The sequence below is a fragment of the Falco cherrug genome, chromosome 2, assembly GCF_023634085.1.
Source record: "Falco cherrug isolate bFalChe1 chromosome 2, bFalChe1.pri, whole genome shotgun sequence".
NCBI lineage: Eukaryota > Metazoa > Chordata > Aves > Falconiformes > Falconidae > Falco > Falco cherrug.
In genome coordinates, this window is record NC_073698.1 from 83,902,760 (window position 1) to 84,015,101 (window position 112,342).

The 112,342-nt window shown below is 40.1% G+C and overlaps 2 protein-coding genes across 3 annotated transcripts in view; one reads left to right on the forward strand and one right to left on the reverse strand.

The window, feature by feature from the left end:
- Window positions 1–294: 294 nt before the first annotated feature.
- SYTL5 (synaptotagmin like 5) lies at window positions 295–94,718 on the reverse strand. Of its 2 annotated transcripts, XM_055703027.1 has the most exons (18): window positions 94,354–94,718; window positions 64,557–65,059; window positions 51,013–51,228; window positions 40,030–40,145; window positions 38,512–38,644; window positions 36,505–36,630; window positions 31,863–32,019; window positions 30,183–30,312; window positions 28,239–28,345; window positions 23,539–23,631; window positions 19,430–19,495; window positions 18,321–18,499; window positions 17,410–17,512; window positions 15,076–15,237; window positions 11,363–11,471; window positions 9,738–9,873; window positions 6,949–7,157; window positions 295–6,356 (listed from the first exon to the last, which is right to left on the reverse strand). In XM_055703027.1, the coding sequence occupies exons 2-18, from the start codon at window positions 64,673–64,675 to the stop codon at window positions 6,214–6,216; spliced, it is 2,304 nt and encodes a 767-aa protein (XP_055559002.1). In that variant the 5' UTR covers window positions 64,676–65,059; window positions 94,354–94,718; the 3' UTR covers window positions 295–6,213. The 2 variants fall into 2 exon arrangements, with proteins under 2 accessions (XP_055559002.1, XP_055559003.1); XM_055703028.1 differs by lacking the exon at window positions 19,430–19,495 and having other exon boundaries at window positions 94,354–94,716.
- A 16,352-nt stretch (window positions 94,719–111,070) lies between these two features.
- DYNLT3 (dynein light chain Tctex-type 3) overlaps window positions 111,071–112,342 on the forward strand; it is a 7,769-nt gene continuing 6,497 nt past the window's right edge. Inside the window, exon 1 of the mRNA XM_055702934.1 lies at window positions 111,071–111,212. Coding sequence (XP_055558909.1) covers window positions 111,183–111,212 — 30 coding nt within the window. The 5' untranslated portion in view covers window positions 111,071–111,182. The remainder of the gene's footprint in view (window positions 111,213–112,342) is intronic.

Genomic DNA, 112,342 nt, shown 5'->3' on the forward strand with positions numbered 1-112,342 from the left:
AAGAGGGAAGAGAATGCTGCATTTCCCTTATTCTTAGAATTGCATGTTAAAACAGGTTTAATGCTTGTGAAATAAAAAATAGCTTAAAAACACATGAAGTGTAGAAATTAGGACAAACAAAAAAGCAGAGAGCGTGACACTTTCAATGGCATCCCACCTCTGAAGATAGGCCAGGCCTCTTGCATTATTCATCACATGTAAGTGAAGTAATGTCTTTACCTCAGTGAGATAATGTGGGATATTCCTGGGAGACATTCTTATAGCTTGCTGTAATGCATTTTAGGAGAGACAGGACACAGCAAAGTTTTAGTATTTTAATTTAACAGATAGAACAGTAATCTTGACAACAGCTGCAAATGTATTACCAGCCACCTTTGTCCACAAAACTGAACGTACAGTGCACAGTAGTACAAAAATGTTCTGGGCAGGAAACATTTTGTTTTGTCTAAACTTGGGTAGAACTTAACATACCGCTAATACTGTTCATGTCCAGCAGAATAATTAAACAAAGAGCTAGCAACAGATCTTAAGCAGAACAAAGGCAGAACGAGGGATACGTGACATTCACTTAATTGCTACAATGAATGACTACACTTGGCTGTAGGCAAACCTTAATAATTAGAACTATCCTCAAAAATACGCACGGAGCTGTCAGGAGTAGTAGCACACAGATATATATATATATATATATATATTACTGCCACAAAGTAGACCTGCTGAAATAACTAATCTAAATAAAGGCCCAAGATGCAGCAAGGGTAAGTTTCAAAAGCAACCTAAAACACACCTAAAAAGCAAGCTGAGATTCACCTTCCGGTGTCAGTGTCAATATACACAGTATAATTAACACTGTATTAATGCCACTTCTCAAACAGCATTTGCAAAACATGAAATTACCAGGCAGGAAATTCATGGCACACAGTGCTAAGGTTCTGCTAGCGTGCTTCTCAGTATCTCCTGCTGGGCTATAGTAAAAAACACCACTACAAATAGAAGTCTGCATCCTATTTTGGAATTCATCACATGTTCTAACACCATTTCTCTAGGGTTAATAAAAATAAATAAATAATTGTAATTTTCTAGAAACTATTAAAAAAAAAAAAAAAGAGGTGACAAAGCGCATAGACCAGCTCTCATGAGATAATTACTTCTGCCATTGTTGCAAAGTGCTGAAAATCAGTACTGTATGTTAGGGAAGTAAAATTTCAGGTTTTGCCTCATATAGGTGAAAATAAGTGGGACTATCACTTAATTGCTGCATGCTGCCTCCTTCCAGATACTGGTGTATCCAGATTCAGGTAGAACATTCTGGTGAGGGTTGCAGAACTGAAGTGAGGGGTGAAGGAAAGAGGGACCCTTACAAAGATACAGGTACAACCCTTACTATCTTATGTGAATCCACAAACTAGACAGCTGTGGAAATAGGACTCAGCTCTGTTTTGAAGGTGTAAGAGATCCAAGCAGCCTTTCTCTTCACTGACTCTACAGAGCACACTGCAAACTTTATGTGCCTGAAGCTGGGCAATGTGCATATCCCTCAAGAAACCAAAATTCTGCCAGTCTAAATGCAACCTTCCTGTTACCTCTTCTTATCAATTAGCACCAGTGGATGCTCAATGGCTGCTCTGGTGTTACAGTTTAGCTGATGTTTTGCAGACTACAACTTTGAATAAATGCACTTGGCAGGGCCTAACCAGGCAGGACAAGAAAGATAAAATAAAATTAAAAAATGCTTCTTTCATGCTACCTTAGCATAATCTGCATTGGAAGATGCACAGAAGAATAAGCTTCCAGTCTAATGCATCATGATCAAAACATGCTCATCATCCCGATGCCTTCTCTCGTAAACCATCTGCTAAAGCATCCAGTTGGGAAAGAAGGATCAAAATGTGGCATCTAAAAAGGCATTCAAGGAAGGCAATGATACTTGGATTTCCAACACAGGAAGATGGCAACAGAATCCCTCAGAGGCTTTGCAGCTTTCCTCCCACCCTTGCTCAAATGTAAAACAATGCAGGTGGAGGAGATGGGGAGGCCATTTCAAACGTATTTTGACCTGCTTTTGGCATCTAAGCATGCGAGTGAGAGCATCAACATCTAGAAGCCTAAAGCCCCCATATAGCTGATAAAGTGAGCAGAGAAACTTCTGGAGAGCAGGGCTGGATACTAAAGTCTGATGGCAGAACTTGGAGAGCCCTCAGCATCAGCTCTTTTTGGTGGATGCTGGCAATAACCACACTGCCTAAAGATTTATTTACTGTCCCCACTTGACATTTTACAGTAAAAGTTGCACTTTTACTCTTCTTTAATGGGTCAAACCCTCAAAATCTGATCACAAGGGGGAAGAAATAGTGATGAAAGCCCTGTAGTTACCTTGCTAGAAAAATATGTATCAGACTAAAATACACTGTGCAATGCAGAGAAGATTTCTTCACCACTGACGCATCTTCAGTTATTCAAGTCTGTGTGGAAAAATACTTTAGAAATATCAGCTCTGCTGTGTCTGTTTACTCAGGACAGCAGTTTATGAATCAATATTAAAATTGTGGCTATTTTCTCCTAAAAATTAACCTTGACTAAACCATTCATGTGTCTTCAATACCATAAACATACATATACAAAAGGAAGGCTTTGGCCTAATTCCTGGCTTTGTGTCTTTTTGTTCAGCCTAGTAACACACAGTACATGATGATGCACAATTATAGGCAATTAATTCAAATATCTGGGAAACAAGAAATCACATCTGCAGTTAATCATCTTGTGCTTTTTCCAAACCATAAATCAATTTTGTAAAGGAAGAGAACAAAGATGTAAGAGATACAATTAAATGAGACATTTTCCACAAATCAGATGTTTCCTACAAATGTGCCAATAACATCATAGAAAAGCAAAGCTTTCCAAATTGCTCTAGTATTGATATGATGCTCATCATCCCTCCAAGGCTCATTTGAGGCAGAGTGTGATACCTATTATATGCTACCATAATTCAGAATTGTCACAGCTAACCTAGAAGGTAATTCCACCGTAATACTCCAAATCCTATCAACAGCAAACACAACCGCCTTGGCTGAAACCACTTCTCAGGTGAAAGTGTTCCTTTCATATACTGAACTGCAGTTGACAACTACAGCCTATTCATAGCCGGGTCTATAATTTCAGGTGCAGGCCTAGAGTGAAGTTTTGGCCATTTGGAAGGAAAAAGCAGAATTTAAAAGCCTGCGTATGAGCTGGGTGGCACTTCCCAGGCAAGTCCATTCACCACAAACTCTACCATAGGACCAAAATAGGCAGAAGATGTAGTAAAGCACAGACTTTCCTTTCAAAGCAAGACTTGATTTAGCTAAAATGTTCATGCTTAGGTGGTTAGAAAATACTGTTCAAAAATTAGACAAACTCTTGTACTCCATGTAAAAATAAATGGTTTGGTTCAGTTCAAAATTATTTTAAGGTTTTCAATTTTGCAAGAAAAAAGGTGTCCATTTTGGTGTCCCACTTCAGAGGATTTTTTGTGTTCTTATTATTTTTCCCATTTTCACCGTCAAAATGAAATGAAACAGAACTATCCCATTGCCCAGTGCTCCTCTACAACTCTAGCTGGAATTTTGCCCTGAAGAATCATTTTCTTTAGATTTAATAAGCTTTACCTTTTTGAATCAACTTCCAGGAAGTGAAAAATCAAGCTTGTTCCTCTATGTCAATATAATATTATTATTCCCAAAATAAATAAAGGTTTGCAGTACAAACAACCAAGAAAATTCAGACTAGTTCTGTTAGAGGGAGGGATAGTTCAGGTGGCAAAAGTTATGTTTGGTTTCACTGGGGATACTGATACAAAAAAACCCAACAACCCAAACCTAATACTTAAAGGAAGACTACTATGATAAGAAAATGGTCATAAATGTATGTGCTTGATATTTGTGCTCTGATTTATCAGTTCACAGCATCTGTGGCATAAAATGAAAAGACAGCTAAAACTAGACTACACTTGCTCCAGTGCCCAATTTGAGCAGAACTTCAGAGAAAATGAAGAATTGATAAAGAAGGAAAATAAAGTCAGTTTCCTTGAGCAAGTACTGACTTCTGGTTCCCAAACAGATTCTCCAAGGGAATTTTATTTTCAAAGAGGACTTGGTAATTTCTGAAAGTTGTGGATCTCAAACTGGGCAAAGCAGTACCTCCAATGATTTTTTAAAGTCATATCAGAAAATATTCACAATGAAACAAACTGTTTTATTAAAACTAAGATACTGTTTTTAACAACAACAAAATTATCTGTTAGTATTAGGATTTTAAAAGACTGCTTGTAACCTTCCCCACAGTTGCAAGTCACTCAAACCAAAACCAGTATACAATATCCTAAAAAAAAAAGGAATGGACATCACATTTTAAGGTTTTGGATTCAGCTTTAAATACATGTACATAATTGTACACTAAAACAGCTAGAGATATCAAATTTCCAGCTGTCGTTACTCTGGCTATTCATATTCTGTTGTTCAGTCTAGATTTCTTGCAGGTTCTGATTGTGAAGAACAACATTTGTATCTCAAAAAAAAATCAGATTTTATGGTCTTTGTTCTTCACAGAAATCTTTTGAATACTGATGTTTTGATCTACAGGGAATGATACATTCTTTGAAATTTTGGGGGTTTTCCAGTAATCTATGTAAGGATTGTATTTCCATATATTTCAATTTGTTTCCTTAGTACTAATACTACTTCCAAAAATAAAACATTTGAGGAGAAGAATAAAAAAGGTAGAATGGCTACAGATTAATTTACCAGTTCAAGTAGGAAGCTTTCTAATTCTGGAAAATTCTGAAGAAATGTTGTTCAGTCAGTTTGCTGATCTTCCTTTGTCTTATACCCTGAGCAATGACATGCCACACAATTACATTATCATCCAATCTTGCAAGCAGACATGTGCTGTCCTTGAAAAAAGATTATAATCTTATCTCATTACGGTAGGAGTAGCCCACAACAACTATTCAAAACAGTATGCTCTTCACAGATGACCTGTGTAAGTCCCCAAAGGTTGGTGGATTTAAGCAGGTGTAAAATCACTTTAGGAAACCAAGTAGCAGAATTACTGTTGAACAATTGTCACAGTTAATAAGATTAATGATTGAATTGGCCAAACCTCACTCTTATCATTAAATCTACTGTTAAGTTGCAGGGGGATATTCAGGAGAAAAAAAGACCTACTCTGGTTAATAATTAATGTGAATGGGCATGTGTTTGAATCCCAGCACATTCAGAGAAAATTCCACGGTTGTGCAAATCAGTCTGGCCTGTGCTTTACACGTCACTTTGCTACATGATCTGTTGAATGAAGGTCTCAGATAACTGTCTCCAAACGCAGTATGTGTCTCATCTCAGCGATGTATGAGATGGGGACAGGCATGTGAACATACTCCCTCTGTATGGCATCAGAAGGTCTTGGCTAGAGCTGTCAGCTGAATGAAAAACACAGTAATGCCATGTAGTTCTGGAAACTGGGGATTTGTTATGATTTATTTTCATTAGAGGCTCTTTGATTACATTGAACCAAGTCTGCCTTTTATACGGTGCACTAAACTAACCCAGAGAATGCCAGGACACCAGCACCGTACACCAGCTCACCTGCTGCCTATTTCTAGCGTGCAGCACAGTGCATTGGCCTTCCTTGGGGAGCTGCCCGGTGCCAAGCCTGCCACCCTGCACAGCCCAACAAGCAAACATGAGAAAGGAACGTTGTTTCTTATCCTTCACAACATTATGGCTTCTTATCTTTCAAGTGCCAAAGCACAGACTTGCCCTGGATCTGCTTCTATGGTATCACTGCTGTCTCCTAGGCCATCTTTGACCCAGAAGGAGATACGTAAGCCAGGCATTACTTACAAAATTACTAACTAGAGAATTTTCTGACTTTGTGCTCCCCATAGGCAGAGGTGTTCATCAGCTGCACACCAGTCACCAGAAGGGACAGAGAAAGCCAGTCCGATCTCTGTACGAGGTCATATTCTCACTGGCTTCAGGTAAAACATAATCCGTACAAGGAGCCTGGGTTAAAAACATGCGCATGAAAGTGCAGAATGCATTAAAATCTCACTTGGAGCCTTAATCTCCAAGGCAAAGAGTACAACAACTTTCCCACTTTCAAATGGGCAAAGTGACGAAAGCCTGAACACCACCGAGGTCAGGAGTACCTGTGGTACCCCTCAGTAGTTAAAGTCTTTCAGAGTCTGCGTTTTCCCATGCTGGATCTCAGCATTAATATCCCCTCCACAGGAGCTCCCGGACTGTCAATCATCTTCTGCCAGAGGTGCTGCTCTTCCCCTTGAGAGTCCATCCAGTCGACCTCCTTACCATTACTTACACCTGGCAATTATAAAAACACGAGGTATTTCTCCATGTTAGTAAGCAGTTATTTAACATCCTTGCTCATTCGCTCCAACAGTGTATAAGAAAGATGATAAGCGCTTTACACCACCTATACAGGGAGTTACACTGAAAACAGGTGGCTCCTGGAGAGCACCAGCTTGTCATTAAACTTTGTGGCACATGGACAGAGGCACATAAACCTCCCCACTCTGCACCACAAGAAACTTTGTCCTAACAGAGGAGGAACGGATTCATGCCTCTTCCAGATCACACCTTTGTCAGCAGAAAGGCTGTTGCTGGACATAAGTAGTCTCCTCCTTCTCACCAGGATGCTAAGAAACACTTCCAAGGTATTCCCAGTTGTTCTAGACTGTGCAGAAATACAACTGGGCACCAAATTTCTGTGTCTCACTCAATGGAGGAAAGAACTAATCTACAGATTACATGTCTTCTCTCTCTTGTCTACTGCCCCAAGTTCCCACATACTTGCCATATGCTCAGTAACATTTCTGTCCATATACACGAATCATGTGGGGTGAGGAAAGAAAGCAGCATAAGGAAAGCAATCATGAGTCAGATGGGTCCTCACCATTTCCAGTGCTCAAACGGACACCTCCCAAAAAAATGTTACTGGAGAGCGACTCCTTGTCCCACACAGTCAGCTCTAGGCAGACGTTATGTAGATCCCTTGAATTCAAGCCACTGAAAGCAAAGGTATGATTCCACTGGGGGTTCACACTCTTTCTTATTATGGGAGTTTTGTGTTTTGTAGCTTTGCTGTCATCTGGGAGTAGGTATCTGGGAGATACAGAAAAGGAAAACTGAGTATGTAGAGTGATTGTCACATAATATTAACATATAATTACAATCATATAGAGGCTTAAATGGGATCAGGACCCCAACTTCCCACTGTTAATATATCTAGCATGTACTTGAAGTGCATATTTCACATTTGTGCTCTGTTTGTTCTTCTGTTTGTTCATCAGTTATCACCAGCAGAAACTTGAATTAGGTCTCCTTGCCTCAAGTCTTGGGTCTTAACCACCATCTTTTTAATTCAGTGAGGATAAATATGGACAGAATCATAAAAACACTGGCTAGAAGGAGCCTCTGGAATCACCTTATCCAGTGTCCTTCCCAAAGCAGGACACGAGGTCCTCCAGAAAGAAATGAAAATGACTGATAAGGAAGGAACTTCAGCAGCTTTGCATCATTAATTTGAGTTGCCTAAAGCCCCATTCAGTGCAGAAACACAAAAGCTGTGAAGTCTGACAGGTTCTTCACACTTCACGTTCACTGGAGAATTCCTCTAGTGAAACTAGAAGAATTTAATACTCTAGTTGAAAATCAGAGGTCTCTACAAATTTTCAGTCTGTACCTTCTCCTTCAGCAAAGCTAATGCAGTAACTATGTGGTCGCACATAAACACTAAGGGGTCAGACATACAGACAAATTGCATCACTAGACCTCGATCAGGATTCCTGTGCAGGCTTTTACTTGACAATAAACATGAGCTAGTTACTACAGTAGGCTAACTGTGGGCTAATCTATGCCAGATTACCTCAAGCTAACAGTGCAGCTTAGACCACTGCAGCATCTCAACTGGTTCATGGCAACTTGATTGTGCATTTGGCCATGACACATGGCAGACCAGCAGTCCAAGGTAAACGGGGTCCTGTTGCACTGTACTGAATGATCCACGTCAGCAGTAGCTGACACCACTAACTAATTATAGTCCGAAGAATTATTTGCCCCACTTTGCTACTGCTAGTGTAAAAAAACTTTGACAACATTTTCTCCCTGAAGTCTGTTGCGACCTCCAGGTGGGAGCGAGCTGCAGGGGTATCAGACAGTCTGTTTTCAGTAAAAGGAAATGCCTTCACACATGTTAGGAAAAGAAACATGGCATGGGAGAACAAATGCATAGGAAGAACAGCTCAAACTTTTCTGCATGACGTCTATGAGCTTAGTGATAGTTTGAATCACACTACAACATCAAGATAAATTTTGTTGGCTCCTCCAAGGCATTAAAGCTGGGATGTTTTCTATGATCTCCATTTAGTAACAATGCTCAAACCATTACTAATGAACTACAGCATATCTAAAAGTCAGCAGTTCTGAAAGCTAGCAATAAGAGCAAAAACTGGTAAAGAGAAACGCTTTAAGTTATCTGTTTTTTCCTAAATGTAACACTTTTAACATATAACTTACATTTATGAAAAATCCAGTATAATGAGGTATGCAGGATTATGGTCATTTTATTCAAAACAGGTATATTCTAAATGTAACATTTTCTGTATAGTTTGGATTTTGACTGTCTGACACAAAATGTTGCTTATCTAATAAAAAGGTGCATATATGTCATACTCTGTATATTTTTATGTATCCACATGCATACAGGCACATGACACAGACCTTAAACTTTTCAAAATTATACATCTTTAAAATCAAACCTGAAAGCCATCAGAGCAGAAGTTTTAAACATCTTCTGTCAAAGAATATTAAACGTTAACAAGACACTAAATTAGAGTTAAGACGCTATGTTTGAAATCAGTGACAAACTTCCTTGGAATCCTCAGGGTTTAAATGTGCGCCTTGACACTGTGCTGCATGCCAAAGAGCTTTCCCAATTAAGCACTACGAAAAAACCCCAACCCAAAACTATGTATAGTTTAAGTGAGAAAACTCTTTTCTCACTTAGCATATTTACTGGAATCAAAACAGAATTTCCTCACACACTTAATCAGTTTTCTTTTTCTGTATGTTTCAGGTGACATCCATTAGAAAGAAGCTCAACTTGATGGAGCGTGCCAGCTTTTATAGGTGCTATTTGCAGTTTTCCAGGGAATCCAAACAGACTTCTATCTTCCTGAAAATAAGTTTCTTATTCAGGACTAGTCTGGTTATTCCTCTTATTAAAAAATATGTACAGTTTCAATTTACTGAAAATGTAAATGCCACCATCAGATCAGGTATCATCTCCAGTGTGAGAGCCCTAATTTACAATTTCTTGCCTTCAGGAGTGATGAATATTCACCTACCTCTCTCTACCAACTCAGTGGAAATGTTTTCTTTTCTAAACATTATATTCTATAACAGCATGCACATCAGCACACTGGATACTTATGTATGAACAGTTCTGTTTCTTGACTGAGTGGTATGTAAATACAATTGTATTTAACCGCTGGGCCAAGTCGTACCTCTCTGCCCTTATTCCACAGCATTCTTCTCTTCAGCATACTATTTCAAGGTGCCAGTTGCTTTTCAGGACTGACACTCCATACACACATATAGAGGCATATTGAAAAAAAATGGGTCAGCCAAAATGTGATTCAGTGCAGCCATTAAAAAAATGGTGAGAAAAAAACCCCCACAAACCCTTTCACGAATGTGTCGGATGTGCCTCCTGATTTCACTGCTGTTAAATTCTTTGCTTCTTTGATGAGGACTTCTAATATACCTCCAGCTGGCATGTGAGAGTCTCCCTTTTTTCCTTTTTTAAAGGTCTTCTTTCCTATACATACAATAGAGTTGCAACATCATCATCAGAAATTATATATACATTGCAAGGCTGTAGGCAATGTAGATTGTCTTTCCTAGATTTTTAAAAATCATCTAATGCGATGGGATTAAAGTATTACTTATAAGGAGATTCTAATTCTCTACGGGTAGAGAAACTAATAAGGCTGAGGCAGAAAAATCACTCCATATATGATAAAGAACTTGACCATGTAACTAGCTAGTCCTTGCTGGACACAATAGGGTGCCCCATCTGAAGTACTGTCTGGTAAGTATTTGTGGATTACTATGCTGAACGCAAAGAACTGCATGTCCTGTATGTCTTACCCTCTTTTCAGAATCCACTTCCACCACTGATGTTAAGGCAGCCCTACATCACAAGAAAGGTATAAAAAACTCTGTCCCAAAGCTTAAAATGTAGAAATACACCAGAAGTATTCTGTGTGTAAGGATGCACTGCTCCTCAGAGACCATGACAAAGGACCAGTGCTCACTGACACCCTACTGCTTTCAAACAGCAGCATGAGGACACGTGTACTTGCTGCTGCTGCAGATTCTAGAAGGCTTATCAGCAGGGATTGTACACACTCATTAAGGCTAAAAAAATCAGAAAAAAAAGATCAGGAGTGATGTTAAAACGTACTAATTTAAAAAAATGCAGATAGTGATTATCTGCACTTTTTAGACATCAGCTCTTAAGAGAGAAAACCATGGAATTACTGGAGGGAATGTCAACTGTCCAAAAAAAAAGAAAAAAAAAAAAAAGGTCGTCATATATCTATCAAATTCTAATGCTAACAAGCAATACCATCACTAAGACAGTGCTATATCTGTGTCTGGTATATACATATACACTCAGGTGCTACCCAGTGATTGCCTTCACTTCAGATGATTGCTGTGCTTCATGCTACTACAATGTGAAAAGTTAGTAACTGTTTTCCCCTATTCATCGCTGATGAAAAGAATGGCTCACCCTAAAGAATTAAAATAATATTTCACAGGACTGAATTACAGCAGTAATACAGTAAAACAGAGCAAAGAAAACAGTGTAAAAAAAAAAAGTGAAAATGAGGAAATAGGTATACTTAAGGACAATTAAGCACGAAGAACTAAGTGAAGTTATTATTTTGATCAGTTATATGCTGTATATAACTAGCTGAACAAAGAACCCACAGACTATGTTACAGACTATTCATTTCTATGTGGCTGCCCTCAATCGTGTTATCTAATGTCTGCATTTTTTTTAATTAGGTCACAGCCATGCATCAACACTTGACTGCACACTTCTCTCTCCTTAAGATCAACGTAACAGAAGAGGATGGAGCAGGAGGAAAATACTCACAGTTCAAAATTTCCACAAATAAAGACAACTAGCATATTTAAGTATGATTTCAATCTTCAGTAATACCATTACTTCACCCTAGACGAGGATTTTTAATACTCAGAGGGATGTTGTCATATGCTGCCATTAATGTTTGTTTTACCTTGAAACTGCCCTAGAGGAAGCATTAGGTTTCTGTCTGGGGGAATGTAACGTAAAACAACTGTCAGTTCTCCTTTATATTGAAGCCCAACATCTGTCACAACCTCCACCTGAAAAGAAAAAAAAACAAACAAAACCCCCAGAAATCCAGCTACGGTTAATCTTTCACCTTTTGATTTTAATTTTGTTGTACTGATACAGTACACTTCTTAAACATACCAAGCCACTTTCAGATAATTAGACATTCCAGACTGAATGCAATCATATTTCAGAAAACTATGAGCCAGGGAATGCAAGCTCCCAGAAGAACGTGGCATTAGACACTGTTCAGTGAACACACAAAGGAGAGAGATATCTTAACATGAATAAGTGAAGCAAACAAACAGAAAAAACCCTCAAACTTATTTCTGGACATATAAGCTGTAGCTAATTTAAGCTGACATTCAGCCCTCATTTCCTCCAATCAGTATTTTAAACCATAATCAGTTTCATGTATTTTAGAGGAGTCATTCCTGAGTCACTCTTGCAACAGAGGTGTGGGGAACAAACGCAAGGGAAGAGAGCAGAGCATAGCTCTGAAATAGAAAAAAAATATTGAAAACTGTTATTCCCAATGTCTTTCTCCTTTTCTACACAGCTACTATTTCTGTATATTTTTGTTTTATAAATGTTTGAATCTTGGTCAGAAAAAATGCATTCAGTGTGCTTCAGAACATCCTTGATGAACATCAGGCCTTCACTGATGTGTGCTGAATTTCCATTCACATTTTACGAAGTGGGAAACTACATTTTAAAAACAAAAGATACAACAACACAGGGATAACATGTTATGCCACTTCAAACTGATTTCTAGAAAAATAGAGTGCAGTGAAAAAATGTGTCTTGCACGTTTACATTAGAGATCAGGTCTATGAAAAACTCAGGCATATGCTAACCTCACTCAGTGATGTCACTAAAGGAGGTGGAACTACCTCAGATGCTTGCATTTCTGTACATGCTCCAGTGCTTTGGTTTGGGTACAAACAAACAAATCTTCCTGATGTCTATAACAGCAGAAAAAGCATATGTATAAAGGGAGAGGACCCTCAAGTGTTGTAAGACACACTCCAAGGTACCACACAAGCCTTTAAAGAACTGCTTATAGATGAATGTCTGATCTGTGACAGTATTTCTCTCAGATGCATTCAGCTTGTTTCCTGACTCCCCAGGAGAAGTCAAAAGTCTATTATCATGAGAAAACTGAACCAAAAAAAAATCCACCAGAAATACATACAGCAATACGCACAGAGTCATCATTGCCTTCATATCAGACTCCAGGCTAAGGCACTAACCATGTTTAATGGAGCTAAGGATGGGACAGGGAACAAAGCAGTTTTAGTGATAACACGGCCCTTTTGTGACTCAAAAACAGGCATTCCTGCAATGACTCTCAAACAGTCCTATCTCCACCAGTGTCTGATGCCAGTTGCTCAACAGAGGACAAAAGAAAACCTGTGGTAAATGGCTGTGGAATACTTTGCACACCATCTAAATCTTGCCAGTCAGACAGCTCACTTGTGGTCTAAACTATGCAAGTTTAGGATCAAGTTTCCCATGAAGGCAGCAAATATTATTTTTTTCTGTTCTACTGGTGGACAAGCGATGGTATAAGTTCTTACGTCAGGAACAATTTGTCAACCTCCTTGCCAAACCCATATACATAACAGGGCGCTAGACTCTGCCCCCTCTTTAACAATAGAACTATTTTATCTTTTTCTGATTTAATCACACTCCTCTTGAAAACAGACATTCAATGCTCACAGAAGTAGGTCTTAAAGTCTCCAACCTTTTCACTAAAGCAGCTAAATGACAAGTAAAGTGTAATAAAACCTGGGGAATTTCACCGCCATTCCTGTCTCTATCGGGCAGTTCATATGAGAGAACAGCATGTGATTTGCATGTGTATTAACCTGAGCTTTTTTTAAAAAAAAATCAAAATGCAATAATTGATATTATTACCTTTGCTGATCAAAAATCTTAGCAGCAGTTTAAATTTAGAAACATTATTTACAACAACTTAGGAGGCAGAGACCAATTCTGTCTTTGCTTTCTTTGGTAAAAAAGAACTCATTTAAAAATCCTTTTAATGGGTTTGGAAATAATCAGACAGCACCTTCCAGCTGGAATAGTTTAAACGCTTAGTGCCTCGTTACTTTTTTCCTGAGCAGGAAAGCTTCGTGACTATCTTTTTTATTTTTTTCTCTTCCCCTTAGGATTAAAAGAAACCACCCATACACACACAAATCCCCTAAGACTGACATGAGATGAAAAGAAACTACTGTATGAGAAGAAGCTCAGTTTGAGACCCACATTGCGCAAAAACTGCAAGCAAAACAAATACTGGATGTGTATCTTCTTGTTGTAGACTGGTGGGTACCGTATAATAGCAACATCTGACACCAGCCAGAGCTATGACAGCGATTATTAGACATTAGTAGACATTTCTTCTACTTCAAGGGAACCCAACGAAAGCAATTTACATGAAGTAAGCTTGTAAGGAGGACAGTATAATTTTGGCCTGGACACAGTGTTGACTGAAACATGTTTGCCACTTTCTTGTCCTGGTCTCACTTTGCCTGGACCATGAAGGAAGGGCTGGTGGTCACGGTAGCCCTTATTAACAAAGCTGAACTAGAAAACTCGGAATGATCCTCCTTGCCACTTATAAAGTGTGAAGTATGTAAGTGTTCAAAGAAGAGACCAATTTCCTTATGTATCTTCTGGCAAATTAATTACTAAAATATAAATTTGTGACAGTTTAGATGTAGGCCCCACTTAGCACTATACCTAGCAATCAATTATACAGCAGTCACATCCATTTCCCATCTGAGAGAAAGGCACAAATCAAACACACCCTCCTGAAATCTGAAATGTAACACTATTTCCTTAAATATAAGGAACACAGAGCGAACAAGTCATCTGAGTCAATCTCCACATCGCTTACGGTACAGCCTTGGATTTTTCTGCAACAAGAAAAACACTCTTTCTGAAACGGCAGTCTAAGCCACTGGAATGCCTGGGGATTCTGGCTGCAAGCAAGGCAGGAGCCTTTAATCCTCTAGCTTACAATAGCATTTTGAACCTCTTCCTGCTTTGGCAAAAGTGTTTATTTTTGAGTGTGCCCTAGACACAGAAGTCGTCCTATCCTTAGTTAAGTGCAATGACAATCTTGTTTCAGAGACCAATTGATTTGCCTGCTGAGAAGCTTTATCTTGTACCTTCCTAGTTAAGGTGAATAAGAGGTTAAGAAGTCATTTTGTCACAGCTGAAAGGTGTAAAGCACTTAAAACTGAAACCAAAAAAGGTCTATTTCTTTAATAAATTGTTAAGGGTTCAGTAAGGGGAGTGGTAGGAAAGTCCCTTGTTTTATGTACTATTCTTAAAAAGTAATTTCTTAACTAGGTCATTTTTCCACTGCGCTTTATTACGAGATGAACTTATACTTTATTAAAAGGTGGGGTTTCTGTTTGTTTTTAAGTAGCCAGTCATGTCTACCGTTTTCATAAAGACTTTAAATCCAATATGATTTGATTGAATAAAGAACAAAGATATTATTTTTATTACCATATTAGACACTCATAAAGTCCCATTTTATAAACACATTCCAAAGGAAAAATAACTAAGCCTTGGTAATTTCGCTACACAGCACATTCACTGGCCCCTGAAAACTCTTACCTTGGGCTGGAGCACAAACCACTCATCACACTGATTTTCAAAGTTCCAGGAATCAAATGGAATTTCCACCTCCCCAAGGAAGCTGTTGCGTCCGAATCTGTCATAGTGCCAGACAGAAAGCTGCAGGGTCCTGGTTTCTAGCTGTGTGTGACTGATGACATACTACCAACAGAAAAAAAGTAAAAGAAACTCTCAGAATAAGCAGAAATAATAGTTTCCATGGAGCCTTTTATAGCTCTAGCTCAATTTCACAAAGCCCACAGCAGCTAACAAATGAAGCATGAAAGATTTGTTTTCTTTGCAAACAAGATTGATCTAGCCAGAAAACTCACAATGTTAAATCTAACTCTCTTCTTTGCAGTATACATACAGTGGTAATTGTTACTATCATAATTGTGTTTTTTCTGTATTACTTACTGGGTATTTATGACTATAAAGTAAATTGTGACGCTTAAAACTATGAACCTGCTCATTTCTTATAAGTCTATGTAAAAGAAGCAGTTCGACATCCAAGTTTAGTTCGTAAGAAGAAACCCCCACTGGTTCTTTCACTCTGAAAAAGAGTCCGCTATACACTACTTCCTAGAAATAGTGTTATCTCCTTTTCAATTGTATCTTTGTAACTTACAAAAAATTGTTCTAAGAACAAGTAAAACTGCATCTGCAAAGCATGCACCAAGCGTATCAGTCTTAAGAACCACTGTTGGGCTATTAAAAAACTCCTCTGAAGAAACACTGTATTTTAGCAAATACACAGAAAATTATAAACATCTGGAAATCTAGCTCTGCACACACTGCTTTTAGCAAAAGGCCTATTAATTCCCTGAAAGTCACCCTTCTCCTAGTGTTAGCTGAAGAGACCCAGATGTCTTCTTTTTTGCATCAGGAATAACGTCTGGACACAGACACGTATTCTCCAAAAGCTGAAACAGTCAGGTCAGTTGGCCAGCCACACAAGTAGGCTATTTGTGTACAGATATGTCTGCAAAGCTTAATCCTAGATGCCAACAATTCCACTGTGAGAGATGCCGTATTTAGCAACAATGGGATAAAAGTCAAAGAGGGAAGATACAGACAGATTTAATTATTTTTCTTTTCTTCTTTTAACAGTAGTTACACTTGGGATGAACAGATGCAGCTCTTGCTTACCTACCCACAATTCAAGCAAGCCCTCTGTTACAATTCGCATTTTTAGCAAGCTGCCAGGTGCCATCCTCAGCAAGTTTTCTACCAACAAACATGTTCAGTACTACGTTCCTTGCTAAATAGTCTTAACACCTTTTTTTTCCAGTTCAGGCAAGTCTTAACTTTACTACAAACCATTTAAAAATGAGGCTATACAAGAGACTTTCCCTTGGCAAGCAGTCTGGCCAGACCAAGTGTGTGCATCTGCAGAATGGTTTTGTAGCCACGTTAAGCCAAGTATACTGGCCAGGGAACATCTTTTAGCCTCTAGTTTAAGAAAGTTATTTAAAACATCGCTGAAATTACAAAAGAGAAAAAAACCAAATGTCAGGACAAACTAAAAAGTTTCAGGCCTCATGACAGCCTGCTGGGATAACTCTCATCAATTGCCAGGAAGGATAACCATGGGGAATCACCAGGAGCCTTGCAGTCCAGGTACCAGACAGGCAGGGAACTGGGCAGACACTCTGCCCTTCCCACCTGCACCACAGAGCTGAGGTGGTGAGTAAGATGCTTGTGAGGAGCTCAAAAAAATTCACCCTCTGTAGTGGATGTGGGTAAACAGCAAGGAGAGGAAGAGTCTGGGCATTGTGCTCCACCAGGCCTCAAGAAATTAATGTCATTGCCTTTTGCAACAGAAAATTAACTTCACCACAGCTCTTTAGGAAGGCAGGTAGTGAAACTGTTGTTGGCATTTTCTTACCAAAGTCAGTTCTGCTTTAAAAATAAATTAAAGCCTCCAGAGAAATTCAGATCTTATGGGAAAAATTTAATTTACCTTAAAAATCAGTTAGATGGGAAGCTTTAAACTAGCTTTACTGCAGCATTAGTTGCTAACTTAGGGTATACGAAATCTTTAAGGTGCTTTTAACAAATCTGAGCTCAGGTTAGACGGGAACATAAGTTTTGAAAGAGATCTATGGAAACTAATACAAGTTTTACCTGCAAAGAGGAGAACCAAAGAAAAACACCTCCTCAATGCTGAAAGCCAGAACTTACAACTCATAGGCTAGAAATTTTTGCTTAAATACCTTCCCTTTTGAGGCATCTCTTCCAAATTCTAATTCCCATACTGGAACACATATAGAAAATGCCTATAAGCACAAGTCGAACATTCATCCCAGCCTGAGAGAGAGACAGTGTTCTCACCTTCAGTGTTTCATTAAATTCTGGATTGGTGCTGTTACTTTTAATTTTGGTCTTGCGTTTACTTTGGCGGGACTTATCAGGCAGAAGGTATGCTTTGACATATCTGCAGATCAAGTAGGAAATTATTAGTAAGGAATAAAAATGATCAGTTTGAGCAAGGACCTGACATCGCTACATCAGCAACACGTATGTGGAAATTAATTTTTGCAGTCTAAACAACATACATACGTAACACAGAATGTGTGAAACATGGAAAGGTTTTGTCTTTATCTACAAACATAGCAATGTTAGTCAGATAGGATCAGAATAACAAAAGGCAGAGCTAAATTAATTTACTTATCCTCAGAAATGCAGAAAGCTTTGCTAACACTTTCCCTCTTGTAGTATGTGAGAGTGAAGAACTTCATACCCTACATACTATAGGATTACACATGATTAGAGATACTAGTTATTGCTTCCTCATGAGAGAATTTACAAATTATACTGAAAACTATAATGAGAAGCTCAGAAAACAAGGTCTTTGCAAAGTGAATCTATGGATGCATGAAACCAAAGTTACCTCTATCCCCCCATCCCTCCCAAACATTACTCCTCTTACATACTTTAGTTTTGATTCTAGAAGAAATAATTTCAACCTCCCTATTCCTTCATATTTTTTCCCTTTTACTACCAAACAGGTTGATAATTCAAATAATCTTATTTTTTCCCCAGAACAGGCACATGTTGCCCTAAGAAACATACTGAAAATGCATTTCCCACAGGGAATCCAAACCCAGCTATCATCAGAATGCTGCCTTGTAGCAACTGGATCCTATGAATTCTCGGGCTCATACAGCAACCCCAGAATACAGCACGTGACATGGTGGAGGACACCACTAGCAGAGTTTAAGGAAATTCTTCTTTGTGCTTACGGATCAGTCCTCTGCTTCTTCTCATCTGCAAGAGCCAGGTTTCTGCAACTTTTCACCAGGATATTGAGGGCACCTGTTTTGTAGCTGTAGTTGATGTTGAGAAGGATTTCACCACTGACCTTCACGTTGCCATAGTCACCAGTTTCACTATATACACTCAGCATGCTGTTAATGCTAGTCTGGAGGGGGAGAGAAAAAGGTCTTAGAGGCTTAAAAAATTACTCTTTTCCAGAATCTGGGGGTTTTGTGCAGCTACAGCCTTGCAATATTATCACACTTGTTAGGACTTGCTATGAAAACAGATTATTTCGTGGAACAAGAATACCACCATTTGATGTGAAAGGGAATGAGAACTATAATTAATGATAGCTTAAATGTCTAGACAGTTGATGTTTTCCCGTGCAGGACTGAAGCCTATTTATAAACATGACTAAATCTAAATTACCACCATTTAATTCATGCATGAACTGAAGAGCAGACGGGCTACATAAACTGTAAGCTCACGTAAGTTCCAAGCAGAAAAAATATCACCTGTCTGGCTCACTTGTCCACCTAATTTTTACTGAGTCTCATAAGGCAGCTGCTGATAGAACCATTAGAAAAAGTTATAAGGAGGTTCCCTGTAATACTAGATGGTATAAAACCATATTTGTTTAAAGTGACACCCACCTCTCACCAGCAATTCTACAATAATGAGCAAAATTCAATATCCACCATTTCTGCAATTTTCCTAAAGCCAAAAAACTTTAGCAATAATCCCACTAAATTTTCCACTGCAACATAAACATGTAATTCCTCAATTTCTTTTTTTCACTCATACCATGCAGAGTATTGCTATGAGGATTTCCTCTTCCAAAAGATTGCAATTATGAAAGAATTAAATATTTTTAAAGAAAACCAGAGCAATATGCATGTTGCCAGAACTAAAGGCATTTGAGAAATCTGATGCATGTTTTCCTTTGAGTCACTGAGCTCAAAAACATATAAAACCATCTAAATTCTAACACATAGGAACCTTGCAAGACACACAGGTACAGTCTTCAGCAAAAAGAGAGAAAAGAGAGAGAAACCTTAAAAGTAAGCTAAGCAGAGGATTCAGGAGAACTCACAGTATCACCATCTGTTTCAGGCACATTTAAATACATCCATTTTCTGTCAGAGCCTTCTGTGGAGTTCTTTAAAGAAGGCAGTGCAAAAGATCAAGAGAAAAGACCATTAGATAGCTGCAATAAGAAAGAGTAAGTGCAATAAGTAAATCTTTACCTACACAGACAAGTAAAGGGAGTTTGTACTGCAAAGCCATAGCAAGCAAGAAAAAGCTACCAGCAAATCAGAGAAGTGCTGTTTTCCATATACTTCAAGTATTGAAGGACACAGAGCTCAAGGTAATTAAACAGAAATGAAGTATCGGCTGTTTCAAAATAAACAAATTACATTTTAGAACACCAGCTCAGCAGATTTGGATTTGTATCGGTTTGTATTTGGATTTGTCTTCACGTCTGCATGAAGACAATCCTCACTTAAGTCAGTCAAAAGCTAAGCATTCATATATTGGTAGAATCAGCACCCTTGTAAAAAATCCATTTATCTGTGGAGTTTGTAAGAATAATGAAAAATGCACACAAATATTGAAACATGATGCTTGTTTGGGAACAAATAGAATATGGGGGGAAATATTTTCATCCCTCTGCTTGCTACTGCAGTATCCAGAAATCTCTATTAAAGACCTCAAGGGAAACTACACATTGATCCGCTTTCTTCCAGCTGCTGGAAGGAAGGAAGGAAGGAAGAGCACAGTCAAGGGGAAGAGCCACACAAAAAGAATTGGTCTGTGACAAAACTCAACTCTCCCAGCACCTCGCCTAACGGCCCTGCAGCACAGAAAGCTGGAGGAATAAGCAGGCCTGTGTCAATAATTTAATGACAGACATGAAAAAACAGAACAAGCAATCATTACCCATAAAGTTAATTTTATATGTCATATAGGAATAATAAAAGGCAAAAAAAAGTGCTGGGTTTTTTTTTTTTATTATTTCTGCTGGCCTTCTTTATCCTTCCTTTAAAAAAAAAAAAAGAAAGAAAAGAAAAAGAAAAAAGAAAAATGCTTGTCCTTTTAATCCTTTGCATAATTGGCTGAAATTCCATGAACAGGACTCGTTAAAATTACTAGAGCATTATGAACACACACAAACAAATTCATCATATTTCCTCCTGTTCCTAATATGCCTCAAGCTAAATCCCAGTCTTTATCATTTATGCATTTCACCTAAATCATATGTGAAAATGGGCATCTTTGGACACCCTTGGTGAACAGTATATGCTACAAAATTATCCCTGTAACAGAAAAGTAAAATTTTTGTGCCCACTTCAGAAAACAAACAAGGTTATACCAACACCAGGAGGTGGATGAGTTGTTCCCTGCTGAATCCAAATACTCTTTTTCTTGATCTTTAGGTAAGTGGGCAGCAAGGGATAAATGATTGGGGTAAAAAAACCCTGAAAGTCCTGAACAAATAAATGACCACTGAGCCTAGAATTTATGTAAGCACAGTTTCTGAATTGCTTGCAAACTCCAAACAAAATAACACAAATTTAGTGGAAGTATTTAATATACTTGACTTTCTTCTCCCACAGACCCTGTTCTGTGGCATTTACACTGGACTTTACATATGCTAAATGTAATGACCTTAAGAAATCTACTCATTTTCCAGCTTCGTAAGTAGTAAACGGCCACCACATATGAAGGATGCAGACCCTCATTTTAGTAGCTCACCAAGAATTATACTTGTTTTGCATCATATCTTATCGCTGCAGTAAGGCACTGGAAGAATTCAGTCTCACTGATTTGATGGGTCTTGACAATGACACATTAATATGCTTGGGAGAGGAACTGGTGAAGGATGCAGGGAAAACTAAACACAAAGTTCATGTGTTAGCTTTAGGAAAACACAAAGAAAAATACTCTAATGCTGAGATACAGTTCCTGTTCAATGTCACTTTCCATTTTCATTTTTGCTTACTCATGTTACAGGTAGATTTCAAGTTTCTTTACCCTTTGAAATATTTCTTCCTTTAACTCAAATACTTGTTATCAGAGTACCCATGCTATCCTTTAAATTCTTACATTTGAAAAAACAAAAAAAGAAATCCATGCAGTTAAAGCCTACTGTTCATTAATAACATTATTTCAATGTGACTTAATAGTACACAGTTATTTGACAGGTAAGTAGATGAAAAAAAATCAATACACTGCAGAAGGCTGAAAGGCTTCAGCCAAGCAGAGTAAAGGCAAAAAAGTAAGAAAGAGGGGAAACATCAGTAACACACACTTAATGGGAACAAAACCCACCAAAACCTGTAAAATTAGCCTGCTTTCACAGGGAGAAGCAGCTTACCATTCACAACTTGGCCATTAATATAGCATGCAGGCCATTAATAAAACATGTCACGGTGAATACAGAGAAACGAGAGCATTCAGACGTGAGATTATCTTAGACCTACAGCTCTGGAAAAGCTGTGCTCTGCCTAAGAAAAAGGTCAAAGAGAAATCTACAGCAAAGGACAAAACCCAATGCACAGACAGAAGGCTGCCTACAGCACTGAGAGGGAAGGCTCTCTAAGCGCAGTTCCGCAACTAGTGGCCTAAACACAGAAAGCACTTAAGCACCTGCAACCTCGTATCAATATTCAGAGGAAATAAAAATAATTTTGTCTATAAAATCCATGGGAACAAAAAGTATTGGAGACAACGAGTAATAGTTATCCTTGGGTAAGTGGGTCTAATTAGACCAGTGTCAACAGGCCACTTTTGCTCAGGTCTGGTTTGGTGTGCGGTGCCACACAACGCTGCTGTAACAGTCTTTCTGTGAACTACATAGATCAGAAGTGAAAAGGGTCTGGATGGGGCCAAATGTAAGATACCGAAATGCCCTGTGATGGCAATTTTCTCAGCCCTTTCTCCTCCCCAGGTAAGCCAAGCTTGGATTCAGCCTACTCCATCTCCTTGGGATCAAGAACTTCAGCAGCATTCCCCGGGCCCTGCTTGCATGGGGACTAATGTGGATGCAGTCTAGAAAGGACAGTTCATTGGTTACTGCCACGGACCAAATTTTCTCTTCCCTTTTAGCATGCAGACTTCTCATCTCTCCTCATCCTTTTCAACTCTCTCACCTTCTACTTGGAATTTGTTGCAGTTTTCTGATACTCTGTGTGCTGACCAGAGCTATTCTTAGGCAGAAGTCATGAAGAAGAGTGGCCAGAGAGGGCTCCGCCACTTTTCTGAAGATGCTTTCAGTTGCCCACATCCTAAGTGTCAGATCCCAAAACTGGGGTACACAGCACTTAGTCATAAATGAGACATGGTAAAAGCTTTTATCACCCATTTTCTTTCCCAGAGAATAAGACTGCATAATGAACTGCATAAGGCTTGTTACACCAGTTTTGCTGCATCTCAAGTACCTGTTACAACCTGAAAATGCAGCTATCCTTTTTAAAACCATCATTAAGTTGCAACACTTGAGACAACTGCAAGACTCAGACATCTGATTTACAGTATGTAGTTTGTGGGTACGACAAGAAACAAAAGCATATAACAGAAAAATACTTTAATTATTGCAGAAGGTAGAAAAGTTGTCACCAACAAACATCCCCAAGTATCTCCTTTCTCACTGTAAAGAGAAATACTTTTCAGATGTGGCTGGCATAGCAATCATGTCACGAAGAATGAGAGAAGCTAAGTTGGAAGATGGACAATGATGCCACAGAGTGGTATTTATGCGAACAAAACAGACAAGTATTTGTGTCCCAAGAACCTGAACAATCAGAAAGTGGTTTGAGATGGAAGATCCCACCACAGCCTTGTTCTCTTTATTTCAAGTAAATTAAGATAAAGTGCTCCTCTGCAAAGCTGAGAGTCACACACTGCAAACACCTGGTTTGCCTTCTCCAAATGTGAGCTTGCTTGTAACCTGAGCATGTGAGGAAATCTGCTGATGAGTATGAATGATTTATCTTTCCATGTGCTGCAGAGTACAGCATTTTAGCTTTGAACAACATTAAAAATATAATAGAAAAACTATCTAAATGTTAAAGGATGTTTCTCAAGTGCAGGATGAAAGACAATCTGCTGCTAAGCGGTATGAAGTTAGAACTCCTTTTTGGAGGAACAAATGGTCTTTTGTGGAAGGACAAAGCATATGTTTTCTACTTGAGATCTTACTGTTGATAATCCACTTGTCAAATGTCCATGTTTCCTTGAATAACGAGAAGCCACTACATCATCAATGTCTTCTTCTGTTTCATCCAGATAATCCTAAATGAAAAACAAGCATTTTAGTCATCGTGTTCTGCTCTGTATTTGGTCAGCTTCTGTTGCTTAGTTTTGTTTCCTGTATTTTCCATTTTAGGAAGACTGTGCAGGATGCACTCAAAATTCTAATCTCTAGAGGAATTGTGATTTACATTTTCCACACCTTTTTACAGGCACACAGCATAAGGAGAAAAGACAAGTGTTACAGTTTCAGGGTTCAATTTATTAAGAACTGAAAAACTCGACACACATACTTTATATCTTATTCTGGAGGTGCATACCTTTGCATGGCCAACAACCATGCACATAAACAAAACCCACTCCCATGCCTACTAACAATCTCATGTGAACTACCTTATTCTACCTTACTACTCTTTGCATTCAGGAGTTCAGGTTTGGAAATCTTAAAGGGACATGGTGAGAATTTTTCAAACCTTAACAAAAGAAATGAGTGAATTAAGGTCTGCTACCAGGGGCCAGGGGATCACAGATACACTGGTTTACCTGAAGACATTTGTAGCCAGAAGCTGTTAGATGACTGACTTCTTGGTTACAGTCCAGGTTCCGTGTTTTTACAAGACATATTCTTTACAATCCAGTTTTCCAATGATGGTCAGCATTTATATCAGTCACACACAAATGAGCAAGCACACAATTTGCATTACACTTGCACCCTTTCATGCTGCCTTTGGTGACAGGCAACAATTTTGTGCACACAATCATTAACATAGAACCACTTTCTAACAGGTGGTGCTGAAAGCCCTGGGTTATTATTCCAAATAGGAAGAAACTTGTCCTGCCATCATACACACAATATATTTGAGGGGTAAACAAAAACCCCAGTTGATGTGCATATTTTAAAAATAATTAAATTCCTGTATTATTTTAATAATTTAAAAAATGGAGAAAAAAATCAGTAATTACACAGTTTCATATACATGCCTGAGTTTTAATAAGACTGGACTGTAACATCTTTAGCCCATATACAGAAAAAAAATATTCATTTTTTAACACAGCAGTAAAATCTAAAAATAAAAATAATCTGCTTGATAGTCCTAATAGGACTGATAACTTTAAGTAAAAGTTACAGGGAAAAAACCCCCAACAGATAGATATCCTATTAAGCATAGGTTGGAAATTTCAAGCAATCATAAACCTTATGGTAGGTATTTTGAAAGACTGCTTTTAGTTTTAACAGAAGTTTAACAGAAGTCAAATGTTCAGCTTCCTTATACCTGCTTTGCAGCTATAAAAGTCTTACATGGCGACCTACCTCATTCTTTATTGCTTAGTTACTTTCACTCTCTTAAACTAAACAGAGAAGAACTGTATTCAAACTCGGGAGTCTCAAAGACTTCTACGCTAATCAGGAAAAAAGCAGAGAAGAAAAGCTGCTGGAGAGTTGAACTGTCACAGTTTATGTAAAGATCTGCAGAGCATTTGTCATTAGTATGCATAAAACCATCTGGTACATCACTTCTCTGCTCCAGTGACTGAAATAAAACCAGTTGAAAGTGATGCAAAATTTTCTATTACTGTTTTCCAATTGTAACTTCATATCTAGTATTAGGCAGAGGAAAACCAGGACAAGTCATCGCTTTATTCGGGACCAAAATGTACATACTGAAGCAAACATTCCCCTTAGCTTCATGTTCTTAGAATAAGCTTCCTCTGCTGGTCTCTTCTCTTTCTAATCTATTCAGGGCACTGTTACCACCCCATAGAAAAAAAGAAGTCACAGATATTTTATACTCTAAGGAAGAATTCCTTGGAGACCCAGGCACAACAGAGAAAACTGTATCAGGGAGACAGATTGAGAGCTGAATCTTCAAAAGTAAAAACAAAAAATCCCCTAAAATAAAAACAAAATGCCCCACCCTTCACTTCTACTCTCCTCATTGACTTCAGAATTCAGGTGATGTACTCAAGTTTAAAACAAAATTTGTTTTCCTTTCCCATACGACAGGAAGAAGCAATTCTGGTAACACATGCAAAAATCTTTCCTTTATATTGTTGTATACATACCTGTGGACTTTAACATAAACAGTGCTACATTTTTGTTGCTGAATAATTAAATACAGGGGAGAAAAAAAAGACAACATCTTCAGACTGGGGTGTTTCAGGTCTAGACACTCAAAAAGACAACATCTTCAGACTGGGGTGTTTCAGGTCTAGACACTCAAACATTAAGGGCTTCAGTAAGAGTCCTAACGACAGCTAGCTGACTACCATCTTCTGTCTGCAATCAGATATCTAAAACTAACATAAATAAATAAATAAATAAGTCAGCCTATGCTCTTTATTCATTTTGCACCACAATGATTATGTTTCTCAGGAGGTGTTACGAAACTGCAACTATGTAACTGGTTAGTGTTATCAGCTTATTAAAGTTAGAGCTAGTAGGACATTAATCTCATCGTCTCCAGTGGGGGTTCTAAGACACACATTACCCAATTACTTCCAATAAAGCAGCTGAGCATGTAATGAACACTACTTGGTCAGGAATTCAACACAACCCTCCAGACAGACTGTTCACACACGAACACAACACAAGATTTAACTGATTCCCCTTGATACTCCTTGATAAATATGTACTGCAGTTCGTGGGTTTCTGGGGGTTGTCTCTTCACTGTCAAAAGCAATGTTAAGTTAGAGAAGCAAAATACCCATTCAATTTTCCAGCTGATCTCTCTGTATGTGTAATAGGTTTTCCTGATAAAGCTGGGAGCAAAGCAGCTAAAAACCTATTCCCACCCTTTCAGCTGATAAATTCCAGCAATCTGCACATCCTATTGACATGTGGCATCTCCCACCACTGCTGTCACAGCTCCCATCACTCAGGAATCAGAGACTGAAGTACTTCAGCTAGCTCCACCAGTTGGCCAGGAGAAAAGGAGGTATAACTTTTCTCAGGCTGCAGAAGCTTTTTTTACCCTTCATCGGATCTTTCTTTTTGCCTTTTCTGTCAAGCACCAAATAAATTCCAGCAGGAATACAACTTTTATCTCAAAACACTGCGTACTTAATGAACATAGGGAAAGACTCTGAAGACTCCTGTGAGTCAAATTACCCTAAAAAATATGGTAACACTAAAGCTAATGAATTAAATCGATCGATTTCATAAGACAGAGCAAGCAAGGATATGGGTAGAATCAGAGATCTATGACCCCTGTTATGAATGCAGTTTAAAAGGGAATTGGCACTCAGATGCCAGAGCAACTGAATCAAGGTTATGCCACAAGAGAGGTCTCTGATGTTTAGCAAAGAAGCTAGAGAGCTGCTGAGATGCAATCTGAAATTTCATCCAGTCAGCAAGAAAGAAAAAGAAAAAAAAAAAAGAAAAAAGCCACCTCTGAATAAGAGGAAGACAAAAATCAAAGAACAGAAAACCACTCTGGGCTTGGCATCTCTGACACCTGCCTCAGAGAAATCCCCAAATGATAACTACCACACCCTGTACAATTAGAGCAGAAAACTGATATAAAGATATTTAAAGTCTGTATTTTCTTATTTTACGCTTTTCTTCTGCAATATTTTCCAGCTTCTTAATCAAAACCACATTCTTTTTCTTTATCACAATTATAAAATAAAACACTTATTTTTTGAAGTTTTTCTTCCACAGAAACCTGACATACAGGAAGGACTTTTTTTATTTCCTTAAAAATTAACACAAACAAAACTGCTGCAGGCAAACTCTGAGTGCTTACAATCCAAGAAACAGCTGGGAATCTCAACATGGTGGTTTTCCACCGAGACACAAGTATTAAATGCTACAAGAAGGGGAGACATCTCCCATGGCCAATGCTCTTCTGAGAAGAGCAGATGGTTGGGAAGGACTGTGACATTAGACAAAATCCATAAACCATAACACAGAGGGTTAGGGTTTTTGTAAGCTACAAGCACACATTTGGAAACTTCAGAACAAACCATGATTAGATGAGGAACTATTTAAATGACTCTTCTTTTTTTACCCCTCATGCATATTTAACAAGCTTGGAAATTCTTTTATAGCATTGATGCACATCTGCAACTTGTGTGTTTTGAATATGTGCATAAGAGAAGGGGGAAGTTGTGAATCACTTCAGGAAAAGCAGCCTATAGAATACACAGAAAAAGACATAGAGATGTATGGGAGAAAACAGTGAACAGGAAGAAGAGGCGAGGAACAGTGTCAGAACAGAAAGTTACGGCTTCTTTTGATGAAAATATATATGTGTAAGGGGAAAATCAAAGCCAGACAAAGATTAAAGCCTTTAAAGTATAGTATTTTTCAACATCAAAATTAAAATCTAAGAAAGTATGAATCAACAGAACTTTGGAACATGTGTAATAAATATATAGTGTCTGAAATTTATTTTCAGGCCAGATTTCTTTCACCTGTGAAATCAAAAACCAGCAAAGCAGTAATAATCTGTAACCATGATTATTCATTGGAACCATTCTATAGCAAACATACTCAGAAGATGAAGCTGTTTAAAAACCCATTAAATATCCCTGAGATAATGCTCTGCATTACTTATATTTTACATAGATATACATACAGTGCTGATTTCATAAGTCTGAACAACCAGGATTTCCACCAGATACACATTTGCATGTTTATAACTCACCAGTTCCTGATCTAAGGCACTAGGTACAGATTTGCTTCTTATGCTCAGAGTGTCCTCATTTCCTTCAGAGAGAGATTCACTCAAATCTATCTCAGATCGGCTACGATCTGGAAAATAAAAACAATTTAAAAATTTGCTATAATTTGTACAAAAATATTATGTTCCATCTTCCACACTTTTAAAAGTGTTGTCTCAAACCCAACTGTTTTTTAAGAAAAAAACATCAAAACAGTATTTTAGGTATCTGTCACAAACTCCATGACAACTGAACATCAGTATGATAAATGGAAAAATATGTTTTCTGATACTGCTCAGTCTTCTGGCCAACAATTTTCTCCCTGCACTATTTATCTGCTGTAATTTTCTCCTGTGGATGATACTAGAGATCAAGCTTTTGACTTTCTCTGGTAGGCCCATCAGCCTGGAATATTGTAAAACTCATGGTCCAAGTGTTTGCAGTGATGATCACATCTCCCACTGCCACCAAACTCTCCCCAGTGTCTGCTTCAGAATTAAGCAACTGGGGATGCAGATGGACACAGCAAGTACGTCTGCCATTTCTGGTGCTCCTTGTGCAGAAAGGAGGAGGAAGCAAAAAAGTCTCATGACCTGCACAAGTTTCTTTCAGTACTGCAGACCTCTCATCCACTCTGTAGGCATAAGACATGTTAGATGTCTTGGAGAAAGATTTTCTTAGTCTTCCCCACACAAATCTTTTCTGTGGCTCTTCCATATTTTGAGAAAGAAAGAGGGGGAAGAGAATACTTCTAGATCCTGCAGGTAGGAATCTGGAAAGTTTTTAATTGTTCATCTTCTACTTGGGCTATAGCTGATGTGATGGGAAAGGTCACTCTCCTGAGCTTAATGGCCTTTGAGATCCTCCAACAAGGAGACAATGAAACGCCTGATGCCCATTCTCAGGTTGCCTGCAATTTTGCTCAGCATCCATCTGCTTTGGTAACACAAGGCCAGTTCTTTTCTGCTAGGAAAACCTTTATTTCATAAGGAGCAGAAATAGAATTTTCACTTCATAAAGAAGTACCAGCCTGTAACACCTCTGCCTGGAGCTGCACTGTACAATGCTCTCAAAGAAACTGAAGCTTTCAAGTCAAAAAATCTAAGGTGAAGAATATTATCTCCTTTGATTAGCTCTGTGGGATATGCCACTAGGTTTCTGCTTTGGAATAAATTCAGCTGAAATTAAGTGAACCCTGCTGTGTTTCAGAAGGCAACTTGTAAGTCTGAACCCACTCTGTCAGCCCTGTAAGACGCTGCCCATGTGCCTGGGAGAAGCAGAAGAGTGCTGGGCACTCCTGCCTCCTGTTGCAGGTAGGAGGAGGAGGAGGAGGAGGATGTCCACCCACTGTGGCCAAGTGGCTCTGACAGCACCTTCCTGTGCAAGCCTCATTTACCTAATAGCTTCCAATGAAATCAGGTAAATTACAGATTACTTGTCTGGTTCAGTGCATCACGTATAAAAATGAAATGACATGACATCTGTAAGGGACTTGTCCTCTGACAGCTCATTGTTTCCCAAATTTGCTTCTGGGCAAAGTAGGTGTGAAATATGGCAGCAGCACAGTAGTATTTTATACCGATTGCAGATAGGTAGTATTTTATACAGCTGACCACACAGAGAATGATTTAACAACATCAATTATGAAATCTTGTAACAATTCCAAGACCATGTGATTTACCTAATACTTACATCATGCCAACATTACTGGGTTTAGGATTAACATTTTTTCAAATGTAAAACTTGTGAAGTAGTATAAACTTGGTTAGTAAAAGGGATGAATTTTCAGAATTAATATGTACAAATTTATGAAACTTACACCTGATCTTTCAATGTGCTTTAAAAACAAAAGGAACAAAGTCACAAGAATAGGAACAATCCTCTGATGAGAAAGGCTGGCAGAAAGAAGGAAAATACTTGATACTTGCCTGATGACAAAGATACCCTAGAAACTGCTATGGAAGGTGTTCCAGATGCTTTCCTACAGTGCTTCTTTACTAAATCTTCAGGCACACTTTCACTTGCTGGAATAATCATGCCATTCTCTAAGCCTGTGTCCTGTGCAATAAGAAAAATGCACATCCCATAAATACAAAAAGTGAGCTTATTCACTATCAGTCTACAAAAGCATGATTTCTATCAGCTCCCAGAACTCCAAAGCTCCTTTAGCATGCACTGTATTACTGAATATATTTAGATTACAATATAATCTGCTTTGCTTAGCACAGATCATGTATAAAATTTGCACAAAGATGTGATTCATGCGTATATTCTGAATTTGCAACTGAAGAATCAGAGCAGTGGCATCAGGAGTGAAAGGAGGGAAATAAAACACTCAAATTATTAAAAGTTCACTTAGCTTGGAAATTAAAAAAAAAAAAAAGAAGGTAAAACCTATTAGTTTTATACCAGCATAATGATTTCAGCCAGAGTAAAACCAAATGGACTTGAACTAATCAAATTATGCCAGAATAACCCCTCAAATAAAGCCAATATGCTTGATATTATGGCTTTTTGCCTTCCTGTAAAGGAATAGCCAATGACTAACTCCATCTAAATTAAATGGATTGGCCTTTTTCAACCAAATCTAATGCACTTGAAATCCAGTTGGTCTGTGCACCAACAAGAATATAAACGAAACAACAAATATTTTATTTACAGCTCCCCAAACTGCCCTTCATATATACTAATTTATTTTTTATTAGGAAAGGCAATATATTAGACCAAGTATTCGGAAGTTAGAAAAAGACTGATGCACTCAAATGCTCATCTACTGTTTTCTAAACATTAACAGTAAAACGGCATTATGTCCAACTATAAATTTTGCTTTCATTGTACACTTAAGTCACCGCAACTTAGAATAACTCGCTGGTGCAATCATCCTTATTTCTTAAGGAGGGTGACTGAAACGAATTCAGCATGTGCATGTCTGCGCACAGCCAGGCTGCCTGGAAATGGAGAGTGCCTGCTGCTGGTGACATGAACCACATCTTCCTGCTTGTTACAGAGCAGCTGAGGCAGCTAGCTCAGACGTGGCCACCTACACAGCGTGAGGCTTAACAGCAGCTGAGAGGAATCCCACCTCTCGTTTTGATAAAGCACCTAGCACACATTTTGTGATACACCATAAATTATGCAGAGCCCAATGTCCAAATCCAGAAAAGCCTAAAATCAATATGGCCTGATCTTCTGCAAGTGCTGAGCTTGCCAAGTTTCCCTTAGACTTAGTCAGTGGGAGCGTGCTGGACCCTGCATGCCTGAAAGGCACATCCTCAGTTCACAGCACTTCTTCAAGGCCCTGGTGCACCAAAAATGCTTACTCCCATCCCTTGTGCTTCCCAGTTCAGAATCTGTAACTTATTATGTAGTGCTGGACATTAACAGTGATTTTTAAACAAAAGAAAAATGTCTGCCAAACCAAAGCCACGTCACTGATAGAGCACGACAAATACTGTTCTAGTAGACATCTTCACTGGTCCCTGCAGAATTAACGAAGAAACAAAATCTCCTCCATCAGGCTTGTCCTTTCTCAGCTACAAATCAATTTAACAGGGCAGATACCAGCCAAGTCATCCTCTTTGGTGCCAGCTCTACACCGCTGTACTTACCCTGCTATAATCTGCAGTCATGCTGCGCATGCTGAGCGCCAGAGACCTTGGGAGGGAAGGTGTGGAAACGTTGCCTCTGTTCACAGGACCCACAGCCCCTCTCAGATGGGCTGCAGTGGTCTCTGCATCGCTGCTGTTCAGCAAAGCAGCACTCCCTCTGGGACGGAGAGAAGAGTATTAAAGCATTATTGCTTCGAGCAAACCGAGGCAACCAGCTTAGCAAACCACTGCAAGAAAACAACCATGGTAACAGTTTACTAGAATAGCATTGCCCTGTATGAACTGTGTGATCCGCTGCAAGGGAATGCTCACCTGGAAAGAAAAACAGAGGCAAAAGTGAATTACAATTACTTTATACATACAGGTATTTTCAGCACTTCTACCAGAACTGCAAATAGCCCAAATGGGCAGCTCTTGTCCAGGCTGCAGAAGCTGCATTCATCCACGTTCAGTTTGCACTGCATTCCCATCCCCACAGTCGGTGCAACAACTTGTGTGAACTTCCTAGCAGGCTGCTCCTTGGTTTAAAGGAAAACTACGGTGACAGGACAGTTCTGACCACTTCTGCATCGAATGTTAATGCCAGCACTATCACCACAAAGTCTAAACCCTTGGCTATCAGCTCTCTGTCCTCTACAGAAAAACAGCTTGCTCGCTGTCCTATTTATATTGCAATAATGACTCTTGGCCCAAACTAACCAATTCTTTCGACCAGCTTAGAAAGCTAGGAAAGCTGGACAAGGGTTTTTTTGCCAGGTTTCATGTTTGTAAAAGTGACAAAAAAGCATTTGTGATCAACATACCAGAACCCAATTGCTGTCTAGTACTACAATGGGCAGAAATTTTTCCATGGGACATTTTCTATTAGAAAATACTGATTAGTCCATGTGAACACTGAGTGTGAGAAAGGGTATGCTGTTGCACTTTTTGTGACCTTTTTGAACAATGAAGATTATTTTTGCAAGTATTGCAAAACATTTCCAGTTAAAGTTCTACTTTCATTTGAAATCTGATTTGCAGTAAAAATACAAGTTCTTGGCTGATCTATTCTTTCTCCAGAAACATCAGTTCAAACTTCTTAATTTTTCTTTACAGCTCAGAGAAATCTCAAAAAGTCTTGCAGGACAGTAACAGTTCTGCATATAATCCTCCTTACTGCCTTAAAAAAATAATTACTGGTAAATAGGAATTGATAAAGGAATTGTACCCTTTTCATATGGAAAATACAGTGTCTGAGGAAAACAGTAGTGCAAATTTACTGGAGAAATGTTTTGGAACTTACAGCATATTTTCAGCCAAAAGAGGCTTGCTTAATAAATATTTCAGATTTGCAGACATCTTCATTGTACTGGATAGGAGCTGAATTTGACCTTCACTTGGTTTAGGGTGGCATATCATGTTTAGAGTAAGTGCAGTAAAAATCTTCTCTACTACAATGGAAATTTTAATCAGAACTACTGTTGAACTGAGAAAAAAACACTCTGAAACACAACATCTCCTGTCTCACCACTACATTGAGCAGTGAGCACAGGCTCTGAATCCATGTTGGTGGAGTTATTGAAAACAAGGAAAACAAAGGAAAACTCTGAACACCAGGACTGTCTACGAATGTTGTGCAACCCCATTTTTGTCTTTTATTGAGCATATGGTAACATTTTTAACCATTACTATCTAATTTTGTACATTGGAAACAGTAGATAATGCATAATAAACATGCTCTTATGCATGTGCACTTCATATACACACACTACTACTTTTTAATTTGATGAGCTAGTGATCAACAAATCCTACTAAACGTGTTGTGGTTGAATTTTAGTCCTAGCTGTTCCCACAAAGATGTGTCTTTGCTGCTGCAAAGTCAGAAAAATCAAGGTTACTGGCTGTCATCTATATTTTATCAAAGCTATCAGACTTAGATGCACACACCTTAATTTCCAAATCTGCTAGTGTATGGAAAGCAGCCAAAATGTAGAAAAACTGGATTTTTATTGCATGTCACACCACTTTTGATGGATTGTTGTGACTTCCCATTACAAAAAATGTTGTTACAGATATTTTTTTTCCCTCACTGTGTAAACTAATGTAAATCAAGAGAAGTGTTCAGAAGCAATAGCAGGCTGGAATAAAAGATTGAAAAACATGTTACAAGGGGTTCTGCAGGGGTCATCAGTCAGACTGAGCACTTGCACATTGAACGTGCTAAACAGACCTCTTCTGTACTTTGCCCTTACTTCAGTTGCTATTAGAGAGAGGTTCAACACATTTTATACAAACATTAAGTAGACAACAAATAAAAGATGTTGTTACAAGGTGACTATGCCAGGCACTTCCATGTGGTACACAAGACCTCAGTACAATAGGGGAGTGTGCCTGTGTAGATGAACCTGAAATGCCTATATTATTTCCCCTGGAAGTATCCCGATGCAGCCTCCCAGTTTGGTCAGCTGCAAAATCAGTAAACGTTTTTACTGGAATAGAAATGAACCAGCTGAAGAGATGAACTCATCGCTTGGGACTCTCCTGTTGACAGCTCAGTACCTCTTCTTTTAAACAAAATTGTTTAGAAAGAATAAAATTTCTCTCTTGGTTTCCCTGCTGGTAGGTGAAATGTTACCAGTTTTGGCAATGTAGCTAAAAAGATGAGGGCAATTACAAAAATCAGAAATATGCAGGAAAGTCTAGGACAGCTACAGTGTCACAAGCTGTTATATTCTTTTAATTTGAAACTTGAAACAATTATGGAGGGTAGTCTGGGAAGCTTTGCTATTAATTTTTTAATAATTACTACTCAGTTTTCTAAATTAGCAACAGATGAACTAAAGCAAACATCCTCAGATACATAATTAAGTATTTAACTATGCATACAAGACAGGAATTTTCATCCCTCTACTAAGAAATGTAAGCTGCTCCTCAATCCTCCCACAAACTAATATTTAGAAAGTGCCACGTCTTCCATAGACAGTAGAATAATTCAGCTTCCCCCACCCCCCAGAATAAAACATGTCCTGGCAATGCAGCCAGGTTACTATGTACTTTGACAAAAGACACCGATTTGGCCAGGAGAGGATGAGATGACAGGTAGTGAAGGAACCTGCTATAACTACCTCATACCCCTAATTTAATAAATCCCACACCCTGGCTCTGGGCAAAAGCTAGAAATGGATGATTTATGTGAAAGTCAAGCAAAGCAAATCAAACATAAAGGTTATTTTTATTGACTATTTCATTCTATCCTTCTATGTCTGTATGCAAAGGTACTGAATTCTACCACATGGACAAAATTATTTTGCTTCATTTATGGTTAACTACATGATAACTACATGATAACTTTCTTGCAGTCTGGCACATCAAAACAGCCACAGAGATCTCTCACAAGCATCCTTTTTGTCCTTATTTTGTTAAATTCTTAGAGAAATCTGCATAACCTTAGTGTTAAGCAGCCCAGACACCAGATTCCTGAGGTTTTGTCTCAGATCCTTCACTCATCTCTATTCAATGAAAAGCAAAACAAATCCAGAAAAACAGCAAAAATACTACTCCTGGTCTCATAAAAGTTGGGTAGGCATCTGGCTAGATACAGAAGGCCTAATTAGCTTAGTCAAAAAAAAAACCACCAACCCAAACCCTTAGTAACCTGCGTATGAATTAAAGAAGAAAACCAGCTATAAAGCTGATTCAGCTAGTATGTATGGCAGCATCAGAGGAAAAAAAAATTAAAAAATCAAATTGCCAACTTTCAAGAAGATTGTCATCATCAACTTGGGGCATGTTGCAGAATGTCCAGCAAATGGGGTTTTGAATTGTAGGTAACAAAGGGAAGCAAGCTCTTGCTTAAACAAGAAGGCTCATCTGTGGGTGAATTAAACTTCACGATGTTCATTTTACCTGATATCCTGTGTTCCTATATATCTATTTGGAGTCTCCCAGAATCACTGATTTAGAGCTAGAAATCTCTATTTGATCTCACAGCAAATTATTATAATTTTTCAATCCAGATTGTAAAATTTCTAGGTGTGTGCACCTGAGAAAAGAATGTGGGTCTACACCCAGTATAGACTATTCAACTGAACAAGAAAAATGCGAGCTATTTTTTGCTTCATTTTGGAGGTGGGACCTGAGAATAATGTTGCACTTGGCATTTTATAATGCCATCAGAGGCAATAACTGAGATGTCTTAAGCCCAGAAGAGTAAATGGAATTTTATTAGAAATAACTGGGACAATAATCATGGAAAAGAAGGGCAAACAGAGCCTTTGAAGAAGAAAATATAAATTACAATCAATTAACATGTCATTACTGACAAAACACTTTGGAACAAAGGGCCTCAGTTCTGTAACATGAACACAGTTCATCAATTAAAGGCCTCAAAAACCAAAGGAGATTGTACCAACAACAATCACCAGCTGAACACAAGGAGAGAAAAGGAAGATAGATGGAGATAATTTTTAGGGGGGTTGGGTAGGGATTTTTTTGTTAGTTTTGTTTTTTGATTTTTTGTTGTGGTTTGTTTTTTTTTAACCATAAGCTCTGCTTCTCAGCTACTACTGAAGCTGAGCATTCAAAAACACAACGCAATGCAGAGGACTGGCACACACCCTTAGGTCCATCCCGGCATGAGCTTTACCACATTTCTGCTCCTCACCTCTCAGAGCAAGGTGTTGACTTGCCACTGCGCAGACTTTGGGTTTCAGCTTCTGAGCCCGTGTTTCTTTCACCTTCATCCTTTGCATTTGTAATTTCTCCTTTGGTAACCACCCTAATTACCTTCCTGATGAAACAAGCAATAAAAGATTTTAAAAGTTGTAAGGTTTTTTCCCAGGAAACAGCAGCCTGACTGCAATATCATGGCATGTGCATTTTATTAATTTAATCTGTCTGACCTATGGACAACTCTGAATACAAAGGTCAATAGAGCACCAAATCTGGTTATTAAACTGATTCATATGAACAAAAAAAGCATCATATTTGCTATAAACTGCTTTTTAAGACACAATTATTAAAAAATCCCTCCTACTCGACATGGGCACTTCGAGCTTTGAACAAGAAGTGTCTTTTATGAAAATTCCCCTCTGTCCTTTTTTTTTTGCAGTTTATACACAGCAAATTACTTTTTACTAAGTACGTGTCTTTTCCCTTAGCAAATTACACTATATGTATTTTCTCTTCAAGATTGCTTCGCAATTTCTAGAATTATATGTATCAATTCCCCAAACACTCTGTTTCCCAAAAACATAGCATCACCCCCTTACCCTGCAACGTGTGGCCTAAAAAGACAGAAATGAAAGCAATGAAATAAAGTTTTGAAAAGTAGCAGTATTCTTCACAGACTTACAAACAACAATAGATTGTTAAGTCATCCCATGACACTAAGTGTCAGCAGCAGTTGGCCACAAAATAGCTTTGCTAAAACAAATCCACTCATAAGATATATGAATGTGGAACCTTAGGAAGAAAGGAACAAGGAAAGAGGAGGAGGAATAATGAACTACTTGGAAGCAAGCCTAATTCTTGTAGGATTAGATTTCCTTTATGGGGAGTGTCACCACCAGAAAACATTTCAGACCACAAACTGAAAAAAGTCTGAACACCACTAAAATAAACAGACAATTATAAAAAATAATTATTCCTCATAGGGGAATATGACTAATAGATTTGCACAAAGGATTTAAATTGAACGAGGATTAGAAAAGTAAACTTCAATGCACTTTTAATATAGCTACCAATTAGCATGATTTATAGCAACATCTAAGTCCTGTTCTACTAGACTCCCTAAGCTGGTTCTTTCTTCACCTTAATTTGAGAAGCCAGAGGCATTCTGATGCTCTTTTCCCCAATATTAAAGAGAGATAAATCATTCATGTTAACTTCTGGAGTCACTGGAATAAGTAATTCCATACTCAGCTCTCCTCAGAAGTAAAAAAAAACCTGTAGAAAGCTACCTACCCTATATTTAAGACCCATAACAAAATGTCTTTTGTCTTCCAACAGAAACAAAGTTTTCCAATGATATGGAAACAATGTTATGAATGTTCATCTGATTTTTCTTCCCACTCGCCCAATAGCCTCAAGTTAGGCCCAGATACCACTCGTGCAGCCCTAGAGTGAATGTATCTGTCCATGTCCCCTGAGAGTAAGTAAGAACTCCTCTAAGGGCATAGCCAAAATTGGGTTACACGTGTCACAGACTGCAAGATGACCAGCAACATACCTGTTTATTCATTGTCACACAGAGAAAAGGGGCACTGCTTGACTGTTAAATTGCATTTGCTATGGAAGCTAAAGGAAAATTGACTTGTTAGCAGAAACAACTAGTATACATAAAAACCAGGTCCTCCAAATACTACTTTTTGCATTTGCTTCTTCAGCGAGCCTGCCTTTAGGGACACACTGTTACTTCCGAGTATAAACAAGAAAAATCCAGGAGTAAAATTGCCTTTTTTCTGCTACCTTTATAGCTGAAGAGTAATTACTGCTGCAATTCCTAGGAAACAGCAGTCTAATTATAGTAAGTATGCTTTTAAACGAAGGCTGTTTCTAACCCTGGGAAGTTTGAGACTGATGTGGAACACTGGAGGAACTCAAAAGAAAATCCATCCAACCATCTGCAGCTGTTACCCGATTTACCAGTTTCCCAAAGAAAAGGTTTTACCCTATCTTTCTAGGTCCACTGAAGATTGATTTATGCCCATTTGTGGAGCAGACTGATACATCTGGCCTTTTTTCTTCATTCTCTTGGGGTTGATCTTTAAATGTTCTTCCTTCATCCTTACTGGAAACTGTGTCTTCATGGGAGGAGGAAGGAACAAAAAAGTTAATGTTTGCACAAAAAATGCAGCATATGTCAAACAACCTAGAAAAATAGGTTTTCCATTTTTCAATATTAGATAAAACCAATGCTAGTGTCATGAAAAAAATTGGGGGGTTCTTTGGCTTTTCCTTTTGAAAAAGGGAACAAACCTTTAAATAGCTTGAAATGTTTCTCATTATCATCTCTTGTCTTTAACTACACTTCCAAATTTATCACTGACATCATTTACTAGACAAACGACCTGAAATATAATTTTGTGGCATACTGTATTTCCTGTGTTAAATGAAACAATGCTTTCCTAATTACATTGTTCAACTAGGAGCAAGGTGTGGGAAAAATGGCTTAAATGCATTTTAATATACCTATCAAATAACAAAGTAACAAATCACAAAATACCCAGTTTGACAGGCTGCATAATATCAAAACCCAAAGACCATTAAGATATTTGCTGGTCTGACAGCTTCCGAAGCACAGCAATATTGGCAAGATCAGCGTTTTGCCAAGCAGTGTATTTGCAGCAGGCATTTTTCCAATGACAGTAAATACAGTCCCTCCCCCTACAAAATAACCATGCCCATCACCTTCCTACTGAAACTGATAAATGCTACATCTGAAAACAGACTACGTCAGTAACAGCTTCTGTGTGCAGAGTAATGTAGTTAAGTGAAGACAGAAGTATCAGCATTCAGGCAAAACTCCTGTTTTTTAAACCAGTGACCCTGTGATACCATGCAAGGTACCATCAGCAGCTTGCAGACGTGGTACTTTTGCTGTGCAGGGTCAAGACAGCCAAACTGGTTACTGTACCTAAAAGTGCAGGTGCAATTTACTGGAGGCAAAAGGAAAGTCAAGAGAGAATTGAGAAGTACCAAGTAGTCTGGAGGATGCCCATGTTCCAGCATACAGCACAGGAGTTAGCATTTATCTTTCTTATTCAGAGTTGAAGAAGAAAAATGGAATACCTTTTACATACCACCATCACAAATAAGAGAGCTACAGTAAAAAAATGGCTGGTTTTAGATCTCTGCATACAGACAAACTTTCTGGCAGAAACTGAGAATGAACTTTTAGAGCCTCAGCTGCTGGATTTGCAGCTGAATAATACTGTCCACCTGTTTGGACAGTGATATTTTAAGTAGCTCTTTACACAGAAATATTTATTCACCTTACCTTTCATATATATTAATCATTCACAAGTCACTGCACAGTAATACCCAAATATGAAATCAATTAAGATTAAAATGCTAATTATACTTACATATTCAACAGTGGAGAATAAAATACAATACAAGTCAAACACTCTGGAAACAAGATTTGAATGTATTAAGCAAGAGCCTATCTGTCTCTTGTGGTCCCTACCTGGGAATCTGCGTAAGATAGACTGTCTGACAACATCAGTTCCAAGAAGATTTGATTGTTTGAAGCGCTTTGCTCTCTCTTCGAAAAACCATTCTCCTGTGACTATCCGTAGCTGTCTATATGAGGGGAAAGAAAAAAGTCAGAGATATATGTTCATTAACAAATTTGGCCAACCAAAACTCCTGCTTAAACCTTTAGGTCATCATCCAGCCATCAGGCTCACAAACTCTGGACAACATTTGCACAGTTCAAAATAAAAAGTGAAAAGATAGATTGCAAAGCTTGGGACAGCAGGGCATGTAGCAGAAAAATATCATCTTGCTTTGTGAATGAAAAACAATTTTCAGTACACAAATTCAGTTTGCAAAAAACTACCAAATTTCTGTAGAAAACACGTAATATACCATCTCCCTAGTCCTTTAGATAGTGAACTACTCAACCTCACAGTTTTCAATATCTCTTAAAATCTGCAAGAAATGTAGAAACAACAGTGGATGGAGGGAGACCCCCCCCACCCCCCAGCTCCTGCCAGCCATGTCAGCAGTTCATGGACTTACACACATATATATTTATATAACCTATATATAGGTTGCTGCAGGCCTATATATATTTTTCATCTCTGAGTTTCATATGCTGCCACTATACGTAGTTTCTTCACATGACAATGCTGTTATGAATTAGCTATGTGTCAGAGGTTCAGAGCAATGAATTTTTGTCTTTGTACTGTTCTGGATAACGCTGCTTGTTCTGGTTTCAATTCTCTTAGCTGACCTAACCACCATTGCTGTTTTCCATAGGTATATTTTTATGCTGATCATTAGCCTTTTCCTGAATCGGTTTCATTATGGTCAAGCATCACCATCTCTAGTGCCTCACTACATACAGTTGATGGCAAAAAGCTACTAATCATGAATACTCAAATAAAAAGCAAATAAACAAACTAAAAAAAAAAACCAAAAAATTTTAAAACTGATCTAGCTCCAGACATGTTCCTGCTTACTGTTCAATAAGGAAACTTAATTTCAAACCCATACCAAAAAAGAAATCATCTAGTCTCTTGGGCGTGAAAATTACTACAGATGTATTTAGAGCACTGATCAATATCTTCACTATTAAATTACTTTTGAGTCATGCCTGAATGGAGAGTCTTACTTGAGAAAATACTAAAAATCACAGAATAGGATCCTGCCATTGGTAAAAAGACCCTAACATCACCAGTTCTTCCTAACCTACTAATGAATCATGCACCTTTGCATGAGTCATTAAAAAAAAAAATCAAAATCCAAAACATGCCCACAAGCATAGAAATTAAAGATTATTGCCTTATCTTGTTGTTGCAGACTACTACTGACAAAACCCTCTATAATTCATCACCACAATCCATCATTATGCGAGGCATTAACAAAATCTCTACGTTTCCGCTCAGAATTTTAAAATTACTATTGTTAGACACAAACACTGGAAAGGATTCACTGCATTAGAATCTATGCACAGTCCGGCTAGTGTGAAAAACATTTTTTCTTTGAATGTGTATTTTCACAATTCATTTACAGCAGGCACTTCTCTGTGCAGTTATTTTTATACCAAGATTTACAGCAAGTTTAATATTTTCTATCAAACCATAAACCTTTCAGGCCTTTGACTACACCATCATATTCCACTGCAATATAAATTATGTATCACATTGCAATATGAACTGCATGGTTCATTCATTTTTTTTCCCCCTCAGTTACTCCCAGGTTTGACCATAAAACTCCACAAGTGCCATTTTCCTCTTGGATGGAGATTTTACTCATCTCCAGTATCTTACCAGTAATGTTTAACTTGATCAAGGCCAGACAGGGCACTCCCCACCTCACTACCCAGATAAGCACCTTCACACTCCTCCAAGCACAGGACAACCTGAAGGAGATGACATGACCTACCCTAGGGTTCCAGCAGTGGGAGGGGGAGCTGCCCCATGCAAAGCTACAGGCTCTTACAAGCAAAAACTTGCAATTATTTCCACACCTGACCCCAACTTGTGCCACCTGCCTGGGCTGCTGCAGTTCATGGAGGGGCAGCCCAGCCCTCTGCTACAGGGTCCCCATGGAGCCATCTCCTACTTCTTCTAGCCAGATGTGAACAGCGATGAGGGAAAGAAAACCTGTCTGGTACCGTCTGATTCACTAGTGCCCAGAGGACCTCAGCCTGGGCAGGACAGTAGCTGAGACCAGTGTGTCTGCTTGTTTTACCATATATTAGTCTTATAATCTGATGTGGAGATTCAGCCCTGCAGTAGCAAGACCAAGGGCTCAAGGAGGAGCATGGGCCCTGGAGTGATCAAAGGAGCTGCAGCTAAGGGATAGATGGTTGGGGCAGCTGTGGGAGGAAGCCAGGAAGGAAGAGGATGGAGGGCTGCTGGGCTGTGCAAGGAAGGATCAGTGGCAGTGCTGCTGGTGGAGGGAGGAGGTCCTCCCCCAGCATCCTTCCCTGGGAAAGAGCCTTCCTCTGCTCCTCCACTTCACTGTGGTACAATATAGGTCACCCGCAAGCTTAGAGCTCACCATCAGTCTCCCTCTCTCCATCCCCACTCCATCCCATGCCATTTGAACAACATCTCCTACACCTCCCCTCTGGGACCAAAGCAGGCTGCAAGATGGGAAGGTCTGGCACCAGGCTGGGAGTGAGGAAGGATTACTGTGCAGAAGGACTTTCTCTTGCTCTTGTCATCTCCTTGTAGTAGTAGCTGCTAGCCCCATACTCATCTTCCTCGCAGCTGCATAAAGCTGTGCAGGGAAGAGATAGGTTAGTCTGGGCAACAACAGTTGACCCCTGTATGTTCTGGCAAAGGATAAATAAGCAACCTACTTCTCTTAATAATCTCTCTCTGCAGGCTGTAACCTGCCACCATTAAATACCCCCTAATTACGTAGCTGGTGCCCTCTTACTTGGCCAAGGAAGTTCAGGATCATTGCCGTGTGCTCTGGCAAACACAAACTGGACCCCCAAAGAAAGGGGAGGATGCGATCAAACCCTTTTGCAGGCACAAGTGGGCAAGGGAGCATGACAGCCACTACAGTGATGGAGCTGAACAGTGTGCTGGTTCAGCTAATGATGGCAAACTGAACTGCCCATCTCATTCATCAGACTGACCTTATTAAGCAGTAATAAGATCCATATTTTAAAGTGAGGTGCCAACTCCTTGGCAGGGCTACTTTGAGGATGCCCACACCCATTCTGCTCTGATTTCATGAAGAGAACCAGGTTTGAGGTAAAACACAGACAACTCCCTCAAGCGAGGCATGAAACACAGCAAATAAAGGGAGTATGGCCTTGTCTTAGTCAAATGTTTCACTTCTCTAGCCAATCCTGTTATCCACAGCAAAAGGGAAAAAGCCAACAGCCATCAATAACCACCCATTGCAAGCATTGCGTGAAAGAAATCGAGAGGCCTCAGCTTTCACTTCAGACCTTCATCCTTCTTATCACCAATGTTGCTGTCAATGTTGGGATCCTTCAGCTGGCAGCCCTCTTCAGCAAAAACATCCTTACCCAACAGATCACCTCTACAAAAAATATCACGTTCTAAAGAAATCAGGGAAAACTACTAAGCTTTGCAGCTTTGATTTTCTAGGGCGCTAGTATTAGATGTTTTTTTCACGTGTACTGAACAATTCACACGAAGACTAGTGTTCACGTTAGCTTAATCATTCATACATGTCAGGAGCACCTATTAAAATAATTTTTGTTCTACACAGAAATAGAAATGAATTCAGATTAAATGATCGCCTAAGTCTCTGACTTGAAGTTTGAATTTCTTAATTGCATTTGACATTCTGAATCAAAAATTGAAAAGCGAGACCTAAACAGTCTTATAATAACTTTATTTTCATGCATTTATAATTATGACAAGGGGAGACTACCTTTCCTACTGATATAGTACATCTTTCTTCTATTTCTGATGCAGGACTTAAATGAACTCTTCCCATCTAAATACCTGTTTCAGTGGCAAAAGAAGCAAGGGCATTTACTCAACAGTACATCAAATCAGTGCTTTCAGGTCTGGGTTTTGCTGGTTTTAAAATGGGTCCAAGGTCTATACTGACTAAAAATCACAGTATGTGCATGCATTTTCTTAACTTTCTTTTCTCAGCACGTAGCATACACAAAGTAAAAAATAAGTATGTGTTCGACCAAAGCAGTGTTTAGATTGGCCTTCTAAGGTGTGCAACAGATGCTGAATCCAGTAGCTTTAGAAAGAAGGAAGACTGTTATGAATTGTAATAGCAGCAATTTTTGCATGATTGCTCTTTCCTATACTCAAAATGGCTAGGAAAACTGTAAAGAAAAATCACGTGCAAGTAGCTAGGTTTAGTACTAAATACCTTAGGTATCTGCTAAAGTCCTCATACATTAATTACTGATCCACCTACTCATGTCTTCCTGTGAGAGGGAGTACATCATGGTTCCGTGCTCCTTCTCCCTCTATGATCCCATACTAAATGGATTAACCTCACTAAGACGCTGTTTAGTTTACAAATGGAACATAACCTGTGGCCTATCCCTGCCAAAAACTCAGCCTGTTATTTTCCACTCTCATTTTTGCAAGACATTTCATGATTAAATGCCCAACTATAAAAATTCCATTTAAGATGGAAAGTCTCAATTGTTACTTTCAATCATTTATTTGGGGAAAAAAACCCAGATTGGTAAAACAGTTTCACTATCCATTTGGTCATCCAGCCTAACCCGCATTCACAGCAGAGGGAAGAGATTTAGCCTAGCTTCCTTTCCCTCTCCTGTTCCTCAAGTTACCTTACTTTCACCTTGGGAGAAAAATCTGGAAAAAATGCCAAGACCAAAGGCTGAATAAAATGCAGTCTATACATGAACATACCAAAACATACACACTCATCTTTGTATGTATTCAATTCCATACAGTATTTCTGTAACATAAATTAACTCCAGAGAATTTTTATTATGTTGTGAGGCTATTAAATAGAAAAATTTGACCCAGTTAAAAGAAGGCAAACTTGCTTAGAAATTTCTAAAATAAAAAGAAATTATAAGAAATCTGAAAAGCATTTGCATACTAAAACATTTGAAATGCCCTTATTTTTAGGCTCCTAATGGGAATAAATGTTACTAAGGTACTGATGAATTTTCATGACACTTCAAGACAACACAATTATTTCAAAGATGAACAAAAATTTCTCATTACTGTTTTGTTCTGCTGTAATAACTTGGGCCACCGAGGCTGAAGAACTCAATCAAAATGAAGGCATTGTTTGCAGATATCTAGACACATTCGTAATAAGAAACACAGACAGCACCAAGATGCAAAATCAGCTTGTCAGCAGGCTGCTTGAAGAACTTGATTTCCCTCAACCTATTGATCATTTTAGATGCAGAATTTTAAGCACATTTTAAGAAGATTCAGGGGGGAAAAGTAACCTTAATGGAAAGGTTTTCTTTTAGCAACTATGTTTGAAAGTTCCTGATGACATCAGTTCCCTGTATGCAGGGAATGGAGCAGAAAGCTTCCACTTTCATCAAGTGCATTGCTACATTCACTTCATCAAATACTACAACAATGTGACCATCAAACAGTTGCATAAAAACTGTTTTGGTCTGCCCTCAGTAACTGCAGAACTAAGAATTTGGCAGAAGACTTAGCTCTAACCCTTCCTGACCTTTAAATGCTTTATATTGCAGCTTTGTATTCTAGCTGGTAATAACTCCCATGGGGAAAAAAAAATCTACTAACTTTCTCTTTAGGGACATTCAAGGGCAATATCCTTTTCCAGTAACTGTAAATTTTAAGACAATTTATATGTAAACCTCAGTTCGTTACACTTAAAAATACTGTTGAACATCTTTCACTATTGACATTTAAATGTCTTTCCTCAAATTTGCTAATTCTCTCTTTGAAAGTGTTTTAGAATGCAATTGATATGTTGTGATGAGCTTCCCCATCACCAGAAGCAAGTCTTTGGAGAAATGGCAGATGAAATGGCTTAAAGATTATTTTGGAGGTGAGAAGTCAGAGTCACTTGTTGCCAGATGATGTTCTTGACAGATGAACAGACAGATTGTATTATTAAATAAACTGATATCTCACCCCTACAGCTACGATCAGGCTACCATGTGATTTTTTAAAAATTTGTTCAGAAAACAATATCCTTAACAAATCCTTTCACTATATCCTTAACAAATGAACATCTTGAAATTACCTCCTCAGGTCAAAGTCAGCCTACTTGTAGTTTGTCACCATTGGTTTTTTTGATTTTTTGGTAGCTGGGCATAAACCCACCATAAATGTTAAAGCAATGATAACATTTGATCCCAGGCTATGTGACAGAATGTCCTTCTGCTGTACTAAAGGTATCCCAAACTCCTATGCTATAAGTGGACAGGCTCAGAAGGAAGGAAAGGTCAAAATGCGTGAAATGAATCACCAGGCAGAAGTTGGCTGATATTACCTGTATTTTCTTTTATTGACACAAGAAGTTCTTTGTTTCAGCAATTAGTTTGGGTTATCTGTGTAATTCAAGGAGTTCCTGCAGTAATTTCTGTAATACTTGTCAACCTCTCTTTGAAGGAACATACTCAACACCCAGTACCAGACCCGCTTCGCTGACACCAGATGTAATGCAGTAGGCTTTCCAACAGTTCTGAAAAACTTGCTTCTGAACATATTCCTGCAGGTATAATTGATGACTATATAACAGGACTTGTACAGGTTACTACTATCACCATCTCCTCCAGTGGCACTTAATAGGCATTTCTGAGGATAATTTTGGGAGAACAGACAAGAAGTAGCATATCACCAAGACCAGACAAAAAACAGTACAGCACCAAAACTGGGAAGAGTTCATGAAGGCCACTTAAGGGTCTCACAGTATGTATGACAACATACATATACATTATAACAGCATAACCTGGCTCTGAAAATGGAACAGCATAGCAGGTGCCAGAGTCATTACAGATACGGACATTAACCTAGCCTCACTCAGAGAGGTTCAGGTTGCTAAAAGAAAAGGAGAAGGGGGAAAAAAAAAAGTTTCCTAACACTTTTTGCAAAGCCACTAGTGTGATGAAACAATCCAATTTGACAGACACAAACACTTTATGCAGATCAATGCTACAGAGCTAAAAGATTTTTCCCCTTCTCTTGCCTTTTGTTTGCTACTTATACAGCACAACTGTCTCTTAACTCTGGATTCCTATTTTCTTTTCCTTGTCTACTGCCTTTTAATCTTGCCAAAGACTATTTGCATTAACTTAACCAGCTCCTCCTTCAAATGTAATTCAAAAAGCCTAAAAATCCCGATTATCCCTGCATTTCTCACTTGAGAGAGAGGAAAGCAGAACTGAATGAATTTAAATTAGAACTATGCACAGTGATTTCACTGAAATACCTATCTCAAACTTCTATCTCTAGGCTGCCCACACAGAAGATATCATCTCTGTGTACTCCCAGCAGCATAAAAGGCATTTTACAGATCATTAACTGTCACTACAGTCCTGCAAAAACACTGCATAGGAACAAAAAGGAAAAGAGATACCTTAATTTAATATAGATACCCAACCTCTACAAAACTTTAGCACTTGCCAAGTCTAGCACTTTGCAAGCAAATTATACCGCAGTTTGTCAGAACAAAGGCAGGCTTCAACCAGAATTAATTTCCAAGATGACTGCTAAGACCACTTCTTGGCGTACAGAATTGCAGCACAATCACAAGTAGATGTGGCATATGTTTTGAGAAGTTATATCACTTCATCCATCTTTTAGCCCCAAAACAGGATCATCTTTACTCATATCATTCCATGATATGAGATCTCTCATGAGAGAGGTTTATCCAACCTGTTTTTAAAACAAGATTCTGCATCCTTTCCAAGTTATATCAACATTCATAACATGTAACCAAAATCCTTTCACTGCAATTTAAGTATCACTTTACTTTTCCTGTCCAAAGTGAGTTCATAGAACAGCCTGTAAGCTTCCTCGATGCAGCTACCTTTTGTTGATTTCAAACTCAGTTATTTTCAGCCTTCTCTTGCCTAGGCCAAACACTCTGATACCAGAAAAACGCCAAAGAGAAAACCCTCTAGATGTCATTTTGTAAGTTTAGAAGGCAGGCATTCTTATTGCAGCACTGGGCACATAGAGATTATTATCTCAAATCACACGCACCTACCTGACCAGCATTCCTCAATTTATTACAGCAAAACATACATATTCATCATACTTCCCCAAAATCTAATATACATAGCAACTATTCCCTGAAATGATTTGCATATGCATAAGGCACTTCTGTATGCACGCTTCGTTGCTGGGGGTCTTTCGAGACCCCTGGTGGTCAACAAGTTGGTGAACTTCAGCGGAACTTTCTTGGGGAACATGTGCACTACTTGTTCTTATAGAACTTCATTTGTTCTCTGCGCTATATGTTTTTGACTGCGACGTTCCGTTACTCCACTTCTCTTGTCTATTATATCCCAGGTGCCTCATAAAGCTTGCTATATCTTAGTGAACTTATTCAATAGGTCGATTTAATCACTGCTTTTCTTTCAGCCTCTGTTAGTGATTCTTTATATCTTAACTATATCAACTTCTGACTCCTTCCATTACTCTAGACATACGGTGTGCTAGGCTTGTGATCCTTATTTTCTGCTGAACTTTTTCCAACTGGCCAACACGAAGTGTGCTGCACAAAACCGGGCAGGTACTCTCCATAAAACAGTATTGCATCATGTATTTTACAGGCTATACTTCTGCTTGCACATCCCTGTGTGATGCTGGAATTTTCTACCATGGAAAATACTGTTGAATCATGTTCAGCTTTTCATTCAGTACAATACCCAGATCTTTTCCTAAGGAACAGCTGCATATGTTCTTTTTATCCCCATTCTATATTTCTGCAGCTGCATTTTTGCCCAAATGTAGTACTTCCACATACCCGTAGGGAGCCACCATATGCTCTTCCTTCAAACCACTTCTCTAAATTGTAAGCATCCCTATGAATTCTAATCCTGTCCTTCAGGATGCCTACAGTATCTCTCAGCTTTGTGTCACCTGCAGGTGTAACTGGCAAACTCATCTGCTGCATCAAAGTCCTTAACTAAAATACTTAACAGTGAAAAGCCAGAAAATGTTCTGCACTATACCACTGCCTGCATTTTTTTCGTTGTTGTTGGTTTTTGGTTGGTTTGGGTTTTTGGTTGTTGGGGTTTTTTTGACAACAAAATGTCCATAACTACTCTGAGAATGGAGCTTTATAATTTTCCAGGCAGTTCTGCAATCACACTGACAGAATTTATTCCAGGGCATAGCTCCCCTTGTTTATTAGCATATTAGAATGGCACAAGAGAAAGTATCAGAAGTCAAGCTGTAAGATATCAACAGATCCTCCTCTATTCACAAGGTCTGTCACCCTATCAAAGGAAGAAATTAAATTGATTTTGACATTATTTGTTCTCAAGCCAGCTCTTAATCATTGCCTTGTCCTCTTCTCCTGGCTTTCAAACAGCACAGCAATCATTTGTTTCAGCATTTTTAGAGAAATTAAAGGTAACTCGACAGGGTCAACAAATCCCTCCATTCTTCCTTTCTTCATTTTTGAAGCGTAGTATTGTGTTTGCCATTCTTGACTCGGTCATTTCACTTGCACCCCACGGTTTCTGAAAGGCACTGCACTGAGATCATCTCAGGAACCAGCTGAAGTAAATGATAAGGAGCAGAGCCAGGCCTCTACCAATTTAAAACCATTTCACAAAATCAAGAACTTTTACATGTTTCATCTCAAGAGGTGAGACATAGTCATCTGGATGTGGCCCACTGGCTGCAGAGAAGGTTAAGGCATCTAGCACAAAATAGATGTCAACCTTCCAAAGCTAAATTAGAAGACACAAACTCTAAAGGCCATGTTCAGCTGTATTAATTTTTCACTTTCTAGGTAGCCAAAGCCTGATGTAGCTAGCTATTTGAGTTCACTCGCTGATAGAATTTACAAAAAGTCTTATCTTCCTGGTCTCATTGGTCTCATGATGATCTGTAAAAGAAGTCCCTCTGAAATTACTCTGATTTTTCCCCCCTTTAACATGATTATTTTATCACGTCTTTTTCTTATACCACCCAGTTCTTACATCAGGATATATAACCAAGTTGTGTTCCACAATAACATTTCCCCTTTCCTTCATAGTTATCTTACCAAGTCAAGCTGCAAAAACCCATATTACAATATCAATCAAGTGAATAATTCTTCCAAGCACACACCAAGTAAATATCTTTCTGTTTATCCCCTTGATATCCTGTGTTAGAATACTGACTCTCTGCTTTTCAGCACCGTGATCTGCTACCCTCCTCCTCCCTCCATTCCCCATGCTCCATATTCCAACTGAGAGAAATGCGCTAATCACCTTTTGTTTTACCTCCCACCATAGCACAATTTACTTTAGAACACTCACTAACAGACATTATAAATACAGCCCTCTCTCTTCACGCAGAGATATTCAGTTACTATAAACACGGGGGGGAAAAAAGGGATAGAAACGTGGACTGAAGTGCTTGGACTCACAGTTTTTACATCTCTTTCCTTACAAATCCACCTATCATGTCAATCAGAACATACAGACCTCACTTGTACTTAATTCTGTTTTGTTAATTTTGAATTATTTGATTTTTACATTTATATCTTCAGAATGCTAATAGACCTGTCCCTGCTTGTAACTGATTTTCTATCATTTTCAGAATACTTCCCACCAACAGCTTAGTATCTGTGATGCTTGCAGCTTTCTTCATGAAGCAAGCGCGTTGGAACTGGGAAAAAAGATACTGCAAGATCGTGCAGCAAATAAAACCACCAGATAAGCCTCTTCCCTTGTGTACTTGCTATGCATATGCTTTTGTGCTAAGGAGATGTAAAACAGTAGCATCAGCACAAAATTATTTACATCGTGGTAATCCCTAAACGTAATTATGAAAGCTGCACAACTTACGCAATCTTGGCACACACCGAGCACTTCCACTGTCCATCAGTTCCTACAACACGACACTTATGGCAAACTCGAAGTTTGCAGGTTTGGCACAGGTCTCCTCTATCAAAGATTAAGCCCAGGTTTTTCTGACAGCGAACACAGACCCTGCTGTTGTCCTGTTGACAATGACGGTTTCCACCTTTCCTCCTCATTTCCAGAAGCTCATTTTTCAATTTCCTAGAAGTAAGAAAATAAAATCTTTTAATTTGGAGATACATCTCAGTGATTTGTAACTTTTTAACAAGTGAGATTTAGTGCTAAAAACTACAAGACACAAATAAGTACGATACAATTATTATTTTTTTTAATATTTGCTGTATTTTTTGACACACGTAGGACAAAGAAGAATAAATCTATCCTCCATCTCAGACATGCAGTCAAGAAAATCCTTTGGTAGATCACTATAAGTAAATGCAGACAGCTGAACAGTTCTGCACAATTGGTAAACCATCTTTGCTTGTCCCTCATCAATAATTCAAGTCATGCTGAGCCCAGGTTGACAGCAGCTTAAAACTGGGACTATCCTGTGCATCCACAGAAGGAAAAGGAGAAAATCTTTCCTGTAATTAGTGTGCATTTCATACTATGCCAACATAGAGTTAGCTAGGAACACATATGCAATTTTGCACTGGCTATTCAAAGCCTAAGAAATCCCAAACCAAAACATCAAAATAGATAGTGGTGTCATGGTGTGATGTTACAATTAGAAAAAAAGAAAAAAAAGGAGAATGTCAGTATAAATAACGTGACTTGTGGATTACTAGTTCTGCAACTGACTCTGCAGGATAAAAATATTTGCATTTACGACCAGATTTTGAAGGCTGCAATTTCAATGGTGCATGAGTTGGGTCCTTAATGAGAAAATAGCCATGAGAGGTAACTACTGTATTTCCAACAGCAAAAAAAAAGGAATTTTAAGAGAAAGAGTAAGGAAGGATGACAGGAGAGGCAGTTTTCTATGCCCATCTGACTTTCCTGACTCCCTGATAACCCCTGCTCCATCCTTTCAAACCCCTCCTGCACTCCACCCTACCCCAGAATACCTCCTCCTCAGGGGCCCAGCTCAGCAGCTGCTAAGTTCTCTCAGTTTTACATGCCCAAGTGTTGCTGTGTCCCCGTTACTTCACCCTTCCTTACACTCTCTTTCATGCACTGCCATCAGCCAAGAGACTCCAGAGTCCCTCTACCATGAAGCACTCGGACTCACTGAAATCACATTCTCTGCATACACATATATGATTTAAGGGGGATTTAAAAAGAAAAACAAAACTGGCTACTGGCTTCACCTAAAGATCAATCAAAAGATGTCAAAAGAAGACCGCTGGGAAGATAAAACCAATAAAAGATAATAGGTTGCAGCCCAGTGAAGAAGACTGGGAACATTGCTTAAGCCACCAGGGACTAAGCTCTGACAGAATTAGGTTGTTTGTGGATACGCTGCCTCGCTAAAAGGCTAGCATTTTGCTTCCCACTGGGATGCCATGAACAGCAGCTGCTCTGCAGCCACCTGGCCTGCAGATGCTCAACCTCTGACAGCTTTTGAAAAAGGGTCTGTCCAATCCCTCCAGGCAGTGACTACAAATCCTGTCAAGCGTTTTCCTCTGCTGGCCTCTGTCCAAAAGCGATTTCTTGATTCTGCTTTGCACCCTTCTCCCATGTTCACTCCAAACAGCCTTGCTCTCATGCCATAGCTTTCAAAAGTCTGCCCAGGCCTCACAGCTTTTCTTGGCACTTCGCTAACTGGTCTGGCAGTTTATCAATCGCATCTTACATCTGCCTACGTCCTGCAGAGATACACTTAGTTACAGGTATATATCCATTTTCTTCTGTCAATCAGCCAGTTCCAAATGCAGGCGAGTGACCTACACTACAGAAACTACCAAGTGAACTGCAATATTGCCATTAGGCACAGGGAAGGCAGATGGTCACCAGGTTTGCTGCCCCCTCCTTGGATCTACCTCCTAAACAAGCCTGCCTTCAAACAGCAAAAGTCAATTAATCTGCTGCTTCTGGACTGAGAGCTAAGGGAAAAAAACCCAACCCCAAACCAACACCCTGCTACCAGAGCACCCTCGACCACGGTATTTTTAAAGAGATACCGCACTTATCCATTTGAGTAACAAATACACCCTTCAATGTTTGTGAAGACATCTAATTACCCCTGAGGTTATGCTCACTTACATTTCACTAAATATCAAACAACATTCACAAAACACTTGATTTACTGTCTCCCCTCTCAGCAATGTGAATTTGTCAAAGTACTGTGCTACATGGCCCTTTTATTTTAGCAGAGCCACTTTTAGTACCAACTGATCTTAGGAAAATTTAAGATTGGATCGTGTTTTCACACATTGAGAGGTATTGCAGCACTTTCCAGGTTTACCCCCAAGAACCCCCTGTCACAGCTGAATGTCCTTCATCAGGAATTCTTAATCTGGCCAATACTTAGTGTTTCTGTCCCTCTCACCTACTTTTTGTCTTCCTGAAGATGCTTAAGTCATCCACTTGCCTCTGTGCTGGGTCCACGCAATGAACAGGGCTTAGAGCTGCAATGGGGGATGCTGCTGTCAGGAGACTTTCAAGCACAGAAAATGTGGACCCATGAAAAAGAAGAGAAAGGGCAGATCCAGTTTGCACCTGCCACATGGATCACCACCTTCAGTTGCACGCACCAATTTCTGTTCTACCTTCTCCCTGTGAGCTGACAGTAGAAAAAGACACGCGGCACAACTGGAGTTCTGGGACTGCTCCTTACTTCCATGTGGCCTCTTTGGCACCTCAGTCGCTTCACTTTTCCTACTCACTTCTCATAGGTCAGCTCAAACAGTTGGTCTAAGTTACTGATACAGAGGTGACAGCTATGGTTTATGTCTACACACAACAAGCAAGCACTAATAGATTCAGCTATACTCAGCTTGCCCCCACAAAACTATCTCTGCATCTGTACTGGGTTTGCATAGCAAGGTTTTGGCAGTTGGGGGTCTTCAGGGGTGGCCTCTGTGAGATGAAATTGGGGCTGTGCCTCTTCAGGCAGAGCCGGTTCCAGCTACCTCCAAATCAGACCCACCACTGGCCAATGCTGAGCCCATCATCGATACTGGTGGCACTTCTGTCATCACACATTTAAGAAAGGGGGGAAAATGCTGCACAGCAGCTGAGACAGGGGAGTGAGGAAAATGTGAAATAGCCCTGCAGACATGAAGTCAGTGAAGAAGGAGCAAGAGGAGGTGCTCCAGCTGCCAAAGCAGAGATTCCCCTACAGCCTGCAGAGATCATAGTGAAGTCAGTTGTCTCCCTGCAGCCCATAAGGGACCATACTGGAGCAGATATCCACCCTGCAGCCCATGGAGGATCCCATGCTGGAGCAGGTGAGCATGCCCTGAAGGAAGCTGCAGTCTGTGGAGAGCTCCTGCTGGAGCAGGCTCCTGGCAAGAACTGCATCCCATGGGGGACCCAGACAGAGGCAGTTTTCCTGAAGGACTATACCCCTGTGGAAAGGACCTATGTTGAAACAGGGGTTTCAAGTGTGAGGAGGAAGGAGCAGCAGAGAACAAGCGTTATGAATTGACCCTCACTCCCCATTCCCCTGCACCACTTGGGGCAGAGGAGGAGAAAGAAGTCTCTGGAACAAAGGAGTGAAGTTGAGCCTGCGAAGTGGGGTATTGAGGAGAAGGTATTTTCAGTTTTGTCCTTGTTTCTCTGAACCCTACTTTTTTTTTTAGTGGCAACAAGTTAAATACATTTTCCCCAAGTGATAAGCAATCTGCCTGTCATTATCTTGATCCACGAGTTTTTTCACCCTATTTTCTGCTGCTGTCCTGGTCAGGAAGGGAGCAGCTTGGTGGGTGTCTGGCAGCCAGCCAAGGTCAGCCCACCACAGCCTACTTTCCCCCCTTTCCATCGGCTTGTTTGTTCCGAGTCTCCTTCAGCAGCAAAACCAGCTCACTAGTACTGGGGAGACAACGTAGACTCTGGAGAAGAAGACAGCAGATCAGCCTTAAACACTCTGTGCACAAAATGTTCTCTCATTGTTTACCTGCCTCTTACCAGAGTTTCAGGGGGTCACCAATCCACAATAATGTCAACTTAGGCATTTGAAAATCTTGGAAATTTTTAATAATTTCAAAATCCTCTCCCCTCTGAGTCATATGATTGATTCAATACTAAAATGATACCAAAAATTTAAAACATCATATTCAGTTCCCTGGATATGTTCAAGCTTCTCTTTGCAACCAGAAGGGACAGGCTTTACTCTTCCCTTCCCTCATTCACAATGAAACATAAGAGAACTCAGACACTGTGGACTAAGAAAAACACAACAAAGTCTGAGGGCTTCTGACAGCATGATATAAGCTGTTAACATTGAGACATTTCAGCTGGAGCACAGAAATTGTTTTCAGCTAGCTGGACCAGATTGCTATGAACAGAGTATTGGTAATTCAGTCAGAAAGGAGAAATTGTAAGCAGAAGAGTTCAAGATAAGCAACTGAATGCTACAAGTCCTTCTAGATTCCCTGAAACACAAGAAAGGAGAGGGGAAACATTTCTGTGGCACAAAAATTAGAGAAGTGTAGTCAAATAAATACACCTGGGCTCACCCAATTTCTCAGATAAATATTATTTCTCATCATACAGCCATATCTTTTCAATAAAATAGTTGGTTCTAAATAAGAATGTGTTTAAGTTATTAATACTGAAAATTCTCTAAGGTAAGTCACAGCATTAGGGTATGAAGAGCATCTGCAAGAACTACTTTTACAGTGTACTGTCCCGAGTGTTGCTAAGGTCTTTGGAAGTTTTTCTACAAATAAACGCACCCACTGTCACATGCTTCATTCTAAAACCAGCATTCAGTAAAGCCCTGAATGCTGCCCCCAGTGAAGTATTATTTTAAAATACACTGCCAGAACTTCCCAACTGCTTGAAGCACAAGCTCCTTCCCTGCACAAGCTTCATCTTTTCAGTGCTGAAGTCCACAACACAAAATCATAGGACAGTTGAGGAAGGGTTGGAAGGAATCTCTTGAGACCAATCTGGTCCAACCCTCCTGCTCCAAAGCGCAGTAAGCTATATCAGGTCGCCCTGGATTCTTTCAGCTATTTGAAACATGGACATTCTGCAATCTCTCTGAGCAGGCTCATCCAGTGTTTAACCACCCTCACAATAAAAAACATTTTTTTCTTCTGTTCAGATGCAATTTCCTGTAGTTCAGTTTGTGCTCACTGACTCTTGCCCATTCACTGGACGTCACTCAGAAAAGTCTGGTTCCATCTTCTTTAATGCCCATTAGGCATTCATACACATTGATAAGATCCCCCTGAACCTTCTCTTCTCTAGGCAGAACAGTCCCAGCTATCTCAATCTCTCCCGATAAGATGCTCCAAGCCCTTAATCATCTTTGTCTGCCTTCACTGTACTTGCTCCAGTATGTCACAGAATCACAGAACGGCTGAGGCTGGAAGAGACCTCTGGAGGTCATCTGGTCCAAGCCCCTTGCTGAAGCAGGGCCACTAAGACCCAGCTGCCCAGGACCATGCCTAGACAGCTTTTGATTATCTCCAGGGATGGAGACTCCACAAATTACCAGGACAAGCTGTGCCAGGGCTCAGTCACCTTCACAGTGAAAAAGTGTTTCCTGATGTTCAGGTGGAACCTCCTGTGTTTCAATTTGTGCCCACTGCCTCTGGACATCACTGAATAGAGCCTGGTTCCATCCTCTTTGCACCTTCCCTTCAGGTCTTTATATATATATACATATAAATAAGATCCCCCTAAGCCTTCCCTTCTCTAGGCTGAACAGTCCCAGCTCTCTCAGCTTTTCCTCATGTGAGAGATGCTCCAGTCACTTAGTCATATTCATGGCCCTTCATGGGACCTTTTCTAGTATACTCACGTCTCTCTTACACTAAGGAGCCCAGCAGCAGCTTATCTATGAGGATCTTATGGGAGACTTCCCCGAAGTCTAAGCAGACAATACCCACTGCCCTCCCCTCATCTACCAAGACAGTCATTTCCATCACAGAAGTTTATCAAATTGGTCAAGCATAACTTCCCCTTCGTAAAGCTGTGCTGACTACTCCCAGTGATTTTCTGGTCCTTTAATGTGTCACCATGGGATTGTGTCCCATGTGAACACCATGCGATTGGGTCCCAGCTTTTTTTGGGACTGGAACATCTGCATGTAGAACAACCACCTGAACCTTGCCCAAGTGTCACAGTAACTCAGAAGATGAATATTGTTAATCCTCAAATCTTAAAAGGGTTAAAATACTAAGAACTAGCAAAGGCTCATTTTTTGTACCAGATTTATTTCCAGTGGTTAATTTTTACTTAAAAAAAATAAAATCAACAGTGACCCATTGCATTTCAGGAACTCCAGCCGCATCCAGGTGTCTAATGTTGAAAGAAAATCTTCACTGAACCTCTTCCATTCCAGCCCTCTCCCTCCTCCCTGCAACTATCACAGTCTTTTGTGCTTAATTAGCAGCATCATTGGGCACAAAGTCTGCATATTAAATAGTTCAAATTTTAAATAAGGAAATCTCTATCAACCCAAACCAATAAACAGTGCATTTTTATACAAAAGCTTGCTTAGAGATCAACATGCTGAAAAACTTACCAGTATTATTTTGACATTAAAAAGGCATTATTCCTACTACCTAGTAGTGGTGATTGCAACACTATTTTCCACTGCCTATGTGATACAAAATCTTGAATTCTTATCAGATGATAGTTGATCTGCTAACAGCATGAATTCTGAAAAGTGTTTGTTTTCATGTTTTTTAATACAGAGCTGCCTTTGATGACTTTCAGGGAACTGAGATAAAATAAATCAACCCACAGCTTCTCCACTCATTTAATCAAACAAATAAACCAGAAAATTAAACCAGCAAGCAAACAATATACAGACAGATATACTGGATATGAGCTTTCTTTTGGGATTCCCTATACTATTTGTTGAATTGAACCACTGATTGACTGTAACAAATATGTTCTGATCTTAAGAAAATAAAAAATGAAATGTCTCAAGGGCCAGGAAGAGGAGGAGAAGGTGGGTGAGTCATCTGAAAAAAAAAATCTATCATCGTAACAGCCTCCAAACAAGCACAGCCTATCTGCACTAGTTACACAATATTGAAAAGGGATAATAAGTACAGCATGTAGCCACTACTCTTTATCCCCCAAGAGAGGAACCAGCTGCATTATAAACACCCAATTCCCTTTTGTCATTCTAAGATTTGAAATCTTAATTTTAAAGGAATGTAATTAATGCAGTTAGATATATTTAATCTCAAATACTGAACGAGAATTAATCTTTATCAATCCTCTCCTAGTAATATGAAAATAAACTCAGCAGAAGCCAAATTAATATGCTGCTGGAGAAAAAGGATCTTATCATACACTGAGGTTTCTAAACTATTTATTACAACAGCTGTTTGATAGAAGATAGCTATTAAAAAGAAATTTGTGACTGCCAAGGACAGAAGAATATTTAACCATTCCTCTAACTGTGAATTTATATTAAGATCCCTCTACTGTCTCTGAAAATATGTTAAGTGCATTGGAGGAGAGCTCCATTCTAACTAGTAATCCAGGTAACACTGAATGACTTAGTCTAAGCCTTTCTGAATGGGGTCTATAAAGCCCACATAAGATATCCAAGCAGGGAGAAAAAAAGGACAGCCAACACCAAATTTGAGAAATTACTCAGATCCTAGACTAAGTCCCTCTAACAAATAAATATGAAAACATGATGCCTTGAAAAGATGAGGGAAAAAATGAAAAAATGCAGACAGCAAGGGCCACAATTCTACAAAACACAAACCAAGGAGCAGCAAGCAGTCATGGCTCTTGGCACATTGCCCACCACCTGCAAGAGGCACAAAAAGAGGCCCTAAAACGGTCTGATTCTTCCCTACTGACACTGAAAGTTATGAGGCAGGCAAAGGCGCTCATTCCCTCACAAATGCAGCCTCCAGAGATGGACCATTCCCAAACCCTGATAATCCTGCAAACAGAAAGAAGCAATGACAAATCTTAACAGATCCATTTTTTTCTTAATAGCATGTTTTACCCTAGAAAACATTTATTCCCCCCAATACAGAAAAGTAGAATAGTTATACTGCTGCAAGAGGCAAGCCACTCGCTGCCCAAGCCATTCACCTGAACGAATGTTATCTTCTGAGGCACGAGAGACATAGAATGCCTCTAACTGTAAGCACGATCCATTTTCAGTCAGGTAATTTTTTTTTTTTTTTAATACCAAACTGATTTTCTTATTCTTTTTTCATTTCACTAGGATTTTGGAAAGCTTTTTATTCTGAAAATTTTTTCTACCTCATCTCCTCTCTCTTGTTTGAAAAACCACTGTGAAATGCAATGGCACACACGATTCCTCAGTTTGATTTTCAAATTTTTCCTACACCTTCTTTCTTCCCATTTCAAAAACCTTTTTCATCTTAAAATGCATCAGGTATTCTTAATTTCATTTTCACATTCTAAATTTTCAGAGTTCAGAGTCATAAAAATTACACTAAAAAAAAATCAAAAACTTGTCTTTAACCAACTATAATTAAAGACTTCAGCCAGTAAAAAGCTTAAATATATGAAATTGCTCCAGTCTTGCATGTGCTGTTAACAAAGTTCCGCTTCCTACACAGATAAGTGACACATACTCCTTCTGAAGATGTGCAGCTGCTAATTTAGATACTAGAGAATTTTTCTGTGCAGGAACTGGTATCAACATACTTCTGGAAGCTGAAAGAGAATGGAAACTCCTTTCCAGACTGATTCCCAATACCTCCTCCAAACTTAGCCGGATTCCCTCCACTGTCTAACACAGTATGTGGAAAGTAACAGTAAATATTGACAGTTCACAAAGGGATGGGCTATTACAAATTTCCATCGAGCTCTCCTTGCATTGTAAAATTTAGCCATTTGAGTAGCTGAAGTGTTTTTCAGGTTCTTATTTTATAAGCACAGATATTCACATTTTGCTTATGTAACAGATCTGTACAATGAAAACTGTCTTAAGAATATTTGAATAGGGAGGTATATCGTGACAACAAAAGGATACAGGCAAAGGCAAAGAATGAATTTGCAAAGGAAAAGAGAACTGACATAATGAATGGCAGAACAGAGCCCAGCGAACAGAAGGATCGGAGGCAATGGAACTGAAGTTATATTGGAATATTACAACAATGACAAACTTTCACAGACAGAACTTTTTCTGAGTAACTCCCTTATCGTCTCATCTAAATCTGTTACTAAGATTTAGAAAAAAATAAAATGCATATTGCTTATTAGCTTCTCACTAGTCTTTGATAGATCAAATTGTACCCAGGGTATGAGAATTAGTCACCATCAGAAATTCTTTCATCAATAGAGGATCTTCATTTTTGAAGAACACTGTAGAGCAAAATAGGCATCTCTACGCTTAGAGTACTGGCAAAGTAACCACTTTTGATGGAAAAGTCTCTGGTTGAAGGAATAACAAAGTGTTAAATCCACTTGGCAAATGAGATAGCTGCCAGACAAGCAGCTTCCCAACTTCCCATACACGTATGGATAAGCAATATGTTTTAACATAAGGGCTCTTTCTTCAAATATTTATAGGCAGCCTCGTAAAAACACAGATCATATACCATACTATATGCTGTCTTGCAATCATTTTGTGCTTATAAACAAGTCCAAATGTATACTCAGTAGATAAGTCAATTCACATTCCCGTTACTCAATTTTTTTTTTCTAAAGTACTTGCCCGTAGTTACCACATGGTGGTATCCATGCTAACAGTTTCTCCTATACTGTAATGAAGTTAATACCCTAAATTGCTTCTATGGATCTCTTCAGACCTGTAAGGAGATACCATTTTAGTTAACTGAAAAGGCAGGAACGCCAGCTTTCCTTGTCAAAACACATCTGGGGCTGGTGCAGTTCTTATACAGCCTCTGGCAACCTAAACGCTGAGGGAATGATTCAAGTAATAATTCACTAAAAGCCTTATCCTTGGAAGAAACAGGCGCTTTCCTTCTCTTTCTCAGTTCAACAATTATTATGCTGGTATCTCCTCTTCTAAAACCACGGTGTTTACAGCTTTGCCTGGTAAAGAATGAGAAGAACCTTTGTGTTTTAAATGGTGTCTAGGAAAATAGTCAAGGAAAGAGAGCAATATACATCAGCAGTAAGTGTGTATTGTGTGTTTGCTCTGTGATAGCATGAGGTTGAGATGAAGAGCTAGCTTCAAATGCAAAATGCTATGACCATTAGACCCAGCTCCCTGTGTAACGCCACAGCTAGGAAGGATGCAGTGGGGCTGCTGCTGGAACTGAAACAAATAAACAACAGTTAGATGAAACACACCTCGTATGTGGTACACCCCTCTTCTGGCAAATACATGCTTTCAATTTAGGAATGATTAATAACTTGTGACGCTGCATATTAAATGTGATACAGGTTTGCCTAAAAAGGGTCCTAAAAGAATAAAACTATTTTGTAATAGTGAAATAGTAGAAGGATGGGGAAGTAAGGAAGAAGACACGTTTCAGCCCAAACCATTCAGTTTAGAATGCCTTGACTGACATTACCTGGATGCAAGCTTCTCCCAGCAACTCACATGTTAAAAAAACCCCTACGTTTTCACCTTCAATATGGTCAAGTTCACTATTTTTAGCTATTCTAGCTCTATGTAATTTAATTATTTCATCTAAATAAACTTAACATTTGAAAATAATCATGATGGTCATTTGGCCAACATAAAAAACATCATAGAGCAATGTTTAGAACACTGTAAGTTATTTGCACAAATAATCTACTAACAGCTTTAAATCAATATTCAAAGCAAATTTCCAGTCACACAAGATGCACACTTAAAGTTAAGAACATATACCCTAATATTTATTAAGCAGGTTCCTTATTTGTATTATTAAAACTAGACCACAGAAAGAGCACTTGCTGCCTTACATGTTTCTCTCACATGTAGGTGAAATATTTGTACGTCAAGTAAAAATATAAGAATAGCCAACTGCACTCCAGAACACAAGCATGAGCCGTATTAGTGGAAATAACTCTTAACAATTTCATTATTAGGACATCCTCCTACACTTACTGTTGCTTTCATGTTTAACAGAAAAATCCTTTCAAGTTATGATGGCTTTTGAAGATGAACAAGGAACAGAAAAGAAATATCAAGGTAGATTCAGAAAGAGTGGAACAGACTAATAAAATTTTTTCAGTACAATGTAGAAGTAAGCATCTTGCCAGCATGAAAAATGACTTGAAAATAAATACAAAGGGACTTGTTCTTCTGCAAAGTACTTCGATATAATATATAACAGATTGTACCAAATGGAATTCCAAAGACAACAAATGTTCCTCTGAAGTATACTTATAAGACATAATTAAAGATATCCTTGCCAGGCTGTATTCAGAAACAAAAAATTATGAAGTCTCCTAGGGAGCAGTTACCCACCCAATTCTTTACAGTTTGTACATCTCAGCAGTCTTTTATAGACTACATTCCACCATTATCAAGCACAGTATGGTCTAGTGGCAATTCTCCAAATATACTCTGAATTAAAAAACAATTGGTTCATATATAGGTGCTAGAAGTATGCATAAGCATCACATTGCATCATTCGTTACCCTAATTGGCATTAGATTAACTTCATTTTCAGCCTTTTCTTAGGGTGCTCTTTCCATTTGTACCAAAACACAGATTAGGCAATACTGCCTGCCACTTTACTGAACTGCATCCTCACAGGTGTCTTGGGTTCTCAAACAGTACATTTGGCAGAGTGACTTCCAGTAGTGCCAAAAAAAAGCAGAAGATTAGAGGGTGTAAGGCATCATATAAAAAAAAAAAAAAAAACAAACCAAAAACAAAAAAACAAACAACAAACCAACAAAACCCCTAAACGAACAAAAAGAAACCAAACCCACAAAACCTCAGGAGTTTCAGCTTTCCACTTGAGGCTGGGAAATGACAGTAGTAGAAAAGAAAGCTTTCTGAGGGGTTGGGACACTAGTGGTCTGATACACCATTGCACTTCATACCCATGCATTTGATCGATGACTACTGACATGTCACGTTTCCAAGGCCACCACCTTAGAAAACTGAAATACTGACTTTGAAATGTTTAACCTATTACAAAACAGAGCACAATGCCTGGAACAAACAGTGCTCCATCTGTTTTCTTCTTCATCTGACAAATCATCAAGGAGATGAAATGATTAATTTGCCCACACCGCCATAAAGAAACATCTTTCCTTCCAGTCTTGCAACAGAAGCAGCAACCAGTTTTAGCCCACTCCATTTAGATGAGCCACAATATTCTGCAGTTAAATGGGCTGCACACCAATAGAGGCATTGCACTTAGACTTGGTTCTCTTAAGGTAGAAAGACTTCCAAAACAGGAGGTTAACTCTGCATGGATTTCCAAGTAATAGTTTTAGACAAAAAAGCCTCAGCAAGCGCTGAGCGTGCGTCTCTGCAAGGCACTGTGTCTAAAATGCTTTTTAGCAGCTCAATGGGAAGAGCAATGCAGTCTGGCCTTGGAATACATGAACAGAAACCAGCAAATGCTCAAAATCTTCCCTTTGTCATCCATGACACTCAGCAGCCTTGTCAACACCAAGTGCTGCATACATCCACGCTAAGCCCATTTCTCAGAACCAGCACTGTATAAAAGTTTAAGAGGGCAGTGGGGAGAAGCGAGAGGAAGTAACAACAGCAACATACTGGAAAAGCATATGAACCTTTGCAGAACCGATAACTAACCCACTCTGAGTCATCTAAAATAGCTGACTCTCAGCCTGCCTCCACACATTGTTCTTTGAATTTTGACTTTTACCTTTTTTTCCCCTCAGAAAAGAACACATGGACTCTGTATTAACACCTTGAGTCTCTACTTCTCCCATCAATGACTTTTCAGATCTATACCTGAGATATTTAGTTTTATTTATTTATTAGTAAATCTAAGACATTTGAAAAATGAAGCGTCCCTCCTCCTCCCTATTCTGTAAACACTGCAACAGAGAGAAAAAGGTCACTATCTCGCCTTTGCCCCGTGTTGCACGGGCCGGTGCACAGAGGCAGGCGCCTACTTTCTCTCCCTGTGACACCTTCCAAACTTCCCCTCCTGCAGCTCTGGAGGCACAAAGCATGTACCTCCTCTCAGAGGAAGAAAGTTCAAGAGCCTTACTAAAGCCTTCCATCTCAAAATTTAAAATCTACAGAATCTCAAATTTTAAAACCTCTGCTGTGTATTTTCCCACTTTTTCTCTTTCTTACTCTTTCGCCTTGAAGCAACAAACACAAGGGTTTTTTTACAGAGGGCCAAACTAGCAAGCAGCTTCCTTTTTAACACTTGACTTTGATTGTAATTAACTGTGCCACCTCCCAACATTCATCCTTCTCCTGAGGCATCTAGAAAATCTTCACTGGGTACCACAAAAATATCTGTACCATGGACCATATTTTTAAGAACAGTAATAAAAAGGGTTACCTTATCCTTTTATCTTCAACTCTTTTCAGATACTCATCTCTCTTCAATACTCCCAATATTGTTTCCCTTTCATGTTCCAGCAAAAATGACAAATTGATGATCTCCAAGTGCTTTGTCATGATTCTTCAGCAGCCACTCTTTCAATGACTCCTTTGCCCAATTGATTCTTCCAATGATTTATTTGCACACGTCCAAAGGCACGTTTGCATCAAAGATCCACACAGTCCAGAGGTATTTTTGAAAAATGTTTCTTTAAGTTAACCAAGAGTCAAGATTGTATTGCTTTGCCTTCCAACTATGCAAGAAATTAAGGTTTCTTCTTTGTTTCTTCCTCAAGAAAGCTCGTCATTTTCCTGGCTAGCGAATGCTCTTGTGTCGTGGCCGACGCTCACTGGCACACTGCTGGTCTTCAGGCTCCATTCACAAGCATCTGCAGAATAAACTTTCTGGCATAATTGCAGTTTGGAGCCAGAAGATAGCCGGGCATATTTTTTTCAAACTACCTGAAAGTCAAAACAAACAAGTGTAGGTGATTTTGGCATTACTATCACGGTCTGACTTGAGAAAAGCTTAATCTAATAACTGTTTGAAAGCCACCAAAGAACGGCTTGCAGACTGCCAGGTTATCTCACAGGCTACTTATATGTCACGTTTTCTATGTTGTTGTTTATTTACTCACTCATGCTTGATTATTATACTCCCACAAGGGCTCTGCAATTATCTTCCTACTGCAATACATTTAAATGACTATATTCACCCTGTAATACTTCCATCCTAACAGTACTAAGCATGCTGGTGAGGGGGAGAAATGATTCTACTCATTTGCCTGAGATTGCTTTAAAGGAAAAGTAAAAATTAACAAGTGGAAGGGCTTCAGAGGACAGTACTACGGGTAAGACACTTCAAAACAATTACACATCTGCACCTCTGCAAGTCATCCATTATACTCTCTTCACTGTCAACACAGAGAAATAGGAACTTTCAAGGAGTTATTTATCCACTTACTGCAGACAATTTAGGATGACATGTTCTAGAAATGCCCATTCCCTTCCGGTAAATACAGCTAGAACTTACAGTGACTTATTACAATGGAGCTACCCAGAAGACAAATTTAACTTTTTTTTTTCTTTTTTTTTTTCTTCTTTTTTTTGGTCATTTCTGAACAGAAACCCACTGTCAAACAAAACCAGAAGAGACACCCTAGTCCATATTGCAGCTCTGAACTTGACCTTATTTGGAAAGGGTCGCCAGGAAGCTACTTGGAAAACATCTAAAATTTCTAATTAACTGGTTGGAACATCCAGCCCTCACAATCTCATAAGTAAACATAGAATTTCATATCAAAACAAGGCATGACCTCCAAGACACTTTCCCTTAAAAAAATTAAGATGTGTGAACAGATGCACATTGTGTGTTGAAGCATACACATATAATACACAGTATACAAACATTAACCCATTTATACACAAAAAATGCATCCACATCATCATATGTAAGTGCAAATATATATGTGAGCATATATGCTTTAATTCATATTTATTTTACATTATGCATGGCTGGTTTTTGTTCTTCTAAAGCAGCTTTTAAGAAATTCAATATTTTTTTAATTTTTTTTTAAAGCAGCCCTTGCTTCCCTAGCTTTCAACAGTTTGGAAAGGTTTTGACAAAGATAACTAGCACAGAGAATTGAAGGAGTAGCATTCACAGTCTAACACAACTATGGATATAAGACAGGATATCCTTTTGTTTCTCTTCCTAACATCCACTGAAGCAGCAACTACTGTTGCCAATGACATCAAGTGAAATTCTTGTGTTGCTTTTCACCAACTACTTCAGAATATGAGTTCTGAAACACCCCATTGCCTCTGTTATCTGACTATTTATTAGTAAAGGATACAAATATCACAATTCAAGTTCAAAGGAGATTTTTTCTTATGTTAGTTTTACATGAGCATGGGAATTTCTGATATTTTGTAACCTGTTCCAGTTAATATTTAATTAATTAATCGAATCAAATTAATAAAAAAAATCATGAAGTATATATAGCTGTCATATAAATATTTTTACCTATTTTATTCCTAATAAAGCAGTAATATAAATCTTACTGTTTCTGTAATACAGATCCAACGATCAGTGTCACACTCATCAAGTAAGAAAATGGGACAAAGGTCACACATGAACTGAAAGCACACAACAAATCAATGCAAGGCAGAAATACAAGTCAGGATTGCCAATTATGAACTTACTATTACTGAAAGTCAGGAAAAAACCCACAGACTACTACTTCTGGCTAGGTTGCTATCTTACATATATAAAAGTCAAATAATAAAAACACACATGGAGAAAAAATAGTTTAGTTCTCTGTGTTTATTTCATACAAAGAAACTCAAACACTGGACCATTATGTTTATTCTTAAATTCTTGAAAATGTTGTTTCTATGACTGCCATAAGGCCAAGTTACTTGTAAGTGAAAGGATGAAATCCAACATGTGAATTATACTTTGTTCTACCCAGGCTAGCTTCTTTCTTGAACTGCCTAGCAAAATGTCTGGTGAAAACGGTACTTTCAGCCCATACAGACCCTAACATCGGTAGGCTGTGGAGCATGGCCATTGGCATAAATCCCACAGAGCCAAGTTCAGCCGTTGGAGGATAAGCTAAGTTACTTGGCTGGTCAAGGTGCTCCAAACTTCTGTTCACAAGTTTTCCTCACAGGGGTAGCGTAGGTGACACACAGCATTATTCTGACAGGCTTTTTTTTTTTTTTTTTTTTAACTGAGAAAGAGTGCCAAGTGTTATTGAAAAATGGAAAACTAAGGTTATGGAGAAAGAATGAGCAATACAAGAAATGTAAAACAACAAAAGTGTTAAAAGTGGTCGCTGACAGCACCATTACTGTCTTGACGATGTGATACAAGTAACTAGGGCTCTTGCAGAAAAACAGTGCAGTGGGACGATATGGAGGCTGACAAGAACACTCTACTTTGTAAGATGTATTCTGGTACTGGGAATCCAGGGCAGAGAAAAAAACAGTTCAAATAATTAACTTGACATCTGGCCACATTTTCTGAGCTTGTTTCTTTTAACTCTGAAGAGGTTAGTAGTCCTATCACAATATCTGAAAGCCACAAAAATTCTCTTTGGTTAAGCATATCGCCTATCCTTGCTTGTCCTGGAAGATTTTTCTATCAATACAGGGAGACACATATGAAATCCAAAATTACTAAGGTGACATGCCATAACTGGGAATCCAGTTATTTCATTTGCCACCTGGAGCAGCCATCTTGAGCATAGGGTCAAACATGTAGACTCCAGAGCAGAACTAAGCACTGGTAAGGGTGATAAGTTCACAAACTGACAAATAGATGGACTTAAAATTTAAGAGGGTGTTACACATTCCTATGCCAGATGTAGATGAGCTGAAAGATGATTCCATTAAGTTTCTTACAGCTTTCACCAGTGAGAAAATCCTAAACCACAGAACACACACCACTGGAAGCAGAGGCAACACTTGCAGACAGAAAGCAGGTGGGATCTAAATCCCACACGAACAGAGATCTTTCTGAGCCACAAATCAACACTGGCCCCTGGCTATGCTCAGCAATAGATGTGGAAGTTAGATATAGGGGTTAGCACCAGAGATGGTGGAAAGAGGTTTGAAGGCATGAAGAGTGGAGGAAGCATGCGAGAGGTTAACAAAAGGGAGAATGGAAGAATTATTCTCACTGCCCACAGGCACAACCTGACATTGCAGCTGATCTCTGAGTTACCACTGGCTTCCTTGCCAGATGAAACTGGCTTAGAAACACCAGAGGAGATTCTCTGGACAGTGGTCCAGTCCACAAAATTCTGTTATGTCATGCTGACTGTCAACCTTTTAGGTGAACTATGTGAATTTTGAATAGAAATTATTACAGTCTTGTTTGTAAAGACAACAGAAACTATGTTAGAGTTTGCAGTATAGAGAATAATGCAGAATATTATGTTTACCAAATAGACAGATAGACCCAAATTACATTCATGTTACCCACATTAACAGAAAGATGTTTGTAGTAAAATCTATTCTTAGAGAAAGACTATAATCAACTGAAGTTTTATTCTAATCACAATTCTAATTTTTACGGAACAGACCTGGGAATAGATCCTTTAGTCTTATTTATGACAAAAATCTTGCGGGTTTTAACTGCCTTTGTCAAGTAACAGTGGGATTTAGCAACTGTCATAAAATGCCATTTTACCTGCTTATGTGTTCAACCAGCTCTAGGTAGGTTAAAATATCTTGTGAATTCGCAAAAATATTTGCCTAAAGAGCCGGGACAGCAGCCTGCTTAATGATCTCATACTCAGCATTAGCAAGGCATAAAACCCACCAATAACAGCCTTAAACCCCAGCATCCCCAAATTTCCCTCATTGCCTTGCTGGGGGAGCACAATTCCCAGCACAACACTGAGCACGTAACTGCAGTAACGTATCTGATGCTGAGATAGACAGTTTCTCCATCCGCAGGCTATCTAACATAAGTGTACTAACCAGCTAATTGACATTAAGATTCAGACTCACCTCCCACATTTTCTTCTGCACTATGAAATTGCTACTCAAAAGCAATAGATTTCCTAGCCAGCCACGGCCTAGCTGCTGAAGCTTCAGCCACTATCTCAAGAGAAGCTCATATTTGTTCAGACAAGATCCCTTCCAAACACATTACACTCGTGACCTCTGCTGAGGCAGTACTCTGCCCCAAGCCAGCTGAAGCACTAGCAGCAGTTAACTTTTGCATAAGCCGAGTTTTCCCACTTCTTAGATAATAATACTCTTGCAAGGCTGTCTTTCAGGACTGAAAATAGTGCAGGCATCTTTACCCTACGTGACTCAGGTCTAGTCAAAAACCCCTTGTCCCTGCATCCTACTTCACTCCTGTCTGATTAGACAAATTTTGTGCTGACGCTGGTAACACTGCCTTCATTCTGCCATGTGCTGGTACAAGACATACCAAAGCATCACCTGCCTCACAGCAGGAAACCATCTGGTTTAGCACCCATATATGCAGGGCAAGTGGTGGGCATCTCCGTTATACACATAGTTGTTAACCCAGCAGGAATCCTTGCTCTATAGAAAAGGAGAGTAATAAGTAATGAGATATTTTTTTTAATAAGCTACCACTAAAGACTGCTTTAGAGAACACATGATTAGAGACCAGATTTGTATTTCACATTAAGATTTAACAGGAAAATTTGCTCTTCTCCTTTCCTGCACTACTTTTGTCTCTCTCTGTAAATAGTCAAGAATGAATTAGCTGACAAAAGTTGAATTATGAACCCACCTAGGGTTTAAAAACAAAACCAGCCAGCTAGCTTTTAGAAAGCAACAATGTTCCTTTTAAGAGACTTTTGATGTTTTATTAAGCAGCCCTGTGGCTGGTTAGGAAATGTAGTTGTTTTCATCCTAAACTGAGTGAAGATTTCACTCAACAGAGCAATTGAAGAGCACTAAAATGCAAATTAGAACACACAGGAAAAATGCAAAGCCCTCTAAAAGAATGAGCTTAGTTCTAATCTACATTCAGTATGTAGATAGAGCACTAATTTCTTAAGTCAGAGTAAAACAATGATCTAATGTTATACTTGCAAAGGAAGTAGTAATGGAGGAGGAATGAGTGAAGTGACTCAAGTGCAAGACAGTAAGCCTCTCAAGTATGTGGTTGCATTCTCTTGCCTCATGGAAAGGAGTAAAACTGCTCACTGGGACTATCCATGTGCTTTCCCCACTTCTCTTATCCCTGTAAAAAGGGATTTCTTGAATGTAGTCTTCCTCTCTGAAGCTATTGTTCAGAGAAGATGCATTAGAAATAACAGACTCTTGCTAGCACATGACAGCAAAATTAGACACAAGTGAATAGTAAGGTGCAGTTTATGCTGCAGTATACCTGCATCCACTGTATATAGGTAGCACACCTATCCAGAGAGTATTTGCTCACCCTCCTAAGACAAAAGAATTATTAAGGCTTGTTTAAGGGGGGGTGGGGGTGGGGTGGGGGGGGGGGGGGGAGGGGAGAGAAAAAGAGAAAAAGCATTACAGTGAGGAAGAACATACCATTTATTTTTGCTAACTGCTAGCATAGCCAGCTGCTTGTAAGAATTAGAAATACAGCACCCTCCAAATGGAATCGTTGTGAGGGATATTAGGTAAGAGCTACAGGACACACAATGAATCCACTGCCATCAGAGACACTTGTAGTTACCACAGGTGCAGCGAGCATTGCTGTCACTGCCGCATGTATCCTGCCAAACCCAGCAAACCAACACCTTCATCTGCACTCCAGAATGTTTTCCCCTCATTTCTCCCCCATGTCCTCAGCAAGCAGGAGAAGCATCCTGCTCTCACGGGGCGGAGCCAAAAGGAAGCGAGATGAAGGGAGAGGAATTATCCTCTTTTCTTCAATGGTGCTATTATCAAATTCCTTGATGCAAGAAATTGCTCCCACCGCTAAGCCATTATGTTTACTTAGCCAGAAGCCAGTATGTGGAACAATTTAGTGACTCAGCAACAGAGGCAGCATTTTCCACGTGCGCTGACTGCAGTGGCATGGGAACCATGGCACCACTTCACATCGCTTGAGTGACAGAGCCTTCACCTACTGCTGGTGGGAAATTCTTTGCCAGCAGAGAAATGTAGCCTGCACTACACATATTTACTAGCATGGGAGTTTCCGGGACAGGCACCAACAGTAGCCAAATGCAGCATGGCATGGTGCACTGTAATTGACTTTTATCACATAAGAAGCTGGGATCTATCATCTGAAAAGGCACCAACCACTGCCCAAACCAAAGCTGCATAAGGGACAACAGCCAAGTTGGAAACTCAGCAGGAGCAGGACTGATGGCACTGCTGCCTCTTACACATGCTTCAGGAGGCCACAGTTCCCACCTCCCAGCTGAGTGCTCACGCTGTGTATCACACACTGGTGATTTTGGCCCAACGCACCCAGCTTTGGCACTCAAATGAAAAGAAGCACATTTCACATATGTGCTGCTTAAAACACACAAGTCTCGTGTATGCTGAGTTGATTCACATGGCAGACTGAAATAAAATTCAAAAGTAAGACAACATCATTAGGCAACCACCAAAACATGGTCCATGTTCATAGTTATCTTTTATCTTTTCTGAGATGCACAGCTGTATGCAAGCTTAATACGGGGGAAGGAAGGGAAAGACTGCCAACATTAAGTCTAATAAAATGGCAGAAAGACATATAAAGTTTTTTATCATACCAAGAACCTGTACCAATTGTAAAGCTTGCCATGTTGAGATGTAATGGCCAGCTTGTGTCTCTTTCTGTTTTAACTTAAGCATACTGCTTGCAGAATACGGTATACAGGAGCAAGAAAAACCAGCTTCACTTCTCAATGATGTGTTTGCAGAGTACACACGCCCAGGTATGCAAACTAAGGGCCAGGAGGTACTGAAGCACCTGGAAATACTTGTTGCACAAAACCAGTAAATTTGCAAGGTAAGGAAGAGCAACTCAAGACACTGAAATCAAGTGGCAAGAAGAGAAAATCAAACCAGATTTGTTGAATGTGATCTCAGTTAATGGCACACGGGTTAGACTGAGTGAGAGCTCTAGTCAGTATTACAGTGCAAATAGTAAGCAGATTATTTGGTTAAGAACAAATTTCAAAGATCTTTAGATAGAGGAACAGGAAAATTTATGAACTGGCAATTCTTATATTGCATTAAAGCAAGGGCCACGTATGAGTGGCAGCCTCATTGTCTGAAGAGACATTAAAAGCACAGAATACCATCACACAAACGTGTATCAGTGCACTGGAATTAACAAAAGCCGAGAGAAAAGCTGAAACTCTAATTCTGTAAGTCTACCTAAGACACGTAGTATAAGTGTGTTTGACTTCATAATAATCAGAAAAACTGAGATTCATTAATCAAACAGAAACAATGGATTCAGAAGCAGTTTATTTTTTAGGTCAGGCACAATTCCAGCTTTCTGGTAATGTCTTGGCAAAATTGTCATATACCTGCAGGACTGCAGATCTCTCTCCAGCCACAGTCAATGCCTGCAAGCTGTATCTAGTTTCTAGCACTAGTGTAATAACATTTCAAAAATCATGTGTTTGAGGACAAAACCAATAATGTTAAAGCTTATGGAGTCTATGAAGTATTCCACCTTACTGGGTAAAAAAACAATAAATTAACATGCCTGATAATACAAATAAGACAGCTAAGACTAAGCTCAGTGCAGCCAGCCTAAGCATTCATTACACCATGCTCCTACTACAGGCGGAGACCTGTTTGTTTTTCAACCCTTACAAAAATCTTCAAGTAACATGAAAAAGCATTTTTAGAAAAATAAAAATGACATTTTCTGTTTCCTTGCTATAGAATTTTAGGCTCACACAGCTGCCCAAATGGTCAGGTTACATACCACATGCAACACAGAACACCACTGCCCACTGTAACTCCCTGCTGAGTATACTGTTTGGCTGCTACCCCGACAACCTCATGTTATTTTTCAAGTGCACTATGCTGGGAGAAAGGCAGCATCCATGCAGGCAGGGACGCAAGTGCAGAACAGACCAAAGGTAGAGTACACCAGACAGCTGTGAACACAAGCACAACCTCCCCAGAGATCCTACAAAACAATGAAATGAGAGAATTTAACTCTTAGGTGATGCTTTGGAATAAACAAATATTTAATAATCTTCTCTATATTACACTGCTTTAGCTAACATACTTACAAACAGGAGGCAAGGAGGGGGAAGAATGACACAACAGGGTGGCAACTTTTTCCTTTTGTTTTACTCATCATTGAGTAAACGTGGTTCAATTTCCTGGCTGAGCATTTAATCAGAAAAGATTATACCCTCCCAGGGTAAGAATGGAAATAAAATTCAATGCGTCAGCTTGCAAAATTAAACAAGCCAAACAGATCTGAACCAACGAACGAAGGAAGAAAAAAGATTTTTGCTATTGTTAAGCAAAAAAAATCTGTACAATGTTAAATCATCCATGAAAATATGACTTAGGGCTTGAGTCATCTCAGTCTTACTGCATAGTCACAGCGTGTATGAAGGCAGTATTCATTCAGTACTGAACTTTACGTTAATACTTTTTAAGTTATACTTAATACTTTTTAAGTTAAGAGCCCTGTGTCTCTATACTTTGTGGTATATTCCCCACATTAACACAGGCTTGGCATTTTGGAGCAAGAAATCACTTCTTGATATTGAGTTCTCTTAAAAATAGAAAGCAAGTACAATGCCAGCAAGTGTCCCAATCCTTCTTTCTAACGGCTAGCATTTCTTACAACTACCAACACAGTGAGTTTAGGAGAACTTAAATTAGTACATGCAAAGTTTTGACATGATTGCATTTGACACCAGGATGCGTGGGACAGGAATGAACTAACACACACAGGACACCTGAAGCCATTATCATCTCTGTTACTGGTCAGCAGCTGGTGCTCTGTGATCTGGTTATGGCCTGTCTCCATCCTCCTTAAACACCCCATCCCCTGTTCACCGGGACTGGAGGCTGCTCTGGACAGCAGCCGTCATGTGTGACTGACTGTGTGAGAGATCCCTGAGGCAGTGCTCTGTACTGCAGCACTATCACAGGAAGCTTCACCCTACTTAAAACAGAAAAAGTGTGATAAACCAAGAGGATTATTTTCATTATTTAATCAGATGTTCTCACAAAAAAGTATCTGTTTCTTTTAGCTGCAGCAAATTATTCACTGAAACATCAGTAGGTTTGCTTGGTTGTTTTTCCTCCCCCCAACACAAATTTCTTATAGAAAACAGAAGCAGGTATGTTCTACAGAAATGGGTGAGGATTCTTCAAAAATGTCAATAAAAAATTGTTTGTAAGTCTTCAAGTTCAAATGTTTTCACTACTGTGCTGAATTAAGAGTACTCCAAAGAAGATGCTTTGAATTTATCAAATATTTCAATTTGCAGAAAAGCTCATGACTATCAATCGGAAGTTTAGTCCACTAGGTAAAATTCTGTCATTGACTTTGCTTTCTTCATGACTGAAGAAAAATTAAAATATATCTGCATTTTGCAAGGGGGCTGCAGGAAGATTCCTGAGGAACTGCAGCCAGGCTGCAGCCAGAGAAAAGGGAACTAGCATTTAGAAGAGCAGCCATTTGGAAAAGCATCCACCAAGCCAGTGATATGCCCTCTGGGTCTGGGGAGAAGGAAACCTGTACCTTGCATGTGAGTGCTTTGAATGAGGAAATGTGTGTATGTCATGTGTGTGTGTGCGTAGAAGGTGAGAAATCCAGTTCTCGATTATTTCAGCCCGTTAGATGCTAAGTGCTTGTTTGTCTTTCTGCAAAAACAGTATGGTGTAATAACACTCATCCTCCGCTATGCATGATAATAGCTTTCTATTTGATTTAGCAAAGGAACTGGATTCAGATTTTAATGAAAAGAAATAAGTCTGTTTTCATGCACACGAAAGGTATGTTACCATACAGTATATGACATCTCTACAGAGGCGTAAAAAAACTTTAGGAGAGACATCTGCCCAAGGCAGGGGGACAGAGGTGGATGTTGGACTAGGTGATTTTTCAAGGTCTCTGCCAACTCAAACCATCCTATGATTCTATCCTATCAGCTCTCTTACTTATTCTGACCCAGTCATCGAGCCCCACTCTATAAGCAATGGAGAGAAACAGGCATTTCTAGGGCATGACTCACCTCATATTCACGAGAAGATTTTAGAAAAGGACAGAGGAATCTTTGTCTAGTGACATCCATTTCTTTCCACTGACGTGAAGGGGATGCAGCACAACTACCTCAAGTGCAGGCATACAAAATGTGAGCAAAATTATCCTGCTTCTCATTTACAGTATAAAATGAGCTATTCACAAAGCCACCTGTCCAGAAACCTACCAGAGGATATAAACAGCTTAATCAGAAAGTGAGATGAGCTTGGAGTGTTGCCTTGTTTTGTTTTTCATTAAATAAAATGCTACAATGTTTTTCTCTACAAACAGCAAATAAAGGTGGTTTAAACCTTACCATGAAATACATCAGCATGTTGCCCCTGTGTGCCTACCTCAAAATGAGCATGACTGGAAAGTCTCTGTCTGTAAGCATATCAGTTTCCAAAATTCTCGCAGCAGGCAGGAAGAAGCCTCACCAAAATCCAGTTAGAAAATGTACTCTCACTTTCACAGGTTGCGCTGCCATCTGAAGACTGGGTTGCGCATCAGCTACCAGAGTCCTGAGGATCACTTTCAGCAGGGCAGAGGAGGTATGGAATATGTGGAGGCTTCCTTCTGCTTCCCAAGTTGAGATTTGTAACAGAGGTGTCTATCCAAGACAGCTCAAAGTAATAGCACACGGTCTGTGGGGAGCAGCCATGCATATCATCTATGGCTGAGGACCAGAACTTAGATCAGCGAGAGAAGAACTGTGTGCTGCCACCTGATCTTACTAGGACCCCAATGAATCCAATGAGAAACTTCAGCAAAAACCTATATAGACTGCTTGACAGGAGCACACACAGGATCGGCATCCTTTTTCATACACTGTACGACAGGCAAAGTGACAGGTTCCTTCTGCTCATCAAAGGAAGAGAACATCTGGGATGGTTTTCTTGGTTGTTTTAAAACTCTCTGCCTTCTCGGAACAGCCCGTGCAGTGCCTCAGGTGCATGTCTCCTGGGAAAAGGGCATGCAGCTGAAGTTGCCAGTGCTGAACAGGCTGTCTGGCTTCAGTCTAGTTTGCACAAAAAGCAACAGCAAAGATTTGGCAGTGGTCTTCAAAAGTGGCTAGCAGGCAGCAGCCAGGCACAGAGCTGGAGGAGTGAAGTTCAAAGCACAATGGATCAGTGTGGGAAGTGCTCCAAACTAGAAGGAAGCAGATGTAACTGCTAAAAATAGCTTTATAGGACATGACAGACGATACAGATTTCCATTGCAGAAATACCTTATGAGACCCAAGGCCTCAAGCAGTCTTTGCTAGCAATCCGAATTTTCCAGACTTAAAGGCTACCTATCAAACACTACACTATGATACTTTATGCTGACTATAAGAAAAGGATCAAAGCTTTCTTATCTACCCTTCTGGCCATGACCTGACAAGGCAATTCCATAAAGTGATACTAGCGGGTGCTGCACAAACAGCAGGAGGACACAGAAGCCCTCAAGAAGCAGCTCCTACTCAAACATAAACAAATCCTTAACCATTTATCTTCACTTCAGACTACCTTTGTTACCATACCTGATACCTCTCTCCCTCTTTCCAGCTAGATGTGTAATTCCAGTGACGCTAGAAGCAAAAGAGTTCAAGAACCTGAATGTGGGATTCCAGACTTTCTATCCATCCTAGAGCTACTCTTTCAAGCTTTGTGAAGAACAGGTGGTGGGCACAGGCAACATCTTATTGGGACACTAGCTTTTAGGTGAAATTACAAGATAAATTATTCAGGGGAAAGACTGTGCGGAGCTGCATTCACAGGATATTAATCATAACTTGACCTTTCTGTAGCAGCTTTCTGCCTCCTTTTGGCCAAGATTTACTCCAGCAATCTGCATAGTAAATGTTCTGGCCTTTTGATTGCATTTGCAATACAGCCAGCTTGTGCCACTTGGAACGATACCACAACCTATCATTATGTGAAACTACTCACTGGTCTGTGTTTGAGCTGGAAAGCACAGTGGAGGCACAGTTCTAGTAGGAAATATATGAAAGGTCTTTCAGAGATGGACACGTCATCTCTGAGACGGTCCAGCGTACACACAGTAGGCAGCCAAGTTTGCCAGCATGGAAGGAATGGTGGCCGTGTGTCGTCACCAGGAGAGCACATCTCTCCAAGATGACGGGGACACAGTCAGGAGAGGCTAATAGCAGTACCCCTTGCCACTGTGGCTGCCTCATGCCAACCTACAGCAATCAGCCCATCACGACCTGTAAAGCCAAGTTGCTTATTCACCAATACAGGTTTTAGAAGCTAAGGATACATTTATGGAAGCCTGGTTAATAATTTCTCAGTGTGATTAGAGTTACATTTTTTCCCACCGGTAAAATGTGGGATATTCATGTTCCACAGTTAGGCATTTCTTCTTAGATATCATGTGCAGCAACTTATAGTTTAATAGACGACCTCAGGGAGTATACAGGAGTGATAAGGACAGTTTTAGCTTGGGACTGTTGAAAGGTTAGTAAGATTTATCTATTTGACCACTGACTTGGAGCATAGAGATTTGGGGTAGGTTTTGTTACTTTCCCTACATTTAATAGTGTATCAGCTTGCTGTTGCACATCGCTCAGGCTCTTCAACCTAGCAGGCATTCTCAAAAGGATTCATGCATGCCCCTTGTCTGGGGCAGAATAGCTTATCTTCTGAGAAAATCTAGAAAAAAATGTCTCCCTACATGGTAAACCCAGATGGCTGAGGAAAAAGACAGAATTTTTTCTGTGAGTTATTACAATACTAGATCAAGTGATCTTCCCGGTCCATTGGTACTGAAACACCACTCACCAGCAAATACTGCCCCGTGTTTCCACATGTAGACTATTGGGTACTGACAACCATTTGGGTCCCCTCAGAGACTTCAGAGGAAGAACATGTCAGGACTGAAAGCCTGTTATTTTATGACAGAAGAACAAGCCACCCCCAATTTTGGAAAAGCCTATGATTTTGACTCTATCTACATCTTTATTTTCCTTTATCATTATTGCAAATCAGCATACTCAAACACACGTATTTTTCGGATAGATTTAATGCCCCTAAAGTAATGTTCCCAGAAACCAGGGTAAATAAATGCAAACAAAAAAAAGGTCTTGACAAAAACACCTTCTGGTCATCCCAAGTTAATATTCCATAACAATTCCTGCCTTTACCACTTGTGAATATCAAAACTATTCCAACCCTAGCAACTAAGCTTGTGTGCGTGCACAAAACCCCTAAGGCCATTGTTGCTGTATTGTGGATGCTATTCCTGGAATTCTTCAAGAAACAAAATAAAACACCCTAAGCCATAAAGTCTTAGGCATAGCCTTCAGCTTGTTTAGACTTTCAGCTGTTCAACACCTTAAAAACGTATCAATTTTTATTCCCCTCACTTAGCAATATGAGAAAGTTTTAAAAATACGCAATCGCAAATGTTATTTTCCATAGGACTCCTGTTCCATTCAAGACAGGAAAGATAAAGGCAAGGTAAATGCCCAAAATTTCACCATTCCGTACATAGCCCATGCCTCATTTGTGGCACATTTTCTCACTCCTGAATGCACAATTAATAAAAGACTCAACTTTTCCTACCATATTGTACATACGTATCCAAGTGCCTTACAAACACTGATCTAAATAGTATTTTTGATTTATTATCTTAAGTTTTAGATAGAAAAGTAAAAATCCTTTAAGTTAATGACAGGACTTATGTGGAAGGGAACTACTTTGGTAATTTAATGTACCTTGGAAGCTGGACACTCCAGTTACAGACAGCCTCATTTTTTAAGTATATTGAGCATCCATAATCCCATATGATTTTAATGAAACTTACGGACTCCCAGCACCTTTGTGTCAGGCCCTGAAGTAAAGTACTTCACCTTGTTACAGAGAACAAGAGCCATTCGCTTATCCTCTTCTTTCCTTGCAAAGTCTTCCCAATGCCCTCCAAAAAGCCACAAAACATCTTTTTTCATGGGAAAAGAAATCAATTTATCCATTACATATTTTTATATATGTGCACACATACACCATTACAGAGCTGTAGAGAATTAATTCTATTCAATATAAAGCGATAGTGACACATGTAAACTGATGAACTGGAAAACTGGTTATAAGCAACATGATTATGTTTCTATATTCAAATTCAAAAGAGCACCTAAAACCAACGGGAAATTTGAAACTGTTCTCTGCAACATTTGTTTAAAAGCAGAAGCACTATTGTAAATCTAAGCATTTCCAACAAAGGGATGGCAAGACACTAAGAAAACCATTCCCAGAAACTAAATGGCCTTTCCAGCTGTGAGATGACATCTTCTTGGAAGACATTAAGGAATATAAGTTTCTATAAGCTTTTGTTTATATAAGCTTTTTTTAAAAGGATGCAAAATCAAACCCCAAAAATTCAAAATTAGATTGAATGTTATTAGGGCATATAATGCTCATGATGAAGCAGTAAAATCTAGCTAACACACTACAGTTTCAAACTGCTGTTTGAAAGCAGACAATATAACCAGAAGCTAACAACAAGCAACATAGCTTTGCCTTTGTCACACATGATCTACTGAACGAAAAGCAGACCCTCGTAAAGAACACACCTCAGGCTATTAAAAGCAGATCAAAAGATAAAATATTCCCCTCCAATCTGAGGGGACTGTGTGCTTAGTAACAAATTATTGAACCTTTTACTTCTCAGCTGTTTCAAACTCAATCCAAAAAACTACAGACCAACCCCAACAAGAACAGAGGCTGTCCTGACCCCTTTTATGAACCTAGACTCTCTCTATAGGGGTCATTCAGTGTTACATACTTGTTAAAAATAGTATCTGAAGACAAAATTGTCTTTAGTACTTTAATCCATTACTGCAAGAATTTACTCAAATAATAAATTAGATCACCTATAGAAAGGGCAGTTCCTTCCCCTCTTAAATGATGAGTCCTAGAAACTCTTTTTAGCAAATATATTTGGCCTCAGCCTTCCTCCCTCCACTCCTTCACATCTTAAATTTATAAATAAACTACCTGTTGCCATACTGAATAGTGTCTTAAAAATGGAAGCACGGTACATTTCCAAACAATACAGAATGGCAGATGGAAGAACTTTCTAACCGAATTCAGTATTGTTTAGCAGCCCGTTTGCTCACGCAGCTCTGCGGTGCAGTTATGCCAGTCCATAGGTCACACACAGTATGAATTCAAGCATTTGTGGAGAGACCACAGGATGCAGAGCTGTTTGCATATAACACCCTCAGTAAGGTTTCCTGCCATAAGGAAACTTGGCATTCAAGCAGGGGATACTACTTCATCAAGCAACAACAAAAGTTTAAGCCTTCCTTGAATTAAATTAGATCTTGGGCACTTTCTCCAATGCATAGTGGGGGGAAGGAAAAGGGGCACAGGCTGAAATGTACTTTCCTATGAAAAGGATCAATCTTTAGATCATTGGATTTTATGACCAAGACACGATAAACTAACTCTGATGTATTTTCGCTCTGTTACCCAGTAGATGTGATAAACTAATAGAGAGATACACAAAGTTTAATTATACTACAGTAATGGTCACTAATCTGTGGAAAATGAGTGGATGGTCTCTCTCTACTGTGTAGTTCAATGTTGCTAGCGGTACACCAAAAGACTGAATGCACAAAGATAATGAAAGTTCAACCAGATGCAAAAATTAATAAATAAACAAACAAACTCTGCAGGACTGGTGTGCACACAGAGAGGTGGTGATATATTTTTACTTTTTTTCAAGCTACGACAGGATTTCAATGGCCCACCACTGCAATGGGCTACAGGCACTGCTTAAAACCTCAGAGAATTAATTTTTTAGTTTCACATGCATCAGTACAAAAGGTTATTCTAAGATTCAATTCATTACGTTAATGAAAAACCAAACCACAGTTAAGCCTCTTATGCAAGTCTTGCCCACAGTTCTTCCAGTGTCACCTGAAAAATCACATTTTCTGCATGCAGCTTGAATGCAGGTGCAACATGAATTCCCACAAAAAGGAATTAAGTTACTACTTTATAGCCATGACCTTATTTCTCAGTAGCAGCAACCTTTTTTGAGGGGAACTTTACCATCAGAGATGCAGACCTGTCAAATCTCATGTATAAGAGTCATTCAGCTCCCACCTTGGGCTCCCTTACCGTTATTTCTCCTTCATAGTAATGCAAGTGCTTTCCCTCAACTTGTGAACTTGCATGAGTAAATGCAGCTAGTCAGCTCATCACACACCGGGCAGATGAGATAATAGGGGAGGATAAAATCTGTTGTGCTGCACCTCGTAGCCCACTAGGAAGCCAAATCCCCAGATGTAGTTTCCTTGTGCAGATCCAATCCTTCCAAACAACCTGGTGTGCACAGGAAGCATCCATCCCATGGCTCAAGACAGAGGTATGCATTCCCATGACACAACAACAGACACAAGCCCGCACATCAGAAGAAGAGAAAGCAGAGGTCTGGAGGTGGCCTGGGCCAAGGACACCTTGCCCACATGTGAGCAAAACTCAGTTTGTTTCACTGAGTCAGACTAGCATTTTTCTGGGACTACAGGCAGACTGAGCCAGAGGCTGTCGCTGGCTAATCACTGAGGAGCTGAATGGGAGATGATCTCACCCGTCGGATGTTCTCCTCATTGTTTGTGAAGGGAGTAAGCCAGGATACTGAAAAATACTGTGTTTAAATTTAAAAAACAGCTTAGTTGTTTACACTCAGTCCAAATGTTTGGAAACAGGGAAGACCTACCCATGAAGGCAAAAGGAGAGGCACAGTTAGATTTCCAGGTCTCTAGGCGTGGAATAAAATTGGTTTAATATATGAATCCACTGATCCTAGATGTACTGAATGCAGATCTTACTGCTGTTACAAACCACCTGACAAGAAGATCATTCACAACCCACTGTGGAGACAAAAGGAACAGAAATATCTGAATGCTTTTAGACACTGAAACATGCCCTCTAGCCTGGAGTAGATGAAAAATCAGGACTAAGTGACCACTTAATTTCTGGACACAGATTACTCAGATTACTAATTTTCCATGCTGCTGCAGAACTGGTTAAGTAGGGCTCAGTATCAAGTTCACCAGAACGCTGGGGAATACATAACACATGAAACTTCTCAAAATCCATCCGTCAATTTACCGGCTCTGACATCTTGCTTGGGCTGAGCTCTCGGAAATTTTCATCAGCTTTTCCAGTATTCTCTTCTCCTGTAGTATCAGGCAAAGCTTACGACAATTCATTTAAAGGCATTTAAAGATCAGACAGGTTTAGTATTATTTGGCTCGCTCTAGCCCTTCAATCAGATCATGTCTCGTCAGTAATTTATTATAGAAACTTTTAAAGTTCCATCTATATAAGTAATTTCCATTTAAATTATTATAAAATCCAAAAATCCTCAAAAAGTTTCTCAAACACTTTTGTTCTGTGATACTTTATCATGTTAATCAGCAGTCCACCACTGCTCACAAGAATCTCTTTCACCACGTAAAAATACAAAAAAGCGATAATCCTCTGAGAGGAACAGCAGACTGCTACTGAGAAGAAACTGTTTCCACTGCATGCAAACCACAGCAAATCTCTGAAATTCTCCATACTGCAGCTGCTAGCCAATACAGGGAGAACCTCTTCTCCTGGCTCAAGAGATTATCTCGAGGGAAAATATATCAAGGATCATGAGGCTCTCTGGTATTATGCATATACCAGACATCTCATTAAAATGCACACGTTATGTCAAATTGCTGAAGTCCTCCATTTTCCTGTGGCAAATAGGGTCCCTTCTTTCCTGGTTTGCATGTAACAGTAGGTGGGCCAGGAAGCCTCTTCATTTAAAACTAACACATATTTTTTTCCATTATGAAAGGTCATTTTCCTAACAATTTGCCAAGTTACCTATCAGAGATGAAATTTTCCATGGTACTCACACTGATGTTTTGGGACATGTTCTAGCTAAAATTTCCGAAACAAGCAAGAAAAATATCCCACCACATTTACTTGGTCATAGATGTAACGATTTCCATTTTCACGAATTCATATACAAGCTGTAGGACAGGGACTTCAAATTTAAGAAACAGGATAGGGAGCATTTCCTATCAGGGGTTCTCTTTTTGCAGACGCTGTTACAATCTGTCTTCTTAAAAGCACATTTTAAGCTTGTGGAGGAAGGCATAGCTCTTGCAAGTTTGATAAAGACTTGCTAGAGATACCAAATACATGAAGACAGAAATTTCCCAGTGGTCAAATTTGCGCTGATTCTGGGGGAATGGGATGGAAAAAATCCCACCCAAGCCACAAAATAAAATAAATTCAAAATGAAAAACACCCAACATGCAAGACATATTGGGCAACCTGATGTATAAGAATTGCTGGTTATGCCACTTATAATATACATTAAGCAATTAATTCCATCTGTTCTCACCCTTATCAGAATGGACAGTCTTTCAAGACTTCTCCATAAACAACTGTGTCATCCCTTAAGCAATGAAACTGAGGTTTCTGGAAGAGCTGAAACTATTTGCTTAGCAAAAAGAAGAAACACCACACACCAAAACATATAATGCATTTGATAACTTTCTTGTCTAGGTCAATACTATAAATGGTTTAAATGTTAATTAAATGGGTAGATTGAGAGAGCAAGGTACTGAAAGGTAAGACTAATACCCTGGGGTATCAATAAAGAAACTGCATTCAGGAGGCTTCACAAAATGTAGAGCTCTTGCTTTAACTTTTAGACTTCTGTTGGGTCTATTAACTGCAACAGTTCAGATACAAACATAACTGAGGAAGCACAGGGTCACTGGATCCATTTAGCTACGGGGTTATAGAGAATTGTGGGAAGGAAAATGAAGCTATTCGGTATTTGCCCCATTTCTTCTGTTCTTTCATAGTCAGAAACACCAGCCTCACTGCGCCTTTTTTCTGACCTAATGTGAGCACGCTTATGCTTTGCTCTCAGAGAACATGAAAAACTGCACTTAGCATAGGTCATGAAACCTCACTGCAAAATATCACGGTTAATGGTTGTAAACCTTAAATGCTATTCTGCTGTTTTCAGCTTGGCTGACTGCTCACCTGCCGTAAGCGGGCAACCTGCCTTTTGTCACAGCTTCCCCTGCCCTGAGACGTCTCCAGACACATATACCTGCAGCCTTTCAGTGTGGGGAAGGCATAACAGTGTTTTGGTAAAGTAGCCTTGGTGTTCTACTGGAATAAGAGTGTGAAGAACTATTGTACAGGGGGCTGGAAAAGAGACTCTAAGGGTGAAAAAACTAGAGGTGTGAAAAATGATCTGGTTTTGCTAGAGCTTGAGGCAATTATTTTCTCTGTGTTTCAACCATTGTGACTGCAACAATCATTCTGTTCTAAACTCACTCTAGAATAAAACCTACTCAAACCTATTCTGTATAGATTTTGTTCCAGTTCAGAACTACCAGAAATGTTGGAAAGCCTACTTTGATTTTTCAAGCTTGTCATTAAAATCTGCCCCCACGAACACGCGCATATCTCAATTTCACACAATTTGAATTTTCATATAAAGCTTGAGAACTACCAGCCTCCAGCAGATTTCCAGATGTGTAGGGGTGCACATATATGAGTGTCCATGCATGAGGGAATTAACCATGTACATTTGTGTGTGGAAGGACACTAAAAGCACTCCCTTCATCCATTATGCCAGACAGAACTCTTCAGGAGAAAAGAGATCCCAGCTTAAACTGCTTTACATACAAGGATCCATCTCCTCCAGTAACATAAACTGAGATGGCTCTGTTGGAGGAAAAAGAATTGTCATTATATTGTTCAGGTGGGTTCAGGTCCATTCTTAGTTTCCCTCAAACTCACACTTGAATATGTTTTATTACAATGGGGGGGGGGGGGGGGGGGGGAGGGGAGGGAAGGTCTCAGCTGCAATAAGCCAGCCCAGTCCCTGAGCATATTAAAGCATGCTCTTCCTCTGCTAGAGTCACTGCGCACCTTTTTACCCAAGAAGCTTAACTGGTAAAATTTCCATTTATTTCTAGAGATATCTGGACAGCTCAAGTACCGCACAGCAATTCATTATGACAATGTCATGATCGTTACTGCTCAACTTTTTCTATACATTGTCTCATGCTGATCTTCCATTTACATTTCTTTATATGAGAGGGTTTCTAAACATAGTTAGAGAAGTCAGCCTCTACTACTGAAGATCATACTGTTGCAGCACAACAAAACCCACAGGCAGAAAGCCAAAATTATGGTGTACTGTGCCGTGTATTTATAAATCAACATCCTCAAACTCCAGCAGGTATTAACCAGAGGTGCAGCAGTAATAAGTTGGATGGATCAACATTGTGGGATTCCTTAAATAATAACAGAAAAGTAGTAATGTATTAATAGTCAATGCAAAGAATATGGTCACCTTAATTTAAGGATGCAGAAATTTTATAATACAAAAGTAAATGGCATCTGGCTAATTCAGAAACATTTGCTTGAATGCTAATTTTGACCAATTAAAAGATTCTCCTTATTTTTAGGGGGTCATGCACTTGGACCATGGTTTTTTTCCACTATCCATGTTCACTGGCAAACCACAAAAAACTCCAGACTGCTGTCACTGGCCTCCTGCTTATTCCCTATTGCCCCTTGAGACATGACACTGCATAATCCTTCTGCTGCTACTCTCTTGCCCAAAACCTGCTATCTGGGTATGAACGTTAGCATTACAATAAAAGACAACACCTTACAGTCCCATAAAAGGATGCCAGAATTATTTATCCCCAGGAACACAAACATAACACACTTCTAAGACCTCATGTATGTAGTTTTAGTGCTTTCTTTCCCCAAATGTTGTTCAAATATCTGCTTACAATACTGAAAGACTGTCTTGCTATGTATTTTATCCTTTACGATTTACAGGTGGTTTTTGTTTGTTTGTTTTGGGGAGGAAAGACAAAAGTGAAAAAATAACACTGAGGGATCTTACATTGAAAACAAGGCTCAAGAATATTTGCAGTAATGGAAAGAAAGCTTTCAGCCTTCTCTCACACATAATTTATGCACTAATAACTGAGCATGACTTCATTGCTGTCCTCAAGCATAACTGTCTGAAGACATTTGCATAGTTACCTAACAAAAAATTTCTGCTTGTGAATCAATCTGAGAGAGTTTTCTATGTATATGTTCATATACATATTCATTCTTCTTGAACAAAGCCACAGCTTTCTGTAGTTGAACTCTAATGTTGAACTTCTAAGTGTCTTTTATTGCCTTGACCCATTTCACGGTTGTGCTTTCCTCCCTCCCAAAGTCAGTGGTGTGATCCAGCCACCTGGGGGCATGCAGTAGGCCCCAGCATCTTCTCTGCCAAACATCACTGCATCTTCACCAGATGCAATGAGACGACAGGAGGGACAGAGCACTCTGACACCTGAAGGGGGAAAAAACTACTCTGTCATTTTTCCCTCTGGCTTCAGCTTACACTTACGTAAATGAAAAGTATCTCCACTGCAAAACCAGTGACAACAGCAAGGCAAGCAACTCTGCTATATTTAGCAATCCCTGCCTTGTTACTGGTTATTTTGTCATTTGAATTCCCTATTAAAAAACAGAAAGTCACATCCCTAGCTGCAGGAGACTGCCATGTGGTGATACATCATTCTGTTCCTCTTGCCGTTCCTCTGTTCCTCAAATGTCACAATGGTAAACTTCAACCTGGTCTCATTGCTTCACCATTAACAAGAACCAGAAGGTCAAGAGAGGCATTTTGGAGAATGTAAAAAATAAAGGCAGCTTCAAAAAAAGTGCAAGTTTATACATCAGGTGCCATCTACTTCCAAGCAGAATCAGAAGGATTATATCAAGTCAAAAGACAAAGAGTATCAAACAAGATTTCGATTACTTCTAGCTTTTGAGCATAGGGCAATCAAAAAACTATGTACTACACACAGTACTTACAATAAACTATTCTACCACAAATAGCTTGTGCACTTGAAGTTCTCTCTTTTTTTATTAATTCATGGGGTTTTCAAATCCAGCTGTTTGTGTGCTAGTGATACAAATTGACACACACACCCGCCCCCAAACAAACTTGCAATCCATCCTATATTGTCTGATTGCTATGTTTTCGGTATCGAATGAAATATGATGTTGCCCAGATTTAAGGTTAAGAGACAGTTATTCCTTTTCTAACATTACTTTTTCAAATAAAGGGAGAAAGGTCAGACTAATAAAGCATCATTTGTGATATTGCTATACATTTTAAGGTGACATGCTACAGACATAGTAAGTCTCTGAATTGATCTGCAGTATGTATAAAATTAAGTTAATGAAAATGTAGTAACAGCACTGACTCAGATCAACCTCATTAGAAGCCAACATGTGAATGAGTGCAGAGCTTCAACGAAGCCAGAACCTTCATGATGGCAGCAGGCACAGGAAAGAGCCAGAAGACAGACTGCACTTACTCAGAAAGAGGACTTTCAGCCAGGTCATTTCAGTAAAGCAGTAGAAGGCAAAGGGTTTTAAAGCAAGGTAAAACAAAACTCACAGCTCTTTTTGGTTTTTTGGGGGTTTTTTTGCTTTTATGCAGGAGCAATTCCTTCAATCTTGAGTCTGGGAGAGAAAGAGCAATCTTCAGAAGGTGGCAAACTGAAAGACAATTCTACATCACTATCTTTGAGCCACAGGTCTTACTCTTAAGTGTAAAAGCATCAAATATGTAGTTTTTTTCTAAATATGCCCAACACTTAACTCTGTTCTGAAAAGTGATGAACTTAAATACAGCACCTTGTGCTGATTCACAAGTTTTGCTACTGGATGTTGTGCAGCCCTGATTCACGCAGGGAGGTAAACTGTAGCTGAATTTCCTTTTCTCACACAGTGGTGCTACCGGAGCAACATCCAGGCTTGGACAATGGTCAGGCCACTGTAGATGACCATCTACAGCCATTGTAGATGGCCATTGTAGACTGTCAATCAAAACCATCTACAATCTCGTCAGAAGCTGAAGGATATGGACAAGGAACAGAAATCCTTTACAACATTTCTTTTCCTCAAAATCCAACTTTATTCTGAAAAATTACACCATTAGAAACACCTGTAGCAATCCTCAGCATTATCCTCACTAAATCAGTGGAGACTTTTGCAGGTATCATGTCTTAATTGCTTTTACTTCCAAACCCAGTCTTCTCATATTTGGAAACAAGGTGCGGTAAACTAACATTAAAACGTTTGCACAAAATTAATTAGAAGTGAGCTCATAATTTCAACTCAGATATAAACAATCTTAAATTCATTATTTAAACACTTAATTGAGAACATGCACTTTTAAAGCTCATGTCCCACAAAGAGTTGGGATGTTTCTGCTTCCTTCCACAACAGAAATGAAACATCATAAGGAAGGTCATGGTTCAAAGCTGTTTCAGGGCAAGCTCCGAATTCCTGCTAAATCAGAGCTTGTCTCGCAAAAAAAAGAACCAAAACAAAACAACAACAACAACAACAAAACTTAAGAAAAGGTTTGATCAAGGGGGACTTGTGCCTTATCATGGATGATACTGTTTAAACAATTCTTTTCAGGATTCTCACAATCATACTCAAAATAAACCCCTGCCTGAAGACATTCAGGAAAAAGAGGAAATGCAAAGGCATTTTATATCTAGTGTGAAATGTTGACAGCCCAAATACTGGGAGAATGTGCAGTTAAATTCCCTTAAATGGCCTCCATTCAGGTTCTGCACTTAGAAAGGCTGTACGAAAGCACAGTGTTTACACATACACCAGCAGCACCATGGCATGCAGAATCCCTCACACCCATCTTTCAGGGCACTCCTGCTCAAACATGAGTGTCATCTGGCTGGTGCTGGGGTGAGTAAGGTTACTCATACTTCTCCACCTTTCTTTGCTGCGATAATCATTTCACAGCAGGAAACACCAAGAGGGTATAGCCTTCTCCCTGATTAGTTTTCAGTCTTACCTAATAAGTTATTATTGTCCAGTGCATTAATCATTTTTCTTCTCCTAACTGCATCCCACTTTCCCATACTGTTCTCACAGCAAGGATTTCAAATCCATACAGGGTTAAAAACTACAGTCCTATTAAAAGCTTAGCTATGGCCTTGTTATTTTTCCCCTCTAAAACTTAACATTGGTAATAACAATGAAGAGGGCTCTAATCTGGATAAAGATGCCAAAATCGATGTTTTCAGTACTCTACCATCTAAGTCTTCTTTAAATATATCTGTAGAGCCACACAATAGACATACTCCTGGAGAAGTATATATTTGTACTTTAACTCCAGACCATGACAAAAGTCAAAGAAGCTATTTTATAGTTGGCAACAGTAAAAAATGTTATGTAAACAACAGCTAGTGCAGAAAAAGCTGTTAGAAAAAGTACCTTCCCCAATGCAACGTTTCACTGCAGGCAGCCATATTGCAATTTTTTACTAATAATCTCCAATGTAAAACCCAAATATGTTTCAAACCTACAGGTTTCAAGAATACTCACATCACATACCAGTCTTCTGGATTACTTTACACAGGATGAAGATTCCCCATTCCCAGTCAAAGTTCAAGTTCTTGCCTGTCCGTGTTAACACACTCCATAATGCAGTTACTATCATCGCTGCACTGGTGCCTACAGTGAATGGACACTAATTCCCACACCATATCTTTATTTAATTGAATGTATAGCACACTTCTCTTAGCTTCCTGAAGTCATACGTATGTATAAGCACTTGCCATCCTTAGCGTCATTAGCCTATTTATTATCATGAGCAGGTTTAATATTGTGAGAATGGGAATTCAGTTCCTTATACACTTGATTTTTCTCTTCCCCAACCCATTAGGCACTAAGGACTTTGTGCCATGATTCAGGAAAAGGAATGAGGTTTTAGAAGCAATTAAAGTACTTCTTTTCCCAAGTCTGACCTTTTGTACAGTTCTGCAGTGCCCTCAGAAGTAAAGGAGACAAGTTCAGGTTCAACCCACACACAAGTGCTCAAAAAGCCATCAACTGTGCCATATAGTAACTGCAAATGAAAAATACATCTGCAAATGACAAATGGCTTGCTTTCAAACAATGCTTCCTCCCAGAAATCTGTCTAACAGAATCCTCAGAAACAATGTTCCCATCACCATGGACATTTGCTTCTATGGTATTCAGATAATACCCTGCAAGTTCCATACCATACATATAAAAGAAACATTTCATTCAAGCTCCGCTCTCCTGTTCAACCCCTGGATATGCGCTGGGGCTGTATACAGTTCCTGCATTGTCCCCACCCCTGTAATACATTATATAAAAACTTGGCGACATTCATGCTCTGAATATGTCTTCCTCCCATCTGCTGATACACTGCTACTTCCACAGTTTGCCAGGCTGTACAGGTGAAATATTAGTCCAATCCAAAAGTTACCAGAGTCCCAGTGGAGACACATTAATAAACTCAGCTGCACTCAGATCACAAATTACCCCAATGTACAATGCCATCCCTCCTAAAACCAGTCTCCCTCATGTGAAATGGCTGTGGTGAAAGGTAATCTCTCACAAAGAAACACTAGGACAAATTCATCTAGAACCAAGACAGAGCAACTGAAAAAGAGAACTTGTATGTCAACAAGAGGGATGCCCCAGATAATTTAAATATTCCAGAGATGCACTGAAGATGCAAAGCAACTCCTTAAAAGTAAATAAATAAAATGCTCATTTAAGGAGATTCCTGTTAATACTCATCTGTGGAATACAGTAAAAAACATGATGGAATTTTGTTTCATTTCTGATATCCATTTACATTTCTAAGCAATACAAAAAGCACACCCAGGGAAAAGTTACACTGAAAATAAAGGGTATAGATTGTAGTAATTGAATTATGCAGAATTTTCAGTGCAGGCTGAGGTAACCATAAAAAATCCAGATAAATGCATTTCCTGAGCAATTGATTCTGCTCTGAAGCTGTGTCCCAGCATATGGAAAGCCACACAGAATGGGTCCACTTGGTCACACCCAGGGCAGACTAAGATATAGGCTTAAAAAGACTTTGTTTTGCAGCAGAGCCAGGCTGTTTGGTCTCATTGGCATACATGTATGTTATGTTCATTGGTACACACTTTACATGTATGTTTTTATATATATATATAAAAAAAATTATGAAATCTATATAAATAAATGAGAAAAACTATTCTAAAGATCCAAAAAGAAATATGCACACATCAGCTTCCGGTGCCTACCACAAATATACATACCTCCTACCTACCGCCCTTAGGCTCAGGTCCACACTGTTCTTCAAGGTCGGCTCCTTCAGCTTTCTTACCTATTCTGCTTTCCTAAGTTTCCAGGCTCTGGGACAACACATCAATATGTTTACCCCGGTATGAAGGAAGTTTGATTAGAAGGCAGAGTAAATGTAGGCAAGGCAATAGCAATAAAGAACTGGGAAGCAAAGTGCTCAGTCACAGAGCAATCCTGCACTGCAGCTGCCTTCAGCCATCGCTGTATCAAATGGATTCCCTTCCTCCCTCCCACCCTGCAAGACCAAATGTCTTACCAACAGACAGTTCAGTTAATCATCAGATAAGAAATCAATCTCTCTTGATAAGGAGATTTAGAACATCATATAATAAGAACATGTTTTGCAGACAGGCAAACAACTAGATGACTGCAATGTCACACAGAAAATTGTTTAATGAGATCCTTCATACCTGCTGTTTTTCCACTTTAAACCATACAGCTACAACCCAAAACTCACATAGAATTTTGGTTAAATAACTTAGGATTTCAACTACCATGAAGTCTATAGAAGTCAAAATGTGTTAATAAGTATTTCTTAACAGTAAGCGTAGTGCTGGAGACAGCTTAGAAATGTTAACATGTTAAATCACTTAAAATGTTTAATCACACTAATACCGTCTGGAAGTCGTACCCATACCTCCAGCCTTACAAACCACATTCCTCAAACTACTCAGATCTGTGAACAGCAACTCTCACCTTACAGATCTTCACTATAATCACCTAGATGCAAAACAGAAGCACAGAGACCCCTGGATTTAATTGCATTTGGGGAATAATTCATATGGATATACACAGAAAAGCATATAGCAAAAGGCTAACCATTGATTTCATAAAATCATAGAATGTTTGGGTTGGAAGGGACCTTAAAGATCACCTAGTTCCAACCCCCCTACCATGGGCAGGGACACCTTCCACCAGACCAGGTTGCTGACAGCCCCATCCAGCCTGGCCTTGAGCGCTGCCAGGGATGGGGCACCCACAGCTGCTCTGGGCAGCCTGTGCCAGTGTCTCACCACCCTCACAGTGAAGGATTTCTTCCTTACAGCTAATATAAATCTACCTTCTTTCAGTTTAAAGCCACCTCCCCTTGTCCTGTCACTACATGCCCTTGTACAAAGTCCCTCCCCAGCTTTCCTGTAGCCCCTTCAGGCACTGGGAGGCTGCTGTGAGGTGTCCCCGGAGCCCTCTCTTCTCCAGGCTGAACAACCCCACCTCTCTCAGCCTGTCTTCATAGGAGAGGTGCTGCAGCCCTCTGAGCATCTTCCTGGCCCTCCTCTGGAGTCATCCTAACAGGTCCATGTCCTTCTGATGTTGGGGGCCCCACAGCTGAATGCAGTACTCCAGGTGGGGTCTCACAAGAGCAGAGTAGAGCAGAAGAATCCCCTCCCTCGACCTGCTGGCCACATTTGTTTTGATGCAGCCCAGAATATGGCTGGCTTTCTGGGCTGCAAGCACACATTGTCAGGCCATGTTAAGCTTCTTGTCAAGCAACACCCCCAAGTCCTTTTTCTCAGGGCTGCTCTCAGTATAAAGGAATTTGGGGGAGCAAAGGTAAGGAAACAGAGAGTGTCTGAAGAGTGTACTCTCAGAAATGGCACAGCTTTCCCAGTTATGCACCTAATAGAGGCAATAGGGGTTTACTATGATCACTTGTTTCAGCCTCCCCTATATATAGCCCATAAGATTTCCCCATACTAAATCCTGTTAAAAATAGACCTGTTTTTAGAATGAACATCCTTGGTTTAAAGTTTTTTAATGATGAAAAACTTTAAAAACTTATTAGTCTAATAAGTGCTATTATTTTTTAAAAACCCTGCATCTTGCTTTTAGTCCCAGGATGTCCCACTTCAGATTTCCAACACTGGATGTTGGTAAACCTCTCTTGAGCCCTTTCCTCACCGTGACATTTCTAGGCAATAATCCAATCACTTCTTTCTTTTGGATCCATTCAAAACAATGTGACCCAAGCGGCTTTACAGCAAGTGGCTTTCGAATGTTTCATGTACTGCAGTGGACTGCACCTTGTGACTCTCACCCCGAGTGCGTAGAGCAAAACACTTGTGCACCTCGCAGGTAATTTGCCCAGCCGCTCCTCTGTCTTCTCACATTCACGTCAAGGGCTACTCCCGGGGCTGACCGCTCATCAGCTCCCCCGAGGTTTTCCAAAACTCTGCTCTGGGGTGCAGAATCCCCAGCTAACTGTTCCTCGCGGTGCACCCCCGCATCGGCACGCTGAAATGCACAGTGGCTGGCTGCACTCATGACTACTCGGTAACCCAAACTACTTTCTCTAAGTGGTTCTCAGCCTGTAGCATTTACTCCTTTCTTTTATAGTCACGCAATAAAATGTAATAATAAGTAGACTATTTTTTTTTAAAAGCAAAAACCTGGAAGAAAAATTTAGGCAGCACACAGGAGCTCATCTTCACCTGAGCGCCGCGGATCCGCTCACCTGCTCAGTGACAGAGGGGACAATTACGCGCCCGTTCCTTCACCCCCTCCACTGAACCGCCACCACAAACAGCATCGCTGCCGGGCGATCCGCCGCCTTCAGTGTGCACGGTACCGCACGGTAGAAAGCACCAAGAAATAAAGCCGGGAAGACGTGCGAGCGCCTCCCGCCAGGCTACGAGCGCCAGGAGCCGCGGCGCGAGGGCAGCCAGAGCCCCGCGGCCGGACCGGACCGGCCCAGCGCGGCGCCCGGTCGCGGCACTCGCTCGCCGTCGGGACCGCGCCGCAGGCTGCGCCTCCTCCGCTCCCTCCAGCCCTTCTCTCGGGGAAAAGAAGCCCCCAGCAGCTGCTGTTAAGAAAGGGACACTTACCGGGAACCTCGGCAGGAGGAGAAAAATCCACAGACTCGGCAGCATCCCCGCCGCCGCCCAGGCGGCCGAGGGCTGCTGATGCCAACTCCGCAGCTCGGCGGAGCTGGGGGTGAGGTCCCGCTGCCGGCGCCGGGCTCAGCTCCCGGCTGGGGCTCGGGGCGCACACGCCACGCCGAGCACGCACGGAGCCACGCAGGGCACGGGCAGAGCGGCCCCGGCCCCGCAGGTGCAGCCCTGCGGCAGCCAGCCTCGCCCCTTCCTTCCCTTCCCCGCCCGCAGCGGCCGGGGCGGGCTCGGCGCCCAGCCGTCCCCGCCGCCCCGCGCCGCTCCGGCTGCTGCCGGGCGAGCCCCGCGCCGCTCCCCAGCGGCCGCCCTCCGGCAGCAGCCGCCCCGCAGCGCCGCTCGCCGGCGGGAAGCGGCCGGCTGGGGCCGTGCCGGGGATGCGGGGCGGGAGCCGGAGCCGCCGCCGTCGGGGCGGAGCAGAGCGGAGCGGGAGCGGCCCGGCAGCCGGCCTTCTCCCCTCTGTCCCCGCTCCCCGGGGCGCGGGCTGCCCGCCCGGGTCCCCGCCCGCCGGCGCGGGTGTCCCCTTCCGACGCGGCCGGAGAAGGGTGCGCAGCCCGCAGCGCGGCGCTTCCCGTCGGCACCGTCCCCTTCTCCTCAGCCCCGTCTCGGCTGCGTGGAGCTAGCAGCTCGGGAGGAGATTCAGTGGTGTCTCAGAATGGGCTTGGAAAGGGAAAAAAAATCCTATTTACAGTTTTAGGAGTTTTCAGCCATTAGCGAATAGTAGCTGTACCTGTTCCGTGTGCTGGGTGAGGGAAGCGTCCAGAGGGGAGAACAGTGTTTAAGCGTATGATAAAAGGCACTTGTAGCTGCCCTCCCTACAGCTACATACAATAGTTCTCAAGCTTTATGACCACCGCTTCTAATGGTTCAAGTGAGCTAGATTTTTCAAACAGCTGCAAGTATTACTTGTATTCCGAAATATTTGGAAAAAAATTGAAATATTCCAAATTTCAATAGTAACCAAGCAAAACAGCATCTTCATTCATCCAGATGAATAGAATGATCCATTCACCCTCATAGGCATCCTCAGGCATCTGAAGAGTTCGCATACCAGGCATCTAAGAAAGATAAGAAAACTAATTTAGCAGTTACTATATTTCCTAGCATATTAAAATACAGTTTTGAAACTGGTGCAGTAAACAGAGGTGCGCCACATGAAAATACTTCAGAGGCTTTTCTTTTTCACAGCTGTAACTGACTTTCAAACTGATCTAATTTTATCATTTTCAAAGAATTTCAATGCGTGCAGGCAAAACCTCCTGCTTGACTTTCTCACGTAAAATTTTAGCATAAAAACTGCAGTTTATGCACAATAGCAATGTAACATTACTTGTTACCTTCAAATTCCTAGAGCTGTGTTTTTAAGAAACTACAGTGCTTGTATTCTTCTAAATGCTATGTATGTTGGGAAGTTTATACTTAGGAGGTACAATGTTTACTTGGTTAGTATAGAAATACAACCCCTTTGAAGGCTAATTTGAGGTTGCTACATGTACTCACAACATCATTCTTTGACTTGGGAAAAGCTATTGAAGAGACCTGCTCCACGCTTGAATGCTCAGGTATGTTGTTTGTAATTATCAGAATAACACATTGGGTCTCTATAACAGTGTGAATCATTATCAAGAAAGATACACAGGTGAATATATTCTGTAATGCATGGTTTAATTTTAAGTTTTAGAACAACAGCTTCAGATTTATGTGATTTTGTCCAGTTTCATCTTACAAATGGCATTTTGGGGGCTGGTGGAAGGGAGGGCTGATAGCCATTTGCACAGCAGCCAGAGAGCTCAGATACAGCGTTACCAACCGGGATACTCAAGTACAGGGAGAATTTCTGAGAAAAACTGCAGACCTTTTGTGTTTCTGTTGGGATAGAAAGCAGTCGCTTTTACAGACTGGAGGCCCCATAGCCTCGCCCCATACCAGTCCATACTTACTAAGCATCCTTTGTGATCCCTAACAGACCACAAGAACTGAGGGCTTTATAAATTCAGGATTACAGAAATATGTGTCCTGTTTAGAATCAAGGTATTCTTTCGATATTTCTTTCATAGCCAAGAAGGCCAACAGCACCCTGGCTCATACCAGAAACAGTGTGACCAGCAGGACTAGGGATGGGACCGTCCCCCTGTGCTGGGCACTGGTGAGGCTGCACGTTGAGTGCTGTGTTCAGTTTGGGCCCCTCACTGCAAGAGGGACATGGAGGTGCTGGAGCGTGTCCAGAGAAGGGCAGTGAAGCTGGTGAAGGGTCTGGAGTACAAGTCTTACGAGAAGCGGCTGAGGGAACTGGGATTGCTTAGCCTGAAGAAAAGGAGGCTGAGCAGAGGTCTTCTCGCTCTCTACAACTACCTGAAAGGAGGTTGTAACGAGGTGGGGGTCGGTCTCTTCTCCCAAGTAACAAGCAACAAGAGGAAATGGCCTCAAGTTGCGCCAGAGGAGGTCTAGATTGGATATTAGGAAAAATGTCTTTACTGAAAGGGTTGTCAAGCATTGGAACAGGCTGCCCAGGGAGGTAGTTGAGTCACCATCCCTGGTGGTGTTTAAAAAACGCATAGATGTGGTACTTAGTGGCATGGTTTAGTAATGGACTTGGCAGTCCTGGGTTAACGGTTGGACAATACGATCTCAAAAGGTCTTTTCCAGCCTAAATGATTCTATGGTTCAGTCTCCATCAGTAACACTTGCATCACTGTAGAGAATTACCCAGCTATGGTCCCAGGCTGCAGCTTTATTAGGAATGACTCGTAGTGCTCATAGCCCTTTTCCAGAGTGCTGGGGCAACTCTCTTGTCATCTGGGTCCGTTGTTTTCCAGTCAGTGTTCTTCTCTGGATATGGAACTGCTAACTCCACACACCAGAAATCAAGGAACTTAAACATTATTGACATCCCGGTTCACACAGCCACAACATCTTCCGGATGTGAAGAAATTGCACAAATAACCACAGTTCAGTTCAATAATGTTAATAATAAACAAAACCTAGTTTGCCTTCGCTTCAGGTAGCCTAACAGAGTGTTCTGCAAGCTTTTATTTCTCCTCACCTTCATCTAATCTTACAGTAAATACCAGAAAACTAGGTTATTGATGCAATTTGCTAAAACAAATTTTTTTCAGTAAGAGAAATAGAAATGAAATAGAAAAGAATTTTCTAATAAACAGCCATGGCTGTTAACAGCGAGAGCTACTGTGGGTTAACTGTTTACATTTCACTCCTGAATAACACAGGTGCTAGAGGAAGAATTTGAGAACAAAAAAGAAAGCTTTGTCAAGGAAGCTGAGATACGGAAATTCTCACTGTTGAGTTGAGCACTCCCTGGGCTATTTTCCAAAAGCATAATTGCAGTCATAATGAAGAGAGAAGGAGTGTACATTTTGCTAACTTGATCATGGTTTTGAGCTGTCACTTGGTGGAGGTCTGCATAAAAAAAAAAACAACCAAAAACAGAGACTTCAGCAATGTCTTCCATTGGTCAGAAAGTTAAGGAAGCTACTTCAATACATGTGTCTTATTGCTGTATATTTTTTCAGCAGTTTGAGATTGTGTATGTTCTGCATTTTAAATTAAGAACTTTTTGCCATTTGTGTAAAAAGGGCCCCTATACAAACTTTAACATGACTTGTCATACTGATGTGCTTCTCTCCACTGCCAGTTAAAAGGGGAAAAAAAGTCAAATTCATGTTTTGAAAAAATTCCTGGGTTTATGCACTAATGAATAACATTTCAAGAAGAAATACAGTAATTGCTGCAGAAGCAATAGCATCACTATGTTTCTTTAAACCATTCATCAGCTCTTCCAGCATTCCTTCTTGAAATAAGACATTCAATCAATGTTGTCATGCCTGCTGTTTTAATTTTATTAAAACATATTTAATTTAATTTGAGACTGTTCCTTCACAATTTCTGCTTGACAAGTGTGTGACATATGGGGTTTCCTGGAATTTGACATAACCCAGTCAACTCTGTTTTATTCAGTGAGCATCATAAATGTGCATGAGATCAGTGTAATCAAGTGGCCATGGGATCCAAACCCATCTTCTTTTCTTAGGACTTGGATTTTGTGTTTCTAACAATGGTATTGGGCTGCAAATCAGAGCTTCTTGTCACTAAGCACCATTTTTATGTATGCAGCATGAAGAGGTTTTCTTATTGCAAAGCCAAGAAACTTACCTCTGAGAGAAAAGTAATATTTTCCAAGCTTCATTCCATTTATTCATGGTCATCTTAGCCTCCTCTTCCTCTCCATACTGAATAAGTGTTGTCAAAAGCAGGATGTGAGTGCAGAAAATATTATACAAGAAGAATGAAGCTTTTTCTTGTGCAAGAGGGCAACATTTTCAAAAGGCAATTATTTAAGGTTCTTCTTAATGTTAGATACTACATGAACAGGAAAATTATATGTCACAGGCTTAGAAATGAAAAAGGAGGAACTCATGTCATTAGCTGTTCTGAGACAAGGCCATTTCTGTTTCAGCCAGGGAAAAGATTTAGAAAAGCAGGTAGTTACAAAAAGCTTTTCAGGATAATTACAGCGTCTCCTGTTATTTTTAGAAGAGAACTCAAAAGTGGACTTAAAGATATATCAAATAGAGCAACTTCTTTCTCACGTAAAATAAGGAATCTATTTACTTGCCTCTGGTTTTCTTTAGTACATTTAAAAGAAAAATAGTAAGAGAATGCACTTATGAGTGTCTCACTGTGCTATGTTAAACCAATTACTGCCTAGAATGAACTTGTGCAAGCTAAGGGAATGCTCTTACAGCCCCCATTGCTGTGTGTACTATTTCCATAGACCATTATTTTGGTGTCAGCTATGGCATTCTTTGCACAAGCAAGAACTACACAAAGTGATTATGAGCTGTAGAATGAAATGCTGCATAAAGACATGTTCCACAGTAGGACATCAGGAAGTGGTCCTCAAGGCAACTCTAAAGGGACCATTAAAAGAACTTGAATATGTGTGACACACCTTCAAAGCATAAACTGGGAGCCTAACATATAATTTCACCCTAAATGTACCAAGGTACTTTTTAGAATTACCATTTTACTTCAAAATAGCTAGCTACATTTCTATCAGTTAGCAAATCCATCAGTAAAGTGTCTGTATTTTTCACAAATGTTTTATTGCAAAGTTTTAATGGCCTCTACAAAATACAGAAACATTTCATGAAACTAGTAGTTTCCTATACATAAAATCTGTGAGGTTCATCAAGAAGACAGCTCAATGTCACCTAAATGTTAGTGATCATCTAATTGTTGATTTACAAGATTTAGGACTCTTTTGAAGATACAGAGGAAAAAATAAAAAACACACTAAAATGCCACACAACAGAGAATGAGCATATACTGTCTTCTCCTAGCTCACTAATTATTTTTTCTCACACTTAGCCTCAATATTTTTGCTGGAGATGTGAAAAGTTATGCCATTTCTTCTAACAAAATCTCGCTAAAACTCTAGAAGATTACTATAGTTACTTTGGCTGAAAATGCATACACAGGACCCTCAGAGCTTGCCAATAATATGTGGTTTGCAAAAATTTCTAGGGTTTCAGATGAAACTCTTCTTTTTCCTCTGTTTGCTGTCACTGAACTACTCTAGGATCAAGATATTTCAGCAGTGTCTTTTCATCATCTTGTCTCACTGCATCACTTCGATATATGCCAACTAGAAAATGAGTTTATAAAACTACAGGGTTCACACACTGGATTAACATAGTGTACCAAAGCATTGACCCTCAAATTTGTCTTTCATTTATGGAAGTATTCTGCTGCAAGCAAAGATACTTGTTAACGCCAACACCAAACATTTAAAGCAGGTTTTATACACCAAAGTTTTCCATTCTGGTCAGAAAATGAAGGGGCATTTATCTCAAATAAACTGATTCCACTTATCCTTGACAAGAAACAGTGCTTAGGAAGTGGGAAGCTGCATTCTGCATTTGAAAGAGGGTTTGGAAAAACATCTTCACAGCAAAAATACTTCCATTTATTTTATAAAAGAATTCTTCTCCCATTGGAAAACTCAATGCTGTGGCAAGAGTCACTAATTTGTCTTTCTTTCATTTGTGTTATGCTTTGCTCAGTGCTGTTGTTCAAGTTGTAGTCTTATGAGATGTTTTGTGCAAAGAGAAAAGCTGTCATCTCGAATGAAGTGTTTCTTCAATGTGGTTTAAATGACTTCCGAACACAGCCCAACTGTGTTGCCTTGAACCCTATAGAAAGATCGTATACACCTACCTTCTGTAGGCGGTTTCTATGCAGACATCCAGTTTTGTCTTTGTAGAAATCACATCTTCCAATGTACACTCTACTTCTTAGAGCCCTTAGGGTACAATCACATCTCCTTGCTGGCTGTCTCTCCCTTAGCATATTAAGGCAACTGCTAGTCCTTGCGTTTCCAGTTCAGAGAAGCCCATCAGTCCAAAAAATTAGCTTATATTCATGCTTTTCTATGGAATGTTGGAAAGCAGTTTGGACAATATTTTTAATTCTTTCAGCCAGAATGACAAAAAGGGATGTTCAGTTTCTCTTCCCTTTTAGCTAGGATGTTCATTGCCTTAAAGCAGGACTGTGACAGGCAAGAATGATTAGGATTTTTTGCTGCCTAACAGTACCTCCTAGTACAGGTACAGATAAAAAATTACTATACAAAAGGATTATTTTAAAAAACTATTTTGATACCTGGGGAAAATAAGCTCATGTTTGGTTAAAAGGCTGTTACTCCAATGTTTTACAGCCATTTAAAGGTGAAATCCACTATTCACTACCAGTTTTCTTCGATGATGTTCTCCCTTGCTCTGCTGTCTGTCTGACCTCTTAGCAAGCCAGTGCAGAAAACCAGCAGAAAGTTACTCAGTTTTTGTGGCTGCTGATTTAGTGAGCCTGTTCCCAGGGTGAGGAGTCAGTGGGGGACCAGAGCCTCTGCCAGGGAAAGCAGCATTGTGCTGCTGAGGGAGGAAATTGAGGGGAGAGGGGCTGGACCACTCCATATGCTGGCTCTGAGCCTTCACATCAGGTTGGCTGTCTGTGGTGTTTGCTCCACCTTAAAAATTATGTGTGTTTGGGTTTTTTTCCCAAACAACAAGAAAAAAATAATCACCAAAATGTAAATGCATTCATGTAACATTCTTGTCACTTTTTAATTCCATGTCTAGTGGTATGGCATTTTATATCTGCTGTATTAAGAACAATGACAGGAATGCATCCCAGTCCTATAATGGTTATTTTCATCTCAGTAAATCAAATAATAGCTTTAAAGACAAGTGCTCTGGTCATGGTAAAGAACCACATGTTTTATTTAACTTTCATGCAATTAAGGTCTTGCATTCAAGAAAAGGATAGCAGCATGCCTGCTTTTAGTAGCTGATACTGCAGCATTTCTAAATTATAGAAGACTGAGATTAAGATGTTTTTATGCATAGTACACAATAACAAAATTCATAGGCTAGATGTTTTTAAACAAATAATTTTAAAAACAGTTCTTGTTTTTACTTAGATGTTTATACATATAAAACCTGTCATCTTCAAACATGAATGCTGTAGGAGTTTCTGGACAGAAGCTCTTGTAATTTATAATCCTACAACAGCATTATGATGACTGCTTGAATGGCATTTAAAACAACACTATTTCTGTGCATTTTTAGATATTATTTAAGATCATTTAACAGGAGCAAATGAAGAGTTAGAAACAGGTGAACAGGCAGTTTTGGTAGACTTTCATGTTTACACTATAAGCTCACAGAAGGTAATTTTCTTTACCACACATTTCCAAATCTTGACAAACAAAACAGTCCTCTCAGAAATCATTCAAATTTCTGAGCCTTCATAGTGTTACGAATAGCCTCATTAAGACTTTATCTATTTGTGGTTCTCTGACTTCAAAGGTTACCCATGTACCTAAGTAAACCAAACAGCAACTGAGAATTTCAATATAGGATCACACACTGTTCATGAACCATCTGTGGTGAATTTGGATTTGTAGGAGGAAGTAATTCAATACATTTTGAAGAAATAGATCTGGAAGCATTCTAAACTGAACCCAGCCAATTTCTCATTTAAAAACAAACAAACAAACAAACAAAAAAAACCCCGTGAATAAACTCATGGGATTTTTTTTGCTTTAAGGTATTTATTTTTAAATTGTGATCACTAGCAGTTCCTACTAAGTTGCCTGTCATGCTGTTTTGCTAATGGAAAAGTAAAATATATTCTGTAATGCTCATTTGATCTACTTGGGAAACCAAGTCTTTTCCACTCACACACACAATTACACATTGAATTTTTAAATCCAGTTACAGGTAGGATTGGTCCAAGAGGTGTTGATACAGAGTGATAGATATAAAAAGTTAGTAATACATCCTAAATACAGTGTCCATTGCCTTTGACTGGTTAGATATATTCTCATTTCCTTATATTACTGGAACATAGGCATCACTTACAGCAGAAGAAAACAAGCCATAGGATGGAGAATGCCTAGTCATATCATCTGTGCTAGGTTTTTACTTCAGCATTCTGCTCTTTAGCTGTTCCTGCTGTTCCTGGTTTGTATTTATAAAATCATTAGAAAAATGACTGAAGTGGAACAAATGATAAACAGCACATGCGTCTTCCTTTCATGCTCTAAGAAAGTTGATATTCTTTTTTGTGTCTCTAATTGCCGATTATTACTGAATAAAACCACACTGACAGTTATTCTGTAACACTTAGAGAACAGCTAGCGGTTTGGAGAAAATGTTGCTTTCCGATGTACACAGGGAGCTGTAATCTGTTGGTGGAAGGTGTGCTGGCTGACCCTGGCTGGCTGCCAGATGCCTACCCAGCAGCTCCATCACTCCTCAAGGCAGGGGAAGAAAACAGGATAGAAAAGCTTGTGGGTCAAGAAAAAGACAAGGTGATCACTTCGCAATTACTGTCATGGGCAAAACAGATTCCACTTGGAGAAAATTAATTTTATCTATTGACAGTTAAAAATATAGTAGGATGGTGAAAAACAAGGACAAAAATAAAAACACCTTCCCTCCAGCCCTCTCTTCTTCCCAGGCTCATCTTCACTCCTTAGCTCCTGACTCTTCTACCTCCCCACTGAGCGTTGCAGATGGATGAGGAATGGAGGCTGTGGTCAGTCCCTAACAGCTGCTCTCCACCACTCCTTCCTTCTCACTCTTTTCCCCAGCTCCAGTGTGGGGTCCCTCCCATGGGACACAACCTTCATGAACTTCTTCAATATCAGTTCTTCCCAAAGGCTATGGTTCTTTAGGAAATACTCCAGTGTGGGTTCTTTCGCAGCGGGTACAGTCCTTCATGAACAGAGTGCTCCTGCATGGGCACCTCTCCCCTGCCACAGCCCCTGCCAGGATCCTGCTCCTGTATGAGCTCTCCATGGGCTGCAGCTTCCTTCAGGGTATGTCCACCTGCTCCTGCACGGGGTCCTCCATGGGCTGCAGGGGGAAAACCTGTGTCACCATGGTTTTCACCATGGGCTGTGGGGAAATCTCTGCTCTGGCACCTGGAGCACCTCCTGCCCCTCCTTCTGCACTGACCTGGGTGCCTGCAGAGCTGTTTCTCTCACACTTTTCCTCACTCCTCTCTCACAGCTGCTGCACTGTGGTTTTTTACCCTTTCTTAAATGCTTTATCAGAGGCACCGCCAGCCTGGCCGATGGGCCCAGCTTTGGGCAGCAGCAGATCTGGTTTTGAGCAAGCTGGAACCAGCTGTGGCTGACATGGGGGCAGCTCCTGGTGTCTTCTCACAGAGGCCACCCCTGCAGCGCCCCAACCACTGCCAGCACTATACCATGTAAACCCAGTACAGAAGGTTTGTGCCATTATTGCAGACCTCTATGCCAGCACAGAAGGAAACAAATCACGAAGAAGTCAGATCCCTGTGTTAAGCTGTAAGCGTGCTGTTCTCTCTCTAGGTAAGAGTTTATCTATTTCTTAAAGGCAGCCAGGAGAGAACTGTTCTCAAGGACCACCCATCAATATCATCAACAAGCCTAAAACCTCATCGTATCTCTTCCTTAGAAGCTAACATTTACATTTCAAAACTAGAGATATTAGATATGTCACTGACTTTTCTTATGTTTGGTGTCAAACACAAGGTTTTATGAAGATGAAAATCCTGCAAACATCCTTCAGGACAGGTAATAGCTTCTCCTGGGCTATTTCATTGTACTGATGAATTACTGCCATGCACAGCAGCATTCAGTTCTTCAGTCAGTCTCATTCTACATTTTGTTAGTGCCTCCTCTTATCTTCATCAAACACTTTTTCTTCTTGATTGCCAGATAAACTTGTCAGTAGTAGTTGTCTGCTAGCTCCAGCATGTATGAGTGGTATGGACCAGTGGAAGTTGTTTTCATCGTGGATCGTTTTGTCCCCTTATGAGAGCCACAACAAATATATTGCTTCAGTGAGCAGGTGACCAGTGCCCACAAACTGCATTTCATTTTGAAATTTTAATTTCTGCTAAAACTGTAAGGTCTGAAATGTCAGCATTTCCCATGAAATAGAAATAAAAAATGTCTATCAGCTTTTATCCCAAGTGAAATATGTTTGCACAGTTGCCTGGACACAAGGACATGACACTGTTCTGTCTGCTCCATGCTAGGACAAGTTTCAAAGCTTAGGAAGTGAAAGAGGCAAGCCCTCTGCTCCCCTTCCAGCTCTGTACTTTCTGTTTGAATAGCCATGTTGCATAGGAATAATGCTTCTGATTTGCTATATTAGAATGGCTGCAGCATTCGTTTATAATAGCCTTTCTAAGACACTTAACCCTCGGGTTGCAAGAAGGCATGTGACATTTTTTCTATGCTAGAATATCTTTGATTTTGCCAGTGGGATTCTCAGCTATTTGATTTGAAATTCAGATATGCTGGGCTTTGTGTTCTGAAATGCTCCGTGCTGGCTGTCACCTTCTTGTCCCCTACCTACCATGCTTTTTCTCCCTTCTTGTCTGTCTGTCTGTCTCAGCCTATCCTGTCCACACCATCTTCAGATGTAACACTGTCCCTCAATCCTCTTTCTCTGATGATGGCTTTTCTGTTTAAGCCAGCAAGGTTGCACCCCTCTGGTTGCCTGAACATGCAAGAGTTGGCAGGGGTGCTTGAGAAAAGAGGAGGTTTAAGTGTTCTTTTGTAGTACTAACTGCCACAGACTCATCTGCAGCTACCTGTTGATATGTTGCAGCACGTTACAGGGGTCCTGGTCCACCAACTGTGCAGACCATTGCTCTGTTTATCAGTGCCACAGTTTTGCCTGGGCAGTATGCCCAGGATGCTGGGAGGCAGGGGATCTGAGCATGGGAAGGGGAATGAAGTTATGCAATACACTTATTCCCAAGATGAAATAAGGATGCCACCCAACTACACATCAGTACCTGGAAAGCAGAAAGCATTCCCGTAACAGACATAGCCTTAATGGCCTTCAGAAGCTGCAGCTGAATGCAAAGCCTTGTTATGTTCATGTAGCTAGTGGGTAGAGCATAGACCAGCAGCGTATTCAGTACAAACAGAATTTTTAAGTAATGATGGTGACCTTGAACAAACTTACTCTAAAAATGTGCAGACAGTTTTTCAGAGATTTATAATTGGACTTGCTTGGGTGAGTTTTCATAAAACTCCTCCAACATTTGCTCTTTGGATTATCTCCTTGCCAAATAAGTTTGGGTTTGCTTTTTTTTACCTCTAAAGGTGCTAGACTTTTTAAAAATAAAATGCTGTAAAAATTTTCTGTCTTTTTACTGTGATGAAAATAACATTTTTTTCCTTAGCTTCATTTTAGGAAATATCCTAGCCAGTTTTTAATCAATCTTCCAAAAAAATTTCAAGATGAAATAGCAAGTTACATAGACAGTTTTTGACCAAATAGCTGAAGTTTTGGAAGCATTCTCAGTAATTAAGTGGAGTCTTGCAACTGAAACTCCTAAACAACTAGAAGCAGTATTATGAAATAATATAAAAAATAGAACATTTTGCAAATCAACACATTAAGAAAGGAATTAATTCTTATTCCTTTTAAAGCTCATAGTACTGTACTTTCAAAGGCAAATGACACATAAATCAAAGCACCACTTAATGCGTAGTGCAAGTAAGAATGTGCTTTTGATTTGTTCCTTTGAAGAGATTTCATTAGATCATTTGCTTTTACCAGTTATGACTTTGTTGCACGTTTTAAATATATGTAGCGTCAGGAAATTCTGTGTAGTTAGAAGAGATAGCTAACTTGAGTAAAATATTGTTGCTTCATTCTGATTTCAAACACATTGTGTAAGCTATGATTACAGAAAATAACATTATAAAAATCCAAGTAATACTAATACAAGTTTCACTATTGTAAAATAGAGGAAAAAGTATTAAAACTTCCTATTTATTCATTTTTCATATATCATAACACTAATGGTAATGTTTTGGATCATTTAAGTGGGTAAGCCACTAGAGTGGGTGCTATGCAAGCTTGCTAGCACTGGGAACTTACTTTACCTTGATGTACATTTTAAACACTTACTACAGACAATAAATAGGGCATTTAACTGTGACAGCTGGTCAAGATTAACCCTAAAATTGACTGTGTACATTGTCATATCACAAAGCTCATCTGACAAATCACATCAGCTTCTAAGGAACTTGCAATACAGCCTGGACTCGCAATACAGCCATTCCAGCTCAGGCCTGAACAGACGCCGTGCTCCCAGCAGCCGAACACGCCGAAGGCAGCACCCTGCAGATGTGGTAGCAGCAGTTCCAGCTCCACACTTTGTTCCACAGGGCTGGGCTAAGCCGCTTGCACAGGTTCCGTGCTGTATTCCTGTTCTCACTCATGATCACAATGTGCTTTCCCAGTACCCTGTTGATTCCAAAAATACAGAATTGGCTTTGGCAGGCCATTTGTAGCTATGGAAATAGTGATGTCTCTGACAATTCACTAAGAATTTTTTCAACAATTGTTTGAGGGCATTCAGCTCTTCAAGGAAGTTCTAGCAAGTCACTGCAGTTAACACAAAAACAATTCCTGGGAAAAAAAATAATTCAGAGAAGCAAATCATTAAAATGTCTGCTAGGGCCAAGCATCCCTGATCTGGCCAACACAAAAGCTGCCATATTGATTAGCCCAAAGTCCATCTAATCTACCACTCCGTTCCCTGTGGTACTGAGCAGTGAGTGTGTAGGAAAAGAGCAAGAACAAGAGCAGCACATGCTGATCCTTCCTCCAACATCCAGCCATATGCGGCTTAGGAGCTAAGTCAGAAAAATTAAATACTAGAATTCTACTGATTTTGTATTCAGCAGTTTAAGGTTGATGTGAAGGTTTAAAATGTTTACAACAATTTAAAGGAAAAATTGAGGCAGGAGGCATACTATTTTAGCTGCATTAGTATTCACATTTTTCACTGGCTGTGCTCAAGCAGTGGAGGATCTGCACAGCCTGTGCAGACTGCCACCTCTCCAATATGCCAAATCCTCTTCAAATATTTGCTTTTTAATCAACAAGTGATTTGAGCTGCTCTGTTTATTCTCTCTCTCTTTTTAGGAGCTCTTGTTCTGCATTTGAAAGATGAAAGCCTACAGCTCTTTCAGATTTAGAATTGTGTTTCTGAGCCACTTCTTCCAGCACTTTTCGCATGTCCTATTACAGTTTGTAGAACTAATTATGCTGCCAACGCATTTGCATTTTTCAGTTTACAAGTTGCAGTAGTGTAATAAAGAATTAAGCAATGTTATCAGTTAACTCCCTTTGAAAAGAAATGTGCTGGCTCCTTGTTACAATTTAGTATTGCTCTTATGAAATCAGTGAAAGCATTAGTCATTCTCAGGAAAAAAAAATTTAAAATATTAGTGATTTTGGTTACTGACATTAGATAAAAAGTGAATCTGTTAGGAAAGAAAGGAAAATATCCAGTCAATAGTTGTGAAAGTTGAATAAATCTAAGTCTGAAACTATCTCAAAAGATGATTTAATACCTCCTCCTCTCTAAAGGCTAGCTAGCTGCCTGGTGCATGTTGTCTCATCTAATGTGTTATTGATCCAGCGGAGGTGATTCCAAAACCAGGTCTGCTTCAGTGCTTTATTACTCTTATACTTGGATTCTTTTTTTCCTAATATTTAACATAAATCTCCCTGAGTTCAAATTAAAGCCATTAGTTCTTCTCCTAGCTTTCATCGTTGTCCCATTAATCACCTTTTTCAGTAAATCGCTATGCAGTCAAAGACATCTACGAGGAAGACTGGGAAGGGATATAAAACAAATGCAGTTCCTTCACCAATGACATTTTCTAAGCTTCCTTTTCAGTCTTCTTGTCTTCAGGAAGAATTACTGTTCTGTCTGTCCCGCCATCACGCTGGGCTGAGAGTTACATTCAATGCCTGATCAACATCAAGCAGAACAATTGCCTTCTGTGTGCTTCACGGTATTCTTTGATACATTTAGTTATTTATAACATCATACTTGGGCTCCTATTTATTGTAATTCCGTGTTTTTTTCTGCAGGACTACTGCCTACACAATTAGTCCCCATTTAGTATTTGTGTATTTGATGTCCTGGTTGTACAGAGAGTACTTTATCTTTTTAATGAAATTTCTCTTGTTGCTCTCTCCAACCTATTCAATATTAAAAATTTTGATCCTGTCATTCCATGTGCTTGTAACTTCTTTCAACATGCTGTCATTATAAAGCTTTTATAAGCACCATTTCTATTCCATGATTCCAGTTATTGCAACTAAAACTTATTGCTCCTGGGGCAAAAAAACACCCATCTTCCTGTGTTTATTCCTCCTACTTTGATAACTCTTTATTAGGAATGATTGGTTACTTTTTCCCTAGATGAAATGTTCTCATATGGAAGAGCATAAAAAGACAAAATTACTACAAATAACATCCCCCTTATTTATTTCCTCTTCATCCATTAAACCAGCTGTCCTACCAAAGAATAAAATCAGATTATTTGACATATACTCTTGACACATCTGTGTTGGGTGTTCACGGGTGATGTTGGGTGTTTATTTGTAAACACTTCCTGGATTAATATTGGTTTGTTTTGTTATTTTTCTAATGGCTCTCTGGATGTTGAGCTGAGCCTGATGGTCTCTGAATTTCCTCAGATCTCCTGCTACCCTTCTATCTGTAAAGGTAGTGGAGGAGGAAGGATAGGTAATTTTTTTTGCATTAGGACCTACACACACACACACACACACACACACACACTCATCGGTGTTATTCAGGAATCCTGTCTATTTTCCATGGAATTCACTGAGTGTTGCTGATATTTCAAAGAATGTATTTATTTGAACATTTCTAATCAGAACTGAAAAATAGTCTAGAAACTGCTTTCATTTGATATTATACTGCATCCAAACATACAGATGTAAAGATGCATGGTCTCTGAAAATAGCATAAAAAAATGCACAGGACCCATGGGTAAGTTATTTTAGCACTGTTAGCTTTGTCTACAGCTTGCCAATGCATATACAACACATGCTTCCAGTAGTTTTTGTTTCTTTAAAAATAAACATGCAATTTTAACCTTAGCTTAGCCTCCGAAAATACGGCAGAGGTCACACCAGAAAAAAATTGTACTGAAGGAGATTTTGTTTCATGTGTTTCCTTACGACTACATCCATCTGTGCTTGCTCATAAAGTGTCTGCTCTTAAAGAGATTCAGTCTTTGCGTTCAGTCTTCTACTATAGCCATTAGCAAATATTAAATGTGAAAGCTAATTTGAGGGCAAGGCAGTATCAAAATGTTTGGCTTTGCTTCCTCCCGCACTTCCATGTTTTTCAGATTGTTTCCAGTGAGTGTGCAATGGAGACAACACAGTGCGGCAAGCAGCTGGCTGTCCAACAGACACCACCAAGATGGAACAAGCGGGGCAGCCTCAGTCCTCTCCTTGTGCTCCATCTGGTGTAGAAATACCAGGTATCACACGGGAGAAATCTACGCAAGACCTTCCCCCAAAATAATAATAATTTAAAAAAACCCAACAACAACCACAGCCCGCACTGTCTGACAGTTCCGCACTGTTTTGCACTGGGTGTCTTTCCTGTTTCCTGGGCAACTTCGTGGAGAGGAAAGATGTGATGTATTTGTGTGTATTGATGTACCGAGTCAAATAAAACTCAGGATCAATTCTTCATAATAAAGTGGAATTAAAAAGAACCTGAAATCGCCATTTGCCATTCTCAAAAATCGAACGGCAACTTTGTGTCCGGTTAGTGACACAGAACCTTTCAGAAACAGAGGGGAAAAAAGGCAGCGGGGTGTGTGTGGGGGCAGGGGTTCTGTGTAGGAGCCGCTCCTGTGCAGTTCGGTGTGTGCAGCAAGGGGCACATGTACAGCAATACAACTACAGATACGTATTTGTACGCGGGACTGTGACCACCAGGGCACAGTACCTGCTGCGTGGTCGCCCGGCGCTGCCGAGAGCTGGCAAAGGCCACGGAGCAGGAGCCAGGGCCGCCCCGCCAGCCCGAGCGCCTGCCGGGGGTCTCTGCCGGCCTGGCTGTATACCACGGGCCGGCGGCCGCGCCTCTGCTCCCCGGCACGGCACGGCTGGCCCCGGGGACCCGCCGGCCCGCGGAGACCCGGCCTCTTCGCTCCGCAGCGGGCGCCTGCAAGGCGGCCCGCTCCCCCGCGCTGCGGGCCGGCCGCTGCCGCAGGAGGCCCCGCCCGGCCAAGCCCAGCCCGGCCCGGCCCGGCCCGGCGGAGGCGGAGCCGCGCAGGACTCAGGGACGCCGCCGCCGCCGCCGGAACAGCCGCCGCCCGCGCCGGGGCCATGGAGGAGTTTCACCCGCACAACGACGAGGTAGGGGCCGGCACCCTCCGACGCGGCTGCGGGCTGTGCCCGGGCGGGGTGCGGGGCCCTCCGCCAGCCACCCCCGGGCCCGCGCTGCCCCCCGCGCCGGAGGAGCCCGGCCGAGAGCCCGGCGGGGGGCGGGCGTCGCTGGCGGGGCCGTAGCCCCTGCCCTGGGCGGGCAGGCTGCCGGCGGTGCGGGCGGGCCGTGCGCCGTGGGGCACCCCCGTGCCGGGCGGGCGGGGGGCTCGGCGCTGCCCTCTGCCCGCCGCGGCCTCCTGCTGCCAGCGGCCCGGCCGGCCGGGGGCTGAGCGCGCCCGCCGGGGGAGCGGAGGCGGCGCGGGGTGCTGCCGCCCGCGGGGTGCTGCCGGGCTGCGGCCATCTTTCTTGTATCACCCCTGGAAAAACAGCGAGTGCTGAGCCCGGTCTGCGCTGCAGGCCGCTCCCTGCCAGCCGGGACTGAGGAGCCTTTCCCTCCCCAGGGAGCCTTACTTCGGGTCTCTAGCCACCAGTTTGCGTTAAAAAAAATAATCAAAACACCCTCATAGAAACATACTGCCCTCGAGGTTTCTGTCCATGCCCAGGTGCTTGAAATCCACAGTTACGAAGAGGCAGTCGGCACCATGGCACATGCCATATTTCGTTTAGAAGCCAAGCTAAATTCTGATGAGTAGGAATAGGGAGAAAACAGGAGGCATTAAAACTGGCAAGCTTTTTCTGCACTTGGGAAAGTTATTTGGGTAAACTAATGACTGTGGAAGCCAGTCTTTTTGATACCAGGGTTGCAAAACCTGGTGTTGCCATTTGGCAGGAAGGTGTAACCCACGGGTTAGTAAATCCGTGACTCCAGTAAATCCCAGATTAGGGCTCAGAGGAAAAAAAATTGCCATTTAGCTTTTTGGCTTAGAGAACATGACAAGCATAGACAGTGGTGGAATTTAATCTTTACAGAAAGTGTAAATTGAGACTGTTTCCAAGCTCACTGAGGCCCAGGGAGCCACTCAGATGTGACAACCAAAATGATACCGATTAACATCTGTATGGTGCTGGGGAAAAAAGTAATTTTAGAATTATACTAAGAGACTACACAGTGTGAATAACCAGACATGGGGCCTGATTCTTACATGTTAGAGTAAAACTGT

Bases quoted from the DNA above. Each gene is read 5' to 3' on its own strand.
- SYTL5 (XM_055703027.1), bottom strand. From the start codon at position 64,675: ATGACAAAGCACTTGGAGATCATCAATTTGTCATTTTTGCTGGAACAT. The intron at 30,313-31,862 runs GTAAGTACAGCG...CTTATTGCACAG, and splicing joins TGACTGCAGATTATAGCAGG to GACACAGGCTTAGAGAATGG. The intron at 6,357-6,948 runs GTGAGGACCCAT...TATAATTGCCAG, and splicing joins CCGTTTGAGCACTGGAAATG to GTGTAAGTAATGGTAAGGAG.